We start from the raw sequence: 108,739 nt of genomic DNA, 5'->3' as shown, positions 1-108,739 counted from the left end.
TGTTTGGTTAGAAAAAGCAGTTTTATGATTACTGCAATGTCTGGAGCTGAGGCCTTATCTCCTGCATCTGCAGGGCTAGAAAGAGAAGTTCATATTGCTGGGAAGAGAGTTACAGTCTACTCATTGCTGGTGCATTATGCCGCTGCTGTTTTGTACCTGTTGCTCTGATGTTGAAGTAACTTCAGATGTTCCTTATTTTGATAAAACACATATTGGTCTCCATACCTATTGAGCAACTACAATATATTTTACTTCAGTTATATTTTCTTAAACTTTCTTTCAGAATTATCCTGGACTACTTCTGGCTTCCTAACTTCCCAGAGCTACCCTGGCCTCATATACTGTATTCTTGTTTATTCTCTCTGATTTGCTCCAACCACTTCAGCAGCTATTAGCCCTCTAAATATGACCTTTTCTTACATTTCCTCTTAATCAATGATGCAGGAAGCCAAGGAATGAAGGTAAGACAATGGCTTTCTGATTAAAATTTAATTTGCATATGATAATTACAACAAAGCAAAATAAAAAGTTGGCCTTTTTCTCCAAGTTAGAACTTTGTTGTGCTAATTTGTAGGACAGGAATTTGCCTATTTAGCAAAGGATAAGCCTTGGGATGCAGAAGAGAAAAGCAGCTTTTTAACATTTAGTGGTAAGAACAGCAAGGTTCAAGTTTGGCAGAAATTTTCAGAGACTTTCTGCCTTTGAAAATGGAGAAAGCGAGAATTATAGTATCTCCATTTAGTACAAGGATAGTTTTAATTTTCAGTTCAATGCCCAGACATATTTTACTTCATAACTATCATTCTTCCCAAATTTCGACCAAACCGATGGTCCTGGGAACATTTCAAAGAGACCCCCGTAAAGCCAGCATACTGCTGTGTTTCAAATCTTTTTCTGAACCAAGGCACAATGACTTTGAGTTCACCATGGGCTTTTAGAAATAGCCCCTCTGTATTTTCTTTGTATCTAGCCTGTGTTTTGATATGAAAGACAGGACACTTGAACAACTTCTTTTTATATTCAAAGAGGTTCAGATGCTTTAGTTGTGTATGAAAGCATTAAATTTAACAGCTCCTGGGAGTGAGGTGAATATTAGCATCTGAACTGATTCATTAGAAGGTCAGTACTTTGACAAGCTCTTAACAAGAGCTCTTGGTGCTTAGAATTTTTGAAAAGCTGTGGTAATTCCTACTTAAGCGCTTAAATATAGATTTGAGAGTTAATACTAGGCAACTGGATTTGAATAATTGGACTTAGCTGCATATATGTATGTAGGCTTATAGCCTACGGGGTCTTTTCAACGTACATTAACAGAGCTCAAGTTGCATGGCTTTTATGTGATTTTTTTTGGGGGGGGGGAAGATGTACACATCTTGATAGTCTTGAAGGAGTAGGCATGCAGGAATTTAAAGCGTTGATGCATACAGTTTAGTCACTTAGAAGCATAAAAATTCCCCCTTGCAGCCAAAAGGGTAAAGAGCTGGCTGTTTGCCATTGTATTCAGAATAGAGCCAGTGTTGTAACTTGATTCCCTCACCACAGTCATTTGTGGATTTCTTATGACAGCTGCTTTTTTTTTTTTTTTTTTACCTCTTTCTTTTAACTGGTTAGGTGGTATTATATGTAACTTAATGGATTCAACATTAGGATCTGTCTAAGTTAAAATAGCATTGATTATGTACTGCAGTCTTAGCTTTCCTTTTTTACGCCTGAAGCTGAGATCTCGTTAATGCACTGCTAATGCCATACCTCCGTGACACCTGCAGCACTGGTGTCACGTGGTACCTCTGCATCCGAAAGTTGTCTGGCTTTTCAGGGGAGGTTGCTGCAGCCTCGAGAAGAATGGGAAGATGGAGCAGGCTGGGCTGGAGCAGTTAACTGCAGGCAACTATGTCAACGTGGGATTTTCTGGAGTTGGTTTTCCCTTGGGGTGACTGCAAGGGATATGTAATAGAAGGAGAACATGTTATTGAGTGGAGATGGCTGAGCCGCTGTTAAGTTATACCCAGAGGAATAATGCAATCTTTAGATTTGCTTTGCCATCCCTGTTGGTGACGGTGGTAGCTCTTGATCTCTCTGTGATCCTGTGTCGGTAGTGCTAGGGAAGGAAGGGGGAAATGAAGGAGCCCACTGGCAAGGTGGATTGGCAAAAATGCGAGCACTGAAAGCAAAACATTCGCCCCTGCCCCTTGCGTTACCAGGCCTGTACCAAACTGACACAGCACCCTGGCTCTGGCAAACTTGCCTTTAGCTGGAAAACGATGTGCTAAATGATTCTGGATTATGAGATTATAGCACTATTCCATTTTGTATTTCAATGTGGATACCAGAAAAAGCAAACAAATAAAAGGTGCAAGGGAGAAGTTCAAGGCATAAAATATATTACCTATCTGTCTCTGTCCCTATAACTTCTTTATCTCTGCTTTCCAAGTGCTGATCTCTTTCCCTCGCAAAGAAAACTGATTACCATGGTGAAGTTAAATTCAAAACACTTGTTCGTGACTTACATTTAGCTGCTTTTTAAACTGTATCTAGCAGAATTTTGTTGCTTTGGATTCGGGGTTGTGTACTAAATGGGTTCTCTGGGGATTTTTGGTTTTTTTGCTTCTGAATTTTTTCCCAAGAATATCAGACATTCCTTCTCTGTACAAGCCTTGCTTTGTTTCTAGGCTCAGACTGCCCGGGTTGCAGCAGCGCTGTACTGTCTTCATCGTGCAAACTTCCAGAGCTCTCTGCATGCCGCTTGTCTGCTCTGAGCGCTTCTGGGTCTGTAAGTCACTCACGCTCGCAAGGGCGCCTGGCTGTTCATGCGATGTTTGAATTGGGCTTTGGATCTCTTCTATCTAACCTGAGGTGTCAGAAATTGGGCTGGAAAAAAACAGACATCTCAGCGATGATCCCTTGCTGAAAGGGGAGGATAGGAGCAAATAGGATGAAAACCCTGTGAATGGCTCAGTGCTTTACTGCATTAATACAAAAGGATGGTGGTGGAGTATAAATGCCAGCCACTTTGGTTGTATGCCAACCCAAATTTTGTCTCTTGACATCTGATGGCACCTTGTGTCTTTTCAAACCAATTTGATGTGAATGGTTTGCTAGAAGTCAGACTTGATCGAGCACTTTTTTTTCTTCCCCCATGAGGTAAGCCAAAAATATTTGCTCCCTAGGAGGACACAGGAGGAATGATTGTATGGCATGGTTGCAAGTCTTACCTATGCTTGGCGTTTAGCTGTTGGTGTTAACCCCTACCAACTAATTATGCAGTGGTGCTGGAGTGGGATGTTCCTAATGGGGATTTTGTGCACCTTGACTACAAAGATGAACCGTTCCGTGAGCACTGGAAGAAAAAAAGTTTGTGACTTAATTTAACCCTTCTGACCCATCAGAGGAGCTAAATGAATGGGGTGAAAAGAGAAGAAAATCTTGAATATATTCTGCATGTTCAACCTGCAAACTCTTTTTGCTTAAACAGTGTCTTTTTAGATAAAGAGGAACATTAAAGGAGTCCTGGACCTGAGTAGCTCTCAGTTTTCTTCCGCTGCTTGCAGAGTTAGTGAAATTCCAGTATGAAAATAGCTCCTCTTTGGAGGCTCTGTTTTGATGAGAAGCTTGACATGTCGTGACATTTATGAAGGGGTGTGGGGAGGCATACCTTTGCTTTCAGTAATGATTTAGAAGTAAATAGTCCCATTTTAGTTGGGATTGAAAGGGTTGTTTAGCAAGACTCTTCCTCCTTGATGTTTGTGGGCACAGAGTGCTGCTCTTTGAGACTGAAGGGCATGGTGGTCCACCATTCACCACTTCTGCCTCCTGTAGCGCAGGCTGAGGTTCTTTGGGAAGTCAGGCTGCCGGCACCCGCTGCTGCCACCTCGCCCAGTGCCATGGCTTGTAAGAGCAGCTGCCCTGTGATCAAGGGGACACGGCGAGGCTCTTCACTGGGACTCCAGTGCAGTGCCAGCGTGCCCCCAAGCGGGTGGTCCCAGCGTCAGAGCAGTGGCCTTGAGATAGGAGAGCTGGGTACCTAACGCGCTGACACGACAGACACTGGCCCCTCTCAGCGAGGGCGTAAATCCCACCGCACTAGGTGGCTACTGGCGTTCTGGTCTCGTGATCTCCACAAGATGTCAGTGTCGATTTATTGGATTAGATGCAAGATCCTTGTGCAGATTAAAGCAAGAACTGTTTTATAGCTGCACAATGGGCCCGATTGTGCCCTGGAACGCGTGGCCCTCAGAGGAGCGCTGTGGTGAGCGCTGGCAGCCTGCGAGGGAGCCGAGCCCAGCGGCTCCCCGACACCGGAGCAGAGCCCTGTGCAAAACGGGGCAACACTTTGCTAACATCCACAGTGCCCTGACCCCCTTGGGCTAATGCCAAATGGGGGTGAATTTTATATGCGTAATTTGTGCAATAAAATGCTCTAATTTTTATTTGAAAAGAAAGCTGAAAGTCTGAACAGAAAGTAGAAGAGCCAACGCGGGTGGAAGGAAGGATCCGCGTGCAACTGGACCAAGTCACTTATTGGAGTAGTTAAACTGATAGCATGTGCTATCCAAAGCTTGCTTTGTTTCTCAAATATAAAAAGTGGTCCCGCAGCATGTGTGTTGGACTAGGACCCTTAAAGGAAATGGGAACACAGTGTCCCCCAACCAAGCACAGAGTTCCTGTTAATTTTTTAGCTCTTTGAGTTGTTCTTTTGCATAACAGTCCTTAAGGGTCAGAGAAACTTTTAAATGACTGTGAAGACTATTGAGATCTGTACAAGCAAACCTCTCTCCCAGGAGAGGAGGTTTGCTGTTGACCGCTGGCAGTCGGTGGTGACAATGGCACTATGGCAGCGGAGACCCTCCTGGATGGTGGCAGGACGTGGAGGGGGACGAGCCCTTCCTCCGCCGCTGCGGGAGCTGCTAGTCTCCGTGTCCCTCGCAGCCCCTTCATGGCAGTGTGGTGGCTGCCCTTAACGGACAGCAAATGTCTCCCTTGCAACTGCTGGTGTTTTTTACCTGTTTTTTCCATAGCAAGGACGCGTGGTGCTGGCCCAGGAGGAGACAGGGCTGCGCTTAGCCCTTCTCCCAGGGCTCCCTTGCAGCCACGATGGAAAAGCTATAGTAAAAAAGGTGCCCTGTCTTCCTCCTGGGGTTTAGCTTGGTTAACCAAAATTCGTCTGAGAGGATCCCACACAGGGCAATGTCTGTCGGGGGGCTCCAAGCCCAGGGATGTGCTGTAAAGCAGGGCAATTTTCAAAGATAACCTTATCTTCTCCTTAGAGCTGATTTTTAAATATAATGCCACCGGATATCCCGCTAGCTGTAGCCACATTGTATGAGAGAAAAGGTGCAAACAAAGCGGCTGCCTTGTGATTTAAGGGCAAAACGGCGGGCTTGTTTCTTGGGTTAGTGATTACCTGCTGCAATCAATGGGATTCCTCAAGCAAAGTCACTGCTTCTGACGTGAGAAAGCTTCACTGTGAACTCACCCTGACTGAGCCCCCCTGGGGAAGGGATGTTTGCTTAGTCCTTTCCAAGGAAAAAAATGGAATTGTAGGCACGTACCAACAGTTAAAAGTTGGGCAAAAAACCTCTGGGTCTCTTAGGCCAGGGTTATTCCATTACATATGCATATATATATATTATAAATGATGCACATAGGATAGCATCAGCAAATGCGAAATTGTTTTTATAAATCCAGTCATGCACATTCCCTACAAGCTGTACAACAAAAAGGAGGAAAATACAAGGAACAAATAAACATTTCAAGTTTAGCCCATTTTTACTTGTAAACGAGCTTTATAACGGTGTTGCTGTCAACGTGATCAGTGGATGTGTTTCACTCAAAAAGGCCGTGTGGTCTTTGAGTTGAAACCCCTGAGAAACACTATTCTAGAGAAATTATTGGAAGTTGCAATTATTTTTTCCCCCTCCTGAAAGCATATTGGTATTGCAATTTTTTAAGGGTTGTTTAGGACAGTCACGAGGCATACAGGCTTGAGTGTGGCAGTGCTAAAACAAATCCGACTGGCAACGATGCTGAGCAGTGCCTGTCCCTACTCAGATCATGCCGGTACCTGGCTTTTAAGGGTGTAAACTAGTTTGGAGTTTCCAATTGCTCCAAAAGTAGAAGTGGCTGCCAGCTGCATCAAAGGTTGGCTGCCTGAATTCAGCACCACGGAGCTGCAGCCAGATCGCTCTTCTGTGGTTACAGCCCCTGTGGCTTACTAACCGGAGCGGCTAAGAGTGATAAAGACTGTCTCAAGAAGCTCAAAACATGAGCTAGTGGCATGTGTTTTGGTGGCTAGTGGGATATGGGAAATACCAGCAGCATGGTCTGATGCAATCAGCTGCCCTGAATCCAGCACGAGCTGCTGTGAATCCTACCAAGATGCAGCGGAGATGACAGGGATTTCCTGGTACTCTGTAAAAGGTACAGGTCCCACCCTCATTTAATTTTCCACTTCCCTGTCTCCCATTCCCGAAACATCTTTTGCTTCTTAATAAGTGACTTCTGCAGATGTCTTAAAAGTGATTTTCAAGCTTCTTCCACTTTGAAGGTTACTTTGGAAGCTGATGAGTTTGTGTCTTGCTCCTAAATACAGAAAAGACCCAAATCTGCAGGGCATTTGAGAGTGTGGAAATTCTTAAGAAAATAGTTTTGCAGCTGTCAAACAAATTAATTCAGTGTATTTTGCTTATTTAATAATTTTTAAAGACCCACTGCTGTAAAAACAGCTCCAAGCTTGGTGGTCTCTCCGGGTGTCTGGTTTGCTTTCCTCAGTTGTCCATACCCCAGCACTGCAGACTGCTGCTCCCTTAAATAAGCCTTGAAGGTCACTTCTTTGCCCTGATTCTGTGCATTGATTTCTATGGGAACTTTGCTGTTAATGTTATCGGTCCCAGCACCAAGCTCTGTGTGAAGAAAGGCCAATACCAGGGGTTGGACGTTTCAGACTTGGGCCCTCAGGCTATTGAGTTCCTGCTGCAGGAGACTCCTTTCACGTCTTGCGCAGCACGAAGCTTGCTGCAGCCATAAAAAGCAGAATAATAATAGTAGCGACTTGGTGCGAAATGGGTCCCCGCAGTATCTGCCGTGACCGGCTTGCCTGGGGCAGCTCGCAGCTGTGCGGCTGATGACGAAAGATGCCGAGGAGGGGATGAGCATTTTCCAGACTACAGCTCTTCTCCAGGCATGTGTGTACAATATAATACGTAGGTTTGGTTTTAGCGTAACCGTCACTTGAGGCAGTTTTTCTGCAGGGTGATGATAATAGGACTAGCTAAAACTGTAGCTAAAATACCCAAACTGATGTTTTGCTGTTGTGAAGCGAGGAACTGTAAATGATAGGTGTGCGGAAGCCTCTGCCCAGGCTGGGCTGGGTGGTAGTTAATTTTCTGCACAGAAAACCAATGGCAAACTGGGGAGGGGAGAGCAGGAGTCAAAGTCCAGGAGCGGCGCCAAGCCCCGCATCTCGCTCTGCTGCAAGGGCTTTGTTAAAAAGCCTGTGACCTAAATCCAGCCGGGCTGACAGCAGCGAAAGCCGCGGTCTGCTTAGCGAACAGAGCAGTGGTGTAAGAATCAGTCTCCGTTCCTAGCTTGATTTCAAAGCATTCCCCGGGAGGCTGGCTTAGCTGGTGCCGCGGCGTAGGGACGCAGGCCTTTCGCTTCGGAAGCAATGTATTTCAGTTTGGCACCGGGCAGCAGACGACACAGGTTTTGATGGGTCGAAGCCTAGCCCACAGCTGACAGCTGCCCATGTCCCGAAGCTGTGGCAGACACTGCCGTGTTGCCCGCCATCCCCTCCTCTTCCCTGTCCCGGGCTGGGGCCCCGCACTGAGGTTGCTGGCAATAACTTGTTCTTTTTCTGCAGCACTTGCCGCAAATGGGCATTTAATTAGATGCAAATGTGGTAAGCAGAAAGCTTTCACCCATCCTCTCACCAGTGCTGAGATTTTTTAACAATGTCGGGGGGTAGGAAAGATTCTGCAGCTCTCCCTAAGCCATCTCCAGGTCTCATTTAGTTGCCAAAGAGCCGTTTTTTGTAATAGGAACAGGCCTGGGCATGGCTGAACTGTGTCCCTGGGATGTCTTGACCTGCTGTTTCTCTCCTTGTTTAATGTTTCTGCTCCCAGTACTTGTCCCGCTGGTGTGTCACTCACCCCAGGTGGCTGTGGAGGAACAGTTATGATGGCAGAAGATTTTGACACCAAAGGGATCAGGTCCTCAGGACGGTCCATGCCAATGACATATAAATGGATGTCAACATGGTGACCACTGAAGACGCTTCCAACCCTGTTTTTTGACCTTACAGTGCAGCTGGCTCAGCCCTGGTTTCCATTTTGGTTGATGAGGGTGCACATGTGGGTATGTTTTGGGGGAAAGAATTGGTGATGGTCCCAGATAAGATGCTATAAACTTTTGCTGCCGAAACCCAGCATCGCAAGGCCAAAGCGGGAGCGAGCGGCTGGGCAGTGAGTGGTGTCCTGCCCCATTCGGGAGTGCCGCAGGTTGCCGGCTGGAGGTGGTGGGGTGAGGGCCACTGGTTTCCCTCTTGCTCAGTCCTGAGAAAAGCGTAAAGACCTGTTAATCAAAGCATCTCACTCCCTACTACTGCGTGAGAATGGGGGAGGGAGAACCTGCTCCTCTCCTCTCCTGGTCTTGATGGGAAAGAGAACCGGCATTGGCTTTCCACTGCCTCGTAATCAGAACAAGGAGGAGAAAAGAGGATGTGGAAAAGGAGAAGCTCAGGGCATAGGGGTCCCCATCAAAAAACACACTGGAGTCCACCGAAACCTGAAATCGGCTCAGGAGATTAGCAGTGTGTAGTATGATGCCCATGTTTGTACAGAAAATGTTTATTCAGTCATACAGTAACAGTACAGGAAGGCAACCCAGAGACAAATCTGTCCCATCTGTGGTTGTTGCAAGGGGTGTTGTTGAACACTATTTATAACAATTATTATTATTTTTACTTTTCCCAGTTCCTCCCTGACAAAGAGGGCCAGTCAAGCCACTGCTCCGGAAAGGAAACTGTGTTAAGGTGTTAAAAAAGAGAGAAACTCCTGTTTCTCCTCCCCCCCCCCCCAATAATTTTGCCATCCTCATTTGGGCAGATGCTGAGACTTCCTGCACACCTGAAAGTTCAAATCAAGAGCTGAGTGTGACTGTGCTTGTCTCAGCCCTGCTAAAAAGATGGGGAAGGGAGGACCAGCAGGAAGACGGAGGTGAGGCTGGATTAAGATTTGCCAAATCTCTTTTTTCAAAAAAAAAAAAAAAGGCAACCTCCTAAAAGCTGCTGGGAGAGAAAGCCCCCACAATGGTGCGGTGCGTGGTGGGGCTGTGCCAGAGGTGGGCTGCTGGCTGCAGGAAGGAGCGATCGCCGGCAAGGGGAGCCGAGCCAGCAGAGGGAGTTCAGACCTTGCTTATTTTCGGCTATTTCTGAGCTATCCTGGCCTAGGGGCAAGTGCCTCTAAGTAAATATCACCCTTTTGCCAGGGCCTTGGCGCCAGGCCAGGCCCCGCTGATCACCGGACGATTGCTTCTGGCAGCAGATCTAGATATAACCAGGATTTAGCAGCTATCTTTTGGCTAACAGGTCTTTTCACTCCCAGAGAGGAGAGTTGTCCATTTTTTGGCTGAAAATCCCAACTGATGTCCTTGTTGCTCATGACGAACCACCGGAGGGTGAGAAGTTGTTTCTAAATTAAGTCAGCAAGCTAAGGAAAGGCATGCTGTGTCTTCTCCTTGCCTTTTTTTCTTGAAGGCTGGGAACCCTCCTCTCTCCCCCTTTTTAACCCTAGAGGTCTGATGTCCCAGCCAGGCTTTCTTCTTGATGGTCCCTTTCCTGCGACCGTCACTGCTGCCCTCTAAACTCCCTGGAAGAGTCACTTGATGGTGGCACAAAACAAAAAATTAGGAAAGGATTAATGCTTTTCTATGTGGCTCTCAGCCCTGGTGTGGAATGACAGAGCTCTGCCCGCCCGAGCGGGCTGCTCACTCTGGCTGAGCCTGCCTCCATCGCTCATCCTCTCGCAGCAAGCCCAAAGCTCTGGCTACTTCCTTTCCTACTTTTTTTTATTTTTACCAGTTTTTATGCTGGTATCACTTCTCCGAGTCCAGAGGAATTGTTACTGCTGCAAGAGGAGGCAGAATCGGGCACAAAATGTGAAATACAGAAAGAAATGAAAATCCCGCGGCAAGTTTCCTTCAGTTTTTTTTGAGCTCTCTATACCCAAAGAAGAGGATCACAGGGATTTTGGGGCCTCCCATAAGCATTTTCCTTTGGCCTTTGGCTCAAAGCTGATGCCGTTTTGAGTCTAACTCCCCTAATTTGCTATGGTCTGGCATAACAGTGCCATGTGGGATGAACCGTGCGTATTTTGCTCTGGCAGCATGATGCTGTCCAGGAGTAAATGACTGTGTGGGCTGTCAAGCAACAACAATAAAAATCAAGTGTGGCTCTTAACACACCTCTCCTCACTCTGATACTCATAATCAGGCCATACAGAGGAGCTACTAATTTGAATAGTTTCTGTGGCTCCCCTCAGACAGTCTTTGTAGCAGTTATTTATTTCAATTGGGCTATGGAAAGACATTGCACTTCCCTGAACCATTTGATAGCCCGACCCACCCCCACAAATGGTGACATACGATTTTACTGCACAGAGGCCAAATATAACAAATCAACAAATAACCCCTGGTATCTGATAATTCAGGTGACGTAGATGAATAATTGCCTAGAAACGCACAGGAAGACACTCAAATGCTTTTCTTTTTTTTTTTTTTTTTGATGGTGGCAAATGAACTGTGAGTATCAGGTTGCATGTTTTGGCTTTTTACAGGAATGGAGATAAAGATTTGAGTCCAGGCCATCTAAGATGAATTTAGCTTGGTTCAAAGGTCCCTGACAAGGGTTTGCCTATGAAAGGAATCTCCTCTGCCGTCAACTGATGTAGCCCCAAGTGGGTTTAGCTACGTGGTGCAAAGGCGCTCCAGCTGTGCTGTGCCATGGCACCGCACATCTCCCGAATTCACTGTGTGGCCAAGACCCTTGGTTCACAGGTTGTAAAGTCCAAGTGGGTCTATATCATCCTCTAATCTGATATCATGAGGTTTATTTATTTCAACTAGGGCATCTTTTTTTTTTTTCCCCCAGAAAAACAAACACACAAACAAGCCAGCCACCATGGGTTTAGTAATTTCCAGTGATGGCGAATCCACAGCAATGCCAGGTAAGTTGTTCCAATGGTTAATTGTGCTGATGAAGTCAATGGAGTTACTGTAAACTCAGTTTATACCAGTGTGACTGAATACAAAATTTGGCCTAGTTACCAGAAAAAGGTAGCACTTTGAAGTTGCTGTATTTCTTTAAATAAAATGATTCTCCTGCAAAAGATATGGAAATGCAAGACTTTTCTTCTATAGCGTACTACAGCTACTAACTGAGCTCCAGTATACTACTGCAATATTATTAACAAATACAAATTGCACACATATTTAAGGCAGTGAATTGTACAGAATTAATTTGTACAGAAGTCCATGCCGTTGTTAGGACTATATTACTATTGGCTGTGATAACATTTTTATCTGTTAACTTCCAAGCTGCTACGACTAACACCAGCTACTCATGAAATGAGTCAGCTAACTTTCCTTTTAACCGTTTGCTCTGCTCACTGAAGGTGTTATGAATGTTGTGTTATGACAAGCTGGTTGACACTCATTCCTTTAAAGCTTATGTAGCAATTTTATTGTCACAATCGGCATTTTAAAAAATGAGGTCAGAGTTTTTCAGCAACTGGGCAAGAAACTGTTATCACTTCAGTGCAAGGACCTGAGTGAAAACAATTGTTTTGATTTATTAAAAAATAATCTTACTATGGAAATTAGAGTTACCCTATCCAGCTCTTTGCTCCCACAGGAACAAATCTTATAGGCTATCTGAGTTATCCAGAAACTGTCAAGGCAGATTTATGCTTAAACTGGATTATACGGAAATACATTGCAAACCACTGCAATAAATCATTACTAATCAAAATGAATCTGAATGATTAAAGGTCCGAAATCTCTCCCCAAACTGCATTAGTGAATTAGAAATTGCATTAAAATTACATTGCAGTTCTCAGCTCCAGTCAGACTTCTGCCTCTTCTCCCCCTGCTTGCACACTGAATTTGCAGCTATTACCTGGAGCCAATGTCCTGATAAATGGCTTTTCCTTCCCAGGTGAGATTTCCACAGGTAGATGGGGAACATTTGTCCCTGGAGAAAGAACAGAATATTGCTGGGACTGAAAGACACGGTAGCTTGTTATACCCTAAAAAGATGTTAACCCCTAAATACTAATCACACCCCTACTCAGGTAAAAAAAACTTTCAGGCTAGCGAAGTTATCTCTTAACTTTTAAATTGTCTGTGGTATTCTTCTTAACTTCCTGTGCCTAACTGCTGGTATTATTATTGCTCTACATTGCCAAAGAACTTTTTTTCCCCACCCCAGATGTGAATAAAGTGATGCAGTGTATATTTATCTTTTTTTGGATACTTCACAGAAATACTCTGAGGCTTAATAAGTCTGGGTGGTGATGGGTGGTGACGTGCTTCAATAACCTTCTGCGAAAATGCTCGCAAAGGATTATTCTTCTTTCTAGTCCACGATGATTTACTTATTCCTCCAGCTAAATGTTTACTTCATGTTGATTATAAGGTGCATAAAACCACAGCAGTGGAAGGTATCATTTCTAGAGGCCATTTTGACCGGGAAGTTAAGCTCTTTGCTGGGAGAAAATACAGTCTCAAAACCCGGAAGACGCTTCCTGGGGCAGGACAGAGACTGCTCTTGGGGGGCTGCGAAGAGGAGCGATGCCCCTGGTATGTTCATGGCTGTTAGTCTCCGAGGAAGGCACCATAAAACATGATCTTTAATCCACCTGGAAAGGGGATTAAAAAAAAAAATCCACTTTAGTCCTCTTGGAAAGGCAGATGCAGTCGGTGGGATGATCATGGATCTGAGCCCTTCCAAGACAGAACTGGGCGGTGATTCCTCTGTACCACAAAGTGCAGTGGCTGACGAACCATAGCTCTCCAGCTGCCCCCACAGGTTTTCTGGAAGATGTTACTATCTCTGGGTTGCTCCAGCTGGAAGACGAAAGATATAAGCAGAGACGTCGGTGCATGAGCTTGCAAGAGCCGCAGTGTAATTCAGTGGTGAGCACAAGTTCATTGCATGATGGGATCCTTCCCCAGACATACCCACTTCACAAGCTCCTTTCCAGTTTAAAGGGGAGATTATCTCAGCCCATAAATGCACCTGCAGCCAGATAGCGTTGTGCAGTGACCTTCCACATGGGAAAGTCAATGATGAGGATGCCAGAGGCAGGGAAATCCGTGCACCATGGCACTATCCTTGGGGCAGCTTTGCTGCCTGATGCTCTGCTGAGGTGGCTCCTCCAGCCTGAAAAAGACCACTGCTGGGAAGAGCTGTTGACGCCTGCTTTGGGATCCTCCAATATACCCCAAACAGCATGGACTTCCCTCCGAGGTCGGGAAAAGGGATATGGATCCAGTGTGACACATCTGAAGGGGGCTGCTGCAAAGTGGTGCTTCTTGATGCAATTGCTTCTTCTTGACAGGAATGAGGTAGGTGCAGTTTAATGAAGAACAGCTTCTACTTCCTGGTGAACCTCCCTGGGGAGGATTTATCTGCTGGGGGCAGTCAGCACTGCTGGTAGGTTCGCCCGGCTCCTCTGCACAGCCACTGGCCGCAGGCACTCAGAGATTGCCTCTTTGGCTCCGGTCAAAAGTCACAGAAAGCTCTCGCTGAGGTGGTGCCAGTGGTGGTTACGGAGGTGATGAGCTGGTCTGATAATTGCATCTTTTTTAGAACAGCAGATAAGCAAATGTTTGAGGAGGAAGAAAGTAGTGAGGGGAGAAGAAGAACCTGTATTTCTCACTGTATCAGGATACTAGGGCTTGACTAAAACCTGATGCTCACTGGGGCTGTTTCAACCCGGAGTGTTTTAATATCCTAAAAGGGCCAGGTGGGTCTTGGAGGGTCATTGTCTTTCTCCTTTAGTAAAAGCTGAAGGCCTGTTCCTCCTGTAGGTCTGCTCTGATTTAATAAGCACCTAAAGGAACCAGGAGCACCTCCACAAGCAAGTAATGCTTTTCTGAGGCTATGGTTCATCCCTACAAACACACATGGTTCTGTGTGTGCCAGAGTTTCAGCTTGTGTGATATCCCAAAATACTTCCTGCTTCATTTTTCATAGTGTTTGTAAGAACTCCTTGTTTTCACCCTCAGCTGTTAGTTAGAGGGATACCCTTTGGAGGGTATTTGCTGCTGGCGTTCATCCCGGGTGACCTGGACAGCTGTCTTTGACCCTTCACATGTTTGTTCTTACCTTCACGAGCCCTTGTGCCACAGTATAACCTTGCTTGGAGAGACCTAGTGTCTGACCCTTGCCTGGCTCCTCCATTTCTGGGGACAGTTTTATGGTTTATATGTTTGAAACTGTGTTCTGCCTTTCTGTCTAGTTGACATGTACTCACAGCTGGAACGATCCCCTAACTCTGAGCTGACCGTGAGTCACCACGTTCAGCAAAACTGGGTTTTCTTTTCAAAACCTTTCCCGCAGTGTTTGGTGCAGCACTTGCTTTGTGAATCAGGGTCTCACTTTTGAGGATGAAGCCTCCCACTCATATTCAAGATCATGTTTCAGTTATTGAACAAAGCTGTCTTCTGCAAAAGTCTCTCCCACTCCTCTGTAATCTTTCACTCCTTAATTGTGCAGAATGTGTATACTCTGTTTCTTAGGAGGTACTAGAAGTCCTTGTCTGAAGATTCCTGCAAAAAGGTTTTGCTTCTTTTAAATAAAATAGCTCTTTTGGAGAGCCAGGCACTGCTATTGGGTATGTTTCTTTCCCTACTTTAGACAGCCTTTCACACAGTTCCTGTACATTCACACTTGTGGCTTCTTCAGGCATCTCCTCTCCAGTTTGTCTCTGCTTTCTGTGCGTATTGCTTTAAAGTAGTTCTTCCTGTCTTCACGAAAAGACAAAAAATCCTCTTGCAGCCATGGGTGCATTCCTGGGATGTTTGGGCTTCGCTGGAATCTCTGGTCGCCGCTGCCGCGAGCTTCTCCCTGGCTGGCCTTCCTCCCACACCGCTGCTCGCGCAGCTGCTCTTTGCCCTACCTCCACTCCTGATACGAAATAGGAGTTCTCTGCTAATAGATAAGGTGAGCCCCATGGCAGATGTTGTAACTGAAGTGGATCTCTATTATAATAACAGATTAACAGGTGAAGGGAGCAATTTGAGAAGGAGAAATATGTCTTACTCTGTTGAGATGATAGCACCAACTGACTGTATCTGCAGTCCTTCCAAACAAGAATATTCTGGTCTCCTAAAGGCCTTTGGTAACTTTTACTATACCCCAGGGAGGAAGATCAGGCTTTAAAGACCTTGTCAGTCTTCTCTCCCTTTCCAGTGACATGGGCATCCTTGCAGGCAGACACTTTTATTTTTAAGTTGCTACTAAGTCTACAATACTGGCATGGCATTTGGAAGTGAATTTAGTAGCAGAGGTTGAACGATATTCACAGATTACTAATTTATGTGGCTTTTACCAAAGCACAGTATGCAGGTGCTTCTAAATAATGGTGTCTTTTATTAACACCATCAATACTATTATTGCGCTGTACTATCAAACATACAATTTAAAATTTAGCTGTTAATTTATTTAACAGGAAAGGTGATGGTTTGTACTTCCAGATGAAGATCTTCCTGATTAAGAAGTAATGTTATATATAGTATGGCTATTGTCTTTGATTTCTTGTCTGGAATTACTTGATTCACCTTTGCGTAAAGAAAATGCTCTCTCAATCCTCACTGCCATTTGGCACCTGTAAATCACAGAACCACAGAATCACAGAATCGCTGAGGTTGGAAGGGACCTCTGGAGATCATCTAGTCCAACCCCCCTGCTCAAGCAGGGTCACCTACAGCACGTTGCACAGGATCGCGTCCAGGCGTGTTTTGAATATCTCCAGAGAAGGAGACTCCACAACCTCTCGGGGCAACCTGTTCCAGTGCTCTGTCACCCTCACAGTGAAAAAGTATTATTTCCTCATGTTCAGATGGAATTGTCTGTGTTTCAGTTTGTGCCCGTTGCCTCGCGTCCTGTCGCTCGGCACCACTGAAAAGAGTCTGGTCCCACCCTCTTGACACCCTCCCTTCAGATACTTGTACACATTGATAAGATCTCCTCTCAGCCTTCTCTTCTCCAGGCTAAACAGGCCCAACTCTCTCAGCCTTTCCTCATAAGAGAGATGCTCCAGTCCCCTAATCATCTTTGTAGCCCTTTGCTGGACTTGCTCCAGTAGTGCCACATCCCTCTTGTACTGGGGAGCCCAGAACTGGACGCAGTACTCCAGATGTGGCCTCACCAGGGCTGAGTAGAGGGGGAGAATCACTTCCCTCGACCTGCTGGCAACACTCTTCCTGATGCACCCCAGGATACCATTGGCCTTCTTGGCCACAAGGGCACATTGCTGGCTCATGGTTAACTTGGTGTCCACCAGCACTCCCAGGTCCTTCTCCGCAGAGCTGCTTTCCAGCAGGTCAACCCCCAACCTGTACTGGTGCATGGGGTTATTCCTCCCCAGGTGCAGGACCCTGCACTTGCCTTTGTTGAACTTCATGAGGTTCCTCTCCGCCCACCTCTCCAGCCTGTCCAGGTCTCTCTGAATGGCAGCACAGCCCTCTGGGGTATCAGCCACTCCTCCCAGTTTTGTATCATTAGCAAACTTGCTGAGGGTGCACTCTGTCCCTTCATCCAGGTCATTGATGAAGAAGTTGAACAAGACTGGACCCAGTACTGACCCCTGGGGGACACCGCTAGCTACAGGCCTCCAGCTAGACTCTGTGCCAATCACCTCAACGTTTAGCAATATGTAAAATGCATCCTTTCAAAATTGGAGTGATGAAGCTAGCTAATGCGTTGCCTTCAAACACAGGAATTTCCTCAAAAATATCTATTGGTATTTGACTTTGATTGGATCAAGCATGTGTCATGTCCTGAAAAAAATGACAGTAGATTGACAACAGCGAAGGCAAATTGCATTTATTTTCTGCTGCTTTGAGGGTGGGCTTCCTTGGTCAATGTGCTTTTAGCTGTGTGACTGTAAAGCCTGAGCCAGAGACAAAACTTACCAACTCATCTGCTCCTCGACATGCTCCAATGTCTGATCATGTGCAAGCCCGGAGGGCTGGGATTACCCTTGGAGCACTAGCGCTTGCTGTAGAAGTAGCTGCCCATATTTCTAGCAGTCTGCATGAAGGGTAGGTTTTGCACCCAGCAGTAGAGGTTTGAAGGTAACTGGCGTCCAAGGCTGAGCTAGTTCCTCTATGTTGTCTTCAAGTCGAGACAGAGGCAGAGGCACTGTCAGGTCATGACTTGGCTCTCCGGGCTTTTGGGCCAGGATTCGGATGAAATGAACTGTTCTCTACTTGTTTTTCTTCCTCAGCTACAGAGCTTAAGGTGATGGGCACAGACCTGAACGTTAAGGCTTAGCTGCCTGAGTCATGGCAGGTGAGTCTCACCCCCACCTGCATCTGCTGAACCAAGTGGTGCTGGGGCTCTGAAACGCTGGCCTCCCCAGAAGCCTCGGCTAGCATAGAAACTACTTGAAAGCCGCTCTTCCACCTTATGACTGGGAAGATTGGAAGCACTTTCCCCTTTGCCTGGAGGTATTGTTAGAAGGCGGCAAAGGCCCGTTTTACTGCCACAACAAGTTAATTAACTCCATTTTTCCCCAACAAAGCTGAGGAGAGGTTCTGTGCAAGCTACATTTGCTATATTGAGAAATAGAGCTTTTCTCCCATGCTCTTGCTGTACATGCAGTGCTATCGCTGACAGAAGAAGCTACCTTCTCAAAAGCAAAATCCTATTTCTGAATTGTTTCCAGTGGCCTGGGTTGCTCCTTTGGTTTCTGACCAAACTTGCTATATTAGCAGAAATTCCTGTTGTGAATTGCCTGTTGCCCTCACCAAATCCTTGTGAAACATCCATAAGAGAGTAACGTGGTACAGCTGCTGTGCTGAGCGCAGCAGCTGCCAGCCTGCTCTCCTCATCTGCTGCCAAGCCATGCCCAACATGAGCATTCAAGAGCTTTCCTGGGTCATTTACACAACTTTCAAAAAGTTTTGGTAAGTGTCTTTCTTCTCAATCACTTCAAACAAGATATAACACCAAGGTTTTTCAAAAGAGTTTTCAAATACTTTTTTGCAGCAGGTTTGCCCGGGACATGAAGTGTGACATTAATGATGCACCAAGTCTTTACGAATCAGGAAACTGTTACTCTGTGGTGCAATCTGTAGAGGAAAATGTTCACTCGCCACTTTTTGTACTTGGCTCTGCTCGTGCAGATTCAACGTCTTGCAGCCTCCATTTCTGCAAAGCACTCTCAAAATGTTTGTCATAGACGGCTTTTGCTCAAAATCTATGGGGACATTACAGGCTGTGCTACACAGCATACCATCACGTTTGAGAAAAATCCCTTCTGGATGCTTATCAGTTTGCTGCTTGGCATTTACCTTTGCACTTGCTGTAGCCATTTTCTTGACCTGTGTTTCCCTCAAGGGCACTTACCACTTCCTTGCTCAGTGGCAAATCTCGTTGGCTGGCTCACAGGCTTTGCTGCACTTACTGTAGCTGCGTCAGCTAGACAGTAACCCCACTGAGGAAGAGGTCTGCGGATTTTATCTGATTTTGGCACATGAATTTGTTTGAGATATCAAAGAATGAATCCACAGATGTAGGTGTGTTTGTAGACCCATTTGCAAGACTTCACAGATGTTATTCAAATTGATGGTTTCTCTGACCACCATAAGAAAATCCTGGGTTTGATCATGGAATAGTAGCTACCCATTTTACTGCTGTAAAAATGGTGTTTGGGACTAAGAGTTGTGTAATTAATGTGCTGCTGCTCCACAGTTGATGTTTTCCAAACCTCTCCTTTAACTGCTGAGCTATTCTGGCTGCTGTTTTCATAGAACCAACAACTACTGAGTCTCCTTTCTTATCTGCAGCTAGATCAAGCGGAATGGGCACCAAACCCAAAGAGTGGATGAAGGTGATTTGCGAAACTGCTTCTGAAGGGATTTTCCTCTGTTTCAGTCCACAGAGCACTGCCTCAGGCCTAGAAAAATGAGAATCAAGGGAAAAGACTACATTGCAAACGCTGCAAAGACATATTGCTGAAGATCTGTCAGGAAAAATGAGAGCCGTTTCAGCGTGTCAGAAATACGTGGCCCTCACTGTCTGGAAACTTCAACCCTTGTTAACTAGCCAACTCAGTTTAGTTGTGGTATGTTTTACAAACCCCTCTCTCAATAGCAGATTTTGATAGCTTTTTAGGGACGTGACATCTCTGTAGGCTTCTTTGTCCTTGCCTTCTCTTGTTGTTGTCTTGTCCTTTTCTTATCTCAGCAGGAAGGCCCATTCTTGAACCACCTTCCCACCCCTCACAGAGATGTCTGAGCATCGCCTTCTTCACTCTTCCTCTCTTTCCTCAAGCTGTGAGATGCTCAGTGCTGGTTGAATCTGGTGCCCTGGAGGGGCTTGTAGGAGATAGGTGCCAACACCTACAACAACACCTTAAAAAAAGAAGTGTAGAAGGCAGTTACAGTTCATTGCTCAATGACAAGCTTTGGAACTTTTTCAAATGTCCTCTCCCAGCGTTGGGTTGATGTCCATGGAGCCTCCCTCCCCTCAGCCTTGGGGGGCTTTGGAGATGGTAAATCCCTTTGCAGCTTATGTGCTCTTTGGCAGGCTGAGGCAAGAAATGATGGGGTCAGAGCAGTACCTATGCTTGCACTCCTGATTTAGTTGTAATATTAAAAGAAAAGGCCCTAGATTCACATGATGAAGTAGCAGAGAAGGCACCCGTTTAGGTACTTAGGCTAAGGCAAATTCAAAGAGATGTGGATTGCTGTTATTTGTCTGAATAGTGCCTCCTGACATTGTGAGTGTCTGAAAAGGCTTGTTCAGGTACCGCGGAGAAGGCAGCTCTGCTTGGCCATGTTAAAGCCCTAACATAGCACTCTCAGTATCTAGAATTGAATTTCTTATTTTTCATGATAGAAGTTTGCTGCGCTATTTTTGCTGTGGGTTTCTTGCACAGAGATGATGATGCTTTTTGAGTCTTGTGATATGAGTGTGTTTCTTGCTTGTGTTCAAAGTGAATTTTCAACAACGCCATGGAGATTTAAAAAGAGTGAGCTTAGATGTATAGGTAAAAGAAAGAAAAGAGCTTTAAGAGAAAACTTTATTGAAAAAAAGTTGTATAAAGGTATCACCTGAAAGGAAAATGTATTTGGCAGATTTGGAGAAATGATAAACAGTCCTGCTTTTCTGCACTGCATTTCCTGTAATGTAAAAATGGAGTTTTGCAACAGAACTGTAAAAGACTCAGTTTCTAACAAGCCCACTTCAGTCATGGAGTTCTTTTAAAATCATTTTCAATCCTTGTCCATCCTATTTCATCTCCTGAGTCCTTCTCCAAGTATATGTCTAAACTTTCAGTAGCCTCCTAACTTAGGAGTGAACTTTCAGTCACTCCAAAGTGCTCCTGGGCAAAATGCTAGCAAGAAATGCCGATGGGGTCTCGGCATTTATTTAGGTGGGCCAGACAGAGAGCAGCTGGCTGCCTGATATATCCCCTTGTCAAGGACTGCTGGTCCCTGGCATCCCTGGGCCCATCAGTTGCCTTGGAGACAGAGTTGAACGCGCGTCATGTCCAGCTGTTTGGGATGGAGCGCCGTTGGACAAGGCCTTCTCTGCAGACTGCCTCCAAATTTTGTATTTTTTCCAGCACTGCCTGCCTTAGCTGTAAACACCACAAGGAAACACAACCCAAGGGTGCTTATTCTAGACCTGTGGGTGCACCAGGGCAGTGTGAACCGTAGGCCGGGATTAAACAGAAAGGAAATCACAGAGCAGCAGAGGCCACATGGTTAAGCAAACTGATGCATGGCACAAAGCAAGGTGGAGAAGCAGCTTTGCAGCACAGGCTCAAACACATGCACTTCACTGCAGTGTAAACTACACCAATGCAAAATTACTTCTGATCGCAGCCGCTCTGGATCAGTTTGTGCATTAACTCGCTGTAAGGCATAGCGTGGTGTGGCCTTACTGCTCTGAGCATGACTGTAGCTGGGGTGAACCTTGTGGAGCCACCCAAGGGGACCAGCTGTTGGTGCTGAGGCAGGGGCCAGCCTCCTTGGAGATGTCCCATCGTCGCTTGGAGGCATGGCGCTGGGATGGCAGTTATTCAGTACCTTTCCAATGTTCTTGTGGGCTGTTTTGCAAAAGCTCCTCTTTGGGGTGCTTTGATGCATTGATATCCTCTGTCCTCTTTCTTCATACCCTGCAAAGTTATGTCTCTCTCCTTGTTTCCTGCCCGTTTTCCTCCATTCTGTTTTTTTTCCCCCCTTCCTTTCTTGCTATTTTTCCCTTGTTGTGAACTTTTTTGGCAGTTTCCTTATGTCCCCCCACCCTTCCCTTCTTATCTTTTCCCTCTCTGCTCACTTTTTCCCTCCTCACCCTTCATTGCATTTCCTACTCTCCAGCAGCTCTGGCCCATTGGGAGGGAGAGGTGTCCCCGTGAATCTCTGCCTCAATGAACAGAGTCCCTTGGACCAAAGGGGAGACACCGGTGAGTCCGGGTCGATGACTGAGCCTCCACTTTTTTTCTTTTTGCAAGCTGCTTCTGCAGCCAGCAAGGTTAGTAGCCGCAACCGGAGCACCGAGTGAAAGTGGGTGGCTTTCAAGGAGCCACTGCTGATTTCTCTGCAGATGCAGCAGTGTTTCTGTAACGTGTGGGTGGACGGGGCTAAAAGGTCCTGCCATCTACCCCTTTGCACCCGATGCTTTTCTTGGCCTTGAATCCCCTCCTAAATCCTACTGGAGATCCCCGTCTCCTTCTCTGATAAGAAGAAAAGCAACCAAGGCACCTCCTGCCCTTTGCCTTCCTCTTGCTATCACGTGGCAAAGGTGCATCTGATCCTAGCGGAGGTTCACTGCTCAGGGCTCAGCAGGCACAAATGCAAAATTGAAACTACTGGTTACTGCTTGCATCTGTTCTCATGCTGGTACGTGATGTGCCTTTGACTTTAGGAAGAACCTGCTGCTGAGACCTTGCTGTTTTCGGTTTCATCGGTGTATCCTCCTTGCAGAGCAGGGCTTGCTATTAGTAAGAAAGTTTCGCATTTTCAATGCAGGCTCACAAAGCACTTCAACTTTTAACTTACAGAGTCACAGCAGTCAGACATGTTTTTACACCCATTTTACAGAGAGGTAAACAAAGGCACAGAGTTACTGTGTTTCACAACAGGGGAGAGAATCCAGCTGCCTGGGGCTGCAGCCCTTCTGCTTTAGCCCCTTGGAAACACTACATTTCGAGCGCAGTCAGTATTTATATACCACATACCTCCCTACTGAACATTCTGTCCAAACGTCACCTTCCATAAAGCATTAATCACCAGTAGAGTAGGAATATATACAGGCATGTCAAACTATTGCCTTACTATTATTTTCTAACAGCCTTTCCATCTCTGTAAATCTAGTATAATGTATATAATGCTTATGCACATGTAGCATATACATAATACACACATCTGTATACAAACACAATTTTATACATATATAAATATGCTAATTAATGACAGATATGCTTTTCAAGCATGAAATCAACAACGGAAAAATATATCTCTTTTTAAAAGTGAGCCTTTATTATGTCACAGCCTCTGTGCTGATTCTGGATATACATTCTCTTTCTCCTTGATGACAGGTAGATATCAGTTTTCCAGTGAAATAAAGGGAAAAAAAAAAGATGAAATAGTTGTCAAGCACTGCATTGTACTATGCCATGAATTTACCCTCATACAGGCTCAACAGAAACCACTGAATTATACCGTAACTGTCAAACGTCCTGTTTTTAGTTTGTTGCTCAAACACAATAAAATTATTTAATATACAAAAGCTATCATGCAAGGCAAGTCAGTTTTTCCTCAAGCAATATATAAAGGAAAACAACCAAAGAGAAATGCACATGAAAATGTTGAAACAGTGAATGTAGGATGTGGGAGAATATTGTAATGGATCATATTTATGACAAAACAGAAACCTGACACCCTGGAAAACACACACACTATTTGAACTATGTTTACTTCCAGGCACATTGGTCTTTGCATAGGGGTGGGCCGGGTGATTCAGCTAAATCTGAAACCTGATAAACTCTTGCCTTCTGTTTTTACATCACAGTCAGTGATTGCACATGACACATTAAAAACAGATATAACTACATAGACACTACCTTTGGTATTTATTACATTGATTCCTGGTAAGTAGCGTATTTCAGCGGTCATTTCGGGAGCATATTGTACTTCAGTTTTTCACATACGCATGTGTATATGTGTGTACGAGATGACATATGTTTAAATAGTAGGTCTTGAGCCTAGACTGTGGAGGTTTGTGGGAGAGTAGAGAGAAGAGCTTGTGTCAAATAGTCCATTCAGTTTACCTTCTTTTTCTGTTTATGAAACCTGCAAGTGGACTGCGATTTCCAGTAATGTACGCCTCATCGGAGTTTATTCAGTGAATATAATTTTGTCTAAGAATTAAGAAATAGCCACACACAGCAAGAATCTGAGCTGCATTAATCACATCAATCAGCAAAGTTGTATTGTTATTTCTTTTCTTTGACTGGACAAACATACAAGCACTTCTGACGTGAATTCTTGCATAAACAAATTTGAAATGTGATTCCTTCAAATAATGCAACTTAGAAATATTGTTTCCATGAACCTCCACCCCCCCCAGCTTTCCCCTAAAATCTTAATTGTTTACATTTTTGCCAATGTGGAGAACAAATGAAGCATGAACACCATCAAAGGGAATTGTCCAAAAATATTTACTGAATGTTTTTACTAGCGATTTTCAATAAAAAGTCTATTTTTTTAACTTTTTTTTTTTTTTAAATAAGTGTTCCTTGTGGTATTTCTTTAAGCCAGGGTGGTCCAACTTCAGCAGCCGCTAGGTCTGCATCCGGATTTTGGAAGCCCGCTGCCAGCGGCTCCATCACCCAGCTCCGTGAGTGCCATCCCACCTCCACCCCTCCAGCCCACTTGCTTCTCCCCTTCGTCCCGGCAGCGGCGGCTGCTGCACCCACCGGCCTCACACTGCTGCCAAGAGCGGGCTGCTCTGATGAATTTGGGGAGGGAGGAGGGGGGCTGGCTGCGGCCAGCTGTTGCTGTCCGATTTGGAGACCTGCTGCGGCGGTGGCTGGCAGCGGTGAGGAGGAGGAGGAGGAGGAAGGAGGAGGAGGTGGTGGCTGTGAGGAGGATGCAACAGCTGCTGCAAGAGCGGCGGTGGCGGCCGCCCTGCTCCCCGCGGCAGGCGGCGGGTAGGTGACGGAGGCGGCGTTTGGCTGCTCGGGCAGCGTTCGCCGCCTTGGCAGTCGTTCCCCAGCTCCCCTGGGAAGACAGGGGGGCCGCCGGGGAGCTTGCCGGGGGCTGGCTTGGGCGGGCGGGTGGGCGGCCGGCTGTGCCGCCCTGTGCTGGGGTGGGATGCTTTTCCTCGCCAAAAAATTGCCGGTGTGAGAGGCAGCTGGTGCACGAAGCCTTTAGGAAATGTTGGCGGCCCCCGATTTCATCCATGCGGATGTAAATCCGGAAAGGGCCTCGCAGCCTCTCCTGGGAGCGTTCAGGATTTTCACCTGTGTGTACCAGGACGTGGAGCTGCGACTTGGTACCCTCAAATATGAAACAGATCCCTAAAGACTGTTTGGTGAAACGAATGTTTTTAGCTCTGTGGACAGGGACTTGATAGACCTGGATTCAAAGTCTATCGCTGCGCCTGCTTCCTCTGCGCTTTATGTAAATTCGTGGTGGTCCGAGTCCCCCCCTGCAGAGCAGGACTGAGAATTCGTCCCTTCTCTTGACTCCCACCTGTTGTGCCGCGAGCTAAAAGCTCTGAGGCATGACTTCTTTCTTACCGGTAAATTCAGGAGGGTTGCAGCCCTTCCAGGGCTTATAGGGACCGGCGTAACATTGATAATAAGGAGTGACATAAAAATTTGCCCCATGCAAGGCTCTCACCAGCTACCCTTTGAAATCAGCACTCTGCTACCCATTGCTCCTGGCTTATGTCGAGCCGCCAGGCAGCTGGAAGATGTGGGAGGTGAAGGGCGAGATTTGGGCTGGATTTTGGCAGATGCTGAGGGCACAGGGCCTAAAGGGGGCATTAACACCACTTAATTTTTGTGAGGGATTAGCAGATCCTTAAACTCCCTCTGTGGTTAATGGCGAAAGACGCCCGCTCCCAGAAGGTAATTCACAGCACTGAAGTTAAGCTCCAAAATATGCCACAAAGGGGGCCGTGTTTCTTATAAGCAGCCCCAGGTGGGCATGGAGGGCTTCACGCTCCTAAAATTCCCTTAAATTAGGCTGCACGCCCCCACGGGGCACGTGTAAACCCTGCTGTGCCGGGAGGCCCTCGGCCAGGCTGCTGGCTTGCTGCACTGCCAGCCAAAGCTACTCCCTTGGGAGAGACTTGGGAGGAAAATGGAGGTGCCAAACTCCCTGGTCCTGCCTCAGGAAATGAGCTTTCTCCCAGCACAGCAGCTCTTACGATACCAGGCATAACCTGGTATTTCATCACTGCTTTCTGTTCTGTTAAAATATGTTTCTGCTCTCTCACTGTATATATACATGGTGAAAAAAAAGAGCTGCATATAGAATATGAGTGCTTTCAACTTCATGTAATCTCCTGCTGAATTTGATCAAAACCTCGGGAAGTGAATTATACATACCAGAGTAAAAAGACAGTAGAGACCCTTTATTTTGGCTGCCTCAAACCTAGAATATGAATAGAAGGCTATGCTTTATTCCAGTGATGATAAAAGGCAATCTTTGGGTCTTTAATTTGAAAAAAATCCAAGACGATGCTATGGATGATAGGAGCAATTGCATTGTAGAGGAGTGGAAAATGGGAGCAGGAGGAGGAGTAGAGAAATGAAAAGGTGGAGTGTGGGAGGAGGACCGTGGGAGTAGAAAATGGATTGTGGTGCATCCATCAGCATTTCAGCATTGTGGGAGATGAGATAAACTTAACGCTGTCATTTGTAGATGCGATAAAAAATTCTTGTACCAAGCCATCGCTATACGGAGCTGCTTTAGGAAGAGGAGGAGGAAGGCTCACCTTCGGCAGTGCCTGAACGGGAGGCGTCGTTCCCGGCACTGTGTCCCTGAGAGCAGCCAGTGGCACTGGGATGTACTGGGAGACTAGCAGGGTGCAATATGCAGCTTGAGTGACCCTCACATTATTTATGATGTGTGTGTGATGTTGTTGCTTTGACTCTGAAAGCAGCTGATGTGAGAGGCTCAACCCCCAAATACCGTGACATGGAGAAGCATTCCCATTTGGAAAGCAGAGGGGCTCATGTGCACGGATGGGGCCTTGCAGAAGGACTCGTTCACCCAGGTGGTTTCGCAGGAGTCAGAGCAGCCTGGATTACTCATCTGAGGAAAGCGCAGAGCACTGCCTCATCGGCCTTCATCCTTCACAGCCCTTTACAGGCTGAGGCCAGAGATCATGGCATGCAGCCGTCAAAATCCCCAGCAATGCTAGTGGCGCAGAAGCTAGCTCTGTATGTCGTATCATGAGTCATACGGCCTGACTTGTTAGGGAAATGTAACATTTTTAACCTTCTGATTTTATGTTTCCTTGCTGCCTACCTTGACGTCTCTAAACCCTTGCTACAAAGTGTTTTCTAACTATATTTACTGCTAAGATTTGAACTGCAAGGAAGGTTGTCAGTGACATGTGGCACAATCGTGACAAAGCCTCTCCGAGAAGGGGAGGTAAGCGATGGCAACGTAATACTGGACTGAAAAAGGGGGAAATACACTTGTCCTGCAAAATGAACCAGGCTGAACACACCAGGACATACGAAAATCCTATAGCAGTGATTTTCTTCCAGGTTTTCATGGCTTGTATCTGACATCTAAAAGCCATTTTTCCAACATCTATGTATACCAGTAGAGGCCAGGGAATAACACCTGTATTTTTGACCAAAAAAAACAAAAACAAAAACAAAAACAAAAAAACCAATGAGTGCAGGATTTAAAAAATCCTTAAAAGAAAGGCTGGGTAATAAATCCATTTTCTTTAGCAGGATGGGTGCCAGTCCAGCTCTTAGACATCTTTTCAGACACCAATGGCAGGGAAGGAAAAGAAAATGTTTCAGCGTTCTCAGGCACTTCTTTTGTTTTGGCTCCCTTTTAAACATGTCCATTTGCCTTACGCCGCTGGCTGCTTCTCACACGCACCACCTCTCTTTCCATTATATAATCTCTGCTTCTCCAAGTCAGGGTGCTCTCCCTTACTGCAGGGCAACTACTGTAGCGCAGTTGTATAACACTGCCGGATAAATCTGTTCCAAGCTGAAACATGGCATGCAAGTTATTAGGTTGAACTGGGACCAGTTTCCTTTTTTTTAACTGAATCCCCCCCCCCCCCCCAGGTGTTTTAAAATCCGTAGGCTAAACAATATAGATTTGTGGGTTGAATCATTTACAGGATTTGGATAACACAGAGACAACTTAAAGGCAAAGCAACTCTGAAATTTGACAAGCAGCCAGCCTATAATAGGGTGTAATCACCTTCAGCATTTTGGAAAATAAACATGACAAAAACATTGCTTTAAAATTTGATCAGTTACTATGCACTTATGTATATGTGCACTAACTATATTGTTAGGTGTCATCATGTGTCTTAAGAAGTGTTTTCGTAATAGACAGCATGTGTATGTAGATGTATGATCTGTCACTAAATTATATGCTGTGGGCCTGAACTCAGTCTCATACTCTACCTCCTTCATTATTGTTACTCATTTTCAGAAAATATTTTTATAGGAGCAATGAACTACATTTAAATAACATCACCGCTATCTGTCCGGATTCAGAGACAAGGGAAGAGTAACAAGTTCACTGGCTCACGGTGGCGGCTACCCTGCTCTAGCAGGTCCTTTGACATGCAACATCAAATGTCACAGCTAGTTGTGAATTTTGTGACTTACTAACCCACGTGTAAGTATGTTATTAGAAGTACTCCTACTATTCAAAAGAAAACAGAACTTTTTAAAAGTAGGGTTTGCCAGTTTAAACAAGGAGTTGAAAAGCAGTCGTGCCTCATCCTTGTGATCACGTCTGTAAATCAAGCAAATGTCTTCCTTTTGATTTTAAACAGAAGGTAACTTGTGCGTTGCCCTCAACATATATCTCTTTGCACGCATATAGGCTTGGAAGGCAGCGGTGGCACGTCCCGTAACTGCTGCCTCTTTGGAAGGGGGGAATTAAAGCCTTCCTAAATCGCGTGGCCTTGGGGTTTGCTGGGGCAAACGATGCAAAGCGTGTTTAACACTAGCTTTAAAACGTAGTTATCTCGAGGGCACGCTGCAGCCCACGGCGCCCGGTAGGGAAACACGTTCGGGGGAAGGTTCGTCCCGCGAGTGGACGCAGACACGGGCGAGGAGCGCGGCCGGGAGGGCGGCCGGCGCCCGCGGGGCTCCCCAGCTGCCCGCGGCTCCCCCGCGGCCGCGCACCCGCCGCCCGGAGAAAAACACGCGGAGGCAGCACGGGGGCACCGGCACCCTCCGGCCCCGCGGCGGGAGGCGGGCGGCGGCCCGGCGCTGCCATTGGCGCGGCGCGGCGGGGCCGGCCCTCGCCGCCCGCCCCCCGCCGAGGAGGAGGAGGAGGAGGAGGAGGAGGAAGGCTGGAGGCGGGCCCGCGCGGGGCGGTCGCTCCAGTCGGTGCGCGCCGGGCGGCCGGGTCGCTGCAGCCGCCGCGGAGGGCAGGAGCCGGGCAGGGCAGGGCAGGGCAGGGCGGCGGGGCCGGAGCCCGGAGCCCGCAGGGGAGTCGGCGGCCGCGCCGCCGGGGCCGCGCCGCCGGAGCCTGCATGGGGCGGCGGCGCTGAGGCGCCCCCGCCGCCGCCCGCCGCCGCCCGCCGCCCGCGGGGTCCCGGTGCCGGCCCGGGTGCCGGCCCCGGTCCGGTCCCGCCATGGCCGAGGCGCCGCAGCTGGTGGACATCGACCCCGACTTCGAGCCGCTGTCGCGGCCCCGCTCCTGCACCTGGCCCCTGCCGCGGCCGGAGTTCAACGCGCCCAGCTCGGCCACCTCCAGCCCGGCGCCGTCGTGCGGCGGGCAGCCCGAGGGGGCGGCCGGGGCCGCGGCCGGGGCCGCGGCGGCGGCGCTCGGCGCCGACTTCATCAGCAACCTCAGCCTGCTGGAGGAGAGCGAGGACTTCGCGCCGCTGCCCCCCGCCGCCGGGGCCGACTGCCGCTGCGGGGACTTCCCGGCGCCCGAGGCCGGCTGCCGCCTGCACCCGCCGGTGCCGCCGCCGGTGCCGCCGGTGCCGCCGCCGGTGGCCGGGCTGTCGCCGGGCCCCGTGGCCGGGCAGCCCCGCAAGAGCAGCTCGTCGCGCCGCAACGCCTGGGGCAACCTGTCCTACGCGGACCTCATCACCAAGGCCATCGAGAGCTCCCCCGAGAAGCGGCTCACGCTCTCGCAGATCTACGAGTGGATGGTCAAGAGCGTCCCCTACTTCAAGGATAAGGGCGACAGCAACAGCTCGGCCGGCTGGAAGGTGAGCGGCGGCGCGGAGGCCGCCGGGGGCTCCCCTTGCTCCCCCCGGCTCGGCCCGCAGGCGGGGGGGCAGGGAGGAGGGTCCCGCGAGGCGCGCGGTGCGCGGCGCGGTGCTCGGCGCTGCGCACGCCGCCGCGGGCGGCCCTGCGCCGGCCTGGCCGGCCGGGGCGCGGAGCCGCGGTGTTGCAAAAGGCTGGGAACTCTGCCCTGTGCTGCCCTCCCCCCCGGCCCTGCGCCGGCTGCTCGCTGCTGTGCACGGAGTTTGCTGCTCTCCGGCTGCGCGCTTCTGTCCTCTGTTCTTTTTTTTCCTTAAAAAAAAAAAAAAAAAAGTAGCGTTTCTGCCCTCCCCCGGCGGGGCTCGGCGAGGGCAGGAGGCGCGTCTCGCCTCTCCCCGCCGGCCGGGGCCCGCCGCTCCGCGCCTCCCCCGCCGCCCTGCCCCGCCGAAAGCAAAAGTTCAAGCCGTGTCACCGCGCCGTCCCCGTCCCCGTCCCCGGGCCGGCCGCAGCGCCGCCGCCTCTGGCTCCCCGGCCCGGCCCGGCCCGGCCGCGCTGCGCGGCGCCTCGCAGCGCCTGGGGCTGCGCCGCGCGGGAGCCGCGGGGCGCCGGGGCTGCGCGCGCCGACGGGGGCCCCGCTGCCGCTGCCGCATCCCGGTGCAGCATCCCGCTGCCGCTGCCGCATCCCGGTGCCGCATCCCGGTGCCGCGCGCCGGTGCCGTGGGGGGAAGGGAAGGAGGGGACAGGAGCCACGGGGGATGGGGAAAGAGCAGAGGCAGGACAAGGGTTGCAGAAATACCATGTGTTTAATAAGTAAGCTGCTGTATTTGTTCTGATGGTTTTGCTAAGCTTGGTTTACAGGAGTTTCCTTTCCAGTAATGTCACAGGCTTCCCTCCGGCACTGCCGTCCCTCGGTGCCTAGACGTAGCGGCTCGGTAGTAACCTGCTGGCAGCAGGGCGTCCCGCTCTTCCCTGTGCAGACCGGAGCCGAGCGGCAAGTCCAGCTCAGCCCGTCCCCGAGGCCCGTGGGCACCCGCCGCACAGGTGGCTCCTGGCGTCGCTATCGTCGCTTCGCGTGGTGCCCGCGGTCCAGCCCGCGCTTTCTGCCGCGGTGGCTGGTGGCGCGTAGCGGGATGGTGCTGCGCCGGCCCCTCGTCTCTGTAGGCAGCGAACGGTTAACTTTGCTGCCAGCACATCTTCCTCTGAGGCCTCTGTCAAGAACGTCTTACCCACATGTACCTGTTTTTAGGACGGAGCTACAGTGAACGGTTTCGCGGCACTGTTGCGTTATGCCGTTGCTGGAATACGCTTTAGCTGTCTACGTAAAGGCAGAACCTCCTGCTCCCTGCAACCGATTAAATTATGGTAATAAACATGTTAAGTGCACACACGTAACATGGTATCGGCATGTTGTGCTGGTGTGTTCATAATTTCATTCCGATTAGGGAAAGTCAAATTCTGTGGTGGTGCACAGCAGTCTGTTTTTGAGTTATGTTACGCTTCACTTACTAGTAGCTGTAATACTTGCATTTTAAAAAGAATGTCAACTCAGACTGTATTCTTATACATATACTTTTAATTGCATAGCTAAGAATGTTTATTATCTCAAATTTTTGTAGATTTTATTTTATTTTAATCTTTTTACAGGTAGGCAGCATCCCTTTAAGGAAAAGTAGTGTTATCCTAAACTAATTTTTAGCTGAAGGCTTTTAAAAATGATTTATTAATTTCCATCAATGTGTTTGACTAAGAAATTGAAAGGATAATTGTCTGAAGACATCTTTCTTGAGAAAGTTTAACAAAAGTGAAATGATTGATATCTGACAACTTTTGAATAAGGTAGCTTGTCTCTTGAAAATGCTGTTTTTTCAGTGATATTTCAGTCTCCTGGAAGAAAGTCAAGATATATCAAGTGTCTTTTCATAATGAGTAGAAGAGAATAAATAAAGACAAAAATAAAATCAAAGCAGACAACTCCCAAATCCAAGGAAAGAAATAAGAAACTCTGTTAGCAGTCTAACTTATTAGGTGCTTCTTATTTTATTACTTCTTCTTCCTGTGTTGCTTCAACACAGAATAAGTCTTGCACACCTTCTGGCAAACTGAGCACTTGTGATGCCTGCAAACCTATCTTACGACCAGCAAAACCGTTCCTGTTAATTTGTTGGATGTGGAGCATTTCTTCTGGTCCCTCTCTTCTGGTGCAATGGGTATCCTGCGACTTTTAGCCTGTAATGTGCATGTCCTGTTTTAATATAATTAAACATTAGGAAGCTGCCTGTAAATAGCGTTCTGGTACGGTGGATGCATGTTGCCGTAAACCCTTCCAGCCCCCGGGTATGGTGCTGAGCCGATGCTGGCGAAGTTACACGCTTGCACCTTTTGCCACTGCTGATTGTTCAGCCGGATGGAAAATGTTTCTTAAACCACCTTTTTGGGCTTTGTTATCCAGAGTCTGTTGACGGCCACTGGGGGTCAATGTTATAGCTGACCTGGCTGAGACGTGAAGGCATCCAACCCTTGCTTTGCTTATCATGCTGAATCCATGGCTCAGCCTCAACAGGGGTTTCTTCGATTCGGGATCTGTTTCCTGACGCAGCTGGCAAACTCCTCTCGGTGCAGCGATTAGAACTAAAATTTAAGCCTGAGTCAGTTGTGGGCACTGGGAGAGGAGGAGCGTCGCTTGAAATGAGGAGCATAGATTAGAGGCAGCCTTTTCTGCTGACACAACGGGTGTGGGGTTTGCCCTAGGGCCTGGCACTGACTTAGGGCCTGGAGCACATTGCATGGGATGTTTCACAGTCGGAAAGCTTCCCCCCCCCCCCCCCCCCCAATTAAACTTCAAGATACTTCATCATGTTGGAGCTTACATATTTGTAAGTGTAAACAAGGCCCCTTTGAAATTATGCACAAAATCTATGAAATCGCTAAGAAGTTAAAAATAATTTGCTCTTTATGCTTGGTGGCGGCAATCCCAAGTTTGTCATCCAGGAGCCAAGAGCTAACTGCTCTAATGCTGGTGGATATATACTGCCCCGATTTAGTATCTGATGTTGAACCACTTTTTTATTTTTCACTGAACAGAAATGCTCAGTGGTGTCAAACTTGGATGCTCGGAATAGCATCCAACCTCTTATTGCTTCCTTCCAAACAAAAAGTAAAGGTAGAAGCCAAAGATAGTAACTTGAAATCATCAGTATTAGCTTCCTAATTGTTCTCAGTTGTACATACAAAGTAGTTTATTCTGGACTTTCTTAGGACAAACTCTGCTTTAAGAAGAAAAAAAAAAATCGAGCCCTGAGCTATAGGGGGGCAAAGTCCATGTGAGCGCCGGTGCTCTGGCTCTGCTGAGCGAAGCCCGCGGTGTGCCCTGCCAGCCCCGCTGCCTTGCTGAACGTGAACAAGTGCTGATAGCAACCGTAGCTGCTCAGAGAAAACTGAAGCAAGAACAAGATCTGTTTCAGAGATAACCACGAAATTGTTGTGAAAGCTGCATGGAAGAATGAAGCTTTTATCGGAGTAGTCTAGTGAAAGCAGCGCTTGCTCTTACCCGCCCTAGTGAGAGATGTAGGGCTTGAGATGGTTCATAGCCCCCGGAGAGCTTCACCGCAGCTCTAGATAACTTTGCTCAGACCTGATGGCTTTTGGCGACTCATCGTGTGTAAAAAATGAAACACTGATGTGGCGTGTGTATTTCATGATGTCTTTGCTTTATGTCAGAACAGTTGTGAGATTTATCATAAAGGAACTATCAGTTAAACTTCCATGAATGGTCTTATTCTCCCACTTTTGAAAATGTGTTCAAATCAAAAGCTATAGTATTATACTGGCTAAAATCAGTAATTGTTTGGATAGAGGTTGTTACTGAACAGAAAGTGTGAAGTTTTGGTGGCATTCATCTCAAGCTGGTGATGTTATTTATTTTACAACAGTAGCAGATGTTAAGGCTGTATGCTTATTACACCTCCGTGACTTCTAGTCCCAAGGAAGCTTGATCATCTAAACTTATTTGTTGCTGTTGCTGAGTGAAACTGGATGATATCTGGTTGCAGAAGGATGAATGGGTGTGAGCCTGGAAGCCTGAGGACAAAACAAGTGCAGGACTGATGCTGTGGGTGGCCTTACTATAAGAATATTCTGTGGCCATGACTTATTCTGTGATGAATCGGTCTCCATACAAAATGAATTCTGGGGTGTGTTGTATTTGATTCAAAAGTTACATGTGTTATAAAGTGTTTGCCAGACTCTGGGAAATCAAGAATACTATTCTTAGAAGTTGTCAAAAGGGTTTGATTCTAGATCTGTCAATAATTTAAATCACAGAAATTTGTACAGAACTCAAGTATTTAAAGGGAAACGAGTAGCTCTTTGTGAGGTTTTTATCACACAGTTCTTTTTCTACATGGAAACATCCCTATAATTGAAGATTACCTTGAAGAATTGCTGTGTGTTCCCTCAGTGCTGGTTAAGTACCCGTAGGTATTTAACTCCTTCCCTTTGTAATAGAGTTGATACTTTCCTAGGTGATTTGTGAATCGCTAGCATCATGCATTGTGTTGTACATACATTTATTTGTGTGTGTATCTATATATATAGTCCTCTCCTATTTTTATACATTATATATAATATATATATATAAGAATAAATGAAATATTTTTCTATTTATGAATTCTGCCAACTTAAATCCTATCACGGTCATATCTTCTTGCCTGCGATGCTAGTAAGAGCTTGAATACCTTAAAGTGGTAGTTGTGTTCCCTCTGCACTGACCTGCTGCAACATCTGGTCTGAATTAAGGCAAATTCAGGGAAACTGTCATACCAGTTCCATCTGCTGACCACCCAATTCTGATTTTTACTCTTTAGTGACCTGGATATACCCTGCAGTGCCACTGAGTAGTTCTTAATAGTAACTTTCAGTGTTTGCTTGTGAGTCACCAGCTTGAATTCTGCTTAGTAAGTTAGAAACTTTATGTATAAAAGTTCAGCTAAATTTTTGCAGGCGCAAGGTGTTCTCCTTGCCTGAGCCCCAATAACTTTTGAAAATGGTAAAGCTGTATCTAAATGATAGCACTTAATTGTTTGTTCCTTTTAGATTTAAATCTGTTTCTCCTTCGGTGGTTGCACTTTTGACGGCCTTAGTGCTTGCTTGAAGGAAAAGTCTGTTCTGGCCTCAAACCCTTCTTTGGGGCTGTGGGTAGCATCTCCCCGGGGTGGCAGGCGGGTTTCGGCTGCCCCTGCCGATGGGGGGACCCGACCACAGGGGCTCTCGCCACCCCAGGTGTGCAAGACCTTCCCTCTCCGTCACTCGCAGTGTCCTCGTATCCATCAGTGGTCTTGAGTTCAAAGTTAAAAATGCTCTGTGTTTTCCTTGCCTGTTTTTTACGTGCCGTAATTGCTGTGATGTCCATCCAGTTGCTTGTATCATCCTAGGCAGGATTAAAAACAAAGCACCTGAGTGGCTCTGTATACCGACACAAAGAACTAAATTTTCCTGAAGTGCCTGGCTTTCCCTTTGAAGAACTTCAATACAAAAATGAGGTAACTGCCCTCTTTTCCGCTGTATTCCTTACAGTGCAGCTGGCTTTTTTCTTAATACCTATATTTTTGTATCACTTGTACATTGCAAGTGGTCAGTGGAGTTGGTGCTTTGGGGAATTGGGGCTTTTGATGCCTAGGATGGAAGGAGGAAACAGCATGGTACAAGAGGTTGATATGTTTAACTGTATTTTTCTGATACAATGATCCACAATAAAATAGACAATATTTTGTGATATTTCAGTTCTTTTTTTTTTTTTTTTTGACTTGGGATTGATATACTCTTGAGCATTTTTTTCAGGCTTTCTTCAGTTTCAGAGGAACATGCTACCCAGCTATATGCTACTCTGTTTACACAACTGGTGAATATTTTGTAAAATGTATGCTTGGCTTTTGGAATAAAATTGCTGATAGATTCTGCAGCCACAGATTTGTGAAATATGTAGGACTGTGGCTCTGGCCTATGGAGATTCAAACTTCAGCCTCTTCTGTTTTGGGGAAAAAGTTATTGTATGAAAACAAGGATTTCTGATGAAAATGATTGTATAACCTTGAGTAATGAATACTGAAATAAGATACAGTAAAAATACCAGGTAAATAGCTTATTTTTTTTCCTCTTTAAGAAATATATAAGAGATGGATGCATCCACTTTGTTGCTATCTCATATGAAGAAGGAATTTTAAATTCACTGATGCTGGCTGCAGCTAACTTCAGATAAGCATATGATAGTACATACCAATCTTTTAGTGAATTTGTGAAATTTTATTTGTAACTTTAGTGTGCCGAAGTGAGTTTTAAACACTGGGCACATGCTGCTCTTCATCATGATAAGCTGCACTTCAGAAATGGAAAAAGTGCACTGAGAAGAGACACCTTTCAGAGAACTGCCTCCGTGCTGCTCCACAGAAGGTTTCAGCCTGAATTATATCTGTCTTAGGAGACAAGTGCTATCCACGTTTAAGTATTATTTCTAAATATACTTAGTAAATGTTATTCATGTGTGTTCATCAAACAAAGCTGCTTCATTCCTATACTTTACTGTGTAATGTGAAAAATCTTAGCTGAGCAGTGCGGCAGCTATATTATGCGTAGTTTCTTGGTTGTTCTCAATACCTAGTGTAGGAGGTGGGGGAATAAGACGACTGAAATCAACTGCCTTTACTGGATTGGTGGTTGTCTCAAATTGTGGACTTCAGCAGGCCCTGTGCCTTTTCCAGATTTCGATAGTGGATTTACTGAGTTTTACTAAATCACTTAAAATAGTATCAAAAGAAGCACATTTTAGTTTTGAAGCACTTGTGCAGTAAACGGTGAAGGTTCAGGAGTGCTTCACCTCCTGATACATCAGACCATAAGTGGCTAGTTTTAAAAATGTGTTCACTTAAAATCTCCCGAGACTCTGCTGTATTGGAGAGGAGAGTTTTGTTGGAGAAGCAGAGGACAGCATGCGCTTTGCTCAGGAAACTTGCTCTTGCTAGCGGCATCTCGCACCGTTGCGCGGTGTCAACAATGTTATAGTCCCGTTTGAAAATATCTGTTATTCTAGAGCTAATTAAACTTAAAGGTACAAGTCGGCTCTTTTCCCAGCCTCAGAAACCTAACTGGGGGGAATGCTAGGAATTGCTGCTGTAAGCCGCTGTGCCAGGGAGGGCCGCGCTGAGCAGCCATGTTTCCCCAAGTGCTTTGCTGATGTGTTAGCTGCAGCCGAGGCTCGTGTTGATGGGAATGTGTGCGGCTTCTTTTTCTGTCAAGGCTGTTTTTATGGCACAGTTCTCGGAGGTTTAAGTTTCGCAACTTGGCACGTACATACGTGAGAGAACATGCTGTGTATGTGTGGTACGTACTCTCTAAAACAGCCCGTATTCAGATTAAAATTTGGATTGATAGCCAAAAAAGTGCTTGCAAACAGAGCTGTCCTTAAGACATAGTATTTGCCTACTAAATTATATCTCCTATCTGTGCTCTGTAATATGTAAGAGCTCTTATTTAATTAGCAACCTTGTTTTCTTTGGAGCATCTACTGTTCAGAGGCCATTTCAGGCCAGATCGCCTGTGTCAGGATGAAAAAGGATCGGGTGAACTGCACTCATTCCTTCTTGCATGTTGGTCTCTCCTCCTAAAAAAGTTAGAGGCTCACCCCTCCCACCCCCATATTTAATCTGGTTAGTACTAGAATGAGATTTTAATCATGCATGGCGATCAGGAAATCAGGAATGATTGGTGGGGTTTTTTTTGCACAGTTCATATATGAAATATTCATACGTGTGAGCAGCCTTTCTGCTCTCCATGGAAACGGTAACTTTGGGCGAAGTTGGAAGGTTTGCGAAAGAGCCAGATGGCGGGGTGCAGCTGCTGCCTCCGAAGGCTGATCTGCGGCTCCGCCTGCCCGGGCGCTGCGCTCCTGCTCTGCTGCTGGTGTGGAGGAGGAAGGCTGCAAGTGAGGGAGAGTGTGATGACTGGCAGGGCTCGCTAGTGGGATGCTCGGCCCTGGGCGGCTGCTTTGAAATGTTCGGGAACCGGCCGTGGGTAGACCTGCAGCAGCATCTCTAAGCAAGCCGTGTCACTGTTGCCTTGCTTCCGCTGCGCATCCACGGGCCGATGAATCCCCGTTCCCACCTACGGCCTCACCTTTAACACTGCAGCTGTATAGACTTCTGGACATAGGCAGAACTTGACTGGTTTGTTTGTATGCCAACCTATTTAAATATATAGAATTAACATTCTATTTGCTTAATTTGCTTTTGGGCAGTTAGCAGGCAATGGAGGGTTTTGTCTTTTTGCTTTTTTGGAGCTGGAATATAGGCATTCATTTTGCAGGAGAAAACCAAAATGCAAATTACAAACTTTTTTTCTTTTTTTTTTCCCTCTCTCCAAATGAGGCCTATATGGATAGTTCAGAATATGGACTTTTCCTTAATTGTCCAAATACTATTGGCAGTCTCGCATTGCAATGAAAAGTTAGCAACTTCTTAAGTTTTCTTATGCTTGCCTCCAGAAGCTATAACGTGGGTGGAGTTTCACTTACCCATCACTAACTTTTCAAACTATGCAGTTAGATAAGACTGAAGCAACTTGCTATAAATGTGGTGACTTGTTAGACCACATTTATTGTGCAAATGAGCTTCCATCCTGTAAGATCAGCAGAAATGCTTAATGTTTGCCTGGATGGAAATTAATTAAAATTTGGCGACTGAAATTAAAGGAATGGATTTGTTGCCCGTTGTGTTATATGAAGCTGTCTTTCTGTTCCCATAATGTGAGTTAGCGCAATTGCAAATGGTTCTTGATGTGGAGGTTTTCAAGTTCAAGCTGGTGCTGTGTTCTGGCACCTGTAGCATCCTTAGATTCAGACCAAACTTGTTTCACTTTGTCTGTTGTCTCAGAAAATGAGTTTAAATGTATTTGAAGCAGCTAATGGCAGTAAGGACACTCACAATCCAAAAATTTACTGAGGGGGGCCTATTTGCTTATAGGCTGCATTTGCATAAAACTGTTCAAGTTAATTTGCTAATTTGAATATAATTGCTAGTATGAAAAAGGACCTGTACAGTACATTTCTAATATATGTATATATATCCAGATTTAAATTTTGATCGCCAAAAGCATACTTGCAGACTGTAAGATCTTTAGTGTTTGCCAACTAAATTATATCTTATAGCAATTCTTTGCAATATATAGAAACTCTTAATTAGATATTCAAAAAATGAAGATGCTGTTATTCAAAGGTGTTTCATAGCAGGCCTCCGCAATTCTCCGCTGTCAGGATGTGAAAGGCTTATGTGGCTTTTGCTCCCGTTTTTTGTTACGTGTTGATTTCGGTTTCCAAAAATACCCTGTTGAGATGTGAACCTTCAAATTAAATGTAATTGTTGGCAACCCCCACAACCCCTTCTTCCAGAAAACCTAGCTCTGAAGGCATCCTGACGGTGCAGTCAGGGGAAAAGGGTTTATTGCTGCTGTTTTCTCCCCTCTGGAATCACGTACTTTGCCCACGGCAGGTACAATTTGTATCCCTCTGCTTAGTCCCCTTCTTCTTTCCTCCTCCCTTTGCTCCCAAACCTGCAAGCTCAGGCGTGTGCTTTGGTGCGCTCCTGCATGCTCTCTGCTTTTGGGTGCTCGGCTGGCTTTGGACACCTAGTGTTTAGGTCTTTATTGAACAAGTGCTTTTAATTTTTCCGTTTGCCTTTGTGATTCTTAGAGGAAGGGGAACATTTGATTCCTTTGCCCGTCACTTACCCTTTCTGCTGTCTTGTTGCAGCTTGAGAAGTACTTTGAGGAGGAAAGACCTTTTTTTCCCCTTCCCCGGAGGACTGCCCTGCTAGACCTCTACTGGTCTGGTGGCGGTGCCTTGCTTTGAGGACCGCCCTGAGCTACGTTTAACACTAATTCTCCCACGGGTTGCTGTTGGATGCAAACTTTGGACAGAGTGAAGAGGTGGGGAGGTGCGAGCCAAAGGCTCTTCCCTCTGGAGAGGGGAAAACCTTGAGCCTTGTCTCTGCCCTCGGCTGGCCGAGTGCCGTGCAGAGGTTTCCTGGAGCGGCCAGAGCTGTGATCCAGTGGCTTTTCCGAGCCGGAGCTGAATGGCTTAGGGTGGTCCCACAAAAACACTCGCTTTTATTTATTAAGCTAGTTGGTTGATATTTCTGTTGTTCACGTGTGCCAAGAAGGTCACAGAAAGGAATCCAATTTCCTGCTATCAATTACAGGGAGTAATTTATAGCGGTTCATCATATAGGTTAGACCTATTTAAAACTACTTAAGGTATACCCATGGCTTCTCAGGAGGAGGCTGTGCTGCTGCATTTATTTTTCAGTAAGGCATTTTCACCTTCCCTGGGGTTTAAGGTGAGGAAAGCAATGGTTGTGCTCGAGTGAAAGATTCATGATAGAAGTGCTGTCCCAAGATAAATATTTATTGATTAGATTTTTTCGGGTGTATGTTGTCTTTTTCTTAAATGAGCTTTGTGGTGATGTGTTAATTTGATGTTAATGAAGGTTCAGTTGCCAAAGCCAGATCTGGTTCAGATGTTTGCCTGCACACCTGCTGCACTTCTCCTACTTCAGCCCTGCATGTTTGAACTGAGTTGTGCTCAGCGGGTGGATCTGCAGTTTAAATCAGTAGCTATTTGAAATTCAGGGTGAGAATACATGCTCGCATGTGACCCGCTCAAATTATGTTATATAACTCAAACATAAGGATCCATCACATATTATTATCCAGACAGATACATTTAGATCTGGATTAATATCTGGAAATGTGTAGCAAAGGAAAGAATACACAGAACATGTAGTTTGCTTTTCGCAGCGAAAACCCAGAATGTGCCTGCATGTCTAAGTCAGAGCAACATTTTTTTTAGTTGTTATGATACCTTGGCCCTGCCGTCCTTGTCAGAACTCTGCTTTTGCTGGCATTAAGGCAGAGTGGGAAGGCACTTCCGCGTTTTGCAAGCAAGTGACATGACGCTCAGAAAAACTGTGGGAATGCCGGAGAGGGCTAAACCAAGAGCTTTCTCTTTCTGCCCAAGCTTGATGATTAATGTTTTTTTGCCTTATTTCCCCTTCTTCCTTCATGAATATGCACAACCTCCAAGTAAAGATAAGTTGTCAAATTTTTACGTCTGAGGGTTTGCCTTTGCGTCAAGAGCAACTGGAGTTTTAACATGGGTTGAGGGTCTTGCTCTTGTGCAGTTGGTGTGTTGTGCCCTTCCCACAAGATGTGGTAAATCCATAGTGAGTATGTTCTCGAAATAAAAGTGAGGGCAGGAGTTTAAAGCAGAATTTTAAAATGCAGCTTGTTGCAACTGATTTTTGGAAAATAAATAGGTGCTGTGTTAATGCTGACTTTTCCGTGCTTGTTAGGAAACTTGAGTCACTCTTGAATAATCCAGTTCATTTAGTCTGCGAAAACCTGATACTGCACCTTTGCCTATTTCTTCTTTACACTTTTATGGCAATTATATTGTAATAAGGATGAAAAGGAGAAACCATATTCTCCTCTGCTTACAGTCCAAGCCCAAACTAGTCATTCCCTGATGCTATGAGGTCATCCTTTGCTTTGAGATTTTTAACTAAACTTTGCTCCAAATGCCTGCTTTAGGTGAGCGATAGTATTTTTTTGAAGCTATGACACACTCCTACCATATCTACCCCACTCTTCAGAGCATCCTTCTGTTGCAGACCCATGGCAGAGAAGAAACCTGCAAAAATCATACTGTTATTTGATGGTGATCCCTCCTTCCCCAATCTGAAGCGCTGAAACAAAAATGAAGATGTAAATGAATTTGCAATTATTGCACAATCTGGTTATGCAACAAAGCTGACGTGGTAATATATACATATGCGGAAAAGGCCTTTTCGCAGAGATGAGATTAAGCACAGTTTCACCACATTCTTCGTGATGATGAGGGTAGCTGTGTTATTGGCTTCAAGCCCTGGTTAGCGAGCTTGAGTATTAAAAAACACCAGATACTCTGCTTTAGTTGACTGAGGATTTTTGTTGATGGAGCAAAAACTAAATTGGTTCTTATGTTTATTTTGAAAGGAGCTTTTTAGCTTGAGGCCCAGAGTCCAGGCAATTAGCACTGCAGTAGTCAGTCTTGGAGAAGGGTGCTGTGCTGTAGTAAATTTTTGTACCGTCAGCATAATCTAAACATTCTTCACATGTTTTGGTTTTTCTTTTTAATTTTAATTTTTATGAGTGATAGGGTTTTAGTTGGAGGCATCGTGTGCTCGTCCAGCAGGTCCTTGAATGAGCGTTCAGCCTTCATTGCAGCTGGGAACTTAATTTGTTACTTCCTATGTTTCATTATTCCTCTGGAAGAAGTCGCACGGGGCTTCTGGCTCCTTCCTTTTGCGTGAAGGTAGGGACGGACGGCACGGCGCTGTGATGGCGGTTTCTCCGGCAGGTGAATAGGATGATTGTTAAGGCTTTCCTGAAATCTGATCTGATACAGGCGTCCTTTGCCCCTTGCTGTGAGAAATGCCATGCCACGCGGTTCAGGGCCTGGGTGTGCAGTGCTAGTAAGGGTTGTCCCCGAGCAGGGACTTAGCAGAGCGTAGGCAGGAAAAGATGTGTTGCCTCTCGCTAATTTAAATAATTCCTCAGCGACTTCTGACTGCTCAAAGTGTCCTCTGTGAAGCTGTAAGCGAGCTGGGGTGCTGCAGGTAAGCACCGGCACAGGCTGCGTTTGGGGGTTCACAGTGGCTCTGTCGCTGGATGCTGTTAACAGCTTCTTGCAAATGTCTTCAACATCATTGCTAATGCCTCGGGGCAGAGGTTTGGACTAGAAAGAGGTCCTTCTTGAGGCCCTTTCCAACACCAAGTCTCTATGGGAGTATTTATGCTTTATTATGGAGTTATATGATAGGGGTTTTCTGTTAAAGGTGTATATCCCGCAGTAAAACAGTGATGAGGCAACTTATATATATATATTTGGTTGCAGATGGCCTGTTTATTGTAGGCAGAACAATATGACAAAAGCTCCATTGCATATCTTCAACTGAGCAGATTTATTTTCAGCTCCTGGGCCTGTGGGAAATTGTTCTCGCAGATAAAATGTGCAGTCTCTAGAAACTGAATCTGTCACATCTCCAGAAATGGCTGGTATCTTTTTTAATGTCATGTGCTGTGGCTCTCAGCCTGATTTTCATTGGTACTATTTTACTTATCTGTGGGACAATAAACCTTTTTTCCCTCTCCCACCTCAACTGCTTCCCTTCTTGCCTCTGTTTGTATTAATTCCTGATAGGAAGAGCAAATAGATGATGATGATGTCTCCATACGTAATGCTTATTGCTGATTGAAAGAAAAAATTTTGCAAAATAAGCAAATAGACTGACCTGATGACTCCTCATGACAACTCTCCAGTGTGAGTTAACATTCAGAATATTTTTATCCTAGTTTACTCCTTAGAGGCTAATAGGAAGAATGCTGCTGGAGTAATTTTAAGATGAATCACGCCATCTGCCATGCATGGTTTGCTGTTTCAGCAGTAGGGGAGGAGATGGGATGGATATATACATACAGTCATCTGAAACAATATGTTTGGATTCACTGTATAACTAATTAGAGTTGCAGAGCCTTTTTTCTTGGAGGCATTTTATATTCCGTGCTTTGGTTATCAGATTAACGTGCGACTCCAGCACTGTAATTGCTCTGCTTGGTCAGTGCCAAACTTAACAGAGTATTTGTTCCACTGAGACTCACAAGTCACAGGTATGCCAGATCCGTCCTCTTAGTGAATCAAAGCAGAGCATTGCAAAGTCTTTTTTTCGAAAATAGAGTGCAAATGTTGACCTTTGGAATTGCCAAACTGAACTAGATGTAATTTGCAACACTTCCCCACATGCCAAAAAAAAGCAAGGAAAAAGAAAAAAGGTAGGCTTAAATGAAACTGGAGAAGGTATTGAGGCAGCATATTGGGAAAAGTCACTGGTGGCATGAGTTGTGTACGTCTGTTGTCCAGCACTTGTAGTGCCGCAGTGCTCCCAAACTGCCTCTGCTGCGCCTGCAGAGAACGCCCCCAGGATGCGTCTGTCTTGCCGTCTGTGGCTGTGGGAAAGAGCGAGCTGGCATTTGAAACCGAAAATGCATAACCACAGTGTAGCGTAAAACACGTTGTGTCCCATCTTGTGTTTTGTCCAGAAACAATGGTTTTGGAGACCAGCCAACCCAGTAGTAAGGTAACTGGGTTTGCAGCTTGGAGGTTGTGTGAGGGTACTGGAAGGGGTGGAATCATGATCTCAGAGTTTATCCTACTTCAGCTCTGCCCCAATTTTGACAACAGAATATAATATTAGGTAGTGCTTTAATTATTAGCAGGCTGAGTGAATTCTGTTCTGATATACTAAAAATCTTCCCTTGCTGTCTATCCTAAATGTTTAGTTTTCTTACAAACTGATTTGGTTGGTAAACTGTTACACCGAAAAGTACTGATAGATTTTGTGCTTTGTTCATATTTTGAGATTTTTACCAGAATTTTATCTCATGTACTTGTTTTTAGTGCCCTGACAAACTATATTTGAGAAATTTAGAGCAGAATATTGAAGCAGACGGCAAGTAAACCCCTTTCCTCCCTTTCCATGCATTTTACTCCTTCTCCTCCCCCCTGCCCAAGGGAATTGTATATCTGGTAAGCTCCAGAATTAATTATGTGAGGTCAATTGAAGGCCCAAGCAAGAGCATGTTTTCTCTTTCAGTCAAGCAAGATAATTTTTAAATGCCGGGAATAAAAAGCAAAGGTTGCTTGCTTATGGAGGGAAGTATTGCACCAGATACTGAGCTGACATGCAGGGAGATCTCTGCTACCCTTAGAAGAGGATTAGTTTATGCCCTGGAGCAAATGGGTTATTAACTCTTGTAATTTTATTTTAGCGTGTTTAACAACAGATACTGTTTTTTATAAAACCCACTTAATCCCTTTTTAATCACTGCAAGTTATTTTCCTGGAGTTATCCTGCAGCCATGGGTTCCAATGGTTAGTTATGCATTGAGCAAAATACAGCATTTTTCTGTGCTTTTTTTCTTAACTCATTCTTTGATGCCTCGTATTAGAGGTTCTTTTTTTTAATAAGCTGGACATTGCCTTCTCCTCCCCCTTCATTCCCTGACTCTCCGAATTGCTGCAGCAGCGCCTTCCTTACACTCTTTACCCTCTGGACTCTCCCGGCTGCATCCTCATTTCCCTTCACCTCTTCCTCATCGCTGCTAGTGCTGATGTGAAACGTGAACAGGCAATCCCGGCAGTTTTTATTAGCTTGGGCTTTGCTCTGCATCTCAAGGCATTTATTGATTAATAAAGGCTTCATATTATGGGATGTATACCCAGGAGCACGGGACTGCTCTCTGCACTGGGTTTGCCAACACGTGAAATAGTGGCAGCGGTGCCGTAGTCACAACACTCTTCAGGGCATGGGCGAGGTGGAGGCCATAACTTTTGGTCGAGCAGACGGTGCAGTGGGCAGAAGGCTGGTAAGCATTCATGTGCTCAGGAGACTCCTCGCGTCTGAAAGAAAAGCCGTGAACTTCAAAACTGTTTATAGCTGAGAACAAATATTTTCATTTTAATTTCATTTTCAAAGGTGATCTGAGCGAGACCGCAGCTGGTAGCTGTGGAGAAAGAAGGGATCTCAGGTGAGGAGGAGGGCCCTTCCCAAGGGAAGGAGATGCTGAAGCTGATGGAGCTTGGAGAAGTTGGGAGAGGGGGACAAGAATAACTACCTTAGTCACCGGCACCATTGCTCAGTACTTTACCTTATTCCCACGTTCCCTATCTGCTCCTGAAGTGAGAGCGGATATTTGCTGTGTCTTTCACCACTAGCTGGCTGACACGCAGACACTGGCCAGCCAGTGGCATGGGTATCCAGGGTGTCTTTTGTGGTGCTGACTTGAGCCCTGTCTCCCTTCTTTGCTGGAGGAACTCAAGCAAACAGGACAGTAAGATTTTCCTATTTTGGACGAAGTATATTTTGATACTTGTGCGTGGCTCATCTACTCAGAAAAAGGTTCTCACACAGACTTATCGTGGGTTCAGACATGACTGGAGAGTCTCAAGCATGTGTGGGTTTGCCGCGTTGTCCCAGTCCCTGGGCTATGGTGGGATCTTTCTGCATCTTGCAAAAATCTGGCTTTTCTGCATCAGCCACTGGGATGCAAAGTAGCAGTGCTGCATTGCACACGTGGATGAGCATTGTGCTCTCTCTCTCTGTCATGTATACTTATGAAATATATATATACAAGCTATGCAGTACTTTCCAAGGCAGTGTGAAAGATTAGGAATGGGAATGAGACAGTGATAACATTTTACGTCTTCCTGGCTGTAGGAGCATTGCCTCTTGGCTCTGATTTAGCTAGTGTTTAGCCTTTGAATATATTTTTTTCTGCTGGGAGATTTGCTATTACAAGAGATTCTGCCACTGGGGCCAGATGGCTTTAAAGTGAGTGCCTGAATGACTTGAAATAATGTGATTAGTCTGTCTTTCACTGGGAGAATTCCCTGCTTGGGTCTGTCCCGGAGACAAATGAATCATGCAGAGGAGAAATTGAAATTTCCAACCAGGACTTGGAGTTTGTTGCCATTAAGTGGCAGATAAATGAGCTCTGCTGTAGGAAACATGCCTTTTCCTCAAAAATATCTTTAACATGCTCTGAATTATACTGAAATGTGAAAAATACTTCCAAATGTATGGAAAAATTTCAGAAAGCAGCGTGTTCTTTTACTGTTAGAAACTTCTGATCAGGTTTCTTGCTTGTGTTGCCAATTAGCTAAAATATATCTTATACTGAATCTTATTACATGAGGTAGAGTAGGAAAACCTGTCTGTACTGACTTGAATATTCCCTCTCCCCTCTTAAAATCTTTTTTCTCCCCTTTTATGTAATTCTTGCATTAATGTTCCTGTAGGTAACGTCACTAAGAAAAGCAGATGTCGTTTACCATTTCAGATTTAACCTTTCATCTTGTACTTGTAACCTAAGATCATGTGTGTAACTGCTGATGGGATTTGGTTGTGCGAGAGCCTGATGAGGTTCTGAAAAATTCCTCTGCAGCGCTGAAGGGTCAAAGCATGAAACAGAGGTTTCTTGTTTGTCCCTGCCCAGTTGGCTGGTGTGTCGGCCAGAGTCCTCTTCTGAACTCTGTGTGAGGTTGCCTTTGGTTGGAAAGGCTAGTTAGAAAAGGTCTTTAGTTCAAAAGCCTAGTGGTGCCTTTCCATGTGTTGACTTTTGTGGCTCAAAGTCCCTCTCACTAGTGTGAGGAAAGTCCTTGGGTAACAGAAGGAGAGAGTGAAGACAACTAGGTATTAAGAAAAGGCTCGGGAGGCTGGTGTTAGGAGGCTGATCCTTCTGTAGTCTTTGGAGGAAAATAGGTTCCTGCTCCGACCGTTCACAAGGAGGCACTTCATCTAGCAAGGCGAGTAAGTCTCTAGGAAGGAGTCAGCCCTTGTGAGCATCACCAGAAGACCTTGCAGGCTCAAATTGTGACACACCATCCATTTAGGAAAGAGATCAATGAACAGCTTCAAGTATTGACAAAATAATGCCATCAAATTCAAGTCTGAGTGTACGGGGCTAAGATGGTACCTCAGACCATGCTGTTTCCAGCGTGTGCAAGGACTTCTGTTCAGATTTGGAAACCCAGCTCTGTGTATCTACTTATCAGTACTACAGTGGCCTTGGGTAGGACATTAAAAGACTGGGTGAGAAGGTTCTGTAAGAGGAGTTACAAAGCAAGAGCCCTGCTCGTCTGTAGAGCAGTGATGGGCATCGCACACTGTAGCAACAGGCGGCTGCTCCCGGGTGGTGGGACGGTGGCCGTCCTGCCCGCGCTTTAACCAGTACCTTGCTCCCGGCTTGCCCGCTCTAGGAGGCCTTAACTCCCACCTGAGCGCAGCCGCAAAATTCGCACGCAGGTGTGGTTTGCAAATAAATGGCATAACTTCCCTCGTCTGCCGTCCGAGCCGCTTCTCCCCCTCACCCTTGGGAAAGCGGGAAGGGGGGCTGGTTTCACCATGTGCTGTTGTAGCCAGGGGCGGTGGTGACGTCCGTCAGCCACAGGCGCGCCTGCTCCCAGGATGGACATAGGGAATATCTGAACCGCAAGTGCGCTTCCTAGAAAGTTTGCAGAGCCTGGATGGTTTCAGGCTGGGGGCAAAGGCTGTAACGTGCTGGGAACTTCAGAACTGTGCAGAGAAGTTTCCTCCTGTTTGGGAGTGCTGAAAAATCCAAGCAAATGGAAGTGTTTTGGTGGTGGTGTTTATAAAGGAAGGTAAGAGAGGAAATGCGAAAACTTTGCAACGTCAAGTCAAATAGTGATTGGCATGAGATGTTGTGTGTTTTTCCAGTTTTTGCTTAGTAAAATCCTGCTTTCCTTTGTTGAGGCTTAGTAAGGAAAGTTTCCCTTTCTGAAGAGAAGGCAACATGTGTTATAAAGGATTATCTTAAAGGTATACAGTCTGTTATGTAATGGAAGATTTTGTTATGGAGAAAAGCTGCTACAGAATTTCCTATTTGTTCAAAAAAACAATCTTTACTTGGAAGCATGAACTCTTCAATAATATTGTAAATGCAGATGAGAAAAAAAAAGTAGCATTAAATGAATATTATAACTAAGCTGAAATTAAAATGGAAGCTAGTTTGCTATGAATTTTATTTAAGAAAGTGACTTTTCCAGTGCAGATTAATTAAAATAATAAGAAGAGTCAAAGAAAGAGCTTGTATAATTCAAAGCTGTCTGCTTTTCCCAACTTTACTAGTTGGGAATACAAGATATTCATCTGTCTGAAAGCCTTATCTTTAAACATATGTACTTTTTTCTGTGATCTTTGGTGCAGAAAGAATGGATTTTTGCTCTTATTGATGTATGCTAGAGCAGACTTTTGCTTTCAGAAGCAGTGCTGTGTAATGCCATTAAACAGGTCTGCTCATATCCCTAGCCAAAATGGAAATAAATAAATAAACCCCAGAAATTTAAAAAGAAGCATTCTTCCTCTGTTGTTTAGAGTTGAAATCTGAAGTGTGAAAAGGATTAGAAAATTATAAATATAAGCTAATTGATATGTATCTCTGCAATATTTGTAAATTCTAATTTCTTGCCATTCCAAATGCTGGGTGTTTGCGCTTCCCTGTAGTGTTGTCATTGAAACTGTGTTGATTTGTAATGCTTTTTGAAGTGTAGCTCTGATGTGAAATGTGGCCCCAAAATTATGGAAACTTTATTCAGTTAAAAAAAAAAAACTTTAATGAGTCATAAGGCAGTAATGAATCCAACTTCTGTGCTCATCACTGTAATATTCAGTATTATGGCTCTCAGGAGTAAAATGTTAAAAAAAAAAAAATCTGCTCATGAATTAAGTGGCCTTGCCTGGGATCTCCTTTTTCTTCTCTGATGGGTAGCAAGTGGCTGGCTGGCTGGGCCGGGGTGGTTGTGGTCGTGGTCCTACCTGGCGTGGTGAGAGATAAGGTGTTTCCTGGTGGTACGCAGGGTGCTGGACCTGCTGATGGGTGTGGGGTGGGGATGGAGGGTGCCAGGGAGCTCGGGGGCAGGTGCTGCCCATTTCGGGGGGGGCTGCAAAAGATAAGGAAGGAAAGTAGCTACGTTGCCAAGGGGATGCAGATGGTGGGGTTGAGGTTATGCTGATGGGAAGTTATCTGGGACACGGGTGCAAGTCTGTAGGAAATGTGACATGGCTTGTTGGTCTTGCATAGCTTTTATGTATCAACCTGTCACTTTTTAATATTTTCACTTATTTTGATGTATGTTTTGAACTAAGGACAGCTGGGAGGAACAGTTGCAAGCGAAGTCAACACTGAATTTATCAGAAACCTCTAAGTGCCTTATAAAAATAGTCTAAATGAGAGGGGAGCCACAAGGGCAGAGCTTTTGGTGTCCTTGCTGTCCCTGGCAGGGCAGCACAGGGTGACAAGGGGCCGTGGCCACGCAGGAGCTCGTGGCTGAACCTGGAGCTTAATCTGGTCCCAGCGTCCAAGTCCCATGCAAGACCATTAGTCTTTTTAAGTAGCTGCTTTAAGGGCTGCCAAGAATTAGGGCTGACAGGGGGAGCACCAGAACAGAAGCCGAATTATTAGGGGTTTTTGAGATAGAAAGCAGCATGGGGTAGAAGGTAACACTGCAGTGTGTCTGGGAGGCAAACTCTGGCACTGTGAAAAGTGCATGCAAAGAAAAAAAGCCAGGCCTGTTGCGATGGTAGCTCTGAGTCCTGACCACTGTTACCCAGAGGATCTTGTGGTTTTAAAGGTCATGATAAATTTGAGTTACTGATGCACATAGAAGAAGCTGCAGAAATAGTATAGAAGAAATTGTTTCAGAAGAAATTGCAATTCTTTGAGATTTTTTTCCAGGAGGAATATTTATCAGGGCTGTTTTCATGATATTCATCCCAGGTTTTCTTCCTTCTATATTTTGTACAACTTCTGGTGTATTTGGGTTTTCTAGTATGTTAGGTATTTGTCTTTCCTTTTTAAGAGTGATGCTGCTTAAGATTTTTATATATAATTTGCTTACAGATTTTTCTATTTTGCTCTATTCTAATTTTTACTATACTGTTCTATTGTTCTAAGTGATATAAAAAATATATATATATCTATATATGTCACTTTGTATAAGTATATAAAAATGTGATCTCTTTGTACTTGAAAGAGCTAATATGTCTGTGTCTGTAGTCTCTGTCCATAATTTGGTGATGGTTATTTTCGTCCATTTCTTGTTATAGTTCTTTTGTAGTTCTTTTAGCTTGTCAAAGGTGTTAAGAATGGTTACACTTTGCTTGCAATGCTACTGCTGTTATGTACTTCTGTGTTAGATCAGGGATGGGTGTTTTTGGGATGCTGGTGCTCAGCCAGCGGTCCCGACTGTGCAAATGCATGGCTGAGTAGCTTTGAACACGTTGCACTGGAATCTGATTAAAGACGGCTTTTTGGGAGCAAAAGTGCAGGTGGGATTAGAGCCTTGATCTTTACCTCGGCTCAGGCAACCAGTTGTTTACAATAACAAAGTAGTGGAATCACTTTGGCAAAGAGGATATTTGTCACAAATTTCATATTCTTTGGCTGTTTGTGCAGTATTTTTTTCTTCCGTATTTTTCCTAAGGTATTGTTTTTGCAGACCATACTGAAAACATACTTCTTTTTTCTTTTCTAATTTGATTGTAATAAGGGCTTTGTTAATTAAAAATAAGTGCAATAAGGCAGAATGACTTGGTTATTTTTACATTTTCCTGTTTGAGGAAAAAAAAAAACAGCCTCAGTGAGTGAGCCACAATGAGCCGTGATGTATTTCCTCCATCAGGATGGAAAATAAGCCATTTATTATTTCAGCTCTGACTCACAGTGAACCTGCTGACACTGAGACATTTTATAATCATAGGGAACAGGTTAGGGCAGTAACTTGGACGCCAGGCTGGGGATTACCTACTTATTACAGTGTTTTACAACCTGGGTGCTTTAGGTTTTCTGGCAGAATGTCCTAAACCTCACACTAAACACCACGTTGTTATTGTACAATTACCGCTTGCAGGTCTTGCTGTAGGTGGTGCCAGCTAGACAGATGCCTTCATTATAATTATCCTTTTTACTCTATATAAAGATTTCATCCCTTTAATCCATGTAAATTTTACTACTCTTGAAAGTGACACTAATAGTTACACTTTTAGCCCGTCCTTCTTGTGCTGTGCCCTGAACTAATTGGGGCTGGACTTGGTCAATATGGAAATGGAAGATGACCAAGGAGAACCCAGATTTTGCATGAAGTGGCTCTGATGACTCAGTAGACAGCACTAGTGGTCATTAAATGGTCCCCGACACGGTCTGCGAGAATAGCAGTGCTAACTCCCGTATCCTGGCCAAACTCCAGCTGAATAATTACTTTCTGCCTGCCTAGAATTCCTCTGTAGCTTCAGCTGGAGACGTTAAGCTTCATTTCTCTTTCTGTAAACAAATCCATAGTGTTAATGCAGAGTGGCTGCTACTTCACACCTTGGAGGTAACTATACTTTGATGTTGGGTGAGTGACTCTATGCTTGTGCTTGTGTACAGCCTGTGAAATGCTCTGGTTGTGTTTTTGGATGATAAGTACCATGCTTAATCCTTTGCATTCATGAAAGCTTCTGTCCCATCATGTTGAGCAATTGTATAAATAACTTCAAAATGTATGGTCTGAGAATAAAAATAAATGGAAGTTGAATGTTTGCCTGGGTGAGCCAACTCCTAAAATGCTCCTTTTACCTTGAAATTTATGACAGATCATCTTGTACTGTATTTCTTCAGTAACAGCCTGAGAATATTAATGCATTTGCTGATAAATCAGAGCATATATGAAGTTAATGGCCTTTTGACAACTAGGTGTTGAAAGATGAGTGGGAAAGGGATATCGAGATCCTCATTGGAGGATGAGCCAAGAAGACTCTTCCCACATAGCTATTTAAGCATAATAGGCCATCTCTTGCTCTTTGGTAAGCATCAGAGGTGGAAAACTGTAACTGGATGTCTCTAGTCTACTAAAACCCACAGCTCCAGGTGGACATAGACACTGGACCAGAGAAGTAGGGAGGTAAGTCAGAAAATGATATCTGCTTTGAGAGCTTCTTCGAACTCAAGTGCACAGCTTGTGCTCTGTTTTGGGGTCTTGGGTGCTCAGACAACTTCATCCCACCGTGCTGGGAGGAAAGCCGGGTGGCTCAGTGAGGGGGCCAGTCCTGACTGCAGGTTGGTGCTGTGCCCCTTCCACGCACGGGGGCTCTGCCAATGTTTCATCGCTCTTGCCTGTAACAGCAGGGTGACTCCAGTGCTCCTTGGAGAGGAGCTGGCTGATGAGCCAGTGGATTTGTGTGCCCAGCTCAGTTGGGTTAATTTGTTGTCTGGGCTACTATATTCCCTGAGCTGCATAGCTGAAAGACTCTTGTGTCAACTTGATTTTTGCCAGTGGGTGAGAAATGGAGTGTGATTCATATCTATCTTTATACATTTAAAACAAGCAAAAGTTACTTACGAGAAAGAAGCTGCAGGTAGAAGAACTGATTGATGTGGCTGAAGACCAGAGCTCCTTAATTTTGTAGCAGAGCTCATGTGCACAAGAGCTTAAATTGTTTTCTTAGGAGGAAGATGGAGAAATTACCTTCTGGGTTAAATTTATTCTGAGATTTGCTGTTGAGCTCATCTGGTGGAGACTGGAGAATCTTTTGTTTGCAGGTATTATATATTTGAGTATGAATACTAAATCAAGATTCAATGAGACTTCCTATGAATATGACAGCTACCTTTTTTGCCATTTTTTCTGTTGAAGAAGTTAGGATTTGTATGATCCACTCTTAAGCCCTCATCCTTCATTGCTTCATCCTTTCTCTTCCTGACCAGGAAACTACACAACTTCTTGATGTATGCTGCTTAACAACATTGTGTAATTAACCATCAAATCCTCAATTAAACACACATTTTACTATTTGTTTTTCTCTCCTTGCCTGAGTGCTCAGAGAGTACACCAGTGTTGCTGCATTTGTATCTTGCCAGGGTTGGAGTCAAAAGAATTGATTTCTTAACCGACTGCAGGTTGTCCATTTAGCTGTGCAGAATAATATGAGCAAGCCATCAAAATAACTGCTCATAAGGTTCCCTTAACAAATGCCTTTTGGGGGTTTGTTCTGAAATCACCTTTTGGGAGTACATGACACTTAATGTGTTGCCAAAATCAGCGCTGAAGAAAGCACGCGAAATAAAACCTAGCAGAGAGAATCTGATAGCTTCGGGCTTCTTGGAAGTAGAAAAAATGGAGGTACAAACACTCTGTCAAAGTAGTCCATGAATTTTTATTAACTGTGTGATGAGGGGCAATACCAAGAAAAATGGGTACTTTCTGACCATAAGAACATGCTGAATGCATGGACTTTCTAAGAAAGAATCTGATAGTGAATGTGCAATTTCGTTGATAAGTAAATGCTAACACTAGACTTCGTAATCTACTTTACGATAGAAGAGGCAAATAATGTTATTGGTCTCTGCATATTTGCATGTAAAAGAAACTAAAATATGCGATCGGTAATTCTCCTTAATTTATTCAAGGATCCAAACTGTATTTGGTTTTCTTCAGGATTATCAGGTGTCAGTGCCACAGGTCTGCAGAGATGTTCTGGGATGAAGGAGCCATACCAGGTTCTAGGCTAAAACACACAGTGGCATATCTAATCTGAAAAATCGCAGTATGGGAAGAGATTACACAAAATAAGCAAATAGAAAGACAGTGTGGGCTTTCAGGGAGGATATATATTACAAACAGTTTTTTATCATATGAAGCATGTTGGTAATCTGTTAGTTACTTTAATAAATTGATATTATTGTTATTTTTTTGGCCTGGACTCATGTTGAAGGAAGAGCTGGAAGGCACAGGTTTTGCGAATCGAGATTGCCTGCACTGTTTGCAGAACCCGAGTGCTTCTCCCAGTGTGGGATTAGCATGGGAAGGCAATTGGAGCTCTTGCGTGAAAGAAAGGTACCAAGTTTGGAAACAGAGTTGTAATGGGTAAGTGCTTCCTTTGGGATCATACAAATGTCTAAGTAGGAAGAGCTGTCTGATTTAACCTGGTATTTAGAGTGAGAAATTACCTTGTATGTGTATCAACAAAGAATGTATAAGTAGGGGTTCTTTGGAAGTTACAATGTGCTTTTTTTTTTTTTTTTTTTTAAGCAAGATCGTTGTGTTTGTTGTCAAAATACTTTGTATTTTCTTTTTTGTTGTTACTGAGTCTGGCTGTAGCACCACATTGCATGTTTGTTACCGCAAGTCCTTTTCTAGACAATTCAAATGTCCAGCTAGGGTGGAGAGGAAAAGAGGTGATTTATGAAGTATTCTCCTACAAATGTGGATTAAAGACTGTAATAAATAAAGATCTTTAACTTTGTCAGTGCTAGAAATTTCTAGAAATATAATCAACAGTTTTCTGATGGATAGTTTCCTTTAAACTTCAAAAGACAGATGCAAGTAATTATGTATTATGAAATAGTAAAGATGCAGTTGTGTATGTCTGGGGAGAAAAAAAAAGCATGGGTATAAAAACAGGCACAACTCAGAGTTGCAGAGATGAAATTCTAGGTACTTAAATTTTTCTTTACTAGCCTGGATTTTGGGGTGACATCTTCCCTTATGGCACGGTGCTTGATAGTGAGCAGCTTTAAAATCATCAGGCAGGAATGAACTGATGATTAACTGTACTTTATACATGCCAAATGTCTTTCTACTAAAGTTATTTGATATGATTAGCTTCACACTTCTTATTATAAAAGTGATTTAAGGCTAAGAGTGAGTGAAATCCTGTAAACCCTATCTCCCCATCAACTTTTAAAGCTAGATTTGTATTAAAATCAGGTATGTGGACCTCCCTCTTAAGCCATTTTCTATATGATAAGATTTTTTTTGACAAACTGTAGCTGAATATAACTTTTTTTCTTAACACTGTATTTTTGAGGAGACTTGGGGAAGGGGGGGGATTTGAATGTCCACCCTAAGAACAAGTATTTATAACTTGACCTCTTTTAGATGTGCCCTGTATAAAGAGAGTGACAGATTTTGTCAGCTGTGTTTTGCTAGAGCCTGTTTGTGGCAGCAATCACAAATATTTAATAGGAAAGGTCTTTCTAGGAAGAATATTTTTTGGTTAGAAAAACTTTACAGTGACAGCATTGAGCTCACACTGCAGAAAAAACTCCCAAACCTTATGCTGTCCGAAGCCGTGGTGTGATCCTTAAAGGACTCGGCGCCTCCAGTCGCCTCCTTTCTCTGAGCCATTGCGGCTCCCTGCACCCACCCCTGGATGTTCCCGAAGGAGCCTCTGCCCCCTGAGGTGACATCCTTGGGAAAATCCGAGAAGGTAGCAAGAAGGCTTGAGCCGTCACATTGTAGGAAGCAGACAGATGTGGTGTCGAGTCGTCTTTCTTTCCGTGACACAGGAACAACCCTTTTGGTAACTGCAGCGCCCACACCCAGTGGTTTTCTTGGGATGGGGAACTTGATTGCTTCATGGAATTGGAAACCCTCCACCCCCTTTTTATGGTTAAATATCTTGTTCTTTCCTGCTCCAGTGTTCCCATTCCTCTCCCTTCTTTATAAAATACACACCCTAAAAAACCTTCTAGAGCTTCTTGCTTTGCAACTATTGACATTTGCATTGTTGTTTTTAGAAGATACACTTTCTAAATACAATCCCTACAGACCTGGGGTGGGGGGGAACACTTTCGTGCCCCCCCCCAAACTTTAACCCTTGCATGCGAGCCCCCAGGGGTTGCCCGCGGCGGGGCGGGTGAAGCAGGCAGGGTGCCGGCGTTGCCCGGAGGGGAGGACGGGAGGACAGAGGACGGGGCACCCTGCCTGCTGGAGCAGCCCATGCTGCCTGCGTAGCTGATGTTGCCTCCTGCCGCCGCCCAGGGAGGGGCGCGAAGTGGGCAGCCTGTTTTTCGGTGGGGGGAAAGCCCTCTTCAGCAGCATCAGCCATTGCTCCTGCTTCTTCAGACTGCAGCAAAAGAAGAAAGCCTGGCTCTGCGCCCTGGCGCTTCCCCCCCCTCTCCCCGAGGTGCCAGCCTGGTGCCTCCTCCCCTGCTGCAGTGGCCCAAAAGGTGCCTGGCTGAGACTGGGGCTTGCAGCAGGGCAGGAAGGAGGAGGAATAGCTGTGGTACGAAGGAGCGAGGCATTTGAGGCGGTTGGCTGAGTCCAGGCTGGAGACGGGGGGGATGGCGACGCTGGCGTGGGGGTGTGCATGAGGTGCAGGGATGGAGGATGTGGTGCTGCAAGGGGTGGAAAGCACCTTTCTTCAGGGCCATTCTCAGCTTCCCACTTGCCAGCTTGTTATTGCCACAAGGTTCAACGTCTCCTACACTGCTGAGAAGCCTTGAGCTGGTCCTAGGCAAGTATCAGTCATACGTAGTTTGTCTGGGTCAGGATTTGATGCCAGGGTGTTAATCAAATCAGGAAGTCTGGGTATGCTTTTTTTCTCTAGAAATGTGTGGGTGGACGGCTGTGCCTTCTCCTCCCTCGGGTTTTGCTGCATCGAGACTTTGGCCTCTATCACATGCATCAGCATCAAAGTGGTGCCAGGCTGGAGCTTCTCAAAGAGGCGTTTATGTGGTGAGGCTGAAGTCAAACCACCCTTGCAGTCACTGGCTGCTGTAACGCGCTAGAGGGGCTGAAAAATGTAAGAGGCCAAAGTAACCAAAGGTTTGCGAATAGGCTCAGCTAAAAGCCAGCATTTCTGTCGTGAACGGTCTGAGCAAACAAGAGTTTTGACTGCAGTGGGGCAGGGAAACACAAATGCGAGGCGTACTTTTATTCTAGTATGCAGTCGTAAGCAGATCTGAAACTCTGTTACTGTCAGAAAGGGCTGCATTTAGAGAGATTTTTTAACACGTGTTTATATTGGAATTTCAAAAAACTATAAATAAATAGCATGAAGTTAAAAACGTGGAAAACAGGATAGACACATGACGGAGTGTTTATGAACAGCTACCCCGTCCCAGACCTGCAGCACAGCATGTGATGTTGTTGTTTCTCCTCTGGCAGAAGGTAAGGGGAGAGCACGGTCACCAGAAATGAGTGAAAATAACTTGGTTTAATGTAATATGAAATTCTTTTACAAGCTTTGCTTTAGTTTAGACTGCACGATACTCTGACTCATCTAAAATAAGTGTATATTTTTTTCAAAGATGCTTTTTAAGTTCATTCTTTGTTGCATTATTTCTGCTGTAACCAATGTCTAATGGCATCAGAGACTGCAGCAAGTCACAAATGCATCCCAGTGCTGCGGAAGCCAAAAGGGTGTGTTTTGGTTAGGCAGGTGCTTTTCTTTAGAGTACAAACCTTTGGCTGCGGTTGGAAGTGGTCTTAGGAGTGGGAGAAGTCCTTCCTTTGCTGAAGCCGGTGCTGAAATTGCTCCTGATTCAGTGAGAAGTCCTGTGATTCCTTTGGAATTGTGAAGAGCAAAGTACATTTCCTCCTCCTTTCCCCCATCCAAATCTGTAGACCTCGAGAGGCCTGTGGGAGGCCCGGGCAGGGTCTGGGGCTCAGTGTCGTTCCCTGCGGCGCCCCTGCCCTCCTGGCGCGGGGCATCGCCGCTCCCTGGCCGGGTGCTCGCCACCTCCCTTCCGGCCCTTGTCATCCCCAAATCGCCCCTCGAGCGTGCGCGAAAGCACAGCGAGAGCTGGCGCAGGGAGGAAGCAGCGGAGGCGTTTTTGTAGTTGAATGATTTTTCACCCCAGGATCTGTCCTGGCTGGCAGGACCCCGCAGCACGGAGCTGGTGCAAATGGGAGAAATTTGGCCCGTGGTGCTGAATGGCAGAATTAAGAGCAATTCGTCTGAGTGCATTCATCGCTGTCTGCACGTGGACCCCGTTTGGTACCCGACCCAAGCCAAATGCCATTTTAAAAACTAATTTAAGAATATAAGGATGGCATTTACTGAATTAGGCCTAAGGGCCTTTTACTCCAGTATCTCCTTCAACAGTGGCCTACAGTATTTCGAGTACAAGATCAAGGCATGCATCTGTCTAGTGAAACACCTTCACATTCAAGCAAGGGGTATGCATTTATTTTGTGGGAAGCACATAACTATAACTTCAAGAAAATGGATACCTGGAACACTTTGAATTTTCAAGTTGCACCTATATCTTTGTAAATATTATATTTTTGCTTTCTTAATTTGTTGTTAGATTAAATGACTAGCAAATAATGTTAATGGTGTCATGTTGGGCTCCTAAATGAGGAAATACTATGTATTAGCACTCTCAGCGGTGTGCAGGAAATAATACTTGTTAAACTTCACAAGCTGAGAATCTTCATCGGGAAGGTGCTTGCTGCTGCTGAAGTTTTCAGTCGTGTTTCTTGTTAAGAGGAAGAAACCAAGAAAATATTAAATAAAAAATGAGTTCTTTTGGGTATCTTAAGCCAAAAAATGCTGTACGACTCCCTGGTGTTCTAGAATAACTTTCACTAAAACCACTATAACTTTCTTAGAAGTGATCTTTTGTGTATGTTATCTCAAGTCCTAGAATCAAGAAGGTGTAATAAGGCTGACTTGCGTGTGCAAGCATGTCTGCAAATAGCAGCAAGGCCAGATTTCACTCATCAGCCCTGAATGGGAACAGTGAAGACAAACTAAAATACTGCGGGTTATTTAATTTAAACCTTTGGTTAAATATGAAGTCGGAGCAAATGTGATACGCAAAAAGCAGTTGAAAATATGTGCCAAGCAAAAATATTCTAGAATTTGTGTGTCGGTATGAACCTTAGGTGAAAGTAAGTTATGTGAGCCTGTCCCTTCCTTATTCCTTTGGGGGCAAAGAGGGAAGGAGGAGTTTCCAGCTGCTGTGCAATATAAGTCTGCAGGCTGTCTCATCTAAACATCTAAAAATATATGTTTTGGGAAAATATTAGTGTTCTGTTGCTAATGTGCTTGTGATGTGTGTATATATTTAGTGTGTATATTTAAAAAAAACCACAAACAAGCCCATGCAGAATAGCTGATACATAAATAACGATCCTGCTGCAAAGGAAGATATTTTACTTGCATGCAGCCTTTAGGAGACATGTAACATCTGTGTGCTGAAATCCTGTTTCTGCAGTAGTTATTTTCTTGTTGTGGATGTACAAGCTGGATCAAATATGTTGTGTGATTGTCTAAAGATTAATCTGACTGAGACTTGAGACTTTTCTACTGGAGACAAGGTCTGTCATTTTTGTAGTCTTGCTGCTAAGTTTCCATGCGCAGTTTCTTTTTGAATAGAAACTTCTGTTGCTCTCATCTTTTCTCTCTACCATGTGTCATAGTTGGTTTCAGTCTGCTGGCATGTTGTTTAATAAAGTGCTGTCTTTTATAGGAAGTCTGAGTGGGAAATGCTGTTTAAAGGGTAACATTTAGGCAGCTATACTATACAGGGGGTTGTTTTCTGTTCTTTTGGGGTTTCTGCTAGTTCTCATGGGTTGTGCACTAAATCTGTCATCAGTAATGTCTACATAAGTAACTTTGCTTTAGCAGTGTGAATGGAACTAAGGTATTCCAAGATCTGATTTCACGCTTAATGCATTTCTTCTATTCACATTTCACTTGGTTGTTAAGGATAGAAGATATTATGGAAGCAAAAATCATATTCATGGAACTGGAGGAGGGGAGAAGGATTTTCGCTGGATCATGTGCCATAAATAAGAGTAAGCTGTAAATTTTATGGTTAAAGTAGTCTGAAATGCCAGAGCAATGTTCATGTGCAACAATTTTAAGGAATCTTTGCAGGAAACAAAGCTTCAGTGGATGATGCTGTGAATGAAGCTGCTAGCTGATATTTCCAAAAGACTAATGCCTACTTGGATTTTTTCTTTGAAGTGTATTTTACTGATGTATAGAGAAGATAATGTCTAGAAGATAAACCAATTGTCTCCACCATTAAGGTCACTATTGGTTTTTTGGACAGCACCATGGCATGTTTGTATAGAATAGATCTTCCAGATTCTACCTCAAGATCAATTATGACTTGTACAAGAAGTCTAAATGGGGAGATGTAGATGTATTTATGGAGGAAGACTTGTTACCAGTGTAGTACATGGCATAAAGGTACTATGTCTCTGCAGTCAATATATTCTCCTCTGTCTCTGTATGTGGCCTGGTTGTCTTGGGCTGTCAACTTTTTAGGTCAGTGACTCTGTGCCTGGCACAATGAGGCCCCTTTCTGATCAAGGTCTTTGGGTGCTGCTGCAGTACAAATATTTAATGATAAAACATGCTTATCTTCCGCCAAAAATCTGGCATCATCCTTATCGAGATATTATTAAATTGTCAGTTCAACCATATGCCAGGCATTTTAGTGTAACAAATGTTCGCGCTGGCTTGTACACAATATGTGAAGACCTCTCTGAGGGAACCAGGTGGCCATGTTTACACCATCTCCTACTGCCTGGTTCCTTACAAACAAAAAATTCACATTAAGTGACTCTTGCTTTAGAGCAGCTTAAAAATTTATGGACTTGATATGCTTGAGACAATGTTAATTTGATTATACTTAAAATAGATTGGTGTAACCTATACCGCTTGCATGTTAAAGATGTCTCTGTATTGCCCATGAAAAAGAAATGGGAAAAGTGAATCTATCAGAACCCTTCCCTCACCCCCCTGCCCCAACTTTGGTAGTGAAAGAATGGTTTAAAGTTTGATAGGATTTTTCTTTCAGAGTACTTAAAGGAAAAATGCCTTCAGCCATAGCATTCATTATTTTTAGTATTTGCTGTTGGTAAACGTTTAAGAAAATTGTGGTGCTTTTTTAGTTATTTTTCACACACCCTCTACAGCTTATATCACTTATTTCACGTTGGTTCTTGGAATATATGTGCTTTAAGATCCACCAGTAATTGTCAACTCTTTCATTTTATCTTCAGTTTGTCTCCTTTTAGGAGTGAGAAGTAGGGATGTTGTTCTGTCACTGTACTAGCATTTTTCCCACACTTTTATTCTTGGAAGGTAGCCTATCTGGCAAAAAATCAGAATAGTCTGATTTTGTGAACATGTTTGGAATTTTCTTTTTAGAAATCTGTAGTAATACAGTTAAGACTTAACTGTGGTTAATCAAAATGATATTTTGATTCATTTCAGCGCTGAACAAATTTTTCTCTTAGGGTCTTGCTTTAAAAATATATTAAGAAATTAGTCCATTGTGAAAGCTGACATCTATTTGTACTTCTTTCATTAAGATTTGTATTCTGAGTTGCTGATCTGTTTTTATCAATGGATATCCCTTTGTTATACTTCTGCTTTTTCTGCCCATGTAATTTCTTTGGGGGAGAGGAGTTCATTTACCACAAAAAAATTTATAAGTCTATAAGAATAAACATCAGGAATATTAATATATTCTTGATACTTGCTATCTTTGACACTCTTATCTGAAGCATCAGTTGCTTAGCTAATGGCTTTGTTACTTTTCTGATGTATATTACTTTCTCTGCAGTCTTTCTTTTGTCAGAACAAGAGCCTGTGACCATGCAGTTGCCCTGCAGCTAGAAAGTAACAGCAGTAATGTCACCCAGCAGGCAGTGTCCTCTTAACACCTTCCTTTCAGGTTGCAGGCGTAAGTGCTGGACATCCCGATGGGTAACACACCTCTGATTGATTGCTCTTGGAGCAGTTTTGCAGCTGATGGACGTCTCCTGGGCACAGAGGGAGCAAGGAGAGGCTCTCTGGTGTTTTGAATGGGGCAGATGCATGTTCATAGCTGTCCAGGTCTTTTAAGATGATGTAAACTTTATCTATACAGTAGCTGAAACACAGGTTGCAGTGACTGCATCTGAACACTGGTTTCCTAAGTAGAGTGGAAAATAACATCTCTCTGCTCAACTCATCTGCTCCTCAGTCTATGTGGTGCTCTATGGAGAAGTCGCTGGCTAGTTGGCCATACAAGAATACAGTTTGACTGCTATATTCTGCCAGGAAAATCCATTGTCCCTCTGAAAACTGCTCTAGAGCAGTGTAAGCAAAAGCTGTGTGGGGCTAGCTCTGTTTCAGGGGATAGGGTTTGTAAAAGCCCAAGTGACATGGCTTTGGAAGGTTCAGACAGTAATGCATTGGTGTCCAAGATGATTTGGCCTCTTCTTATTTTTCAGTTAAGTATTTGAAAGGGTTTTTTTTTGGTGTTCATAAAATACTGAGAATCCGATTTCTTTGAAATTGCCATGGGTCACGTTGCAAAAGAGTGCAGAAACAGTGTGGATGAGTGCTGTTGAAGACAGGGTGGGGTACTCGGTCATTACCCTGTGGCAGTGCCAGAGCCTCCAGGGTGTCTAGAAAGACCATCAGTGGAGATGGACTGAGGGAGAGATCACAGAAAGGCTGAGGCTGGAAGGGACCTCTGAATATCACTAGTCCGACCTCCTGCTCAAAGAAGGTTGCCCAGGACTGTGTCCAGTCAGGTGTTGAGTATCTCCAAAGATGGAGAATCCCCAGCCTCTCTGGGCAACCTGTGCCAGTGTTCAAACACCTTTCACAGTTTAAAAAAAAAAACAAGCTTTTTTCTTTTTTTTTTTTTCCTTAAAATAGGGAGATGCTGATCTCCCAGCGAAAAGGGAGGACAGGCCCATAGGGACCTAATGAAATGGTGTCGTGAAAGTGGATGACTCGTGCAGTTTTGATAAAGTATCTGAAACTCATGTGGAACAATTCAGAGGCCAGTGTTGAAGAGAAGCTGTTGTGCATTTGCACTGTCTCTAACCTCAAGCAAAGCAGATTTGCCCTGCCCATGTCCATTCAGAGTGCTGTTGCAAAGACTGCATCCCTTGCTGTGGTGCAGTGTCCTGCCTAACCACCCTTCTGTCCTTTTCATCTGTCATGTCAGATCTGAGTGTCTTGTCTTCACTTTTGGGGCTTTGTTTAACCTATTGTTATTTTCCCTGTCATTTTTGCTCACTCTTGTGATGTTCATGCCTGCCTTTAGTTGGGCTGTTGTACCTGTCTCTGTTGCCTGTTTGATGCATTTGTACACAATCAGTATTGGCGATTTCTCATGTTGGATGGACACTTGCTTCTGGGAGAAACCTTCTGCAAAGCTGCCTCAATGTATGCACTCAAAAGCCTCTTCAAAGTTTTCATAGTGTTTTAAAGACCTTGATAGTAGATTGGGTTGCTGGTGTGCTCCTACTCACCCTTGCAGATGAATGTCCCCTCCTTGATTCCTCATGGTGCTGCTCCCGCATCCCTGGTTGTCCATAGCTATATCCTCTCATCTTGGATTGTAAATCCTTGCCTGAGAGGCCACCCTTTTTCCCCCTCTGCAGAAGGCCTAGTAGAATGGGATGTAATCCCTATGTTAATTAGGCAATAATGCAAGAAAATAACAGTAAATCTGTGACCTAGAGACCTCAATTTTTATGTGGGTGGACTTGGACAAATAGCTCCCTTGTGGAGAAGACCCTGCAGTTAAAAGGGTACCATCAGGTTTAAGGATTAAAGTGAAAACATGTAAAATTGAGCAACAGAAAAATTGTGAGTAATCTTGTATGGCAGCCTCCCTCAGATGAAGAGATCTGAATTCTTAAAAAAGCTGCAGCTGAGCCTTGGTTTGGGTTGGAAGGGGAACAGTTGCTGGGGTGATTTGATCTCCGCAAAGCTGCTCTCAATTAGTTCTGGCAGGATTCTTGAGGAACATCACTCAGATGAAACCCACAGAAAATAAAATAGCGCAAGGTTATTTGCTAGGGAGTTTGGAATAATTTTTTGTCTCTGTATTCCAGCGTTTGAGTTCAATCTCTGTCTTTTGGGCAATGCTCTGCCCACATCAGTCTTGTGCTTGTGGCAGCAAGAAGCTGCCTGTGGTCTGGGTTGGAGAGAGAGGGAAAGCAATGATTGCTGGGGTTTACGTGGTGTTGTGCTTGCTGTCATGACCAGCTGAAGTTGGGGACCACTGGTATAACCCTGTCCTGTCTGTGGTTATGTCCATAAAGCAAAGTGCCTACCGGCTAGCAAAACTGGGCGGCTGTGAGTGATAGTTGTAATAAACTTGGTAGAAGACTTTTTTCCCTCTTTGAGGTAGCGTCACTACATATTTAGAGAGAGTAGACCTGTGACAATAATATACAAAATGAATGCTTTTTTCTTCCTTCTTATAATGCATCATCTGTCAGTCTGTGGCCTAAAGCAGAAATGTGTTCTTGTAAGGACTGAGATACCATAAAAGTGATGTTAAAGTTGGTGAGTGAGTCTTAGAAAAAATAATTTTTCTACTTGGAAGCAGAAGGACCTCTCATTGCTCCTCTGCTTAAGAGTTTTACTAGCAGTAAATGAAACTTCATGATATATTAGTAATCACATGGGAACAGCTTATTCTTTAACATTTAAATTTTGGCTTTGAGTATTTGATCTCTTTCATACTAATTGTTCTTCATTATGAAATATCTTCTGACTGAAAAGGCAATTAGTGGTGCTTTATCATTAAGAGTACAGTTATGATGATGGCTCAGAAATGCTAGTTTTAGTGTTCTTAGTATTAAAGGTTGTATTAAAGGTCTTGGTATTAAAGGTTATTAGTATTAAAGGTTGACATTTCCAAGAAATATGTTTAGTTGTGATTTTTATTCTTCTCGTAATGCACAGAAGCAAAATTAAGAAAGGTTTTGGAAGTGATTCTTTCATTAGAAATTTGGCATGTAGCAGGTCACTTGTTGAACTGCTCTAGAAACAGGATTTTTCATGATGAGTATAAAGCTTCATGTGTCCTCTTACAGGTGATATTTGCATGTATGCACATGTTTCAGGAGTCTGTGTTCTGCTATTCCTAGTACTGAAGGAAATAATCTTCAATTTATTAGTTTTTAAGCTCATCCAGCTTTGCTGAACTTTGGCCCCAGGTGGAAAGGAAGGAAGCAGCATGCAATAAGGACTTATTTCCTTGCATTGCCTTCTCTATATTGGAGATCCTTCTTCCCACTTCCCTTGGAGCCCATAGCTCCTGAAGCAGTGTTTGGACTTATGTGACTTCCAGTAGGACTGCAGACTTGTTACTTTATTTGGGTTTGCCATTGGATAGCCCTTCCCATGGCTTCTCTTCTAAAGACAAATTTATCAGGTGGAATTAAGGCTGAGTGTTTATTATTGGCTTTTGGGTCCATGAGGTCTTCTTGTGCTCTTTTAGTTCCCTTATTCCTTATTTGAACTCCGTGCAAAGCTGAGTATTTTGTAGCATGGTTTTTGGATTTCAGCTGCATGGGTATGTAGCAATCTGAAATAGAAATGCTCATATACTTTGGCTGAACTACTGCTCTGCAGCTGGCAGTACTCTGCTACCCTTTCCATGGATTACAAAAGGAGTGAGCATAAAAGGAAATGCTTGAATATTCCCTGTGCTTGGGAACTCAAACCTGTACTTACTAGATTATAAGAGTGACTTGAAATATCTATTTTCAGTTTTCAGTTGTCTTGTACATTTGTTGAATATTTCTTCTCTTTTAGCCTGCCCATTTTTTTCAATGGGGGGAAAAAGGAAATTTTCTTTGAAGAAAATCTTTGACTGCAATAGAAAGTTTGGACTACTTTTGTTTGACTGAACTTTGAATTGGCGTGTAATACTTCTAGTCCTGAGTAAGTCGGTTGTTTAATAGATCCAATGAATGCTTATTTAAATAACAACACAGTAAATATTTGTGACAGAGTGCTTTGCCCATGAATTTAGGTGTACCTCTTGGCAGCAATACAGACTTCTCCAGGTTCTGCGCAGTGATTTGACCTGCTCAAAACAAAGTTATATTGGATGAACATTGCTTCAAGCCTTTTCATTTGTGGTGTGTGTGTGTGTGTGTGTGTGTGTTTTTAAGAGAGGTTTGCAGTGCAGTTTAAATAAATCTTCAGTGTGTTGAAACAACAAAATTTTGCACGTGAGTATCCTAGATGAATGAATAGATTTGGTCAGAGAAAGATTAATATGATGAAGGGCAGTAAAATGCTGAAAAGTAGTTGGGTTTTTAAGTCATGGGCTTGATGTGTTATTGTTGACTTTCTTTTGGGCCAGGAACTAAGTTTTGGTCCAGTTGTCATTTGAACAAATTAAATGTTGGGAATAGTAATAAACACTGCTGTTGCTGCTGCTGTGGTAGCAGCAGTGGTGCTTATTTCCCTGAAAACTCAGGATAATAACTTGAGAGCTTACACTGTATCAAACAAAGAATAAACTTCAGTGTTTGGGTTTTTAACAAAAAATATAGGTGTGTACTGTACCTGCTGATGTTATAAGGTGTTGGGTTTGTTTTCTGTTCATCTTACCACATTCCTTTGGGCTCTATTGAGTATGACCAAGCTTTCAGTTCAAGCCCTGATTGTATGTCACCTCCTATGCTAAAATAAATAAAAAAATAAAGCAAAATAGTTTCTCTAACTTCATATATAGCGGGAAACCTGGAGGGGGAGAAAGGGAAGGGCACTGTTTGCTTATGTGCATCAGACTGTAATGCTCTTTGTTATCATGAAATCTCATTATCCCGTTCTTATTTCACTTTTCCTTCCCCCCATCCCTACTGTGTTTTTAAGTTGTATATGCAAAATATGACAAGCCAGTTATTTAATAGTCTAACTGAAAAGTTTGGTCTCGGTTGAGTGCCAAGTTTCAAAAATTTTATACTAGCATTTTCGTCTCAGGCTACAACTCTGTTAATATATGCTTTTCTCCTACCAAACATTACTCGCTTTGCATACCTGTTATGAATAGTATTTATATATGAAGATGGCCGTCACCAAGGAAGACAAGCTCATGGTGAAAAGCATGTTAAGGGAAGGACTTCAGATACTGGGGATCTGGCATATAGTGGCTAAATATGTCTTTTTAAACAAGCCCCTATTTTCTTACCCTTGTTTCAAAACAGCTTGAAATTCCCTGTAGGTTCAGCAGCTATTGACAGTGAAAACCAAAAATACAGTAAGCCTACTTGCCTGGCTCAGTAGTATTTAAGGCTTTCAAAAGCAAACAAAACAGAGTCACAGAATGGCTGAGGTCGGAAGGGACCTCTGGAGACCATCCAGTCCAACCCATGGAAGCAATGCCGCCCGAGACCCAGGAATCCTTAAAAAAGGGAGTGCAATCCAGTGAACCTTACTTTGGATTCTGCCCTTTAAAAAAAGGGTGCAGGGAAGATGGTCTACAGTGTTAAATCTCTCCACGCCTGTTGACGAGAGGTGCCTCAGACATCTGCCTCTGCCTTGGCCCGTCGCGCTCCGGCGGCCACCCCCAGAGCGTGACGTGTTTCTGCGCTCTGGGCCGGGCGAGCATTGCGGGCAGCCCCAGGTGCCACGGGGTGAGCGGGTGCCCCTGGCCAGCCCTGGCGCGGCGCGCGCCCATAGCTGCTGCTGGTGGTGGCCATCTGCTTTGGAGGCTACCTTGCACGCAAGGGGAGAGTCTGGCGAGAGCCAGCCGTTTTCTGGGTGATGCAGCGTGGATGCCAGGCTGGGCTGCATTTCCTGAGCCTGTTGCATCTCTCTGCGACAAAGCCTTTGGAGGGTTGTGGTTAGTGCGCCCGCCCGCTGCGTGCGTGCCGAGGACGGGCCCCGGGGAGGCCCCGCGGCGCCCCGTGAAGTGAGCAACTGCGTCTTGTTTGAATTGAGCTCTCATTTTTGGATCCCTGGGCGACTTATTCTTGGAACCCCGTTTTTCAGAAACCCATCTGCGCGCAACATTGCCAGAATTTCTGCTGCAAATATTTTGTCATTTGCTCTGGAGGCAATCTGTTGTTTCAGTCCTGCATGAAGTTTTGTAATATGTTGCTTGAGATATCACGGAAAAATATCTAAGTGGTGGTGTAATCTTCTATGTGAAAACACAGGGTTATAAGTTTTCTAGTAGAAAATTAATTATTTTGTTTTGTCAATACGTAAAATCTAAAACCAAACCCAAAGCCAGTGCCCTATTCTTTTTCCTTTTCTGATTATACAACTTGAATTAGAAAGATGTGAGCGACTTTTTCTTTTTGAAGGAAAGAATTGAAATTGTCACATTTGGTATTCATTTTGCTCCATCCTTTCTCACTGATTTCACTTGCTCGTAGCATGGGGCCTGGGAACCTGTTTTTCTTCATTTATTTATTTTTTTCCTTTAGTGGCAGAGCTCATTCCCTTAACTCTTAGCTCCCTTAGTGTCTGGACAAAATCCCGCCTTTGCTGGATGATGATATAGTAAAATTGTTTGTGAGAACTTTTAAAAATCTGGGCTTAAAAACAAGGCAAAATCTTTACTTTTGATTTGCAGTTCTAGTTCTTTATCATGATACTGGACAAATCTCTCCATTTCACACACACATGCACACACACGTGTGGTGTGTGTGTGTATATATATATATATATATATGTAGAGAAAGAGGGATAATACTTTGTGCTGTTTTAATAGCAAATGGCAGTATTTTAAAAATAAGTTTTTTTAGGGAGCCTCATTTGAATGCTCTTGAGCCTGACAACCCATTTAATGCCAACAGTGTTGGGTTGTTGGCGTTGACCCTTCTGGGATTGCCAAGAGCGTGATCTCCCCTTGGGTGGTCATGTAGGAGGCAGAGGAGCCTGTTGTAGCCTGGTTGCTTGTGGTAACCCCATGAGTGTTAATTAATTGGTAACTTGTGAAATTCTGTTTGCTGGAATATTTTGGGGAACACTGAAGAGACTGACTGTCAAGGCATTTTATTCCAATAAGTATCCCAAGCTGATCTGCAACAGAACTAGACTTTCAGTTAGGTTTTAAAGTGATGTTGATACCACATGATCAGATGGGCTGAAAGTGCCTTTTCTTGGTTTGAGTTGTTCTTAAATTTGGGCTTTATTTTTATTTTTTGGTCTTGAGATATCCCATTTATTTTTTATTTCCAACTCAAAAGAATGAAATGGAAAAGCCCCCTAATAATGGGGATGTCTGGAGATTTTTTTTTTTTGTCACAGTGTGGGGAAGAAAGGGCAATAAATGCTCTTGTCATGGTTGGTACTGGAGAGTATATATTTACCAGTTCTCTTGATTCCCTTATTTAACTGACAGGCTCTGAAAAACCAGATCCCCAAGTTAACAGATGGCTTAAGATTTCCAATGAATGGAAAAGACCTCTCAGCCTTCCAAAATAACTTTCTGAATGTGAATCTTACTGAATCTGTGGACAGGCATCTCCAGTACCTCTGGAGGGACCTCCAAGATGCTGTTGGAGAAAACTCTAATTAAACTCTAATTAAAGAGTTTGATCAGCTTCGTGCATCAGAGAAGGCAGTTGCAGATGAAATTGTTACCGGAAAGAGAGAATGCTCTCCTGCTCCAAAACTAGAGCCTAAGTAGGGTTAATGCCAAGTTTATTTTGTTATAAAAGGTATTGGAGGTGTTTTATGCTAAAGGTATACTAAGAACACCTCCTTTCATCAGTGAGTGGCTTTAAGTTTGAGAAAGCCTCACATACTCCAACTTCATATACAGTCCTTATATATATTGTGCCTTTAGGCACCCACCACTCTTTCTGTTTTTGTAAGATGGTCCTAGGAGCAGGTAAGCTACGCTTTTTGCTTGACTAGTGGCCCTTATGCTTTCTCCTTGTGCTTTGGTTGCTCTTGTTTTGCTCTTTGGCTACCATGTGCCTGGCAAACGTTCAAGCTCTGGTAACTCCGTGCAGGAGAGTCAGGCAGGTCTGACAGCACGTAGCTTTGCTTGTGTTCTTAACTTTCACTTGTCTTCTCTATAAAAAAAAATAAAATAATTGATGTGTGAAGGGGAAAAGCGTGGGAGGAAAAATGTCAGGAAATTCAAAGGTGAAGCTATTTCCTCCCTAACTAATATTTTTCTTTTGCGTGTTATTTCTTCTCCTCAAACAATGGGGTGAGTTTGAATCCATTCTTAACTATCAGCCTTACCATTGTTTATTCATAAATCCTTTCATGTGTTTGATGGACATTTTAGGAAAAACCTGCACTTCAATTGTGAGTTCTCCGGGCAGACTCTGTGTAGTACAGTGTCCAGTACAATCGGGCTCGAAGCCTAATTTGGGGTCCCTCAGTGCCTTTGTAGTAGTGTTAATGGTGAAGCATAACGATGACATGCATGGGTTAAAGGTGTGTAGTGTTTGCTGTGAAATCTGATGATTTTGTCAAGGTCAAGCTATGTTAAAAAGCAAATATTCAGCTCAGATACTCAGAACAGGGATTCCTGATGTTAATCACTTAAAGTATATGGTGTTTGTCTGTTAACTTTGTGTGTGTGTGTGTGTGTGTGTGTGAAAGCACACACACTTGCATTTGGGGGAAGGGGTGTTTTGCTGAAACAGGTGAAAGTCAGTTCTGTAGTATAAAACAGGAAGCAGATGGCTACTAATTAAAGCCCTGTTCATGATAAAAGGGTGACTGAGCTTTTGAAGCAGATGCTTTCCTAATTTTATACATACGTGGTACGTACTTTTATATAAGGGCAGGCCTCCCCACACTTCATTGTTTTCTTGAAGCGGGAGGAAGTGCGTGTGCATGTGCGTGCGTATTGCGACGGCCGAGGGGTAGCGCCTGCAGAGCCTGCTGTTCGCTTCCTCCTCTGAGTTAGAGAAAATGGTGTTTTCTGAGCATCTGACGAAGGTGCCGGGCACCTTTTTGTCTCCCCGCTGTTCTTCTCTGCGTCCCACCTTTGCACATACAGGTAGATGCCATTGCGGTGGGAGTGCCTAGCTGCTGTGCCGCAGATAAGGGAGGGCAGCTTAGCTCATATTACTGGCCTATGTGTCTCAACGCTCCCCTGGAAGAGCTGCGTCTGGGAGTGAAAGTTAGCTTTTGTTGTTGTTTGTTATTAGACTTTCACGAGAGTCAACAGCAAAAGTACCCGTGAGTGTGTCTGCCTCCTGTGTGTGAGACATGCACTAGTCTTTATGGTCTTCAATCTTCACAAGTATAACACTCGGTATACCACCTTTATGGCCTTTTCTTTCTATTGTAGGGCTTGTAGGATGGATAATAAGATCATGTCCAAAACAAACAAAAAAAAGTACTGAAATGTAGGCAAAGGAAAAAAAGCACCAAAATAACATGGATCTCTTTATGGGCATATATAGTAGAACTAGTAATGTTAATTGTAGTATTTTAATGCCGTTAAGAAGAAATAAATGGTAGAGTTTTTGTTGACTTGAGTAGAATAAAGGTTTTGTCCATAAGGAATGTATTAAATGGTTGAAACTGTTCGGTTTCCCTGGCTACTGGCAGCTTTTGTCACCCGGAATTGGTGTGGGGGAATAGATATCTTTGTTGGGGAAAGTATCTCCTTTCAGCCCTGGTGCTGGAGACCTTGTCATTCCAATAGAAATAAAGTGAACTTGGAGTTGGGCAGGCAGAGGAAGAGGAAGATTTTGATCAAACATGGGCTTGAGTCAGTTACCTGGCAGATTTAATGCGTGGCAATTTAGGTGTGGAAGAGCACCCTGTGTAGGAGGAAACTGTTGTAATAGTGGCCCAATTTCTTAGCGAGCAGTGTTTGGAAATCAAGATTATATTGAACTGAAGCTCTCCTAGGGATGCTATCTGGATGTTTCTTTGGAGAAGCAGCCTTTCTATCAAAGCTGCTGCTGAGGCTGCAAGTTCCCGATTTGTTCACTTGAACGGAGCAAGTCTGATTTATGAGTAGTAGCTTTTGTTCCTGCCACCCCATCAGACGGAGCGTTCTTGCTTAGCCGGTAATTTACTCCAGAGGATCCTCAGTGTTCGGAGAAGTGTTACTTGATTCAGTAGCCAGCACTCCTTCCCTCAGCGTCATCACGCAAATGTCACATCTGCTATATGAGCAATACAGCAGAGGAGGCCTACTGATAAAGTGAGAAAGACATTCATTCAGTGCGGCAAGATTTTTGCAAGACCAGAAATGTTAACTGCAGTGCCTCAGTCACATTTCCAGTTTAGGCTTTTGTAATTCAGCTTGCCTGGCAACCTCCTCATCGTGCTCATAGATAATCCTCGCTTCCTGCCCTGGCCTGCTTGGTGTAGCTTTGTGCAATTAAACCCTCTGGTGATGTCACTTTAAAGGGTGCAAAATATTACTATGTGCTGTGGCTCGCAGAGCAGCTATGATGAAACTTCTGTATAATACAAGTTGTATTTATTTAAATCCTCTCTGTTAATGCTGTTATTGTGGATTTTGCCTCTGATGTCTTTTCACTTCTGTTTAATTACATCTATTATTCCTGGCTTGTTTTAGACCAGTTGTTTTTTTCTAAGTCAAAAACACGTGGTTGGTAATACCCCCTTACTGGGGGTCATGGAAGCCCTGGTGGAGCGCCATGTGTGAGAGCATACACAGGATAAACTGGGAGTATTGGAGCAGTTACATTCCCCGGCTTCCTGCTTTGCTCCCTTCTGGTACCTTCATCCTCCGTAGTGGGGACATTTGGACTGTGTGTGTTGAAATACAGCTCAGGCCGGCGCCTTGTCGTAGACTGTATTGGCGCTCACTGAATCCCTCTGCTGTAGCTGCTGCTAATTACCTATCAGAGGGCATTTGAAGTGGTGGAATATGAAAAGTCTCTTTAACATGTGGTGATACATTTGTGAAATCTTAGTGGCTACATAATTGATACACCTGGAAGGACGAGCTTGCTGGGGTGTTAAAAGGCAAAGTTTCTCAATGACTGTCATATGCAGGGTTTACATGTAAACAATAGAGCACGTGGGGTGTGGGAAATCATCACAAATTGGCAGAACTTCCTAACCTAGGACCAGTTTTGTTTTTTTTTTTTGTCTTGTGCCTTGCATGCAAGGGCCTGTCAGGTCTCTGTAGGAATGGTCCCTTGAGGGACGTTGAGCTTGCACTGTCCAAAAGGGAAATGAGAGGAGGGATGCAGGACCTGGAGCTGACAAGTGCACATCTTTCCATGTCCATGGCCTTTGCAAGGGTAGTGTCTGTGTTGTTGACTGATTTTTGGATGTTCCCTTCTAAACTGTGCTGTTCTCCGCTGCTGGATTGTTTCCTCCACTTCTGGCCACTGAAACGAGGACAACTGCTCCTCTGCAATGCAAGCTCAACTACCAGGAGCAGCATTGGAAAGCTGGGACCCAAAGCTTGCAAGAGTGAGGAAGGATGATAATGCCTTCTTCTCTTCTGGACAACATGACTCTCTTCCAGGAGAGTTCCCCTGCTCTAAATTTAAATGAGTTGGTTGCAGTTAGACCTCTGCTTTTACCCGTTTCCAACACTTCTGGTTACAGTCTCACTGAGTTGTTTTTCTGTCTCACAACTGCATTGCTACAACAGAAAATATTTGCTTGAGTTTACCAGGTCCCAAAGCCCTGGTACAGGAGAGCTTTCCTTGGTGCACAGACTGCATAGTGATTTATTTTCTGCAGTGTTGGTTTCTTAAATGTTCTGGTTTTTATTACCCTTTAATGTTTGCAAGAAGTTGTTGCTGTTTGAGTGTACTTTGACATCTTACTTGTGTTAATCTACTTCAGGCTTATGCTCTAAATCAGCCTTTTGACAAAGTCTGGGAGCTGGGTTTAATCAAAGTGATTCTCTCTTTAGTCTGGTTCTACAGCCAACAACTCAAAATTGTCTGTTTTCTACTGGTGGTACATGTGCACTTAAGGAAGGATTACAGAAACACCAGTGTAATTGTAGGAGAGGACATATGACTAAATGTACCTTCCTAGCTGCATTTTGAAGATGTGATTTTCAGGGTTCAGGAGCATCAAGTGTCTGTGGGCTTCAAGTTGAAAACAGCTACCGTAGAAAGGATGCATTTTCAAAAGGATGACCAACACCTTTGGAAATATTGCTAATAGACTTGATTAAAAAAAAATAAATCTGTATGGTTAAGGCTACTTGAGAGATGATAAAGCCAGTGTTTGCTTACAAGGTGGGTAACCTCTGTGACGGTCTTGGGTAACAATGAAGAGGAGTCCTGAAAGCTGATAGACATTAAAAGATTGCAGTATGACCTTACATGTGCCAGGAAGTAAGCATATTGTCATTGCTGCTCTCTGACAATTTCTTTCTGAAAGTAAACAGGCCTTAAGCCTTCTTTAAACAGGTTTCTGCAATTTTAATTAGCCAGCCATAATGTGTAGAAATTGCTCCAGCTGGAATTTGTGTGAATTACAGACTTTTCTGTAGTTCTCCATGGGGCTGATTGTATATCTTAATGCTTTGTTTGATCATATCTATCACTGAATAGTTTCATGTTTGAACATCTAACAAAAATGACTGAAATAGGTGAAAATTGCTAAAAAAAACCCCTGTTTAAAATATCACTTCTTTTTTTTTTTAAAAAAAAGGTAGAGCAAGGAGATTTGTAGTTTTTGCTGTCAAAATTACTCAGCTAATGCTCTCCTTGGAAAATAAATATGTTGAATATATATATGTGCATGGGGGGAGGGTGTGGAGGATAGCTCCTTGGTGTTGTTAAACAAACAAGGAGCAAGATCACTCTAAGCTTCCTTATCAGATGTCCCAGAAAGAGAGGCCTGTCTTTAAAGGAAGTAGGCAGCAGTGGAGGAATACATCAGGAGTCCTTGTATAATTAACTGAGGAGGAAAAAAGAAGAATTGAGCCCACATCCGTTTTTCCAATTTCCACTATTTGAGCCTCACCCATGCAATACATTTTTTAAGCAGAAGTCAGTTGCTGCCATGAGAATTTTAATAAAAACGTGTTTTGGGGAGAAAAATCTTTGTTAGATAGGAATGGCTGCCTTGATATTTTTGAGGTACTAGGTTCAGATCCTTGGCTCACCATGCCAAAGCTGCATTTGGAAAGTACCTTTTTACAGCGCCGTACCTAGAAGAAATGTTGTTCTTTCCTTCACTTCCTTCTCCTTATGAAATAAATGAGGAACATCTAGTTAAATCAGAGCAGTTTTTAATTGTAGCTTTTTGAAGAGACATAAACTTGAGCTTAGAGGAAACAACCGCTAGCTTGTAAATGTTGAGATCAAGACTCTTCCCTATGAGCAGATAATTATTTTGTTGTCATCTTTTCTGATTTTAATATTTTTATTTTGTTGGGGGAGCAGTAAATGGGGGGTGGGAGAGGAGAGAAGGGAGTAGGAGTAGGGTAGGTAAGCTCACCTATTACTATTTAAGGCCAAGCACTGTGAAGTGAATGTATTCATTATTGCTCAAATGTAGAAGCAGGTAAACTGCAATTACTATGTTTACCCTCAGCTTATACCATTGCTTTTTTGAAGCTTCAGATACCAGCTTTGTCAGACAGAGGCTCCAATACAACACTGATCTATTGGAGAGGCTCCTTTGATGCAGCTTTCTCAAGTTGGCATGCTTTAATTTAATTTAAAATAAAAGCGAATGGTGATGTCTGATGTCAAGCCTGGCATACGTACAGCTCGCGGAGGAAGAAGAAAAATTAATGGATTGATGGACATGGTCATATCTCTAGGAAAATGATCAACTATTATTGCCCAGCCAGCAATAATTTGGCTCAGCCTAATCTCCAGCGGCTGTGTTTCAGAGGCTGATATATCAGCTTTGTAAGTTTACAGATGGAAAAGGTCCAGTAGCTCTTCTGCTCTACAGGCTTGCAGGTCTGCTCTTTCTTGCAAGTTTTCTTGCACTTTCTTTTAGTGAATCACTTGAATGTAGGGTGTAGGGGGAAGGGATGCTTCTGTTGTTGCTGATCTGCCAAAAATATGCTGCACAGAAGCCGGTAAATGTGTTCCAGTTCCAAACGAAGGATATTTTTGGATCGCTGTAGCGAACTGTGATTCGATTGGGTGGATTGCAGATTTCGGTGGGGAGGGGGAGTTATCTTGCCAAGTGCCTTCATTTCGGAGAGTCAGAAGTCTGTATTTTCCTAGAGAATGAGATCTTTTAAAGCTTGTATTAGAGTGATCCAAAGGAAGGTGTTTTTAGGTAGGGCCACCGTCTTTGCCCACTGACAGCAGAAAGAGTTGGCTATTTGCGCCTGTGTGTTTGGAGGACTGGAAGCATCAATCTGTTGTTATGTGCGAACTCAGGCTCTTAAATTCTCAAGATATATTTTTCCCAAGGTGGCCAAAGAAAAGCATCTAGTGAAACTGGAATGTTTCTTCTTTCTTACTCTCTTCAACCTGGCCTGTGTTACATGCAATACCCATGTGCATGCACTGAGTCTAGAAGAGCTTTGTTGGGTTTTCTATGATTTCAAAATCAATCTTCAGCAATTGCTTTATATTCCGCTCCTTATCCATCCTGTTTCTTGCTCCTTTTTGCTTGTGTTTTGTTCTGCCCATGCTTGTGAGCCAAATTGCGGCAGTGTTTACGTATTGCAAAGCTGTGTAAAATTGAGAATTATCTTCTTGCTGTTGTAAGTCAGCAATGGACAGGAAGAAAGTTGAAAATACTGAATAGGCAGCATATTGCTGTGTAGGCACTTAATGTTGTTACAGGGCGATATAAGTTAAAATATTGCTTATTTCCTCTTTGCTGTTCAAAACAACCTGAAGCATGTTATGATCAGGGTCTAAACAATAACTGAAAAAGTAAAAACAAACATTTTAACAGAAAAAAAGTATGGCCTGCCAAATACTGTGAGTAATTTATGACAGTATAAATAATCAACAAACAAAATACTTGAAAACACCTGACTTTCCAGGGGGAAGACTTTAATTTCTTTTAAAAACAAAACAAAAATGTGGAAACATTCCTGTAATATCTTCAAAACTGAAAATAATCTAAAAATAAAATGAGGATGGTGAGGGCTCAATGTCTCCTAGAGTTTTCCAGCAGTTGAACGAATCCATGGATATAAACCCAGAGATATATCAATGACAAGTTATTATAGAACTTTATAAACAAACTTAGCTAGATAAATAATATTGGAAAACAAGCCTCAGTAAACATGCTTCCTATTTTTCTGTTTCATCCTTGTTTTTAAAGAGGCCCTTATGTGATCCGCAGAATAAATAACTTCCTGTGTCTTGATAGCTATTGCAAATGATAGCTCCTACTGCTGACATTCCTGCTATTTTTAATCTGATGTAAGTTTGTGTCCTGTCCATCTTTTTTTTTTTTTTTTTTTTAAACGAGTGTGAGCAGCGAATGGAGCCGTTACACAGGGGTTTCTCCCGGAGTGGGGCGGGAGGAAGGATGGTGAAGTCTGCACCCAGCGACGCCTGTGACCTCCAGGAGGAGGGAGCCTAGCTGGAAAGTTGAGAAGAGCTTTTTGAGCTTGTGGGGTTGGAGAAGAGGGATGGGAGGCTTTTCAAAAACAATGTTTTCTTCTCTCCTCTGATGCTTTAGCATAGCTTTGGATGTCTGACCTCCTTGGCTCAAGCCCATGACTGATTTCCTAGAGTCACTTAGATACAGGGGCGATTCTGTAGTCCTTTTTTAAAAATACAGTGAAAGCCTGTGGTCTGTACAGAACACCAAGAGATGTTTGCTGAAACTGTTTTACGCTTGCAGTCTTCCTTTGAATCCCATCTGAATAATCAGTTTTTTCCTCCTGACAGTGCTTGAGGTGATGGTGATGGCAGTGTTGTCCCCGGCTCCCATCCTGTTGCACGTGGTGGTCCCCAGTATGCCCAGAGCCGCCTCATGCGTTCTCCCCAAGTTGATGGAAGAATGAGGTCTGCTCTGAGCAACCTCTGCTGAGGCCAGTCTAGTTGGATATATCAGATGGACAGTAATAGGATGAGGAGGGAAGACAGATAAGACCTGGTTAGGAGGAGAAAAACAGGAAGAGCAGCAGAAAATGCCTAATAAATCTTATTTTTGCATGACAGCATCTCACTCTGGGGAGTCATCATACTTCTAGGGAGGTGCAGAGCTGCACGGGACACATACTAACAGGTGCATATGTAAAAGTCATAAGCCACAGCAGTGCGGCTTATTTTCCTTTTTATTTTCCTCATGGTAATTATTTTCATTTTTTAAAAAAATATTTATATTTGTATATTATGATGAATGCTCATGCATCAAAACTCTTGCACTTACTCTATTAATTCCATTCTCAGCATTAAAAACATGCTTTTCCCTTTTCTTTTTTCCTCCTCTTGTTTTGGAAGGAGGAAAGCAAGTAAATACAGAGCTGATAGTTTAAGTCACTGCTGCCAGATGACATTCTATGGGAATGTGGACTTGCCAGTATGTAAATTGTAAATAGTCCTTTGATTTAATAAGGGTCTGTTAAGTATGGAGCACAACCTACAATAGTGAAGGAATAGGATCACTTCCAAAACTAATGTGAAGGAAGAAATTATCCTTTAGATTTCCCTTCTCTGTGTGCACAGCTTGTTCTAAGAAATAGTAGTCTATCTCCCATAGTCTGTTGAAACTTGGATAAATTGGAGTTGGTGATACATATTTTGCAAGATTTGGTGATCATAGCTTTATAATGCTGAACAGATGTCATAAAAAGCGGCAATGAATGCCACTGTTTTTTGAAACTTCAGTCTGAAGAACGTCATGGAAAGCAGTGTTCAAGGCACTGGCATTAACTTTACAACCATTTGTCATCAGTTCTCCAAGATCTGAGACCCATTTGAGGAGAAATAAACTAAAAACTGTACAGACCACACCTTATTTGAAAGAGAGATGCCTCCAGCTGGTTAGCTGGTGGAGAGGGGCAGTGTACACACAGGATGCTTGCAGGCTCAAGGCTATAATGCAATCTGGATGAGGGCTTTTTGCAAGCATTGTAGTAATAAATTTTGCTATATAAAATCTACTAGGCCATGAGAGCAACCTTTAACTGGAAAGAGGTCTCCAGAAGAGAGTGCTGGTAGTCTGACATGTTTCTGTAATGGTGGTGGAGGGAAAATGTACTAAGATAAACTTTGTTCAGAGAAGCTCTGTAGAAACATAATATGTAGCATATGTGCTGTATTTTTAAAATGCACAAAAAGGTGTAATTGGAAATTGGTACTTGCTTCTTGTAATTTTGGAAAAAAGAGCAAGTATGAAAAAAATAGAACACAGAAAAATGAATGAATGTTGATTGCATAAGGCAATATTCTGTAACTATGTATTTGCAGATCATGCAGTAGTTTAAAGAAAAGTGAAATCTAATCCTGTTCAAGCTATTATAATTAAAAGCTTACTAACTCTGTCTTTCTGCTAATTTTTTGTTAACAGAAAATGGTATTTCTTTTCTTTTTATATGATACACATATACAGGGAGAACTGATGAGGAAAAAAATAGTAAAAATGGTGGCTTCATACACTGGACTGTACTCATATACAAAAGATACCAAAGAGAAGAGAAATGTCCCTGTCTTCTTCTCTCAATTTCTATTGGTTGCTACAGCAACATCTGATATTTACAACATTAGCTGAAATCCAGAGGGATTTTTTTTTTTTAAATTGACTCTGTCCCCTTGCACATATGAAACCTTCAGCATCTTTACTGCTAAATGCAGTAAAGAATCTCTAAAGATCCACTAATGACAAAAAACCCCACTCAACTCTATTTTTTTTCCCTTTTTTTAGTTTTGGAGAGTATCTTTAAATTCTGATATCCTACCCTTGCACTTTATGTATTGAAAATAAAGATCAAACATGTCGTGAAAAGATGTAGCGAAAGAGCTTGTTCAGTCTGTAAATGGAAGGTTTTGCCCTTCTTTTTACGAGAATTGCCGTTTCCTTCAGCCAGGGATTTCCTGTGGGGCACAGCTAACCCTGCTGCAAAGGAAGCTTGCTTCTTTCATTGACTCTTTGTTTCTGAAAAGCTGGTATTTACTGACACCTATGTCCGGAGAATCTGACTCCTTCGCTTGCTTGCTGAAGGAAAAGAAAATGCTCCCTCTGCTATACCGGTAGCAGTGTAATAAGGAGATGTGTTTCATATTTTTTAGCTGCACAGAGTCTCAATAAACAACTTTCCACATTTATTGCACCAGTATGTCCCCCTTGGTAGGTTGCTTCCCCGGGTAAGGAATATGTATGGGCTCAATGGCTTTCATGCAGACAAACCAGGCTCTGGGTGCTGCCCTTGCCTGCTGAACTGGTGTATCATGGGCGTCGCGGGTGGCCTCCGTGGGACTGCAGGTGCGCTTGGCTCCGGCTCCAGTGGGGAAACCGGCAGCTGCTCCTTCCTGTGGCCGTGAGAGGGAAAGGGCTGTGCTCAGGCCACAGGAGTTGCTGCGGACAAAGCAGTCCTCAAGCTTCTGCGGTCACAACTAGCCTGTGGGCAGTCACAGCCACCAGGGAAGGGTCATGGACTTGGTCCATGTGGTCAGCGCATTGTGCTTTGCCAGCTTCAATTTTAATATGAATTTTCCACTGTTATGGGTAACACATTGTGTGCAAATCCATCAATTCATGACAGTCATCCTAACCCTCCAGGTTATCATTGATGTTTTTGAAAGCAAATGGTCTTTATATGTCTTGATCCATGAAGATCAAGAAAAGATGCATGGCTTCCTGGTAAAGCATCCAGTTGAACCCAAAAGTTTAGGGTCAGGTCTGCATGTGCTTTTACATAGGAAAGTAGCAAATGACTGCTTTGGTCATTATCCAGGGCTTTTAACATGTAAAGTTTATGTGACTCCTCAGGCAGAGACTTCCATCTTTCCAGCTGTTTACTCCTAAAGCTTTAATGGGATAAGTTAATCTTATCCCTTTTGCTTTTTTTCCTGGAAGTTCTCCAAATGCCAACAAAGGCTCGTGCAAAAATTGAGCCTTATTTTCAGACTTCAGTATGTTTTTCACCTCAATGGTTTACACTGCGACGTTGGCTTATTTTTCACCTTATTGCTTTTTATTGGTGAGAATGTGTTTCTAGTGCTTCTTTTGTGATTATCTGCTAATCTAATTAGTATTGATATGTTTATCATGTACACACATTTCTACCTCTTCATTAGAGCTAACAAATGTCAATAAAAGGCAGCTTAGATTTAAAAAGAAGAAAGGGGGAAGCTCTCTATAAACAGTACTGTAGTCTTTGTGATGAATTGGGTGTAACCATGGAGAGTGGCAGAGGTGAAACAGGCTGTCTGTTAAACAGGAAATGAGTGATTAACATTTTTTGTCCTACTGATCATAATTATTCCCACTGGCTGAAAAAAAATAAACACCCCTTAGTCTCTCTTTAATATACACACAGAATAAAATTTTAAACTATTAGTCATTCTGGCACTGTATGGATGACTGCTACTTTATTAGTCCAAATTTTTATTTGTTTTAATAAACTTTGCTTATAACTGTGATTCATATTTACCTTACAATGACCTGTTCGTGCTCTGCATTCAGTAACAGCTTTGTTTCAAACAGTTACCACTACCGTGGTGCTTGCTTTCTCCTATATAGTTGCGTTTTTGGTTGCTGCATTAAAGCTAGCAGTGAATAATTGTGAGTAACAGAGCTACTTGTCTGTAACGAATCTCTGCAGCCTTCCCCACTGCTTATTTCACTACGGAAAGTTCTAATTGTCTTTAACCCCTGTGATCTGTGCACATTAGTGGTATTGTATAGCGCTAATCTTGGTTGTAAAGTCATTCAGTGTGACATCAGTTATCTGTAGATGTTACAGTTACCTTTCTTGAGCAAACTAGTAATCTCTTCAAAAAATATTTTTTGTACATGTGATGACCTGTATTTTGTATGACCGTTTTGAAAGGCATTGATTATATTGCTGACCTCTAATGGTTTATTTTAATTGAATCTTTTATCAGCTTTTCTGTTATATCACCTGGGATTGATGTCAGGCTGCCCAGGTTATGCATAGAGCATCCTGCTTTGTTCTTTTTGCATGATTAACTTAACTGTAGCACAGGCAGATTCTGAAGGCCAGAGATCTGAGAATGCTTAAAGTGGTAGGTGAGGAGGCTCCAGTTATCAGGACATGCCACCTTTGACGTGTTCCTCTGTAGTGATGTTGTTTGTTGTCCTCCTGTGTCACTGATGAACCTGGGAAGTGCTTCCTCTTCATCATATGTATATTGTACATCATATGATGTACAATAGGCTGATATATATATATATATATATATGCACACATACATACAAGTTCCATACTTGTGGAAAACAGATCAGTCTGTTTTTCTGCAAATACCAAATCCATGTATTTGTTGAACACTCATCTTTTTCTGTCTGCTGTAACAGCAGCCTTATAGCTTCAGTTTTGTAATGGCAATACTAGGATTTGTCTGGATCACTAAATACAAAGTTAGCCCTACCAGCTGTGGATTTTTTCATCTGGTGTTTGTATCTTTCCTTATTTTCTACACTTCAACTTGTGTTTTATACTGATTGTTATTTGCTTTTCTGTTTTCATATTACTGTGTTGCCTTCTTCTTTTTGCTGCCTTCCTTTCACCCCTGAAAATGAATTGCTTTTTGACAAGCCTGTTGGCTGTCTTGGCTTCTCAAATGATATTACCGGAGAGGGAGGAAGTTCCATTTGATAAACCTCTCTTAAAGATCCCACAGTTTTCATATGCATCTTTTTCTGTTGTTTTTCCCAATCACTGTCACTTATTTTCCTCAGCTTTAAAACTCTAACAAATGTTTATGTATTTGGTATATTCTGTGTTGATATTGTACTGTGTCTGTACTGTGGTTATAGAAATAAATGTAGTTATAAAACAGAGTGTTGATACTGATGTAGATGATCTTTAACCTGTTTGTGGCTCTGCCTTCTCTTGGAAGTACAGAATACATAAGGGTGGTCATAAGAAGTTTTGGTTGGGATTGTGACATCTGGAAAGGTCTCCAAATGTGTGCTCTTGCCCTGAGTACTTTCCATTTTGTGCTTTACATTGTTCATGTTTTTACACTCATGTTTTCTAAATCCCTGTGTAGGGAAAGTACGCAGGTATTATCATCCCATTGGAAATGTTCAAATTGCCATTATGGAAAAGTGCTTGAAAGGAATCTGCCTATAATTAAAAGGAGATTAATAACATATCTGGGGATAGCCATTGGGAATTACGTGAATACATGTCAGTAGAGTTCCCAGTTCTGACATGTAGGTATGCATAGCCAAGTCCCTTGAACAGCAGTGTCTGCTGGAGCCGTGCATGTGTTTTCTGATACTACATATTATATTCCAGAGGAGAAAGCTATGGGGGTTGTGAAATCCCCTCCAGTTGCTTGTGCCACGTGTGGCAGCAGGATTGAACTGGGAGAAGGAGCAACCCCTTTGGTGTCCAAAGTGTTCGGTCTTCTACAGCTGTGAAGAGCAAATGCAGTAGATCATAAATCTGCAGACTTAATTGCAGAAAGAGCAGGACTTGGATTAATGCCACTGAAATATGGACACAAGAGACTTCCTCTGTCCAGGAGAAGCATGTATAGTGACCATATAGTGGCTTATAGTCTGTCTCATTCTTATACACTCAAACAGGGCACAAGGGATGCATTACTGAAATCTCATCAAAAGAAGTGGTCTATGAAGGTCTCTGCATGTTTGGAAGATCCATAATGTTTCATGACTGGTATTCTGGGACAGATGCTGGGTATGGGACCACCCATAGTGAAAAGCACAGAGGAACAGTATAAGGTCCCTCTAGCAGGCTTCAAGTGTTTCTGCACTTTTCCCAGCTGACGCTTCTTGACCACGTAACAGCATAGGACAAAAATGAAGTCAAACAAAAGCACCCCCGTCAGAACAAAGGACCCAAAAAAGCATGACCTGTTTGGGAGGAAATCCTGCCCTTCCACCTTCATGCAGCTGCAGGTGGCAAATTGCCAGCCTCTTCTAACTGTGACTCTTTGGCCTGAGGCTAAGTGACATGCTTTCTGTCCATGCTCTTATCTGACAGCAGGGAAGGTTTCTGGGTTGTAATCAAAGAGCGCTGCAATTGGATGGCAAAGATGGCTATTTCATTAGCAGTTGAAGCCTCTGACACTGCAGCCAGATGTGTGGTAGTGTTGGTGAACACTGCAGTGTCAGGAATACTCCTGATAGAGAAGTACGGTTAAAACTGTTTATAAAACACGTGTGCTATCTGTTGACCAAACATTTCTGGGCATAGAACAGTAACTTGGAGGCAACACTGTGCTCCATTGCAGTATGTACATCTGAACTTCTCATATCTCATAGCCATTAGACCAGACAAACTGGATTGCCTTATCACAGCAGACTATTGTACTGAAAGAAATCCTGGCACGTCTGGGGTTATCAATGTTCTTTTTCCTTCTTAACCTCCTCACCCTGTTCCTGCAAACTTGGCAGGATGGCTGGAAACCACAGTAGAGCAAGTGCAGACAGCATCACTATTTGGAGCAGTCTTACCTGTTTCACTAGGCATGGTCTAGCTTAACTTTGGACAGAAGTTGCATGATGCCACTTGCTAGACTTAGTGCCTGCTGCTGTCTGGTTGATACTGCTCAAAGCCTCCTGAAGAAGTGTGGTGGTGGACTTCCTGAAAGTCCTTACCATACTTTCCTGGGAGGTTTTTTATGACTTCCTCTTAGAGTGGTGCTTGTCACTGAGGGCGGTTTGAACATCTGGAACTGTTGTGGTGTCCTATTACACACACCTTGTGAAACAGGTCTGGTGTTCTCTGTAACAAGATAAGGAAATCCTTGGGTCTTCCCATCTCTGCTCTCAAGTTTTTGCTTTGGTGCTCTCTCCACACAGTGATTTGGCTGGTTTGGCATCCTCCTGTAAGCTGTCAGGAATGTGGAAGACTAACACGGCTGACTAGTGTGCCAGCCCCTAGTGATCGCGGTAGACAACTTTCAACAGTGCTGATAAGTTGCTAGTTGAAGAGTCTCTGAACTTCTCTCCCAGCAGTCCCTGAGCCTGAATTTTTTACCGGGCGTGTAAGGTAATACAGGTTATGGCTAAAGCAATCTCAACTGCCATACTCCCTGAAAGCTTCTCTCAAGCTTCCAAATATATCTCGTATTTTATCTGGAGAGGTGTGAGAGCTACAGGCAGATAATGTGCCCCACTGGGTATTTGCAGCCATTTCAGCTGATAATAGTGCCAGCTGGCTAGCAACGTGTATGACTGTCCCCTTGGATTAGGTGTAGGAAGCAGTGGACTTCTGAGATACCTTCTGAATGAAAAATTGGTGGGCAGTCATTACACTGATTTTAATATCAAACCCGTGGCCTGTGTACTATGGAAGAAATATCGCTCTTACCTTATGGGCTCTCACTTCTTTATGGCTGCCTCCACTTCCAGAGGCCAACTCGTTCTGCCCTTGTTACTAGTTACTAGCAAATTTCTCTTAGATGTCATGGCATGCTTTATTGTACTACCATCAACATTTGCAGCTTGGTAGCAGATCTCTGTTACGAGCTGGCTTTTGTAGAGGATTGAATCCATTCCTTGCTCTCCCTTTTTGGTGGCTATTGCAGCACTGCGGTTGAAAGAGAAGTAAAGGAGGCTCGCATCTGCCTTGTTGTTGGTGCCCGCATGTGAGGGGGGCAGAAGCCATGGGCAATCTTAGGTGCGTTCATAAGACTTGGCTCTTGCAGACCCACAATCTGCCTCCTACTTGGAGAACTCTGCAGTGAGGTTAAACAACGGTTCTTCTCTGCTTCCCTGTCCTGTGCATACTCAATTATTTATGTGGGAGAAAGATGACCAACTTAATTGTATAACCTCTCTTAATTAGGCACAGGACTACAATGTTGTCAAGTTTCATAAAGCAAGTGTGTTTTCATGTGTTTCTCTTGAAATAAAATAGCATGGAAAACAGTTTACTGAAAAATAATTACCTATCTCTATTTTAATGTTAAGAGGGGTATGATTTTTTTCAGCAGTCAAGTTGCTTGTTTTAATATAGATGATCTCTTGAGTTTAAATACAGTGTTAGATATCAGCTAAGCTACTTACATCCAGGGAATAAATGGCTGAGACATTTACTTCTTTAAATGCTTTAAAATGCAAAGCAGTTTGAGTCAATTTTGTTGTTTAGAAGAAAAATTCCAAGCTGGGTGTTTTTGCAGTAGTCTGGTTCGGCTTTAAGAAAAGTTGGAAGCTCAGCTGAATGATACAAACGCAGAGCTTCGAATGAATCATTTTGATGGCTTCATTAGTTTCATTAGCTGGTATTTGCTCATCACGCTGTGTTTAGCAATTCCTGGTTTTGTATATTTTGGCTCTTAAATCAGTAAGGAATGATAAGCATATTCCCAGTTCCTGGTTGTTAGGCTGAAGTACGGCACTTCTTTCGAAGGCCAAATAGGAGCAGAGGCTCTCTGAACTTTACGTCAAATATATGAACTCGGTCCCAGGAAACACCCCCCAGGTGGCAGCAGTCCTGCTGGAGTCGTAATGAGGCTTTGGTAAAATTCCAGCCTGGGCGCCAGGGAAGTGATCGGGCGCAGTCTGCGCAGGCCCAGACACCGCGCTCCAACGTGGCCTGCTGCTTTTTCAGCCATCCGCCTCAGGTTTTGGAGGTTTTGCTCCAAGGCCCCGTTGAAAAGGGTGGTTTGCAGGGTTTTGCCGGCCGGCGGGGGCCCTGGCAGCGGCGCAGTGGCTGGTACTCCCCAGGAGCGCTTGGGCCGCTGACAGCCGTGCTGCTCATCTGGCTGCCAAGTCCCGCTTCTGAAACTGTTTTTTTATCAGGTCATGTTTGCGTCTGGCAAAGGTTTGTAGACACAACATCATTAACAGCGGTGCATATTTTCACAAGATTTACCTCTTCAACACTTTTTCCAAGTTAGTAAATCATAGCTTCTTTAATGTCCTGCTGGCTGCGTGAAAAACAGGAATTTATGTAACAAGCTCTGGGCTGCAAACCTTTTCCTGTTAGGAAAAAAATTTTTTTTTCATTGTTGGCAGAGTTAGGAGACAGCTCTGTTACTCAAAGAGTGACCTCAGATGTCCTCAGTACAATAATACTAGATTATTGTATTTTTGATGACTAAGGAATAGCAGTGATTTCTTAAATATTTAACACTTCTTTTGCAGAGAAGAAGGAATAGCATATTAGCACGCTATTTTCTACATCTAATGTTTTGTGTGTTTGAGATGCTTATTTTGATAGTAAACAGTAAGTCTGAGCCAACAGGGTATGTTTACAAAATACAATAAAAAATGAACTGGTGCAGGAGGTTTTTTAATCAACAGTCATGCGGAACAACTTTCTTGCGACATTTCTAAATCTGGAATTGTGTCAGCCTTGCATTCAGCTGTGTCCCTAAAGTGAAAACAAAGGGCTGCGCAGGGCTGCCTTTCCGAGGTGTCCCAGCCCTTTGAAATCACTGCCGCTCTCCGTTGCCACATGGAAGTCCAAAGATGGACTTTCGGACTTGCCCTCCTGACACCGCGCCGTCACTAGCCAACAGCGTGTCAAAGCAGCGAGCTCAGCCTGTTGAAAAGGCTGAATGGTCAGCCAGGCAGTGGCATCTTCACCACCAAGGAAGATCTCGTCAGTCCTCCTTAGCCAGTAGCTAAAGTATCAGGAGTGGTGGAGGGCAGATGCTGGATCCGTGCCATGCGTGTGGCCAAGGACCCATAAACTTCCCCTATGTGAGGGAAGTCCTACATAGTGGTATCTTGCAGGAATGGACCTCATGAAAATAAAATTTCCAGGCTTTCTCTAGTGTCTATAGCTAGATAGAGGATGAGATTTTGATTGCATAGTTACCTGCAATGAAGAGATATAGTCCTGTGTTAATTATTTAACTTTAGAAAGATTGGCTTCCTTTCCAAATTGAATAAGGAGTCATTCAAATTATCGCTGATATTTATTTAACTGGGATAATGTGTTAAAACTAATTCTTTGGTGGGGGAAGATGAGATTGGAAAGGCTTCGAAAGTCAGGAGCACATTTGGACTTCTTGCTGTGCTGGAAGCAGCCTGAGTTGACATAAGGCCGTGTTCTGCTGCCTTTTGCTGTCAAAGAGCATTTTGTGCCCCTGTTTGGGGGTGAGGCTGCACTCATGGGGAACAAGGTAGGCTTCCCAGGGCATTGCTGCCTATAAGGTTTTACAGTCCTCTACCACCTTCTTCCTGCTTTCATCTACTGGAGGTTTCTTCTTAGGCCTCAACATGACAGTTTCTGTTGACCTTTGCAGATGGCCAAGCCTGCCTGGGCCAGCTGGCCTTTCACCGTCCCCAGCTTGGCGTGACCTGTCCAGGGAATTTGAACATGCAGTCTCTAATTTTTCACCTAGCATGACTCCTTCTTGTTCCTCTTTTTCTTCTGTCAGCTGGATATACAGGGAATGAGGCAAGATGACCTTCTGAAAAAAAATGTTTAGGAGTTTTGAGGACAAAACCCTTGGCATGCGTACTGTCACACACACTGGAAATCAGTACTGATTATGATACACAAGATGAAAAAATTACATGCAGCAGAGCATTCAAAATTAGTTTTTTAAAACTAGCTGAAATTTTGAATAAAACTTCATGTTATGGGGAAATATGTCTATTTTGTCAAATTATTATTCTTAGTAGTCCAGTGTTGCACATAGAGTTTGATTCTGAATAGTGCTTGTTTTTCAAGTGTTTGAGAAAGCAGATGTATGCAAATGCACAGATAGAGTAGGGAAGGTGGAGAAAGATGCATTTCTGGAGATGCTGCTGTTACAGGTGGTACTTTGGGTTGGGAAATACAGCAAAACTAGCCAGAGACCAGAGCTGGTTCCCCTCTTTCACTGGTTTGAGTCACAAGGCAGGCAAATTCTGATGAGCTGGTTCATCCTCTTGTTTTGCTGCTGGGTGATGTAGTGGGTCTTGGGATCAGAATAAAAGCTTAGAGAAGATAGATGGGAGGAAAACAGTAGAAAGCAGACAGGAAGAAAAGTCAGTATGGGGTTATGCTGGTCTGGCAGCCAGTTTGGTTTTTGAGGTGATTGGCAAGGCTTGCTGGTCATGATGGACATGCTGTCCACCAGAATCTGTCTTTCCATTTCTGCTCCCCTAGATTTTTCTTGAGAACCTGCTAAAAATGATTATGAAAGAAATTGAGCTATTCCCATGTTGATATCTCCAATCTTATGTGTTGTTTTGTGGTTCCCTTCTACCGTTCTTCACAAACTGTAGTCTTAGCACAAACCTTGTAGATTATGCTGTTGTCCTGCCCTCCTACCAATACCTGTAGTAGGCTATTTCAACACTCTTCGAACTTCTGGCCTCTTGTTAGCTGTTATTTCAAAATTTAGGACAACTTTTCTGTAGATATTATGTTCTTTACCTGTGTTATGCAAGAAATTACATGACAAAAAAAAATGTTTATCTGCAGCTTGGTATTGCAAAGGATAGTCTCTTGTTAACCTGGCAACCCTTGGGCTTGGATTTTTAATTTTTGGTTTTGAGGTTTTAGGGTTTTTTTATTATTTAAGAACAAAACATGTAACGTTACTTGTGGCCCAGGACATAATGAAAAGCTTTGGTAGCTCCAGTCAGTCTTAGGACAAGATATCTTTATCTCATGCCCTCAGTTACCAAAGAGCCAATTTTTCATATTAAAATACTATTTTTGAAGAAGAAAGATGGTTTTAAGACTGAATTTTAATGCAATTTTGTCTGTGCTGTTTGTATTTCCTTCTCCCTCATGATTTCTTAGGCAATTTGTGATGCTTATATATACAACTTGGAACTTAATCCTCAGATGATTTTCTGTATGTACATTCTAATACAACACAACTAATAGGAACCTCACTGAGGTTCAGTGGCAATACTCACAGGCTGACGTGTTGGCAGGATTTAGGGATCTATTTGATGAGATCCCATTATAAGATCCATAAAACAGGATCTAGCATTCCTGAACTTTGCTTTGCCTAAATGCAATCGGTTTGAACTCATTAGAGTGAAGCTGATACCATATCTTCAGTGAGATTTGCCTGTCTGATATATATTGTCTCCTATATGAGCTATGTGTATTTCAGAACGACTCCTCCAGTATTTTATTTAACTTTGCAAAATGTCAGATCTGATCAGGCCACATGACAGACAAATTATGTGGCAGCTCTGCAAACTCATTTCAGCTAGTTCCAAGTGGTGAGTTGATAAATATATTTCCAGACTGGCATGTTTTCCTATTTCATGCTTACCCTTACATTTTCAAATGAGATGAGGGTATGTTTGCAAAGACAAATCAGTATCAACATGTCCAGAAGAGAAGCAACTTCTCTCCATTTGAAAGAGTTAAAATTGTGTAAGCAAGGATTTTAGCAGACTCTGTGGAAGGCCTGTCCATTACAGCAGGTTTTTTATAAGGACACGTGATGTGAAAGGCTTTTTTGAAACTTATGTAATCTTGAGCATGTTAAGTAACTCATTTTATACAGATAGATTGATACTGGGGATTGCGTTAGGAGTATGGTGTTACTGGGGACCACAGTTAGGAGTATGGTGTTTGGAAACTAAGCTGTATGGAAGGATTCAGTCATGAAGTTATTTTTTTCCTGAAGTGCCTCTTACACATGTAGCATCAGAATAGGTTGATCTTTGAAAGTCAGCAGAAATAAAACCTGTGCTCTTACACCTTTTTTTTTTTTTTCAGAATTCAATCCGTCACAATCTGTCTCTGCACAGCAAGTTCATCAGAGTGCAGAATGAGGGAACAGGGAAGAGTTCTTGGTGGATGCTCAATCCCGAGGGTGGAAAGAGTGGCAAATCTCCCAGGAGACGAGCAGCGTCCATGGATAACAACAGCAAATTTGCAAAAAGCAGAGGCAGAGCTGCCAAGAAAAAGGCATCCCTTCAGTCTGGTCAAGAGGGAAATGGTGACAGCCCCGGATCACAGTTCTCAAAGTGGCCGGCGAGCCCCAGCTCTCACAGTAACGATGACTTTGATAACTGGAGTACATTTCGACCTAGAACTAGCTCTAATGCTAGTACAATTAGTGGAAGACTTTCCCCTATTTTGCCAGAGCAAGATGATCTTGGAGATGGGGATGTGCACTCCATGGTATACCCATCATCGGCCTCCAAAATGACTTCTACTCTACCCAGCCTTTCAGAGATGAGTAATTCTGAGAACATGGAAAATCTTTTGGATAACCTTAATCTCTTGTCGCCTAATACATCAATGACTGTGTCAACCCAGTCTTCATCTGCTACCCGGATGCAGCAAACGCCAGGTTACTCGTTCGCATCCTCAACCACAAGTATAGGTTCACCAAATCCAGACTACAGGAAATTTACTTATGCTCAAGCTAGCATGAACTCCTTGCCCCAAATTCCTATGCAGACTCTTCAAGACAGTAAATCAAGCTATGGAGCAATGAGCCAATTCAACTGTCCTGCAGGACTTCTGAAGGAATTACTGACTTCTGATTCTCCTCCGCACAACGATATCTTGGCATCAGTAGACACTGGTGTTTCCCAGTCTGGTGGCAGGGCACTGGGCCAAAGTGTGCTGATGGTCACTAACTCGGTGATGCCAACATATGGCAGTCAACCACCCCACAACAAAATGATGAACCCTAATGCCCGCTCTCACCAAGGACATAACCAGCCAACACCTGCAGTTAATGGTCGTGCCTTGTCACACACAGTGAACACCATGTCACATACTTCAGGTCTAAATCGCTTGTCGACGGTGAAGACTTCGTTACAAGTGCCTATGAGTCACCCGATGCAGATGAATGCTATGAACCCGTATGGCCCCATTAACACTTGCAACGGCTACGGAAGGGTGGGAATCGTTTCTCTCCACCAGGAAAAGCTTCCCAGTGACTTAGACGACATGTTAATTGAGCGGTTGGACTGTGACATGGAGTCGATTATTCGTAATGACCTTATGGATGGAGAAACGTTAGATTTTAACTTTGACAGTGTATTACCTAACCAAAGTTTTCAGCACAGCGTAAAGACAACCACACACAGTTGGGTGTCAGGCTAGGATGTAGTAGGAGGTAAGCTGTGCTTTTTATGATAAATCTGAAAAACAGCTTAAAGGGAAAAGAGATGTCTAATGCTTAATATCTGGGTGGCTTCCCACATTGGCATGTGAAGTGCCTCTACTGTCAGTCACTTTCCAGTCCTTTATTGGTTTGTAAATCAGGTTTGCGTTAGGATTGCCACGCACCAACTTCTGTTATTTTATGTGGAGTGCTGATGTTTTGCCATTGCTATCTTAAATAAAATCTTGCTGGTAACTAATGTTTATTAAAAACGTTTCCCCTCTAAGTTGTCTTAAAGATAGTTTGAACATATTTTAATTGGCAGCCTCTTTTGGTGTGAATGTTGATTTAATTGTATTTTTATTTTTATTTTCCTAGGCTACAGTTAAATTCTCCAGACTTGTCTGACAGCAGGAACTGAGAAAGCAGTACAAAGATGTCCTTCACCTTCCTTTTTAATTTTCTTGACAAAGCTGTGCACATGCACTAGCTTTTTTGGGGGTCTTTTTTTTCTTTTTTCTTCCTTTCGTCAGAGTTGGCAGCAGAGAGAGTATTTTCCTGTACAGGATATTTGCCCAAGGTTTGCAGGTTATGTGCTGCTGTAGATAAGAACTGTGCCACTGGAAATTTCATTACTCTGAAGTGCCAAATTCACTACACCGTATAATCACAGCAAAGACTCTTACATCATGTTGTGCTTTCGGTTTTGTACAGTATGATCTGTAGAAGAATTGTTTTTTAAGACTATCGGTTTTGGTCCAAGAAAAGTTTATAAACTTTTGTAAGAATACTGTGATGATCTCATGCCCTAAGTAAGTTTAACCTTCATTGATGTTACCTGTGTTCTGATGAATTGAGATAACTGTGGACTTGCTTTGCAGCAGTATGAACTGCTTTATTTTACTCAAAATTGCCACACATTTCATATGGGAACAGAATAGCCTGTTAAATATGATCCTACTAAACTCACTGACTATTCAAAACAAGCAGCAGGTTAAATGCCATTTGATAAGTTACCTGTATTCATGTAAATTTATGCAAGAATATATCTGGATTTCATTGTCAGACTAATGACTTTATTGTTGGACTTAAAATAATTTTTGGAATAGTTTCCAAGCTATTTTTCTTATAATTAAAGTCTACTTTTGTTACATAGGCAACTTAAAAATTACAGAATCTGAGATCTGGCAGCATTCATAACCTCTTCATTTTGTACAGTATTTTAACTGGATTAAGTACATGTTTTTATAAATTTCCCTAGCACTTGGGAGTGCTAATAAAGGAAAAGCTTAATAAGTATCTTGAATACAAAACATTTCTGTCCCTTTTTTGTTGTGTGATGTATAGATATAGACAACTTTATGTTTAGGAAATATTTAATCAGTTTTATATATACATTTTTAGAAATGTCATATGCTTCTATTATCATTTTAACTCTGACTACCACAAAGTGTTAAGTATTCACTGTTAGATGCTTGTACAATGCTTAACATTTATATTTATTTCATGGAGGTCTCATAATGTTTGTGCACTCAAGAGCAGGACCATTTGGAGAAAATTCATAATTTCAGTAAAATTAATGACAGAATTGTCATTTGTCTCAATTAGTGCTAGATTTAGGGTCTGTCAATGTTTCTGTTGTCATGCAGGATGTTTGAGGAGGTGAAAGTGCTACTTCTTAATGGGAGGCTGAAATTTCTGTGACCCCCTGTTTCAGGGCAAGAACATCACTTTTTTTGAAGTAGGAAAGAAAAAGTGAGTGGCAAAGTTATACAAATATAAGGACTTTAGAATAGGGGACAGAATTTATGACAGAGGCCTTGCTTCTGTGAAAAACTTTTGCTCTTGTTTGAGTAGGCACACTGACAACTACCAGAGCATTTTCACAATTTGGGTCTCGGATAAATGATTTCTGTATTTTTGTAATTGCATGATGTGTTTTTCATGGTTGTGTGGAATACTGGCCTCATTTGTCTTTTTGTTGGTTACTGCCCATCGTTTTTGTTACAGAAATCTTTGAAACTTTTTTTATGCACTGACAGTATGAAGAATTTTTGTGCTCAGACTGGCTGTTGTGAAGAGGAAGAGAAATATGTATTTTTGCTGATTTTTGTTCTGTCTAAATGGTCCACAACTGGAGAATGTTCTAATTGAAACTTATTTTCCCTCCAGTGATGAAGTATGGTGGAGAAAGAAAGGTAATGTGCCAAGAAAGCAGAGTTTAGTAATAAGCCATGTATTTAATGATCCTGGTATGGTTTCCTAAAACTCTACAATGTATTTATCTATGTGTTAGCATTTAGCTCCCCGTTGGGTTTAAATCACTTCTAATTACAGCTAGTCCTACTTTTTTAGATATCTTATTAGGGTTGTCAAGCAGTTGCAGAAGTTGATGTTAAGCTGTCCTGTGATATAGGATCTCTCCCACTGTGAAGTCTCTCTTTGAACTTCTGTTGAGCAAGATGAAATGTTCTTAGTGCTGTAGCCTCCGTGAAACAGCCTGCTTTTACTGGGAGATACCTTTAGTAGCATCTTCACCACCACATTAATAGTCTTTGAGACTTGATTGTAAATGCTGGCAATGGAACAAGCGGGGGGCTCACAAATGGGTTTCTGAAGATCCTTCTTTTTGCTGCACGTGCAAAAATTAGCTTGCAAATATGATATGCATACGCCAAAGTAGTCAAAAAATTCACCTCTCTGCGCAAAGGAAGCAGTATTTAACCTTAAGCTCCATGGGTTTGCACCTGAACATGCTACATTTAACAATATACCTCCTGTTTATTATTTACTGCTACTGTATAGCTTCCTGTATTCAGATATTTTCTTCATATCCATTTGTAACTAAGAATAACATAAATGTAGCAGTTCCTTAATTACCACAATCTGTAGGAAGCCCTTTTAATTATTATGAAAAAGAGTTGTAGATAATCAGATGTTTTGAGCTATGTGGTCAAATTTTTTTTTTCTCTGTGGTGCCATTCTGATATTTTGCAATTGTAATTCTGGAATACTGTGAAGTCTGATGAAGGGCATATTGTCTGTCTTGAAAACAAACATTATGTGACCTCTAGTAATAAATCCTTTTTCAGTAAAAGTACCAAGTTTCTGGAGTAACTTAGTTTGTCAGAATTGTTGTAAATGATTGGTTTGTGAATTGTGCAGATGATCTTACCTATGCAGCCTTGTTTTTGACTTTTCTCTGGTTTGTACTGTTATTAAAAGTTTATTGTATTATAGAACTGTTCAGATATTTTAAATATAAAGATGTTTTGTTTCCATAATATAGCTATATGATATATGTTTAGGTAGTAGATGCATTAATTGGAAAGCTCTGCTTTGATAAACTGACAATTTGTCTACACTTATAAGCAAAAGTCATATTGCTTATTATTGGCTTAAGTCAACAGAGCATCCCTAAGAAGAGGAGAAGTTAAAATTGGACCAATTATAAAACAGTATAAAATTTGCACTTGTTAAACCACTGGATGTATGTTAGTACTTTTTTTTATTTTTTTACTGATTTGAAATTCCTGTTTTCATTATGAAATTGCTAGGATCCTTAATTTATGACTGATTTTACATAAGGTATTCTCTCTATCTTTCTCTCTCTTTTTTGGGGGGGTAATCATTATGTAAAATGCCGCATGGTTTATGCAAACAAAAAGAAAATTACTTGGCATTAAAACTGGCCTCCTTTTTGAGGGTGTTCCACAAACCAGCAATATCATGAGAGACTGGCATGTACATACTGCTAGTTCAGCTTGTGAGTGGTGTGACAGCTCTTCAGCGCTTCACTGCTCTTCGTAACATTGCAGAATTTAAATTCATACGTGGCTATTTTCAGAAAAAGTGCCTGATGTACTTTTACAGACACAAGAGAACAATCCCTTACAGTTTGTTGTATAAAGCCATAAATGTATATAAACTATGTTTAAAAGGTTTTGTGTCCTTTCTTGTATATTGAGAATGAGATTTGTACCAGGATTCTACTTGTGATTAGTAATCCTCCTACTCAGATGTTGTCGTAATCACTTTCGTTACTGCGTAATCTTTTTAATGATGACGATCCCATTTGGACAATGCTGATGGCATTAGCAATTTTATATAGAAAAATACCTCATGGTACCGAGTCTTGTCTGGCAAGATGATACCATATTAACAAGCAAACACTAACTGCAGAATCATTAACAAATTTTCCATGTCTTGATATAAAGGAATTTCTCTCTCTTGGAATTGCTTCTGGAATTGGAACTGTATCAGGTACAGTAACTGAATAGGGCTGAGTTATAAGTGTTTTATCACAACATAGTGTGCTGAAAGTAACTTGTTTACAAGTCTTTGAGACTAAACGCAAGAAGAATCCATGCCTGACTCTTAGAGTTGGTAAGAGATATCGTGTAGAGACACTTTGTTACTGGAAGCTGCATTAGGCAGCATCAAACATTGTTGCCCTTGCTTCAACAAGCCTAGTTCAGAGAAAATTACAAAATTCCTGAAATCCTTTCAGAATGGGTATTTGTAAGTATAAGCTCTTAATAAAATTGCTATGACATGAGATGGTAATTAGTGTATCAGAATGTTATGTAATACATTGTTAAGGAGGAAAAAAATGGACCGCTGACATCCATCAAACTCCAGGAAAGAATTAGTCTTTTAGTCCAAATTACTTGTTAGATCCTAATGCTATTGATTGTGGGAGGCAGCTGGCTCTGGAGAGACATTTTTCTCTTCCCTCCAGTCCCCTCATTACAATGAGAGGGTTCACAAAGTCTTCTTGGCCCTCTTTTCCCTCGTTTTTTCCTCTTGTCTTCCTCTGCTGCTCCTTCCTTCCTGAAGGACATGCTTTCTCTAAGAATACATCTTTTTTTCTTTGCCGAACAGTTGCGCTATCTAGGCCAGCCTGCTCAGCACTGCTCTTTTTGCACCATATTTTACTCTGCGGAGGCAAGAATGCTGATGTGAGTAGAGAGTGGAGGAATGTCTAATTTTTTTAAATTTAGATTGTGTTTCAAAACAGAGCTGGAAGAATGGAGGAGAGGCTGCCAAAACAGACAGCCAGCAACACCCACGCCACAATAGTCTTGTGAGGCCCAGATCCCTGCTTGCCTGCAGGTGGGGAGGGAGAGGGATAGCAGAGAGCAGGCTTCTAATGAATTGCTGGCAAAAAAATGCCAGCTTGATCTTCAAGTGAGCAGAGGTGGGCCTAAAGAAAGTGTAAGAATGCAATGATATGGTTGCATATAAAACCAGAAATATCTAAAAATAATTTTAAAATAATTTTCCCTTGCATTTTTCAGTTCCATCATTACTTTAGCTTTGCCCTTTTTCTTCCATGTACATTTCTGGGGGGTTTTGCACACTAGGAAAAGCAAGAAACTGAGGATATCTTCAATGATGTGTTGAAAAGCCTGATTTCTAGAATGGGAGGATTATAAGATCCAAAGATTCTATATTTGTGTGTTTGTGAAGCTGTTGCTGGAAAGGATGTTCGTCTAATTGGTACATGACTAGTTACTGCTGTCGGGAGAGATAGTCAAAGCTTGTCTCTTGGGAACGGACTGGTTAGCAATTTATGCCAATCTGGCAACGAGGGATTTGAATCTGCTGATCAAGCATAGAAACCTCAAAGCATCCTTGTGCTCTGAGTCAGTTTTGCATCAGTGTAATAAACACTTTTTTGTGCAGAAACATCAGCTATTGTGTCATGTCAATTGATAATCCGATTAAAAGTACAAATGGTATTAGATGTTGCAGCCATTTATTGTGCAGCTGCACAGACGGGTTTTGTGAAGACCCTGAGAAGGAAAAGCTTGCACTGAACAGTGCCTGTGGTCATGCCCACTGCTGGAATTGCATGCAAATCCCTGTTCATTACCTGGTGATGTTTTGCCTGGAGTAATGTTCTGGCATGTGCCAAAATGATAGCTGAAATGAGGAGGCAGGGACAGCGCCCCATCTTACTTTACGTTTTTCTACTTGCTGTTGGATCCCTGGGGCATTCAGAAATTTTGCATGTATTTTTTGCTAGTAAACTTCTTGTGTGGGTGTTTAGCACTGAAATGGTGGGAAAAGAGATGAGGGCTTTGTGCAGGCTTCTGACAGATATTAGGTTGTAGAGCGAAGAATCTGACAAAGAGCTTGTTTGTAACTTCAGATAAAAACAGTTGAGGATTCTTTCTGTGTGTTCATCTTCAATTGCTCCTGCCATCCTTAAGGATGGTGGCCTTTCCAAATGGTTGTGTTTCCTATTTAGCACCCTAGAGTGATGTTACCTGAACGGGCAACTGCCCAAAGGATGCACATGACCTTTGCCAGGTTGCTAGGGAGCTGTGGAGTTTGGTGGTAATATGTGAATTCCTGATGAAATATTTGATCACCTTCAATTTTGCTGAAGTCGGAGCGCATCTCAACATGGAAAAACCCATTACAGACATGCATGTATATGCATTGGAAAGGGAGGGGGGTCGATGAGAAATTCTGCAGGTTTTCTGAGCTGTTTCTTAGCTGATGAAACAGTGCAAATGTTGGCTTCAAAGGGTGAGGAAGGCTGGATTTCTTGTGGCGGAAGGGCTGAGCCCAGGAGGAAAAGAGCTTCTTTTCTCTTGGATTTTGAAGTTACATCCAGTAACTGCCACTGTGGCACAGACGGCACAAAATCTTAGGCTGATGTGTTGCTTGGGTCTTTTTGACCAGGTAAAAACAAGTGAAGAGCAATGAAACTCTGTGAGAGCTGGAGTCTCATCTCAGGAGTCCAAGTAAGTTACCACTTCCTGCTCCTCCCTTTCTTCCCCCTTCACCCCATCAAGTTAGAGAGCTCGAGAGGATGGTTGCTGCTTGGGTTTTTTTTCCTTCCTGTACCTGCTCAGAGGAGCTTTTCTCTGTGTGGTAAGTCAGCTTGCTGAATACCTCTCTTGTGCCGTCTCTGCAGCCTTTGGGGCCACTCACTCACCTTCCCATTTGTGGGATGCAGCAGGACTAGTGAGAAGAAGGCCTGAGACGTTGTGCCAGAAGGCAGCAGGAAACTGAGCCCTCTTAGTGGAATAAGACGAGCCAATCTAATACATGTCAGTGCCCTGTGTTGGCCTCCTCATAACAAAGGTCTGGGATCTGAGGGGCAGGAAGTCACTGCAGTCCCAACAGTAATGGCTGACCTGCAATAATGAACTTCTCCTCCTCCTCCTCCTTCAGCCCCTATAGCTGAGCTCTTGAGCACATTAGTAGCAAAATGAGCCCCAACCCACTCAGTCAATTCTGATAAGTCCAGGAGCTCTTTGAGATGGGAAGACTTGTTTGCCCGTGGTCTCCTGCTGGGGGTTTCTGTCAAGTAAGGCCTAATACGAAAATGGCCTGCAGTGGTGGGGAAAGCCCTGTGAATGGAACTCCACCTGGGGCCACACAGGCCATCAACTCCTCGCCCCGGTCCTCTCCCACACCACCTGGGCATCCTTTAACTTGTGAGCTGTGCTCTGTTAGCCTATGCTAGCCTTTCACATGAAGGCTTTCTGAGCAGGATTTCCTTGGTTCAGCCATCTCATTCGGCCACAAACAAGCTCTGCCTGTGTCTTTTGAAGCCGTTTATCCTTGAGGAGAAGTAGGGGCCTCCTGCCTACAAACTCCTTGAGCACGTGATTGTTTTTATCTTGGGGGCTCTGGAGTGGTCTGTACAGCAAGCCGAGTGCCTGTCACTGGCTGAGCAGAGTGAGAAGTGGCTGGGGCCAGCTAGTATCCACCCCCCAAAATAAAAGCATTTGAAAACGTTGGACTTACTTAACTGGGGTGTGAGCTTAAATAGGATTGTGTGCCATATAAATGAAATAAAACCTGGTGGTGCCAATCTTTGAAAGGGTCCTAGCATGATCAGAGGAACTAGGTTTGATTTCCACATGGAGTAAGTTGACAGAATCTATAACAGACTCAATAACAGCATGGTGTGACATGGGGAAATAGGGGCCATGTTACTCTTGGAGGAAGCTGTGCTTCACAAACAGAGATGAGTCGGCGAGCATGAGAACAAGGGTGACCACTGTAAGCTTTCTGGATTTCCAAAAGCCTTCAGCAAGTTTCCTCACTGAAGTTCCTGGGAGAGTTGGGATGTAATGGAGGTCCCCTCAGTGCCTAACAGCTGGTTTAATGGTGGGCCATCAGAGTGGGAATAGTGCTTAGTTTTCCCAAGCTGGGGAAGCTACCACTGCCTTCCCTCAAGGACTTGATGCTATTCAATGTATTTGAAGAATGATCAGGAGATGCAGCTGATGACAGAAATTGCTGAGCACGCTATTATGCAGGATAGTGAAATGTCAGGCTGAACCAAGAGTTGTGGGAGGACTTCAGGATGTTTTGTGACCAGGTGCTAAAATGGCAGAGACGATTAAGTGTTGATAAATGTCAAGTAATACACTGGAGAGGTGGGAAGCAAAGTAAGCCTAGCACACGGATGCATAATGAACTGTGAATGAGTTGTTACCACCATGAGAAAGATCTTGGAGTCATTAGGAAAATTTCTTGCAAAGAGTCAGCTCACTATTAGCTGTGAACAAGAAGACACAGTAGAAATAAAAGCAGGAAAATTGAATAGAAAACCTCTGCTGTGCTACTGTTTACTTGCAAAATGCACCTATATCTTACATATCGCATGCTGTTTGGTTCTCAAAGAGGGTATTGAAGAGCTACAAAGAGTCAGGAACAGAGACTAAACAGGAAAAGGGATGAGTGAGTGTGCATATGAGATGACAGGTGTGTAAAATTGCAGATGCTGTGGAGAAGATGAGTGGGAAATGATTAATCAGAATTTCTCATGACACAAACTGGGAGCACCCAATGAAATGATCAGGCAGGCGGTTTAAAACAAACAGAAGGAAGTACTTTTTCACACAATGCATAATTAAATTTTGCAGCTCATTGTCACGGGATGTTGTGGAGGCCAAAAGTATAAATGGATTCAAGAAGGGATTAGACAAAGTAATAGAAGATAGATCCATCAGTTGCTATTAAACACAATAGTGTGGATGCGACCGCTAGCTCAGGAAGTCTTTAAATGGCCAGTTGCTGGAAGTGGGGGCATGTACCAGGGAAGGGATTACTCAGTCCATGGCCAGTTCCTTATGCTCTTTTCACCTTCACATCTGCTGCTGGCCACTCTCAGGGACAGGATATTGGAGTGGGTGGACCTTCAATCTGACTTGGCATAGAGGTCTTCACCTTCTTAATTGTGTTGGGAATGGGTACAGCAAGAAAGGCTTGTCCAAAACTGTTCTGTGAGAAGATTTCAGAACACTGATGTGTCCCTTTCCACTGTCCCACTGTCTGGTAGGGATGATGGACTAGTGCTCTCTTGCTTTTGGGATTCTTGCTTGATACCATTGACTGAGAGGCGTTGACTGAGATTACGTTCTCACCATAATAAGCTGTGATGTAACAAATGCAAAATACCGGGTGAGACCTGTAGACCTTTAGGGCAAAAAAAGGTGCACAAGGAAGACAGGATCAGGGAGAAACAAAATCTGTGCTCTTCCCAAGCATCTCTGCAGAGGTTGTGCTGAGTGGAGGGTTAAAATGGTGTTCTACAAATCCCAGCCTCTCCCCTATCACCATGATTAAAGTAGTATTTTTTTTTTGCTTTTGTTGGAAGGTAAGGGGTTAAAGTCATTTATTTGGCTACATGAAAACCTTTCAAAGATTGTCAGCACTGTTACTGGGCACTTAGCCTAGTAGAACTGGTCTAGAAGTATTGGCAAGTTTTGTGGTAGCAGCTTCAGTGCTGACAGCCAAGGTCAGCCAGAAGAGAAATGTGTCTGAAATATGCAGTTTTATCTCTTTCTAAATATTTTAATGATGTAGAATGGAATTCTGCTGGAGGGTAGAAGAACATTTGCTTGTTGGATCTATAGTTTGAGCTCTTTCTTTTGTATATTAACAGAACAACACCAGGGCTGTAACTTACAAGAACTGATTAGGAAGTGCTGACCTAAAGATGCAAAGAGAGAATAAGCCTTGTTATTCTGCTTGTAGCTGAGAGCCCATTATAGGACTTCATGTGAAGAGATATGGAGTAGAGATCACAACTGAGTCTTGAATGCTGGCAGCTATAAATACTGGGTGAGAATGAATTTATGCTGTAGCTCACCATCCAACATGCAGGAAACCACAGACTTCACTCAAGTGTTGAAAATATAATGCTAATGGACTGCCATATGCATTGCAAACTTAGCTTTATTTCCTTAGATCTGTGTCCAAAGCTGCTTCCTCTGTGAGCCTTTGAAATGTGAAGTCTGATCAATGCTGACTCTTCTCAAAATATTCAAAAAGAATTTTTAAGAAATCTGTTGACTCTGTATGTTCCCCTTCAAGTGCTAGTGGTTATTTTCTCTAAACTTCCACCATGAAAAGAAAATGGGAATATCTAAAACCCCATAAATGCAACCTGTAGGTTGTTTCAATTGATTTAATATTTAGCACCTCAACTGACTGAAACCTGGATTTTTCAATGTGTTTCAAATCGACGAACAGTGAACTGTGTGTTTCATAAAACACTAGATAGGCTTTGTTATCAAAGCAGTTCCCTTCCTTCTTCCCCACCTTTTCTCACTCACCTTCTCCTCAAAGGTACATTTGGTAATTGCTCTTTGACCCCCAGTCATCAGTGGAATTTCACAGACTGGGCATCCCAGCCTACCTCCTATTTTTATTAGCATTTATTATTATATAGCAGCTTCTATTTTGCTAGTTTTTACCAGTAGTGCTCACAAGATGTTAGGCACTTTCCAACAAAAGATATTCCTGTTCTGAAATAGCTTATAACTGACAGCTTGTAGTAAAACATGTTTTTTGTGTAACTTAGAAGGCTGTTACGTCTCTCTCCAAAGTTTCATAGTTTGTCCTGAACCCCATATCAGCTGCATGAGCCATCAACATACGATGTGTTGAGGTCATTGTGAGAACTTTAAGAAACTCTCTGCCAGCCACTTGAGGAGCTATGCAGATACTCTAAGGTTCTTGCAAATTCAAAGTAAAACATGCGGGCCTACTCTCTCCAAATAAACTTAATTTGAAGGTGGGTTAGATCTACTTTTTTTTTTTTTGCATGTACATGTACATGTGCAATGGTCTGGAAGTATTCACACAGTCAGTTACTGCTGCTCTGCTAAGAAATGGTAATAGCAGTAGTCATGACATCTTCCAAGTGCTTCTGACCATGTAAAGGGAACCTATAACATAGGTGATGGTGACAGCTCCCTTACTCAGTACTATTTCTGTGTGTCCTCATAATTTGTCTGAGGAAGGCCTCATAATTCTCTAGGAGGCAACTGAATACAGTTGTGTTTTGCACATTAGTTAACTGAGTGATGATACAAAGCCGTTTCTGGCAGCTGGGGGGACGAAATCCAGCTGTCAGCTCTGCGAGCGGGGCCTTTGTCAGGCAGCCCTGCTCCCACTGCATTCCCGGTGCTGCTGTGCTAATTGCTGGAATGTGACTCCTACCCATGGCAGGAGGGGAGAGCGCGGACCCCGTCACACTAGCGCCTGCACAGCCTGCTGCCAGAGCCTCAGCTGCGTCCAGCTCCGAAGGCTGCTCCACTCAGATAAGTCACTCCTTCCATGCGAGCGCTCAGAGACCTGCCCTGGGAGAGCCCTGGGCAATCCCCGCTGACTGCTGCACGAAGGGAATGCTCCTGGTAGGGCACATGATGGCTTAGATTCTGTGTTTTTCCTTTTTTGATTTTCTTTTTAAGTATTGGGTTTAGCCAGTTGAAAAAAACCCTCATCAAAGGCAGTATGTAAGGTGCTCTCAGATTCTATGCATTCAGGTTTTCAGTGGTGCTGGCAGTGCAGATACAATGAAATAGTGCTCAGCAGCTGTCAGAGCTGCCCCAAACTTCATTGTCACTGGAAATGATGAGAAGATAGCAGCTGCGTTTACTTGGTGTGCTCTGTATCTGCTGAAGATATGACCAGGGAAAGCTCTTTTTTTACAGGAGTGCAGTTTTAGAATTTTAAAAGTGTGATCTTTAAGGCCAAGATGCAGTTACTGTGTTTTAAAATGATTTCTTCAGTGCTCAGAAGAGAATGGATTCTAATATATTGATAGGAACAGGTGTAATGAGAAGGCAGGAAATTTCTAACTTACTATTTTTCTCAAGACAGCGCAAAAATATGTTTCTCTGATTAGTGAATATAAATTAAAAAAAGAAATCTGTATTCCTTCATGCTCTTTTGGGATATGAACAGTTCTGAAACACACTTTAGCTACATATTTGAACAAGACACATCTTATTTTTTAGGTATATGAGGAGAAACAGTTGACCTGCTTTTAGTATGACACAGTCAGAAAGAAATCTTTTGAATAATATGGAGTACAGATAAAAGCATAATACTTGACAAATGGCATAAGTCAAGGGGTGCTAGGCTTCTGGATTCCTTAGTTAATTCATGCCCCTGTGATCCTTCTCTCTTTGAAGGGTTTTATGCTGCTACATACTACCATTGTATACAGAAGAACGGGGCCCCGCTGGGCTGGGTGTTGGAGAAAACTACTACAGGAAATTGTCTCTGATTTGCAGCATTTATGATCTTTGTTGCTAAAAGGGAAACAGGGTGGGAAATGAGAAAACAAAAAATGGATTGAGTAGCATGTTGGCAACTAATGTTATGATCTAAGTATTTTATATTTGAATTTGATGTATTTATCAAGAGGGAAGCTAAGGAGAAATAAAACTGAAAGGACAGGAGTTGCAAAGAGGAATGGAGGTAAATGGAACAGGGTTGCAGAGGAGACATAAGGGCCCAGGTGGAGAAAGAGATGGGAAAGAACAGACTTTGAGGGAGAAGGTTGGAGCCAGCAGCCAGTCGACACAGAGCAGAGAGAGCTGAGAAGAGTTACCAGACATTCAAACCAGTGGCCAGGTGAGATGTCCCTGGTTGGACAGTTCCCGTGGTGCAGAAATGCAGTAAAAATTGCTGGAGAAGTGTGTCCTCAGACACATGTCCAGGCAAAGCAACTTCTCAGCCAGTATGTCCCATCTGGTGGCATTTATGCCATAGCTGATAATGAACCCAAAATAACGAGCTTAATAGAGGTATTCATAGCTGTATGTGTAATTGTATAATATTAATGAAAGTATTAACAGTCCTGTATAAAATTAATGGTTCAGATTCTGTATGGAGAGCATTTGTCCACCAGACTGCTAGGAACATGCAGGAAATGTGATGGTGGTTTTCTGTCAGTCTGAAGGGAAATTGAAATTGGGATTCGTGTAGCCGAGTGCTGAGTTTTGGGATGAGGTTATTGCTGGTCTCTGCAAACCGGCAGCTTCAGCCAAACCCAGCGCTGTCTGTGGCTCCATGCGTAGTGACTGCAGCCCATAAACATCTCTGGCTATGTGTCCTGACCTTTATGCTGACTATGCAGGGCAGCTGCTCAGGGAACCAGTTCAGGGAGCTGATTCAGCTGAAAAACAACTCACCAGAGAAGAGGTTCTGGGCATTATAGAGTTGGAGAAGAGCAGCTGCAGCTGGGGGATGAAGATATGTTAAGCCAGCACTTCCTCCAAAGGAGGGTACAACAAACCCCAAGCATCATTACTCAGACTAAAAAATAGGTCTCAAGACCCACACCAAAGCTTGTGCTTGTGAACACAAGTGACAGAGACCACTGGCCAAACAAGGAAGCTTTCACTCTAGTGAAAGTGGCCCCAAAGGACCATACTTTAGGTGTCACCTAGCCTGTGTGCTCCACATTTGTTTCCTCTGCAAAGCCAGATCCATTTGATTAAGAGAACTCCAGACAGTAATTTGAAAGTGATTGCTTTGTGGCTCTGGATGCTCTCTTTCAAGTCTGATGCTAGAGATAATATGGGCTGCTTTTCCTACGGATGTGGCAAGGTGCCATGTGGAGCACATCCTCTTTTATTATGATATTGCAAGTGTTAAGGAGGTGGTATTTCTAACATGTATAAAAAGGAACCTTGGCTACTGATGGTTATTGTGGAGTTGCTCAGTACTGGCAGCAGCTTATGTAGTCATTTGTGAAACTGCACGTCCGGAACATTTGGCATTTCCAGATTTGACTTGTGTCTGCTGGATTCTTGGTGAAACCAAAATCTTGTTGGCTGGTTCACAATGCCTAAGTGTGTGGCAATGCTCTCAGTACTAAGACAGATGTGCCCCTAGAAGACACCTCCCTTTAAAATTGTGAAGGAATGGAGGTGGCCTTGGCTCCTCTCTGGAGTGGGCTGCTCCTAGGCAGCCACCATGCAATCTATGCTGGATCTGTGGGGCAACCAAGCTTCCCAAGCACACACAGGGCCCCAGCCCTATCCAACTTGGGATCTAAACTCAGTTCTGGAATGGAAATTCCCCACGGCTTGTTATTATATCTCTGGTTTGAGAAGCCCGGGCCCCATTTATGATGCTGGCCACCACATTTCCATTTGTTTCAGAAAAATCACAGTGCTTAACATGCACCCTCCCCCATACACTTCCACCCTCTGTGCGCTCCAGTCCAGAATTTAACCCTCTAGAGATACCACTAGAATCAAATAATTGCAGGCTTTGCAAAGCAGAAGGATTTTTAGGAGGTACTTTACTTTTAGACATGGATGGGTCCTTGCAGAACAAGACCAGCTATACATGCTCAGATTTTCTCCCAGCTCCTAATAATTCTTTCAGAGAAAAAGCCTGTCTGGAGGAGAGCACTGTGAGATTATTCCTCCTCCTGTTTCTTCTCCATCCCCTATTTTTAGATTGCTCAGTGTTGTTATTTTTTGGAACCTGTGGTTGATGTGCAGTGGATTTCACTTTCAGGGTTCAGTTTCTCAGTGCAATGGCTGAGTTTTCCACAACCAGGTGTTGCAAGCTGCTGTTTCCAGTCTAATGACCTGTTCAAACATGACTTTGTGATAAGGCATGAACATGCTCATAACACATGATACTTGGAATAGGTCACTGTTGGGATATTTTGCTGTGCTTTTATTAAACTGACTGATGTCCTCAGTTTGAACTGTCTGGTTCTAGCAATAAAACTCAGCAGCTGTGAAGTCTATCAGGTGCTGAGGGACCTTTGGGCATAGGTTAAGCCCGAAGTCTTTAGGTCTGAGATCTTCAGCCATGGAAACTTTATGCCATAAAACTGCATTTGTTGGAAAATTTAAGCTGCTAAATCCACTAATGTGTTCCAGTTTTAAGGTCTGAGCTTCAGCATTTGTCTATGCTCAGCTCACTCTTAACTGAAATAAGTTGGTGAAAGGAAAAAAAAAAAAAAAAAGACTCCAAAACCTCTACACATTGTCCCCAAAGCCATGGGGATACCTACCTATTTCACAAGAGGCTTTTAGAAGCTTTAGTAAGAGATTATAAATGTTTGGAGTTCTTCGGATGAAAGCACAGATGCGTGTTGTTCCTACAGAGGCCCACATGCAAACAATAGAAGAGATCTGCGTGGTACAAGCATCTTGCACAGGAGAACTGAATGAACCCTTTGGCCAATCCCTGACATTTCCAAGGAACCGAGCTGGTGAATGCAGCAGGTGTTTGAGCTAATTTGGAGTTTTGGGCTCAGAGCAAACATAGGGAAAAAAAGCCTGAAAACTTCTCAGCTTGCAATAAAGTATTTTCTGTCACCTGGCAATATAGAAAGCCACCAGACATCCTCTGTTCCTAGCAACTTTTCTTAGTAACACTATCCTCTCCTTGTGGCTGCTCAACCATTTGTTAGTGCATTGGATTCTTGGCCAGCAGCTGCTCTTATCTGATATAACAGTGACCGAACAAATCTGCATTATGTGCTGTATTGCAGAACAGATTTCACTTGGTAGTTTGAAAATAGTCACATCACCTTCTGTGTTTTTCCCATTACTTTATTATCTTCATTCTTTAGGATGCTGAGACAGTGAGAGTCCCGGTCCTACGCTAGCTTGGACAGTTTAAGCTGATTGTTTGCCTTTCGGTCACACATGGAACTTTAATAGCCCTTGGCTGGGTGTCAGAAAGCAGAGGTGTGTAATTCTGCAGCAGCTCCACCCCAACCAGAGATGAGAGAATTATTCTCCCTAATTTACAGCAGTGAGAGCAATCATTCCCTCCCACAAAGTTGCAACACAAGAAGTGAACTGGCCTAGCTAACTACAGCTTTTCATCTGGCCTCTGCTTCTGCCAAAACAGAACCTCAAGAGCAGAAAAACAAGTAACTCTTGTGACTGGTGCTATTAGAGATGCTAGGCCAGTTCTTGTAGGTATCATCTTTAAAAATCTCAGTTTTATCAGGAACGTGGACAAAACAAAAAGAAATGCTGTCAAGACCTTATGTCTAACTGCTGAGCCTAAATTGACAGTGCTTGCAAAACAATTTGAATTTTTTGATATGATTTTGCTGTTGCTCCTGCCTCTCCAAGTTGAGGGAAACAGCAGCCTCTTCACAGGGGACAAGTAAACAGGATCAATAAGCTCTGTCTCTTTTTCTAATACTGCATGTCACAAAACTGGTGAATCTTCACCAGTGCAGGTTTCTAGGTGGAAACCGTTACTGTTTTGAAGCAAGGAACTGCTAAAGAAAGATACCAAGAATCTAGATCCGAATGTACTGGAGTGAACAGATGTCTCTAGTTTGGTCATTGTTGGTTAAGATCCAAACATAAATGCGAAAAAGAAGCGTGTGTGTATACATCTTTATACACACACCCACGCATCTTTATACACACACACAAGTGCACACACACACACACACACACACACACGTAGTGTTTATTTAGGCCTGTATTGCATAGACATTGTCACATGGCAATAGACAGTGAATAAATGGACTTGCTCATGTGAAGAATTAAAGCTGCCTTGCAAGAAACATAGCCACATATAGATT

The 108,739-nt window shown here is 43.4% G+C and overlaps 1 protein-coding gene across 1 annotated transcript; it reads left to right on the top strand.

Annotated features, from left to right (window-relative positions):
• The first annotated feature begins 29,086 nt into the window (after window positions 1–29,086).
• FOXO1 (forkhead box O1) lies at window positions 29,087–95,830 on the top strand. Its single transcript, XM_067291566.1, has 3 exons — window positions 29,087–29,686; window positions 90,543–91,899; window positions 92,266–95,830. The coding sequence occupies exons 1-2, from the start codon at window positions 29,102–29,104 to the stop codon at window positions 91,884–91,886; spliced, it is 1,929 nt and encodes a 642-aa protein (XP_067147667.1). The 5' UTR covers window positions 29,087–29,101; the 3' UTR covers window positions 91,887–91,899; window positions 92,266–95,830.
• The last annotated feature ends 12,909 nt before the right edge of the window (window positions 95,831–108,739 follow it).

Source organism: Apteryx mantelli, chromosome 1 (assembly GCF_036417845.1).
Source record: "Apteryx mantelli isolate bAptMan1 chromosome 1, bAptMan1.hap1, whole genome shotgun sequence".
Classification (NCBI taxonomy): domain Eukaryota; kingdom Metazoa; phylum Chordata; class Aves; order Apterygiformes; family Apterygidae; genus Apteryx; species Apteryx mantelli.
The sequence above is the reverse complement of the archived record's forward strand: the minus strand, read 5'-3'. Positions and strand labels throughout refer to the sequence as shown.

Excerpts from the sequence above, each read along its gene's own strand:
- FOXO1 (XM_067291566.1), top strand. The coding sequence starts at position 29,102 with ATGGCCGAGGCGCCGCAGCTGGTGGACATCGACCCCGACTTCGAGCCG. Across the intron at positions 29,687-90,542 it reads ACAGCTCGGCCGGCTGGAAG|AATTCAATCCGTCACAATCT; the intron begins GTGAGCGGCGGC and ends TTTTTTTTTCAG.